At 42.4% G+C, this 128,682-nt stretch overlaps 6 protein-coding genes and 8 non-coding genes across 21 annotated transcripts in view; all 14 read right to left on the bottom strand.

Moving 5' to 3' along the window:
• dhx9 (DEAH (Asp-Glu-Ala-His) box helicase 9) overlaps positions 1–4,217 on the bottom strand; it is a 14,725-nt gene extending 10,508 nt beyond the window's left edge. Inside the window, exons 1-7 of one of the 2 annotated variants that reach the window (XM_017471362.3) lie at positions 4,103–4,217; positions 3,042–3,166; positions 2,812–2,952; positions 2,538–2,646; positions 2,309–2,445; positions 1,974–2,122; positions 66–112 (exon numbers count right to left, since the gene is read on the bottom strand). In XM_017471362.3, coding sequence (XP_017326851.3) covers positions 66–112; positions 1,974–2,122; positions 2,309–2,445; positions 2,538–2,646; positions 2,812–2,952; positions 3,042–3,152 — 694 coding nt within the window. In that variant the 5' untranslated portion in view covers positions 3,153–3,166; positions 4,103–4,217. Of the gene's footprint in view, positions 1–65; positions 113–324; positions 460–1,973; positions 2,123–2,308; positions 2,446–2,537; positions 2,647–2,811; positions 2,953–3,041; positions 3,167–4,102 lie in introns of those variants that run through there. The other variant, XM_053681317.1, reaches the window with a different exon arrangement.
• A 6,914-nt stretch (positions 4,218–11,131) lies between these two features.
• Positions 11,132–17,504, bottom strand: LOC108267346 (RING finger protein 212B). 7 transcript variants are annotated; one of them, XM_047156601.2, is made up of 13 exons: positions 17,246–17,504; positions 16,545–16,678; positions 15,760–15,812; positions 14,565–14,639; positions 13,177–13,283; positions 12,858–12,918; positions 12,732–12,760; positions 12,568–12,611; positions 12,282–12,306; positions 12,097–12,154; positions 11,953–12,013; positions 11,613–11,643; positions 11,132–11,509 (listed from the first exon to the last, which is right to left on the bottom strand). In XM_047156601.2, the coding sequence occupies exons 2-13, from the start codon at positions 16,642–16,644 to the stop codon at positions 11,425–11,427; spliced, it is 729 nt and encodes a 242-aa protein (XP_047012557.1). In that variant the 5' UTR covers positions 16,645–16,678; positions 17,246–17,504; the 3' UTR covers positions 11,132–11,424. The 7 variants fall into 7 exon arrangements, with proteins under 7 accessions (XP_047012557.1, XP_047012558.1, XP_017326877.1 ...); XM_047156602.2 differs by having other exon boundaries at positions 16,545–16,647; positions 17,294–17,504; XM_017471388.3 differs by having other exon boundaries at positions 16,545–16,647; positions 16,731–17,503.
• Positions 17,505–18,083: 579 nt separating this feature from the next.
• Positions 18,084–20,951, bottom strand: zp3f.2 (zona pellucida glycoprotein 3f, tandem duplicate 2). The gene is made up of 10 exons (XM_017471376.2): positions 20,818–20,951; positions 20,422–20,606; positions 20,237–20,340; positions 19,794–19,873; positions 19,525–19,705; positions 19,326–19,428; positions 18,812–18,900; positions 18,639–18,727; positions 18,420–18,527; positions 18,084–18,193 (listed from the first exon to the last, which is right to left on the bottom strand). The coding sequence occupies exons 1-9, from the start codon at positions 20,879–20,881 to the stop codon at positions 18,463–18,465; spliced, it is 960 nt and encodes a 319-aa protein (XP_017326865.1). The 5' UTR covers positions 20,882–20,951; the 3' UTR covers positions 18,084–18,193; positions 18,420–18,462.
• Positions 20,952–23,158: 2,207 nt separating this feature from the next.
• Positions 23,159–38,926, bottom strand: ap1g2 (adaptor related protein complex 1 subunit gamma 2). Its single transcript, XM_017471366.3, has 22 exons — positions 38,701–38,926; positions 37,220–37,422; positions 36,983–37,107; positions 34,561–34,702; positions 34,123–34,219; positions 33,954–34,030; positions 33,742–33,837; positions 33,547–33,627; positions 33,327–33,425; positions 32,979–33,034; positions 31,326–31,439; positions 31,039–31,179; positions 29,288–29,342; positions 28,993–29,115; positions 28,246–28,335; positions 27,992–28,119; positions 27,722–27,826; positions 27,428–27,575; positions 27,189–27,342; positions 26,715–26,866; positions 24,216–24,314; positions 23,159–24,136 (listed from the first exon to the last, which is right to left on the bottom strand). Exons 2-22 carry the CDS (start codon positions 37,418–37,420, stop codon positions 24,035–24,037), a joined length of 2,385 nt encoding a protein of 794 aa, XP_017326855.1. The 5' UTR covers positions 37,421–37,422; positions 38,701–38,926; the 3' UTR covers positions 23,159–24,034.
• A 15,703-nt stretch (positions 38,927–54,629) lies between these two features.
• prmt5 (protein arginine methyltransferase 5) lies at positions 54,630–63,320 on the bottom strand. The gene is made up of 16 exons (XM_017471368.3): positions 63,119–63,320; positions 59,853–59,971; positions 59,457–59,542; positions 59,073–59,207; positions 58,699–58,811; positions 58,366–58,415; positions 58,120–58,283; positions 57,881–58,042; positions 57,705–57,782; positions 57,552–57,610; positions 56,400–56,522; positions 56,091–56,266; positions 55,780–55,983; positions 55,543–55,653; positions 55,270–55,334; positions 54,630–55,172 (listed from the first exon to the last, which is right to left on the bottom strand). Exons 1-16 carry the CDS (start codon positions 63,214–63,216, stop codon positions 55,020–55,022), a joined length of 1,896 nt encoding a protein of 631 aa, XP_017326857.1. The 5' UTR covers positions 63,217–63,320; the 3' UTR covers positions 54,630–55,019.
• A 14,006-nt stretch (positions 63,321–77,326) lies between these two features.
• Positions 77,327–78,057, bottom strand: LOC128632980 (aquaporin-1-like). Its single transcript, XM_053681412.1, has one exon. It carries the CDS (start codon positions 77,765–77,767, stop codon positions 77,327–77,329), a length of 441 nt encoding a protein of 146 aa, XP_053537387.1. The 5' UTR covers positions 77,768–78,057.
• A 30,046-nt stretch (positions 78,058–108,103) lies between these two features.
• Positions 108,104–108,175, bottom strand: trnad-guc (transfer RNA aspartic acid (anticodon GUC)). The gene has a single exon. It is a non-coding gene; the product is annotated as a tRNA-Asp (tRNA).
• A 1,016-nt stretch (positions 108,176–109,191) lies between these two features.
• On the bottom strand, positions 109,192–109,263 carry trnad-guc (transfer RNA aspartic acid (anticodon GUC)). Its single transcript has one exon. It is a non-coding gene; the product is annotated as a tRNA-Asp (tRNA).
• Positions 109,264–112,921: 3,658 nt separating this feature from the next.
• On the bottom strand, positions 112,922–112,993 carry trnad-guc (transfer RNA aspartic acid (anticodon GUC)). Its single transcript has one exon. It is a non-coding gene; the product is annotated as a tRNA-Asp (tRNA).
• Positions 112,994–114,594: 1,601 nt separating this feature from the next.
• Positions 114,595–114,666, bottom strand: trnad-guc (transfer RNA aspartic acid (anticodon GUC)). Its single transcript has one exon. It is a non-coding gene; the product is annotated as a tRNA-Asp (tRNA).
• Positions 114,667–116,714: 2,048 nt separating this feature from the next.
• trnad-guc (transfer RNA aspartic acid (anticodon GUC)) lies at positions 116,715–116,786 on the bottom strand. Its single transcript has one exon. It is a non-coding gene; the product is annotated as a tRNA-Asp (tRNA).
• Positions 116,787–119,878: 3,092 nt separating this feature from the next.
• trnad-guc (transfer RNA aspartic acid (anticodon GUC)) lies at positions 119,879–119,950 on the bottom strand. The gene has a single exon. It is a non-coding gene; the product is annotated as a tRNA-Asp (tRNA).
• A 3,844-nt stretch (positions 119,951–123,794) lies between these two features.
• Positions 123,795–123,866, bottom strand: trnad-guc (transfer RNA aspartic acid (anticodon GUC)). Its single transcript has one exon. It is a non-coding gene; the product is annotated as a tRNA-Asp (tRNA).
• Positions 123,867–126,215: 2,349 nt separating this feature from the next.
• Positions 126,216–126,287, bottom strand: trnad-guc (transfer RNA aspartic acid (anticodon GUC)). The gene has a single exon. It is a non-coding gene; the product is annotated as a tRNA-Asp (tRNA).
• Between the last annotated feature and the right edge of the window lie 2,395 nt (positions 126,288–128,682).

Genomic DNA, 128,682 nt, shown 5'->3' with positions numbered 1-128,682 from the left:
TGTACAAGGTCGACCGGTGACAGTGCAAAGTAAACATAAAATACAAAAGATTAAAAGATACTTACTCCTACGCAGCTGTTTCACAAAGATAGTCATTTCAGCAATGAAGCTCCTACAAGTACAACATTGTTTAAGGAAGAAAAAAAAAAGAAGAAAAAAAAAAAAGGGAAAAGATGTGAATCAAAAAGCAGTTACAAATGATCTGTATGGCTTTAAGTCCAGTACTATTAACATCTTAAAAGTAACAGTTAATAAACCTCAAACATTTTAAAAAGCAAGAGGAAACCACACGCACATTTATACAGTTCCGTTAAAAGAACTGACCTCTGCCTAGCAACTGAACCCCATGTCATGAATAAAAGAGTGTCCGCATGTCACTGCCTCATCTTGAGTAGGTATGTTTTTCTGCCAGACTTCCAACCATCAACGCTTCCATCGCGACCACGGGAGCCTCCGTTCCTGATGGAGTGACACCAGAAATCACAACCAGCCGGTACCACACCCCCACAAACACCTCCAGCACTCTTCCAAATCAAGCCCTCCATGTGGCACCTTAGTGCAGCCTAAGCGATGCCCCATGTTTAGCACAAATAAAAAGGTTGTGATTTCTGGTATCATTATCCCCCCCAGCTTATTTCCTTAAATCCTTCAAATGTCAAGTTCAATGTTTATGAAAAGTATAGTAATAGATAGAATAGTAAACAGAACTTTGTTAATGATTTTACAGTTGTTTTTTGCACGAGAGCCCTTTGGGGTTTAATGTACACCAAGGAGTTCTCTCATTCAATTACAAGTCCAACAGAAAAACATACACTCGAATCGACCGACACTACAGGCTGAAGATGTGGAAGCAAGCAGCGGGTTCAAAAACGCTTTAGGATTATGTTAAAGATGTTCTCCCAAAATCTCACACCGATTTGGTGATTTCTCCTGATTTTAACGGTAACAGATTTTACAGTGAACTATTAGGATACTATTAACAAATATCAAATCCCAATTTCCCTCTCTGTTCAGTTAGTCAGCCTACAGGAGTGCCTAAACGTGAGGGTCGGATGTACAGTGCCTTGCGCAAATATTCACAACTCTTGAAATTTTCAGCATTTTTGTTGCTATACAGAGCTGAAATGGACAGTTTTATAGAACGATAATAAGAATACTAATAAGACGACGACAGCATGAACCTGCACAAAATATCTACATACTTTCGCCTGGTGGAAACCAAACACTGCTCATCACCTCGAAAGCATCGTTCTGACAGTGAAGCATGGATGGTGGTGGTAGCACGCTGATGATGTTTTAGGGGGAGGGGTAGGACGGGGATGCTTTTCATCAGCAGGGATGAGACACTGATCAGGGTTAAAGATGAGGGATGAAACCAAATACAGGGCAATCCTGGAAGAAAACCCTGTTCCCGTCTGCAAGAGACTTGAGAATGCAGTCGGGGTTTGCCTTTCAAAAAAAGCTCTGGCTCTGGCTTGGTAGAATGCCCCAGTCAAAACAGAGACCTCAAATCTGAGTTATAATTTTTGGCAAGACTTGAAAACTGCAGTTCACCAAACAGTCTCCAGCCAGTTTGACAAGTGCTTAAACGAGTGTGGCGAGAAGAACGGGCAAAAATAACAGGACCCCAATGTGAAAAGCTTGTAGCCAAAGGTGGTTCCTCCACGTAACCAACTTGCATTGTTTTAAATTGTAACAATAGCAAATGTGGCAACTTTCCAAAAAAATTTATTTAAATCAAACAAGGAATCAGATAGGTGTCCGATAATTCTCTACACCTACACCTTTAGCTACACCCTAAAGCTACACCTTTTTCATTCCATATAGAAATGTCTCTCTCTGTTTACTGTCTATGTTAGTGTTGCTTCCAAACTTCTGTGGTGTAGTGTATTCTACGCTCCTTGGTTTTCTAATATGCATTCTGAGTTACGGATGAAGTATTTATTTTCTTTCTTTTTTTGTGGCTTTCAAACCTGTTGTGGTCTGGTCCCACTTGGTTGTATTTGTAGTCTGTTTGGACTTTCTCTTTCTGAAAGAACTGGTTCAGACGAGCCTTTGCGTTGTCCAAAGTCCAGTTTCCGTGCAGACCGGCATTTAGATCTACTTCCTCAGACTCCAGGGTCTGGTGAGGAAAATAAATTAAAATACAAAAAAGCTTAATGTGCACTCAAGAACACAAATTATGAAGTAAAATTGCTTATATAAAATGTCACAGTCGTATGGTAATACTCATGGGTACTCAACATGCTGGAGTTTTTAGTTTTGCCCGTTTGTTCATTTGACTAAAAGTACTCAAATTATATCATACAGCTTTTGCATCCTGCTCCTCTTTCCTGGAGTAGTAGTCCTGTAGGTTAGCACCTCGGTCCCACTGAGGATTATTCATGCCAGAGTAGCCGAGACCAGTCACTCCAGGAACCGGAACAGCGCTCGGTTCAGTAGTCTCTGGGAGCGAGAACAAAATTTAGAGAGAGTCACTTTTACAACAGATTCAACACCATCATAGCATTGTACAACCAAAATCATATTCATCGTACCTATCTCTTGTTTCACAAGTAAATGTGGAGGCAAAGGACCACTGGAAGGCAGAGTCCCAAACCCACTTCCTTCACCTCCTCCACCATCAGGAACATCTGGAAAACTGGCCTGTTAACAGAAGGACAGAAAATTCTCATGCACACTAAGCATATTTCATCAAGCCAATATCTTGTATCCCTCATTCTTTTCCACTACTGCAAAAATCCTAACAGCGTCTTCTTTGGGGTCACACATGATCTACTCGAAAATCTTTATTATACCACTGATACTTACCCCTAAAGCAGGTACTTCAGAAGCACTCATCTCTCCAACACGGACCAGATAATTTACAAAGTCTCTTGCTGCATTGGCCTGGGCATCTTTCTTATTGGTGGAGTTTCCCATTCCGATGTAACTGAAACCGTCAACCCTCACCTATGGGTAGGCATCGCGTTCAGACACATGTCTGAATTGATACACATTTACGATGTAGTCGATGTGAAAGACCATCCTGTTGAACTTACCTCACACAGAAACTTCTGCCTGTTCTTATTTCCCGCCGCCCGGATATCATAGTTCGGAGTCAACTTCTTTTTTCCGCACCAGGCGTACAGAAAATTTTTTATGTCCCCCATGGTCAAGGGCTCACCTGTTCAAGAACAACAACAACAACAAAAAAAAACCTGACATAACCTTAATGAGATAAGGAATAAACCGTAATAAAGGCAAGCTGTAAAACGATAAACAGATTACAAACTGTTACAGACTAACTGACTAGCTAACTACAAGTTACCAAATGACTTCATGGAATCATTTGCATATCATGAATAGTCATGACCATGTGCATATCAAAACATGTCCTAAAGACATTTAGAACAGAACTTTTATCAAAGACTATAACTTGCTGGCAGTCATGGCACCACAAGGTTATTATTTGTGTATTTAAAAAAATAAAAAAAAATAAAAAAAATAATAAATAATAAAAAAAAGAGACCTAATAACAAAGCATAAGGGCGGGACAAACTATGCTGATCGGTGATTGGTCGGTTGCCACAACGGTGTTATACTAATCAAACATATAGAAGGTCAGTTCTCCTTTGATCATTTTTTTTAAATTAATTTCGATTTTGGCTGGCGAAATATCCCGCCCAAAACAGTTGTATTGACCATATACAGTTTGAGAATCGGACAAATATGTGGATAAAACCGCAGAATTAGACACAATGCCAGGAACATCGCCAAAATGGCCGCCAAGTGTTCTGACGTCACAATAAAGATGTTTTGATTGTTTATCGAAACTAGCATGCTAGCTTCGTTATCTTGCAAAGAAACACCTAACTAATTTTATTATTTTGGCGAATGTGTTTAAATTGCAATATAATTTACATGACTGCTAGATCGAACGTTTCCAACATATTATCTAAAACGCGCTGAATTGAACGTAATAATTTAATAACAGATTGGCACCGCGGACTAACATGTAGCGGAAGCGGACATTTTAAAAAAATGTTTCAAAATGACCAAACATGACCCAACATAATGATGTTAATGGCCTGTAATAAGCAGTAAGAAGGAAGTCACTCACAATGCCGCCACAAACGCACAAGAATCAATAGCTTCCCCGCTACACAGCATAGAGAAGGGACGTCTTCTTCTATTTTTTGTATAGTGGTTGGCAAACCAACTAGAAGGTGCGATTCTGCCACCTACAGGGCTGGAGTATAGAGCACAACTTGGTTGTGCAGGAAATTACTATAAAAATAAAAACCCTACTATTTAAAACCTAGTTACCAATCCTGTAACATAAAAAGTCTAAATAATTCCCTATGAATTCTATCATCTGTTTCATCTCCAAATATGTCCTTGAGTGAATAATTACTTACTCCCCATTGTTTCACTGCTTGGAATAATTGCAATCTTTCTCTATTTTATATACAGGTGCCTCTCAAAAAATTTGAATATCATTGAAAAGTTCATTATTTCTCCATAATTGAATTCAAAAAGTGGAACTTTCATATATTCTAGATTCATTACACATAACATGAAATATTTCAAGCCCAGTTTGATTGAATCTTTATGATTATGGCTTATAGTTCATGGAAATAAAAAATCAAGTATCTCAAACTATTAGAATAAAGAATTTATAATACAGAAATGTCGACCTGCAAAGGTTTTCTGAATCTCAGTCTAATTCAGTACACAACCACAATCACAGGGAAAATGAAAAAAAAAGTAAGTGTTGCATTTCATTTGGAAATCAAGGTTCCAGAGTCTGGAGGAAGAGTGGAGAGGAACAGAATCCAAGTTGCTTGAAGTCCAATGTGAAGTTTCCACAGTTTCCACATTTGAGGTGCCATGTCATCTGCTGGTGTTGGTCCAGTGTGTTTTCTCAAGTTGAGAGTTGATGAAGTGCTCTAAAATCTCCTGGTAGACGCTGCATGCTTCCATCTGCTGACGAGCTTTATGGAGATGCTGGTTTCCTTTTCCAGCAGGACTCTGCACCTGCCCACAGTGCCAAAACTTCTAGTAACTGGTTTACTGACCGTGGTATTACTGTGTCCCTGGGATAGGCTCCAGGTTCCCCGTGACCCTGAAAAGGAGTAAGCGGTAGAAGATGGATGGATGGTATTACTGTGCTTGAATGGCCAGCCAGCTCACCTGACCTGAACCCCATAGAGAATCTATGAGACACCAGATCCAACAATACAGACAAGCTGAAGACCGCTATCAAAGCAACCTGGGCTTCAAGAACACCTCAGCAGTGCCACAGGCTGATTGCCTCCATGCCACGCTGCATGCATGCAGTAATTCGTGCAAAAGCATGGTAGGCTGATTGGCATGTCCAAAGTGTCCATGGTGTGTGAATGTGTATGTGATTGTGCCCTGCGATGGATTGCCACCTGTCCAGGGTGTACCCTGCCTTGTGCCCCATGTTCCATATCACATAACTTTCAGGCTGTTTATCTTCAACCCACTGTAATGCCAGGGAAAAGCTATCAATTCTGTCAAAAATACAGATATATGATCTTTTTGGTATTTTAACTTTTGCTGAGGAATATATACTGCTACTGCTGTTCTACCTGATTTTGGGTCTTTTGATCCATCTTAGTATATTTGAGTCGTGCTGGGTCTTCTTCTACTTAGGGTTAGGGTTAGGGTTAGGGTTTTCCATTCACCCCCCCAATCTTAACCAGAAACATTGTATGCAGTATGTGGACATCACACCTTTGCTTCTTGTCACAAAGTTAGAGGCACATATTGTCTAGAATGTCTTTGTGCCCTGCTGAAAACCATCACAGAAATTCTAATGGTTTCCACTACATTTCCATTACAAACCATCAGCTATTACCCATTACAATTATTGGTCCTTAATGGTATCCACTAGACATAACATGCCACCAAAAGAAGGCAACAAATTACCAGTAGAGACCCACAGGGACCATTACAGTTTCCATTAAAACCAATACAATTCCTATTATAACCATTACAAATTCTATGAGGGTTTCTATTTTTCTTTGTTGCCAGCAGGGTATGCTGAAGAATTAACTGGAACTAAGGGGCTCAAACCTGTTCCAGCATGACAATGCCACTGTGTAGAAAATGAGCTCCATGAAGACATGGTTTGCCATGGTTGGAAGGGAAGAACTGGAGTGGCCTGCACTCAGCCATGACCTCAACCCCAGTGAACACTTTTGGATGAACTGGATTGCTGACTACACCCCAGGCCTCCTCACCCAACATCAGTGCCCCAGAGCCACAGTCGGTATAGTGTACCTTTGGTGACTGTGGCCAAATAGTTCCGTCTGCTCTCATTTTGGGATCTTAAGCGCTTGATCTTCCCTTTCTGGAAGACCTATAGGGCTGATATTCTGTTCTTAGGAATCCCTGGAGTCTGATGTATTTTCATTTTTTGGTGTTCTGTCCATTGAGAAGTCAATTGTTGGCTTTTTTGTGTCAAGTGTTTAATGGTATCTCCTGAGGAAGCCCTGATATAATATGGTCTTTGATTCCTTTTTAAAGACCTGAAAAGTGTGTGATATTTTACAAGACCCAAGACCCTGTGTTTCTGATTTCCTTTTCTATATTTGGGGAGCTGAACAATCTGACATTCTCTCTTGAAGGAACTCGTGTCTGGTATCCTCTTTTTCCAACTGTGTGATGTCTTTTGTCTTTTATAGGAGCTTAAGCGTCTTCTCTCTTTGATGACCCAGAGGGTCTAATGTTCATTATTTATGGAGTCCCACTGTGTAGTTATTTCTCTTTTTTGAGAACCCTAAGTGTCTGGTTTTTGCTCTTGAGGTCTCTTTGAGAAGCTCAGGCGCCTTATGTTGATTTTACACCATGGCTGTGTGTGAGCAGACCCAAGACCCAATCACTCCTGCCCAGTTAATCAAGCTATTGTATTGACCATCATCTGAGTAGTACAAGCAGCACTGCTAGAACTGGGTGTTAGATGTGGGTAATCCACACCTGTACAGTAGACAAGTAAACCCAGTTCACAAAGTTTTAATAGATACAGGAAGCATTTATTGTTGCGAAGTCTTTCTCTAGACTCATGGCTTCTGGTGAATCATTAACACTTTTCACGAGCTGTGTCTAGAACTTGACTGGAGTCCACCTGTTGCAAGTTTAACTGATTCAATATGATTTAAAAATGACTAAGATCTCACAGTTCCCTGTGAATTTCAGACCAAAGAAACAACTAAAACAATACTGGCGTGGCTTCGGGACAAGTCTCCTTGAGTGGCCCAACCAAAGCCCAGACTTTGTGGAGAGACCTGAAGATGGAGTTCACAGATGATCCCTGTCCAATCTGATTGAGCATGAGAGGATCTGCCAGGAAGAATGGAAGAAGTTGCACCAAGTCCAGTTGTGCAAAGCTTGAACTTACTCAAGAACACTCAAAGCTGAGCTCAAATATCTGCTTTGTCATTATTGCGTGTAGACTGATGGACATCTTTAACACAATAAAGTACGCAAAAACTGAATGAGTCTGAATATTTACCCAGTGTATACAGTGGTGCTTGAAAGTTTGTGAATTAGGAATTTGAGAATTTTCTATATTTCTGCATAAATACGACCTAAAACATCATCAGATTTTCACACAAGTCCTAAAAGTAGACAAAGAGATCCCAATTCAAACAAATGAGATAAAAGATATTACACTTGGTCATTTATTAATTGAGGAAAATGGTCCAATATTACATATCTGTGAGAGGCAAAAGTATGTGCACCTCTAGGATTAGCAGGTAATTTGAAGGTGAAATTAGAGTCAGGTGTTTTCACTCAATGAGATGACAATCAGGTGTGAGTGAGTGTCCTGTTTTACTGAAAGAACAGGGATCTATCAGACTCTGATCTTCACAACACGTGTTTGTGGAAGTGTATCATGGCATGAACAAATTATTTTTCTGATTACCTCAAAAAAAAAAAAAGTTGTTGAAGCTCATCTGGGTGGAAAAGGTCACAAAACCATCTGTAAAGCGTTTGGTCTCCACTCCTCAGGAGTGGAGACCAACAAGGATCTCTCCAAGAGCAAGATGTGTAATAGTCTGCGAGGTCACAGAGGAATGCAGCGTAACTTCTAAGCTACTAAAGGCCCTCTCACATTGACTAATGTTAATGTTCATGAGTCCACCATCAGAACACCGAACAATGGTGTGCAAGATCACGTGGACAAGCCAGAAGGCTACTGGAAAAATGTTTTCTGGACAGATGAGACCAAAATAGAGCTTTTTGGTTTAAATGAGAAGCGTTATGTTTGGAGAAAGGAAAACACTGCATTCCAGCATAAAAACCTTATCCCACCAACAGTGGGGATAATAAGTATTTAACGAATCAACATTTTTTTTTTCAGTAAATATATTTCCTATGAGGTTATTCACATGAACTTTTCTCCAGACATCAGTATTAACTCAAGAAATCCACAAATATAAAGAAATCCAAACATTAAAGTCCATAAATGAAGTCATGTGTAATAAAGAGGAATGACACAGGAAAAAAGGATTGAACACGCTAACTGAAATGTATTTAATACTTAGTGGAGAAGTCTTTGTTTGTAATGACGCTTCAAGACGCTTCCTGTATGAAGAAATTAATGGGTTGCAGTATTCAGGTGTGATTTTGGCCCGTTCTTCTAAACATATTGTCTTTAAATCTTGTCCAGTTGGATTCGAGTCAGGTGATTGACTGGGCCGTTCTAACAGCTTGATTTATTTCCTCTGAAACCAGTTGAGAGTTTCCTTTGCTGTATGCTTTGGATCGTTGTCCTGCTGGAAGCTCCACCCACGTCTCATCTTCATCATCCTGGTGGATGGCAGCAGATTCTTCTCAAGAATCTCCCGGTAAAGGGCTCCATTCATCGTTCCTTCAGTTATATGAAGTCTGCCAGTATCATGTGATGAAAAACATCCCGACACCATGATGCTTCACCTCCAAACTTCACTGCTGGTGTAGTGTTTTTAGGGTGATGTGCAGCGCCATTTCTTCTCCAAACATGGTGTGTAGTATGACAGCCAGAAAGTTAAATTCTGCTCTCTCTGACCAGACTACATCTCCCAGTATTTCATAGGCTTGTCCAAATGAGTTGTAGCAAACTTTAAACAGCTTTGACATGCCTTTTCTTTAGTAGTGGAGTCTTGTGGGGTGAGCGTGAGCAGTGGAGTGCATTTCCTATTGTTTTCTCTGTGACGATGGCTCCTGCTGCCTCCAAGTGTTTCTGGAGCTCTTTCCGAGTGGTCCTTGGCTCTTGGGCTACTCTTCTGACTAATCTTCTGACTCCCTGGTCAAAAATCTTGTGAGGAGTTCCTGTGCGTGTCCGGTTGATGACTTAGTGATGTTGCTTCCACTTGTGGATAATGACCCCAATGGTGCTTTCTTTAGGATTCAGAAGTTTTGAAATACATCTGTATCCGATTCCATCAATATGTTTCACCACAATAAGGTTGTGAAGGTCTTGGGAGAGCTCTTTGCTTTTACCCTTCATGAGATGTGTCTTGTTTGACACCTTGGAAACGACAAGCCTTTTTATAGACCATCAATTTACTAACCCAGCTGATATTAATCTGCACAGATAGGAAGTATAATTACTTTCTAACTACTTACAGATTTCAGCTGGTTCCTTGCCTTACCTTGCCCTGGAGAACTGCTTTTTCTTAGCATGTTCAATACTTTTTTTCCTGTGTCATTCCACTTTATTACACATAACTTTATTTAAGGACTCAGTGTTGTGATTTCTTTATACGTGTGGATTTCTTGAGTTAATAAAAATTGTAAGGTGCCAAAACCAGCTCAGCTTTTCATGTGAATAGCCTCATTGGAAATATATTTACTGAAAAATATGCTAACGCGCTGCATGTGGACCAGAATGACTTCCCACCACTGATGGAACAATGAATTCTGAATATACCAGCAAATGAATGATACCAGCAAATTCTAAAGGAAAATATCAGGGCATCTATCCATGAACAGAATCTCAAGAGAAAGTGTGTCATGCAGCAAGACAACGACCCTAAGCAGCACAGTTGTTCTACCAAAGAATGGTTAAAGAAGAATTAAGTCAAAGTCCTGACCATAATCCAATAGAAATGTTGTGGAAGAACCTGAAGCGAGCATCCCAGCGTTGAAGCTGTTCTGTACTGAAGAACGGGATAAAACTCCTCCAAGCTGATGTGCAGGACTGATCAACAGTTACCCCAAACGTTTATCTGCAGTTATTCCTGCACAAGGGGGTCACACCACATACTGAAAGCAGAGGTGCACATACTTTTACCCCTCACAGATATGTAATACTGGAAGATTTTCCTCAATAAATGAATGAGAACATATAATATTTTTGTCTCATTTTTTATTTTATTTTTCTAAAGTTTAAATGTTTCTTTTATTGCACTATTACTCATGAATCTGATTGTAACTGCAGTAAATTCTGTAAATTCAGTAAAATCTCATTTGTTTAACTGAGTTCTCTTTATCGATTTGTTGGATTTGTGTGAAATCTGATGTTTTGGGTCACATTTATGTAGAAATATAGAAAATTCACAAGCTTTCAAGCAGCACTGTAAATTAGGAATAGTATTTAACTTTTTTGAGCACTCACACTAAATATGTTAAACAAGGTACACCTGTGTTCACTTCAAATCCAGCTGTGTCCGACTGTATGGTTGCACAATGAATATATGGGAGGTCTCACAGTTAAAATGGGAGATCAGATCAGTCCTGCTGTCATGAAGACCAAGGAACTGCCCGTGAAGCTCTGAGATGAAGTTGTTAGGAGGAAAAAAAAGCTGGACAAGGTTATAAAAAGATCAGCAAAGTTCTGAACCTTCCTATGAGCACTGTGAAATCTGAGGGGGGTGTCCAAGAGGCCAACTACAACACTGAAGGAGTTACAGAGCTCAATGGTGAAAACAGGAAGACCTGTGCAGACCTCCACAATATCATCAGCGCTTCACAAATCTGACCTCTATGGCAACATGACCACATTTGAGAAATTCTCATGCGTAGGCCTCATTCGTTCCTGAAATTCCTGGAATGTCTAGGATCCTTCTCGTAATTACTCTTGGAAACTGGCATGATTTCTACTGGCCTTTTAGAAAACTTAAAAAAAAGGACTTCAAAGCTTGAATTTCAGAACTTTACTTTTTTATAGGACTGCAACAGTACGTAAACAAGAAATAACACATTTCCATTTGCTTCAAATCTTTCACAAACAGGCTTTGACCTGCACAAATGCAACTGAGTTTACGGTCATTATACCCATTAACGTATCTAAAACATACAAACTGAAATAAGGGTACATTTAAACCACTGCTGCTGCAATCTAATTTCTCTGAAACAAATGGGATCTATAGGTGTCACGTTTACAACCAACCCAGTTGATACGGCATGTCTTGCTTAGATACCGGATCACTACACATTCCATGGCTGGGGAGACTGAAATGTTGCCCCAGGCAACAACTGGAACTGAAAAATGTTTGGAGTTACATGGTCTGGCCTAAAAAAATAAAAATAAAAATGAAAGCAAATTCTCTATATTAAACTTTATACCAATTTGAACTTGAATGCTTATTAATGTTGTTTGACTATATTTAACGTACCTCACTGGTGTGGTAAGAGGAGTGGGTGTTCCTTAAAATGAGAAGAGTGCATTATTATCAAGAGGGCGATATTATTACTGCTCCAAACATCTTTCACTGGAGAAGAGATGTGTTTCACTGGACATGTTTGATTGAGATTTTCAGGTTTGGTGGAGGATAAATCCCAAAATGCTTATATGACAACTTTTTAACACATATCACACACATATCAATGTGTTGCATGGCAACCAAGTGAAACCTGATTATTTTGCGTACAAGTTAATGAAATGTAGTAAATGAGCTGCAATGTGTGCTTAGAGCAGTTATGTCGATGTAGGCTTTGAAAGTAAGCACAACTTACTAAATCCATGCTCGTTCAGTGAACTCAGAGAGGATACAGGGGTGGCTGAATCTAGCAGAGACTTTCACATAAAAATGAAAAAAATTCTTTAAGAAAAGAAAAAGAAAACGGGATTTCTCTGTAAAAGAACAATTAAAAACTCACTGCCATGCTGGGTGTGAAGTGTCGAAACCTCTCCATGGTATCACCGGAACCTGGGTGACTATCAAAAGTGAACAAAGATACACTTTTTATTTCCAAAATAGCACTGCCTGTAAAGTGAGTCGTTAGTATATAGCACAATATTAAAAGGAACAAAATAATTAAGAGTTCAATTAAGTGTTATCTACCTTACAGTCCTGGAGAGGGGAGTGACTTTGGGAAATGGAAGAGAAAGCTATAATATAATCTTCTGTAAACGAACACGTTTATTTATTCCAAAAAATATATACATGGCATAGCAGGATGTTTTCCACAATAAAGAATTCAATAGGCAGCTAACCATCTTAACATTATGCAGAAAGCTAGGTCTATGTGGAGGATATTGAAGGAACCCAATCCTTGCTTCACCAGTCTGTCACCTGACTCACTTAAAGCCAGGAAATAACCCTGTTAAGCCATTCAGTCACTAAATACCTGGGGAAGTGACGGCCACTGGTAATGTCATCCTTGGAATGCTTCTGTGAATAAAAAAGAAAAGCAAGCGAATAAACGGGATTATTATTCAAACCGTCAGAATTGCTAGTGAATTACACACTATACACAAATACTCATTTAAAGTGAACAAGTATTGATAATACCCGTTAGCCTTAAATGTCCCAGGTGATACCTGTGCGTTAGGAGAGAGACAGATTCTAGTATTTTTTTGCAGTATTTTCTTTTACAACCACACCTAGTATACACACAAACATATCCGTCTGTCTCACCCTCCTCTGGGAAAGAGGCTTCCTAAGTTCAGCATTCTCCTTCCTGAGCTCTGACACCTGCCTAAACACAAAGACGAGGACAGAAAATAAGAACTTGATGGATCTACTGTATATGAACTGGTATTTTTACTGGGCCCAATTCTCATACTTCTACACAACGCAGTCAGTAATAAACATAAGCCCGTTACAGTATATCGTTCTTAACGGTCATTCCCACTATAACACTATAACACAAGAGATACATAAGACACAAAGTGCCATATTGGAGCCAAATTTGAGACTAGAGAACATAATAAATTTGGAAGGTTACTGTTTGCACCTGTGGTACTGTTCATTGACTTCCTTTAGTCTTCTTTCCATCTCCACAAATTTGTGCTTGTGGAAGGCTATGACTCTCTCTTTCTGTTTTCTCTGGAATGCCGCAATCTGGGAACAAAAAACGAAAGGAAACGAAAGTTAAAAACTAAATAATGCGCAGTGTTTACTAAAGGCTTGGGCCAAAATAACCTTACTTATACTAATATTATAATGTTGCACGAAATACATTTACAAAACTGTACAGAAGCCTGCAAAATGCAGATTCATAGTTATTCTTAATGATATAAGCTCCCAAACAGAAAAAGATCATAATTAATGGTTTACCATATTTTAGATATTCGTATACGAGTTATAATTATATAAAATATTGTATCAATGATTTTGGATGTAGCATCAGGAGAATTCGGTCCCCTGCACACTAATTGGCAGATTTTTTTTGTTGCAAAAGCATTTTCAAAGACAAAAAAGATTCGAACAGAACTAGGCTTTGTGAATACTTTCAATTCAATTCAGTCTTATTTGTACAGCACTTTTAACAATGGACATGGTCTCAAAGCAGCTTTACAGAAACATATAAACACAGGATACAGAATTTAAATGTGTGAATTTATCCCTATTGAGCGAGTCGGTGGTGGCGGTGGTGAGGAAAAACTCCCTAAGATGATATGAGGAAGAAACCTTAAGAGGAACCAGACTCAGAAGGGAACCCGTCCTCATCTGGGTAAAATATTTTGCTTATTTATGTTCTGCAAATAACAGATTTCTCATCAAAATCTTCTAAATAAGAAAGTTTACAAAATTATTTCCGATGGGTGGCTGGGCTGGTCTCTGTCATAGGAGCTTGACCATCTTTAAGAGCCTCAGAGTAGAACCAATGTTCCTCTGAATTGAGTGGAGCCAGCTGAGGTAGTTTCGGTACCTTACAAGAACGCCCCTTGGTGTGTTTCATCTAGACCTGTATCAGGTATTTCACACTGGAAGGAGACCCTGGGGTAGACCCTCAACCCAATGGATACATTATATCTAACAGTTGGCTTGGGAACATCTGGGGATCTCCTAGGAGGAGCTGGAATATGTGGTTTGGGATGGAGAAGTCTGGGCTTCTCAACTTGTTGCCACTGCAACCCCCATAAGTAAAAGCGGAAGGAAAATGAATGAATGAATGAATGAATTAATGAGGTATATGTATAGCTAATAATGACATCTCATTAATTCACTTCAAACAGCAGTGACAACATTAAAACATACTGTAGAAATGAAAAGTTACTCATTTAAGAACATTTAAGGTGCATGTGTAGGCACTTTCTTTGTTTTTTTCCAAAATATAAAGTATGAGCTCACCATCATAAAGCATATTAAATCTGTATACAAAAACATTACAATATAGACCTGTGCAATACGCTCCAGTCGAGTTTGAATGATGTTTATTGGGTTTTTGAAGAACATCTGCTCCTGAGGTTTCATCTTCAGCAAGTTCAACAAAGATAATGGGCGTGGACAAAAGAAGACAAACAAACAATGTCAAGCAAACAGTTTTACTTAAATCGTTCTTACAGGGGCAATAATCATTCAATCGCTCTTTAATCATTCAAACAGGGGCACTCACTTAATGCTGAATATCTGTACAACTTTAAATATATGAAGAGAAAAACTGCTCTGTTTCCCTTCTGTTGAAGCAAGGGGACTGGGAATTGCTGCAGTTATTGGGGAACGTGTTACACTAACTTAAAAAACAAAACAAAATAAAACAAAAAAAACATATCCGGAGAGAAGAGCCATAAATATTTTATTATAATTAATGTGTTCCAAAATCGATGTCATGGCACCACAATCGAGACCATAAGAACAAAGTTTCTGGAGAAAAGTCTGGACCAATTTAAAGTCACACAGTATGGACAATGGCAAGACAGGCAATGAAGACCACATTATTTTATAAATTCTACTTTCAGCTCTGCCCTGTTTCCTTAAAAAGAATATCACTACTACAAGTCAAAACGCTAAAACCTAATTCCCCAAATGGATTATAAAATTGAGGGTGACTTCAAAACCCTTTAAAATGGCATCACCTCACACAGTGAATATAAAAAGTATACACAACCCTGTTAAAATTGCAGGTTTAAACTAAGATAAGTCCCATCAAATCTTTTCCCACCATTAATGTGATATAGCACGTGCAGGAATATCTGACAAGTACTGGTCAGTCTCGATTCTTCACGTCTGAGCTATGGGGTAGAGCGGCTGGCGGAAACTCTTTGTCATGAAAAAATACTCCAACATTCAAGCCTGCCTAAATTTTGCCAGCCATGTGGTAAAAAGTGTTATGATCTGATGAGACCAAAATACATTTACTGTGTATAACCCGGTGCAACAACAAGACAGCTCATCACCCAAATAAACCCACCATACCCACAATGAAGCATGGTGGTGGAAGCATCATGCTAGGGGCTGCTTTTCTTCAGCTGGGGACTGGTGTTGTAGTCAAGATAAAGTGAATTGTGTATACCTCCAAATACCAATCTATTTGGCACAATCCCTACCTACTGTAGGAAAGTGTCTACACTTACAGTCAACCTATCACACAAACCTGGTCAGATATAGGCAGGTAGCTGCAGCTGGATTGACACACACAGCAGTGATCTGAGAAGGACGCCAGAGACAAAAATATTAGAAGCAATCCTAATCCGGCTGAATCTGACAAGCGAAAACACTGGCAGTGTTGGCCAAACTGGTATACCATCTTAAGCAGTTGATAAATTATTTTCCTGCATTTTACAAAATTGATCAATAAGTTCACAATCGCCTTAATGGTCTGTTAATTTATTACAAAGAATTTATCTACAACATTGCAGAAACTCTTTCCTTTCTACCAGCGTTAAGAGCCGATGAAGACAGGCTACCAGTTTGACCAGCTTGGCCTGTGTTTGTGACCAGCTGTTAGTTGGTCAGACCGAGCTGGATCTTACATGTTTTTCAAAAATTTTGGCTACGTGTGCATGTAAGGATATGGAATAGATGTAACATTTATGGAAGGAGTCTCCAGTTTTAGCATAGTGTAACAGTCTGTATCAGGGCAGAGAACTTTGTGCTTACTGTTTTGTTTTTTTTAGTAACATGACACACTAAACATTTTTGTCTCATTACAAGATGGAAACTTCAAGATGGAGGAAAACAAGAGGCTGTTGAGAGAACGTTTATCTGTTTATAGCTGGAATAATGCAAGCGATAACAGGAACTGACTTGTCTTGCATATGTAACTACAGACTGTATGTCCTAGGCCTATAATGGTTTATTCCATCGTGGTTGAAGAACTATTTACTCTGTAAAACACTGCATGACATTACATTCCAAGATCGTATATCTATATCTCACTTGGTTGGGTGCAGCCCTCACAAAGAACATGGCCACAGCTCGACACCACAAAGTTATTGCCTCGCCTCAGAAAACAGTTGTTACAGTGAAACCAATCCATTTCCTTTAAAAAAAAAAAACACACAGCTGTGGACCTGTGGGAAAAGATTTGAGAGATTTATAAAATACTTTATTATTATACACTACCATAACGAAGCAGGTGGCTAGTTAACTAGCTACTCATTTATGGAGGGAAAAGGCTAGCTCAATCAATAGGGGAGCATAATTAACTATCTAGTGAAATATGTATTCACTATGCAGCACGGAAACAGTTTTGTTCTGACAAGTTTTAATATCTTGCAGTGTATTCGCTAGCTTGATCAAACACAAAGGAACGATTTTCTCGTCAGACCGTTAGGCTAAAGCCCAAATTGAGAGTGCGCGAACATTACATGGTGTACGGTAGTATATTAAACAGCACTACATCGCCATCTGGGGCTGCATACATGACATCGCTTATTGTTTTTTACAACAAATTTTAGGATCTCCGCTGCAAAACTTTAACGTGAAGACTTAACAGGTGTAGTATTATAAGTTCAAGCTAGAATATTTAATAAATATTTGGTCCCAGATGTGTATATACGCGTGACATTAGTTGCAAATTGAGTACAGAAATGTCAAGGTTACCGCTACCATGCAGCATGTAATATTCGTGCACTCACGAATATAGAGCGTTGCATGACCTCGGTGCTATGCATCATACAGCTTACTCAAACAGAAATTAGCCTAATCTTGATGTTAATTAATATCCGACGAAGAAGAAAAAAAAAGACAAATAAACAACTAGATTAAATTGTTTCGCGGCTTTACAGTCTGAGAAGTTGAACCAAACCGAGAGAGTTGTAGCGATGCCGGACTCGACTGAAATCAGTCAGTCATTCTTATGAACCGATTCTTTTTTAATGAATCAGTTGGCCAATCATATTGAATCGAAACTTTGTAACTGATTGAAATAACATTACAATTTTAGGGTTGTGGTGAAAAGTATGACTTAAAAGGGAGTAGAATGTGACAACTTCTAAATATTACTGTTCAGTTTATGTAGAGGGTAATCATAACCATGCAAGCCTACTGGATTTTAAAAGCAGTATGATAAGGGGTTATTTTGCATCTTTGAATTTGTTATAGAGGTAGAAGTGGCACCTCACTGGTCAGTTTCAGGGAGTTGTTTGGAAAGCATATACATTTAAAATCTTAATAAATAATCCCCATATAGAAAAGGTGTGCATAATAAAAAAAATCAAGTGTTGTTGATAGGGTGCAGTTTGATGCTTATGGAAGGAGTCTCCAGTGTCAGCACTTTGTAACAGTAAGTTTTCCCACCAGCTGAAAATCTTCCAGACAGGAACTTTGCACTTCCTGGTTTCTCCATGATATAAGCAGTGTTAGTCATTTGTTTCTCTTGAAGTTAATAAGAGACTGGTAAGGGGATGAACACAGTTGTAAGGTAAAATTACAGTTAATTTAAAAAAAAAAAAACCACCACACACCTCAGCCAAGTGGCAGCACAATAGCCTTTTATTTCATTTGTCCAAGTTACCAAGCAATGGAAATGCATGGCTGAACAACCTGCTTTGAAGCAGGTTTCTCTTTATGTAACCTTGTAGTTCCTGAAAATTGAGCACAGAGGGAAGGGGGGAGAAAAAAAAAAAAAAAAAAAAAAAAAAAAAAAAGTTTCCATCAGTGGCCAGAGATTTTAAGATCAGCACACACCCATCAGCTGCACAGACTTGTTGATACAAGTCTCACAATACAAAAATGAATTTAAAAAAAAAAAAAAAGAAAAAACCCTTTAAAAGCAAGTGAATCATATTCAGCAATTGACAAGTACCCAACCTGTTTCCAGGAGTCAAGTCTTTACTGAAATGCCTCATCTCGTTCACGAGGTAAGTGACGTTACAAGCAGTGGTCCCAAGACAGAATTTTGAGCTGGTCCTTGGGCTTCTAAGGCCAGGAACATCAAGACAACACATTTAAAAAATAAATAATTTAAATTTTTTTAAAAAGGATAATTACACAAGCATAATATCAGACTAAAAGCTGAAGTACACACACCTGAGGGCAAACCATCCATCTGCTGATTGCAGTCATAATCACAGCAATGGCACAGATCATCTTGGAAAGGGTCATCTAAAAGCTCCCACCTGTCAATGAAATTCTGAAGCTGGAGCAAAGATTGATTGGGAAAAATGGATTATGGAGCTTCCAAAAAAAAAAGGCATATTTACTTTTCAATAGATTTGTTGTAATTGCAAGCTTTGTTTTTCTCATTTAAATCTTCTGGGTCCCATACCACTAGCTTGCAATGGATATACACCTGGGTAGAAATGCAGAAGAACTGAGTTAGAAGATCAAAAGATACATCAACTAGAGAAACACGATTTAAGCTTCACATTTTTTGCAGTGATTCTGGTTTAAGAATATTGTGCTTAACAATGCAACAATCATTCTAATCCCTGCATCTTCATAGTCACTTTATCCTGGTCAGGTTCATGGCAGATCTAGAGACTTTGCTGGGAATGATGACGTACAAGGAGGGACCACAACTATGGGATTAGATTTGTGCCAGGATTATTGAAGAACATAGCTTTTCAAGACGTGAACAAGAACACAGCGAGTGTGTGTGTGTGTGGGGGGGGTCCACTCTGAAACTGAAAACGATGAACTCCATTTTGCTCCATAGTCATGCATACACCTGAATTATTAAAAAAATATTTAAAAGACTTATGTGGATGCATCTACTTGTTCTGTTGCAAATTTGAAGGTTTGTAGCTGAAGCACAAGTGAAGATGGCTGATTTCTTGGCAAGAATCTAGAGGACCCAGTCTTCCCATCCACAAGACAGCTATGGGGGAAGATAGAAGAATCACTTTGTATAAGCATTTGCTTCCTTCATTTTTGAAAGCATTGTGCAATGTTTTTAAATGTTAAATCCACATACCCTTTGTTAGTAATGATGGGATATGTCCATGACTGTGGTTCAAGTGCTAGGGTGTTAGATGCAACACACTCTTCCAGATATAGCATTAAGGACTGATGACCTTGCTGCACTACTGAAGCCCGGAGGTTAATAAATGAGCCGAGAGGAAAGGTGTTGGATAATGCCGGGCCACTTAAATCCTCTGTTTGGGAGAATTTAAGGAATAGGCATGTTTATTACAAAGACTTTCCTGAATTTAATTTCCTGCTACAGTCATTTGACATACTTACCATTCAAAAGACCCATATGAAAAGTCAACTCTCCTTGACCTTGTAAGACACCAAAAGCAGGCTGTGCAACTGGAAAAGGCCTAAAAGGTTGTACACAACACTCAGCAATGCATTTAGAGGTGTATTAGGGAAGGCTGGTACTTTGCTGAAGACTTGCACTCCAACCATAATCATGCCCACCTGAATCTATTACCTTAAGAAGTTCTTGGTCAACTAAACAAAACAGGCCTGTTAGATTTTGGTTTGAGATAAACCCTGCAGGAAGGTACCGTAGCTCTCAAAAGAGGATGGTTGGTGACCACTGCTATAAAAACAACTGACTGGAGGTAATAAGTATTCCAGACCAGAAGTCTATGACTATTGCAACTTTAAAACTTTGCATTCTCAAGGGTGGGAAAAACAAAACACCACCAACAGCAAAAAACACACAGTTGTAAGCTTACCTTTCAGTAACACACTTAATAGGGTAGATGACCGGTGCAGAATCTGACCTTATTAAGGGCCTAATGATCAGCTCATTTTCATAGATCAGCTTCTCAGGTGTTTCCTGGTGGGGCAAGACTCATTCTATTGGATTACCACATTTTAGGCGTCATAAAATCAGACTTTTTTTAATTTATTTTTTTACCTTTTGTCTGAAAAGGCATTCAGAGAAATGATAGTGGAAAACTGCCTCCCTTTCTCCATCAGCTGTAGATGAGAACTTTGAAGGAAAGCATTCACCCAGTACAAGTTTGAAGGGGGTTTCAGCCAGGCTTTCAGTCATTTTCCATGTGACTATGGCCGAGTCTTTTCCACACTTTACATGAATACCTGCAGATAAAATTTAAAAAAAAAAAAATAACAAAGCCACAACCAAAAGAAAAACAAAGCTCAATAATCAAGTACCAAGCATAGCATATTCATTTAGTATAAAATGTGTCAAATATAACTTTTCATTCTTTAAAATAATAATAATAATAATAATAATAATAATAATAATAATAATAATAATAATAAAAATTGTTCAAAGCTAGTTAATAACCTTCTCTGGACAAGACCACTTTTGCAGCTGCTAAAACAAAACAACACAGCCAAATGAAATACATGTCTGCTTGAGAGATCTGTTTAAACACAAGCTAAACCTGGCCGCACTGCCATCAGCCGTATTTATTATGCTTCCCCAATCAGCTTTCTGAAACAATTAACCTCTTTCAGAGGGCAGGGCATCAAGGCTTTCAGAAAATGGTCCCAGGAAGTAGCAGTAGACTTATGCACAGCCAATTTAAAGAACATCTAACATGTAAATCACTTCCTAATCATATAATTTTTGTTTTGTTTGCCATGCTCAGTGCAGTATGTGTCTGGTACTAGCCTATATCTGTATAACCTTGTACACAAAATCCTAAATCGTTTTTAAAAAAATATATATTTTTGTGCCAGACTCCAAGGAATACCACAAAACTGTATACATGTCAGTAATATTTTGTTTAAAATGATATTTTCTAGTCAACACTATAAATAATTCATATTAACATGAAATGGTTAATAATGTCACTGGCAATATCAACAAGCACAACCACATCCTCAAGTCTTGCGTGAGCCTTGCCTATGAAATATTAGGAAATGGCTGGCCATGGGTTAAATGGAAATGAATACATTTGTGTGTTTATTATTCACTATAAACAGATGTAACCTGTTCTAGAAGTGTCTTATAAGGGCATTGTTGTTGTTGTTGTTGTTGTTGTTGTTTTTAAATACAGCATTATTTCGTGTTACGAATTGCCTTTATTGATAAAAATGCTTTTGTATGTACAGATTTGTTAGCCTCTACTAGCATGCAGTAGATTACTAGCTGTACTTCATCCTTTTGACCACCAGATGTCACCAGTGTGCACTGTGATCGAGTAAAAGCTTCAAATTCTTTTCAACACAAGTAGAAGGACAGCTTCATTTTATTTTATTTTAGCCATACTTACTATTCATGTGTATTATGGTAAATTATTACAACTATATTTAAAAAATAAATGCACTGTGTAAGTAAGTGGCAAGTTCTGAAATTCATTGGAAGTGCTTATAACAGGGGCAATATGGTGGCACAGCAGGTAGTGTTGCTGCATCATCACTTCAGAATCCCTGATTTGATCCTGAGCTCTGGTTATTGTTTCTGTCCTGTACGTTCTTTCTGCAAGGTTCTCCAGTTTCCTCCCAAAAACTTACCACTAGGTGTGAAAGAGTGTGTGAATGTGTGTGTGGAACCCATCCAGGATGCTAGTATCCATGTCCATCCACATCCATATGCATATCCATCCACAAAAGTTTGTTCTTCACAACCACTGCCATCTATAAGTGACAAACACGGCACCATTTTATTTCAACATCAAGTCCGCTGCAGCATGACAAGTTTCAGCGGCTCCTTCCGGAGCTCCAAATATGAACGAATATAAAAATGGGTTATATTTTTAGCCGTCATTTCATCTCAAACTGTATAACAGTGCATTGAATAGTATGCCAATGTTTTACATGGCTGCTTTATTTAAATATAAATAGTGATGCATATTCATGGTGATTTTATTACTTCATAAAAGATCCACTTGTTACTACTGATGATCGATCTGTGTATGTTTATTTGTTTTTCTCACACAACTGCCCAGTTTCCATGAGCCTGTGCCCACTGTAGCCTCGGATCCCTGGTCTTGACTGACAGGGGTGGAACCCAGTGTAGCCTCCTCTACTGTGGGAAGTCCATGCACTTCACAGTGCAGAATGTTGTGCATTCCAAGATGCCTTTCTGCTCACCACGGCTGTAAAGAGTAGTTATTCAAGTTACCATCAGCTTGAACTTGGCCATTCTCCCCTGACCTGTCTCATCATCAAGGTGTTTATTCCCACAGAACCGATGCATTGTTTGTTTCTTTTTCACACTATCCTGTGTCACTTCTAGGAAAATCCAACAGTTTCTGAAACACTCAAACCAGCCCATCTGACACCAACAACCATGCCATGGTTAAAGTCACGGAGATTCACACTTTTACCCCCATTCTGATGTTTGATGTGAACATTAACTGAAGACCTGCATTTACATGATTTTATGCACTATACTGCTGCCACATGATTGGCTGATTGGATAACTGACTAAATGAGCTCCTATTAAAGTGGACACTGGGTGTATTTTGGTCCCAGTTTCATCATACCATTCACATCTTAACCTGAGAATAGCCTAGTCGTACTTACTAGTCAGCTCTGTTCCCATTGAAATATAGTGCAGTGGCGGGTTTTTTTGGTTTGATTTCAAGACTTGTGAAGTAGGCTAGTGGCGCAAATACGAATAATAATAATAAAAATAATGTTTCTGAATGAAAAGAAAAACAAAAATAAAATGAAAATCGACACAAGAAACAGCTTTTTATTTTAAAATGAAAATGTGTCTCAGACAATTTGTAAATAACCTGAACGTGTATCAGATCGACTGATCAGTACTGCCCATGTTAGTCTGGTATGGCTGCATTGTGAAATGAAAGAAAGTGCACTTTTTGCAGTCAAGATGAAAAAAAAATTCTGAGTGCTCCAGATCAAACTTTTTTTTTTGTTTGTGGATAAATGCGACTCTAGATAAATGGTCTACACAGCCAGAGACCATTCCCATAGCTAACTGGGACTGGTGTAGGTCTGGCACAGGTTTAATTGTGTGTATATGGAATGTGTATAGATGTGTCCAAACTAATAGTAGTGTTTTGAAATCAGAAGAGTTTCCATAGAGTCCAAACCAAATACGACAGTATAGCTGCTGGTATTAACTATGTTAGATGAAATCATTTTGTCTTTACATTTCTATTGATTATATCTTAAGATAGCAGAGTAGGGAATCAAAAGGTTCATTGGACAAAATGATTGTTGCCCAACAACTAGTAGTTTTTAATCAGTATATTTGACCACAATCATAAGTGGTCAAGCTAAAACACGAGCTTGGATTTCCATCAAGCCATTCCTTTTCATGTGAATAGCTTTTATTTAATTTGATTTTTTACATTAAAAAAAACAAAACAAAAAAAACAACTGTCTACTATTTGTACATATTTTAACCACTAGTTACTTTGTGTCTAAACATTTGCAATTCGGGAGCTCTCTGAATAAATTCTGCACTAATGTTCCACTGCACTCGCCAACAATGGAGTTCTTTGTACATCAATAACCATGACTAGAAACAAACTGTAATTTCCTTCAAGATCAGATACTGTATCAGGCCCAGGCAACTGCCACGGTCAGTTCAAAGCAGGGCTTGGGAAGGTGTCAATCTGTATTGTTTCCTGACAGACTGTGCCTCGGTTGGAGTAGGACACCCGAACCCGCATCTTTAGGCTTGCCTATAAGCAGAGACAAAATGGTTTTAAGCGGGCTGATTTCAACATACAAAAAAAAAAAGAAGTCTGGAAAACAACTGACCTTGTTGGTACTGTTGAGTAAAACGGTCTGTGTGACCGTACCATGATTTTGTGCTGGAATCACATCACCACTTGGAGCCTTCATCTGAAGCTGTACACTCTATAGAAGAAACCCATTAACACAGATCACATTCTTTGAAGAGCTTTGCAAAGTTCAGAAACTATAGTTACCATAAGCATGGACTAAGGCTGTCTTCACTCCTAGGTTGTTCGCTAAAGTCCGTCCCAGTTAGATATTTGGGGGGGGGGGGGGGGGTCTTTTCATTTTAATACATGTCGAGTTCAACTTCAGTGATTTAGAGCACATCAGTTTGTTTTCACAGTGATACAAGGACTTAGTCCCTTCCACATCATTTTGTTGCGTGAAATCATTAAATTGTCCTCATCAAAGTTAACACTGGTTCAGTTTGTTACCGGAAAGAACCGAGAGCCCTGATTTTTGGCAGACCAATGTTCAATTGTTTGGTGAAGTGAACTAAGCACTTACCACTGAAGTAAAGTTACGTTATTTTTCAACTTTAGGCTTATATATGGATATACTGTGGAAGCTGTGACTACTTGATTTGCAATGGTATTCACACTCAGTAGCAAAACCAATAACAAAACAGGAGGATTGGCAAAAAGACATCTCGAAATCTACAAAAATCCACGTAGACTGGATTAGCATACTCCCATGACCCGTCACAAAGCTAGGTATGAGTAAAGAGCTAGTCCACTGTTCCACAAAATTCATGAATGCCTAACTATTAGATGTGTCTCCAACCCAGTACCTTTGTATAGACTTTTCCTGGGACCTTGATGAGTGCAACTCCCTTATAAAATGGACTGGAACACAAGGTCTGCTTCCCTTTTATAAAAACAGGAACCACAGTTCCATTTTGCCAGTCCAAAGGCACTGCCCAGCTCTCTATGCAACACTGAAAATGTATATTAATTGCACCACCCCAACCTTGTCCAGCGCCTTCAATTCTTCAGCTGAATCTCATCCGCCCCTGCAGGCTTGCCACTACGAAGGTGCCTCAGTCACAGAGACAGATCACAAATCACCAGAGATTATTTGCACTGCCCCTGTAGGAGGACATGTCCACTTGGTTGAGTTCCTCTTCCTCAAACTGCTCCTTCCATCACTCAACAACCTCCCCAGTAGGTGTCAACACTCTCCTGCAACACTTGCTCAACAGAGCTTGTGCGTGGTCTCATCTTCTGCCCTGAGGTGTTGAGTGGTTCTGAGGCCATCTCATACTCTTTTTCCATGGCCTGTCCAAACTCCTCCCATAACTGCTTTTTCTGCAGCCTTTTTAGCTCTCCTATACTTCTCAACTGAATCAGTAAAGCCTTGACCATTACTCAGAAGGCCTCCTCCTTCAGCTTGCCAGGTTCTCTCATCACTGGTATCCACTAGCATGTCTTCAGGATCATTACCATGGCAGGAACTGACAGTCTTCTGGCCACTGCGTTACCAGGTAAATCTGCGGAATACCTCGTGCCACAAATCAGAAATCCAACTAACCAAGTGCTGATCAGTTGACAGACAGCTGTGGCCCTCTCTTTGAATTTTGTCCCACGGTGCTCTGATACCAAGTATACTTATAAGCAACCTTTTGTTCAACCAAACTGCCCTTTGACTTTATGGCTTACCCAGAAGTCTAATAACATTTCACCACTTGGATTCAGATTCACATTCCCAATGCTGGTTTCCATTCAAGGGTCTAGACCATCTAAGACTGTCTTTCTATTACATGTCTAGCACCCAAATGGCATTGCTGACCCTTCACCTTGCAGGGGATGAGCCCACAAGATGGCACCAGGTCACCATTTTGGGCTGAACCCGACCAGATTATCTGGGTCACCAGGCAGTCATCTGCAGCCACCACCCCAGCCCCATGGTTGGGTCCCGGTAAACCATATCTGGGCAGGGTACCCATTAGTCTTTTTTGCACTTGGGATTTGTCATTAGGATCGCTTGTTTTCCCTCAGATCCATTCACTAAGGGAGGCCCTACTGAGAACACTAAGCACCCAATGACATAGCCCTGCGTTTCACCAAGATACAAAAGCCCCTTTACCACAACATGGCCTATAATTGGATGTAGAACTACTAGTAATCTCGTCACATTATTAACTGGTAGTTAAGATCTACAGTATTCTATATTTTCTTTAATTACAGGCACCTGCATGACTCACAGAGGCTAAAGAACCCTTCATATTAGTACCAATAAGAAGTGTCCATCATAGCACATTCTCCCAAATTCTTGACTAATCAAAGAACATTACACATGCAAATAATTTGGCGCACCTAAAACTGTTGAAACCAGCCCAAATGAAAACACACACACACACACACACACACACACACATCAAACTCGGGTGAGAATTTTACTAAACAAACTAGGTATGAAGAGACTAAACTAGTAATTTAGATATAAAGTAGGTATTTAAAAGTCCAAGATACAGTATAAATAAATAAATAAATAAATAAATAAATAAATAAAATCCAAAACCTTAGGTACTGCTGCTTGTAGGGTGAAGTTGGTGACATCACTCTGTGTGGAGTTAGAAGCAGTGAATGTGACTGTGATGCCGGTCTCTGTTTGTCTGTCACACTGAAGTTTCAGGCTCACTCCTCCAACATCATACACGGTCACATTAGGAACTAAGAAACACACACCCAAAAAAATTGAAAAAACCCCCCCCCAAAAAATATACACTCAAATCTTTACGACCAACTGGCTAACAAAATATTTCCTGCAATTAATATAATGTTATTTACAATCCTTAGATGCAAATTTTCATATTCATGCTCTAAATTTGTCTAGAATAAAAAAAAAAATCTTATTCCTACATGCACACATTTAGACTCAGTTCCATGTAGGGATACAGTCTTACACTGAGAAAAGAAAAAAAAATGTGCAATTCTTAAGCTTTTTCTTGAATAAAATTGCATGATGTTGCGGAAAGAAACCACTAATACAAACCAGGAGTTCCAGGAGGGGACGCTAGACCTCCCAGCAAATCCAGCAGGTTTCCGCTTGTGCTTGAACTAGTAGAGCTGGGTATCGTGTTGACGTTTACACTGCTTTCCTGGAGAGGCGTATCTGTTTCACCCAGCAAGTCCAAAAGGTCACACGCCTGAAACCCAGACTCCACATCAGTCCTGTGGTCCACCAAGGGCAGCTACAACCAGTCAGGTTAAAACACGATCTAAAAAAAATACCTGATTTGCTGGTTCCAGAGGCAAAACCGACACCCCTGCAAGTGGCTTGTGCTGATTGGGATCTTTAATAGACTCCCTGATTACATCTCCACTGGTGGAAATGGGCGAGTTCTTCTCAACTGCTGGCATCCTCTCCAACACGGCAGCCCTGTCCGGATAACGGACAAACACCACGCGTTACATACTATTACACCACACGACATATCATACAACGTAGAAGGCAACACCGTACTGGCAGACACGCAATGCATGCAGTTATCAATGAACTTGAATGTTGATCATACAGTATAAGACCTTATGTGGTCATATTTTTTGAAGAGGGCGTTGTATTCCACTGCTCTCTGCTGAAGCTCCAGATCAATGCAGCTGCAGTAGATACTAACTATACTCCTGATTCGGCTTTTGTGGCGGAGGTGGAAGGGCAGGTGAGAGAGAGAGAGAGAGAGAGAGAGAGAGAGAGAGAGAGAGAGAGAGAGAGAGAGAGAGAGGGAGAATGCCTTAATAACAAGAATAACTTAATAACCTTTGCTATATAATGGCAGTTCAAGAAAAGCTGACTCTTACTCCACATTGGCTGTGATGCGGGTACTCAGCTTCATGATGGCAGTTAGGGCAAAACCCCTGGTTGCGGAAGCTGACATGTGTGACTGTAAGACTGTTTCCAAGGCATCAAGGACATCGTCCTCGGTTACCTTGAACCAAAGAATAAAAGTGGACACAAAAGACACAGATAAACTTTTATTTTTTTCCAAAAAAAAAAATAAAAAAAATTAAAAAAAAAAAAAAAGATGCATACCAAAGACACATAATTGCCATACCTGCATAGGTTCTATGTCCTCACACTCCCCTTTCAGCAGCAAGTCACCATACTCCCCTATACACCAGCAGGCTACTTGAACCAGGGATTGCTGAAAGATAACAATTACTTGTCTAAGGTAGAACCGGTTTAAGGTTGGTTAGTTGTAAACCAAATTAGCCAAAGTAAATCATACACCGATACATTTTATTTCATTAATGAGCTCAAAACATTCATTTTATTTCAGCAATGAATCATGAATTATTTAACGAATTCACTCAAAAACATTCTCCATTTAACTTCACAGAATTCAAGGCTAAAAGATTACTAATATGAAATGGGAGGAAAGGGGCAGGGCTTCGTCACATGTTGACTGGATAATTTGTGCGTTTGTTTTTTTTTATCTGCAATTTTATATATTTTTTGCTTGCTTGCTTGTTTTTTTCCCCCCTCACCATTTTGATCACCTGTCAGTATCCACCCATCGGCTAGCTCTCTCTTATCATACGACGTGCTTTGATTGATAAGTGTCTCTGTGACTGACAGCTGAGAGATTGCAATGTCATCCCTCCTGCCTAGAAAGCATGGCCAATTTTGCTCCTTTGGCTTCTGGCTAAGGACGGTATCATCAGGATTTGAACCCTCGAGACAATCAAGGGATGATGAGACAAATCGGACGAGCACCTTTTCTGTTGCGCCATGCAGGAGCATGCGGAGCTTGTAAAAGTTAGCAGGTCTACAACACAGACACGGCATGGCGCATCCTTACCTGTGAAATGTCACTGATTAGTGCTCGGTAAAGCTTGTGAACGGTGTAGCAGTGAAGCTTGGTCGCTGTAGCAATGAGCTGAACTAGGTTGGGCACGGTCTCGTCTCTCACGTCACTCCCTGCCTGAGGGAATAAAAAAAAAAAAAAAGAACATTAGGAATACGCAGTGAAGCGTTATATTATAAAATTCAAACAAATACATATGCAGTAGGTGTAATGGATAAATTTGTTGGCGTCGAGTTATTTGGAGAAGAAACCGGAGCTGAGGTTAATGAAACAGGTCGAAGAGATTTACCGTGATGAGGACATGCAGGATGGTGTCGATGTGCCAGCGTTGAGATGGTGAATACCTGACAGAGACACAGAGAGAGACCTAGTGTTGTCCAGCGCCTGTGTTATGCTATTGTGACACAGTTGGGCACAGGCTGGCACACTGAACACAAAGAAAAAAAAGTCGTACACGTTCACAAAGTTAAGAGAGAGTGGCTTTTCCCCAGAGGCCTCACTGTGAACACAAAGACATACTAAGCTCGGTGAACAGAGAGATGTATTCAGCGAGACCCTGCTGCGTGGCATTCAGTGGCACATGTGCAGTCATGTGAAAAAATAATAGTACATCCCTTTGGATTTTTTTGACATATCTGGACGAGCAAACATTTGATCATCTCTGAAACTGTGCCCATTAATGAAGCTGATATTCTTGAATAAATGACTGAAAAAGCTAATTTTCCTTGTGGTTTTATTCAACAGAAATATCAATAGATGTGATATTTTTCTGTGGAAAAACTAAAAAAAAAATTTTTCTGTGGAAAAACCCTTGTCCTCAGAAGAAGTATTGCCCCCTTTATCAGAAATAACTTCTTGTAGGCATTTTTTCATAATTGTCCACCAGTCTTGTTGGAATATTTGACCACTTTTCCATGCAATATTCTTTCAGTTGCGAGATGTTCTGCCTGTTTCAAATCCTCCACAACATTAACACTACACCAATGCAGTTCAAATCTGGGCTTTGACTCGGTCGTTCCATAACCCTCCATTTCTTCTTTTTCCTTTGTAGAAAAATCATTCCTTGGTAGATTTGTAAATCATTCCTTGGTAGATTTGTAAGTCATTCCATGGTGGATTTGCTAGCGTGCTTAGGATCATTATCCTGTTGAAAGGTCCACTTTCGGACAGATGGCCTCACATTATCTTCAAGCATTCTTTGATATGATGCAGAATTCATAGTTAAATCAATGAATGCAAGCTGTCCAGTCCCTGAGGCAGTGAAGCAACCCTAAACCAAACATTTCCACCACCGTGCTGCTCAGATGGTATGAGGTCTTTGGTCTGCAGTAAACATGTCTGCTGTTACTGTGTCCAAACAACTCTATCTTTGATTCATCTGTCCAGAGCACATTATTCCAAAAGGCCTGGTCTTTGCCTGTATGCTCATTGAAAAATTCTAGTCTTGCAAAGGCTTTTTCCTGACACGCCTCTCTGTGCAATCTCTTTCTGAATGTAGAAGCATGCACTTTGATACCAACAGTTGCAAGACTTACTGCAGATCCTGTGATGAAATGTTGGGGTTCTTGGAGACTTCTTTTTGCATCAGACAGTCTGTTCTCGTGCCAAATTTGCTTGGATGGCCAGTACTGGACAAATTGGCAGTCGTTTGAAATCTGCACCATTTGTAGATGATTTTCCTTACAGTGGAATGATGTATTTCAAATAATTTGGAGATCTTTTTAAATCTTTTGCCAGACTTATATTTGATTCTAACACCCGTAACAATCTTGAACACCTGATTCTAATTTTATGGATTTGTAGGCGTGATAAATGTAGGGGTGTACTTACTTTTTCCATGTAAGTGATCTGTTTACTACAAAATGTCAATTTCATGTCGTTTGATAGAGTGTATCACCTTCATTAATAGGCACTGTTTCAAAGAGGATCAAATGTTTGCTTGTCCAAATATGTCCAAAAAAGCCAACAATTTCAATGGGGCGTACTTTCTTTTTTTCACATGACTGTATATGACGAGAACGCTTGTAGTCGTTTCAGTACCTTTCAGCTGTGTTGAATATGCCAGACGCTGTGTTTGATCGAAGTTCTGGTGGACAGGTAGAGAGGAAAGCGAGAAGCTCTTTCATCATGGTGCGGATGTTCGCTGCGGTTACTAAAGCTAGGGAAAGCTGTAAAGCGCGACTGGGAAATGAGAAGACAAAAGATTACCTTTATACATACATGTGATAATGTATAGCTAAAAAAAGAGGACAAATAATAAACTTAAATCGAGGATAAAACTAATGTAAAGGAATGTCCAACTATGCCATAAGTCCTGTATATACTACCGTTTAACTGAAGCATCCTGGTCCTTCAGGCAGTCCACGATAGTACCCCTGTGTCTCTGCACTGCATTGTGATCTGTCTGAACAATCTTCTGGAGCGAGGTCATGGATATATAGCTGTGGAAACCATATGGAGGGATCCATCAGGTGAATAATAAATGGAGAGAAATTTGAAACCATAGAATTTTTTTTCCAAATATTGCAAAAGTGATCTAGAGCTAGATCATGTTGTGATAATATAATGCCTCATCATTGGTTTCTAAAACTTTACCTAACCACTTGCACCAAACCAGAAATCTTGTTTATTTAAACATCTATTTAGTGGATGTACACCTTCTGGGGCCTGTATTTTGTAAAAAAAACAAAAAACAAAAACAAAAACAAAAAAAAACAACAAAAAAACAAAAAAAAAAAACAAAAAAAAAAAACAAATTCAATTCAAATGCTCAAATTAAATGCCATTTTAGACATCAAAATAAAAACCAAAAGGTATCCATTAGGCCTGAATGGGAATCAAGGCCAACTGTCATCCTGAAAAGGTGTATGAACTGGGAGAAGCTGAGGAAAGCAGACAGTCCTGTTAGGCCTGATTGTTCTGCATAATTACCATGATTAGCCCACATGCAGTGATAAAAATCTAAACGTAATCAGATAGCACATCAAGTCTGACTTTCCTCTATATCTGGACTGGTTCAAGGGTGCTTTCACACCTGTTAGGCTGTTTGTCGAGTCTGAATCAGAGAGAAAATTGACATTTTTGGTTCGTTTGCTACTTGGTTTGTATTGATCATGTTGGTTTGGCTTCAAATAAACCAGGAAGCAAAAAAGTGGATGAGGGATATGTATGGCTGAAACTGTGCTCACAAAACTCCTTTATGCATTCTTCAGAAATACGGCAACAGAGAAAGGTCAACAAATATGCCAAGCACAGAGAGCACAAAGAACAAAAAAGAAATGATTACATAAGGACATAACATATATCACACATCTTTTATTTGAGTTCAGTCCAAATATCCAGAACACCATCTTTGCAGCGCCAGAGCTCTGTCCTTCAGCTCAGTTTGTGCCTCGTATCTACAGAAAAAAGGTTGACTGCATCCCAAAATACAAGTCAAGTCCAGTTCACTTCCTTCAATGATGTCAATTCGGGGTCAAAGCATTTCCTCACTACAGTCGAACCGTCCAAGATTTCAATTGTGACCAGACTGAGATCACCTCAATCAAATGGCGAGGTTTGGTGAGGTCAGTGAGTCACAGGCTTGATGCAGCTATTGTAACCAAACATTAAGTGCAATTTACTTGAATTTACTTCAAGGCTTGTCTGTTCCTATACTTTTGCTCACCTTAAAACTGGGTGCTGTGATACAAAAGGTTCTATGTTTTATGTTGTTTAACACATCTAACTGTAAATACCAGGAAATAAAAGATTAAATCCTAAACTCTCGTCTCATATCCGTCTTTTGCTCTCAAACCCAAAAGGTCTTTGGTGTATAGCACAAACAAATAAATTGCCCTTGCCGTTCCAATAGTTTGGAACTTTATGTGAAAGCACCCTAAAAACCTGAGATTAAATTTCTTTTTTAATTAAAAAAAAAAAAGAGAGAGAGAGAGAGAGAGAGAGAGAAAAAAAGAACAAGACGAAAGAAAGGCACTCACCGGATATTCCTATCATTATTTAAAAGAAACCGTCCCAAAATATTCACAGCAAGAACCTGTCACAAGCACACAAGCACACATGGTTACTTACTTATGTGGAAAGTAGACAGATAATATGTGGAGAGACCGCTGATGCAGACACCTAAGTGGAAGAAAGCTTAAGACCAGTGATGCATCGATACTATTTAGCTTTTATGAAGGTGTCGTCATTGTTTTCACCGTGTCCCAATCCCTCACTGTCAAGGACTGCTAGTGGCTGATATTCAAAAAACAATATGCTGTGCCCATAATAGTATCGGTACCCATGCATGCCCACCAAAGGCTAAAGACATTACGGAGACCACGTACCCGGAGACCACTTTCTGATTTGATGTCCATGACAGTGAGAACTGTTTCATACAGCACAGCACTGCCTGCAGTCTTACTGCTGTCGGTGTTAGTGGCCACCTGCACATCAAGACCAAATAACAATCCTTAAAGAGATTTATAAAATAAAATTTTAAAAAACCCACTGTAGATGTATTTGCAGGGGGAAGAAAAAAAAGAAAAGAAATGGTTCGTTGTATACCTGTGCTAGGAGATCATTCATAAGATCACTTGCTGCGTCGTTATTGTGACCTAAAATCCTCAGCAATCTGAGAATGCGAATCTATGAGAGAAAGACAGATGTAATTAACGGATGGTCTCGTATCTCATATTGGATAAACGAATTAGTCGGCTGTTATGTCGACTGAGCGATCAATACGCGGAGATACAGGCTGACCTGCAAGAAAGGGTCACTGATGCCGGCTATGTTGTGTTCTGGAGAATAACCTGACGTGACCAGATCCTTCATTATTTGAACCAGCTGTGGAACAGACTGAAAGCGAAAAAGAAAAAGACGTTAGAACTAAAAGTAATGCACGCGTTCACCAATACCCGATTCCTCGTTAACCCTCCCCTAGGTATCAACGTGTTTACGTGCTACTTCGATACCTTGCGGAACTGCTCCAGAGTGTCAGGATTGCGGTTACACAGCTCTGTGATCAGAACCATGGCACCGTGCAGAACACCTGACAGAAATTTTCAACAGTTAGATTAAGCACTGAACAGTGACGGGAGACACGTGGGAAGACTCAGACGACCTGAGAAAAGACAGACTAACCGTGGTTCCTCTCCGAGAGCAGGGAGCCTGCAACAGGTGTGAACATCTCTCCCATGTCAGGAATTTTCCTCACGATATGGACGGCACACAAAGCTGCCTGGAGTAGCAAAATCATCGTTATAACCACTTCATTATGAATTCATAGTAACTGCAGCTTGCGCTACCATCCGGACATCGCAAGGACGTGAATCTGCATGTCTTTAAGCACTGTGCTGCTGCCACATGATTTGTTGGTTGAATAATTGCACAAATTATGAGTGCACAACTATTTTACCTACTAACATGATTTTTGTCCTCCCTCATCACTGACTCGCATGGACAGTTCAAACGAAAATTACTTCTGCTGGGCTGCAGTGTGCTGAATTTGACCGAATTGAAACCTCTCTTCAGGTCTCTGTGGAAATGCGGACAGTCTAGGCTATCCCACAGGCCATATACCTTTTTCCTGATGTAGGAGCTGGAGGACCTGAGGAGGCGCTCGATTTCAGGGGCCAGGTCTCGACACATCTCCGCAGAACCCATACAGGCCAGAGTGCACAGGGCCAGAGACTGCACATGCTGACTCCCGTGTGAAAGGTCACTGCGAAACAACACACAGCAATTAAACGAAATTAAAATAAGTAAGAAGAGTTACAGAATGTAGGGTGAACTCTGGTGGTGTGGGACAATTTGGACCAATACATGTTTATATCCTACTGCCCATGTCTGGATCTAAAATCATAGGTCAGTAAATGAGGTCATCTCTACATGAAAGTGTGTATTATGTCAGTCACATGGAAAAAGTAAGTACACTCCTACATTTATCACACTGTCAAATCCATAAAATTAGAATCAGATTTTCAAGATTGGGTGCCAGTGATTAGATCCTGCTTAGGGAGTGCAGGTGGAACCGGTCTTATTTATACCCTTCTCATATCTAGTGTCTGGTGCTCCCTTTGTTATTGAGGTGTGTGATGTCAACCAGTTCTGTAAGGCCTTCAGAAAAATGGTTGTGGATGCCTAAGAGTCTGGCGAGGGATTTAAAAAGATCTCCAAATAATTTGAAATACATCATTCCACTGAAAGGAAAATCATCTTCAACTGGTGCACATTTCAAAGGACTGCCAATTTGTCCAGGACTGACCGTCCCAGCAAATTCAGCCCAAGAACACAAGAACAGACTGTCTGATGAAAAAGAAGTCTCCAAGAACCCTAACATTTCATCACAGGATCTGCAGTAAGTCTTGCAGCTTTTGGTATCAAAGTGCATGCTTCTACAATCAGAAAGAGATTGCACAGATCTGACCTGCATGTGAGACGTGTCAGGAAAAAGTCTTTGCAAGACTAGAATTTTTCAATGAGCATACAGCCAAAGACCAGGCCTTTTGGGATAATGTCCTCTGGACAGATGAATCAAAGATAGAGTTGTTTGGCCACAGTAATATCAGACATGTTTTCGCAGACCAAAGACAGCTTTTCAGGAGAAGTACCTCATACCAACTGTGAAGCACGGTGGTGGAAATGTTATGGTTTGGGGTTGCTTCTGTGCCTCAGGGACTGGACAGTTTACATTCATTGATTTAACTATGAATTCTGCATCATATCAAAGAGTGCTTGAAGATAATGTGAGGCCACCTGTCCGAAAGTTGAACCGAAAGTGGACCTTTCAACGGGATAATGATCCTAAGCACGCTAGCAAATTCAGCATGGAATGATTTACAAATCTACCAAGGAATGATTTTTCTACAAAGGAAAAAATAAGAAATGGAGGGTTATGGAATGGCCGAGTCAAAGCCCGGATTTGAACTGCATTGAAATGTTGTGTGGGATTTGAAACAGGCAGAACATGCAAGAAAACCCTCAAACATCTTGCAACTGAAAGAATATTGCATGGAAAAGTGGTCAAAAATTCCAACAAGCCTGGTGGACAATTATGCAAAAACACCTACAAGAAGTGATTTCTGCTAAAGGGCGCAACATTTCTTCTGAGACCAAGGGTGTACTTACTTTTTCCACAGAAAAATATCACATCTATTGATATTTCTGTTGAATAAATGATTATTCTTGTGGTTTTGTTCAAGTATATCAACTTCATTAATAATTACTGTTTCAAAGATGATCAAATGTTTGCTCATCCAGATATGTCAAAAAAGCCAAAAATTTCCATAGGGTGTACTTATTTTTTCACATCACTGTACATGCTTCATTAGCATTGCCTTGTTTTAGTGAAACTTTCATTCTTTAATTAAGATTTTATAGCTCTGTGTCTGGTCATTAGACATAAAGACTAATACAGTGATGAGTGAGAAGATACTATAGAAGATGAGAGAGTCTAAAAGAAGTCTAGTATACTGTAAATAACAGTGTCATTAACAGGGAGTCTATTTACAGCCCACGGCATAAATTTCAGCTGGACTTAATACCGCTCCTCACTCAAGCTGATATTGTGCAAGAAAAACGGGCTTAAGAATAAGATGAGAATCATGTGTAACCCGAGACACACCTCTGTTTTTACTCTAACCCTGCCCGATGTGTGTTACTCTTGTGTAACTTCTGAATAGTTTGTAGTTACGTCTGACGTCTGAATTCTGATGTGCACAATTACGGTACTAAATACTATAATTAAAAAAAAAAACATCTCAAGCCGAGTGTTTACCGTTAACAGTGTGTTAACAGTGTGCTTTGCAACGAGTAGTCTAGCACCATGTTCAAGTAATGAAATATGACTTGCTCTGATTCTGGAGCTGTTGATTTTTGCTTGAAATTGCTAACTGCATGATTCTTACCGGCAATTACAAAGCAACAATTTACCACAGTCCCCAAATTACCCGAGTTCATCCCACATTATGGTGGTTAGAGGAGAAGAGATGAATGAGGTTACTTCTTGATAGAGTTGGTGATAAGCAGGCTGGCATCCTGCTTCTCATCCAGGAGCATCATGGCACCCAGGTAACCGATCCTTTTCTCGCTGTATCGTGAGCTGGCTATCATGTGTACACACTCCATCTGAAAAAGAAAAACATTGGTTATTTGTTTGCCATGTCTAGGAGGTAAGGTATGCATGCATGACGCTATAGACACATTAAAAAGAGGCCATGCAGAAGTCACATAACATTACCTGCCCAAAATGTGCAGGATAGCCCAGCATGTGCACATATAACAGCTTGGCTAGGTTGTGAAAGCGGGCATCGGTGTCAGTTTGACGAAACTGCGCTCGGATGGCAGCACACTCTCGCTGGATAACCGCCCGCTCCTCTGCCTGAGTCCGGGCACTCCGGATTGCCCGGATCATTTCCTGTAGGCGTACTGATGGAGCCATGTCTGCATGTGTGTATAATGCATGTATAAGTATAAGTACACCCTCATCAGGTCACAACACTGAAAAGCTTATCATCTCATTCATATACACACACACTGATCAGTCATAACATTAAAACCACTGATAGGTGACGTCAATAAAATAACAATATCAGCAATCAAGTGGCAAAAAAGAAATAGCCGATTCACCTTTAGAGTCTTGATTACGTATATGAACACTGAAATAAAAGATGACTTATTTGCAAGAATAAATAAATACATAAATAAATGTACATTTTTGGTGGGAAGAAAACTTCCAATGAAATACTTGTAAGTAGATCATCAACAGTCAACCAGCGAATATTTATTATACTGAATTTTTGTTTTAAAGGTGCATTAGGTAACAACTGGGGTGGGGTGGGGTGGGGTGCATAAGTTTTTCCACCCCCAAAACTTATGGTGGTTGAACCTGGGTTAGCATTACCAAGGACTGTCACGACATCATGTTCAAGCACACTCGGACATTCAACCGCTGGAAAGCAGAATTAGTACTCTATAGACCTGCAACTTCTCTTCGGAATGAATTACTAGGAGGTGAAAGGGTGTTGGGGGCGTGGCTATAAAATGACTGACAAGAGGCCGATCCAAATTCCGGACTGGACGCCCTTCAGCTACATAACACACTTGTTCTGTGACAATAGCTTAAGCTATATTTGAAAATCATTATCTACATCATGTATATTAGTAAGAAATGTAAAAATATTGACGACTGCACCTTTAAAAAAAAAAAAAAAAAATTCCACTGTAGCAAATTCTACTAAAAGATCAATTGGGATATTCAATTCAATTCAATTTGTTTATCTATTGTTTGTATCATCCTGTTCACCTGTGGTGTCTTATTACCACGAACCCTTATGGAACATTCTTTTTTGTGTAAAGAGGAAGTAGGCTGTAGGCACTTCCGTGTCGCAGGTGAAAGAGAGAATTGTACACCTGTCCCAGCACTATCCTTGCCATATTGTGCGCTTCATCATCCTCCAATACTGTATTTTAAATGCAAGCAGAAATACCTCACAGGTATTTCTTATTTACATACCTCTTATTTTTTTAAAATAAGAACCCTGTTGCAAGCGCTTGTGTTTTATTCGGCTGACTTATTTTCACCAAGCCCACGCGCATGTACAGTTCTGTAGGTTAGGTTTCATAACATCGCACTATAATGTCCAGATAGTGTCGTTAAAATAGAAATAAAGTCAGATTCAGTGTTGACCACAGACACGGAAACATCTGCTACGATCTTACCTTACCTCAGAAGATCTCCAGCGCTGTCCCTTCACAACAACAGTGTACACAACGTATCAATGTCATTCATATCATCAGCAGACTCATTCAAGCAACCCTATTTCCTGCTTGTGAAACCGAATACGATCAACTCGCTATTACACACAAACCCGACAACACCAGCGCCACCTCCATCCGGCTGTGTGTGTGTGTGTGTGTACACAAACCAGCGTCAGAAGCACCTTTCCCCATTTTCTGTTCCCCCCCCTTCCACCTGTATTCCGACATGTCCCGCCCTTTGCGCCCGGTCTGGTCCAATGGAGTGTAAGAATACACTTGCGACCAGTCTACAGGAGACAGGACAGTCCAATCCTAACTCAGGAGGCGGGGATTGTCGCTATGCGGGTAGAAAACATCCTCTGCCGCTGAAACATTAGGGACCATCGCTAAAGTGCAGCAAGAATGAAAAGTGTATACAGCTTGACATAATCAGCTGTATGATTTGATTTGAGTAGTGTCTTTTTGAATATCCATCCATCCATCCATTTTCCATACTGCTTATTACACAGGAGCCTGGAGCCTTTCCCAGGGAACCCAGGAGACACCCAACATGCTGGGAAAAAAACAAACAAACAATAGAAACCCTCATAGAATTTGTAATGGTTTTAATGGAAACTGTAATGGTCCCTAATTTGTTGCCTTGTATTTGTTGGTGGTGGCATGTTATGACTAGTGGATACCATTAAGGACCAATAATAGTTTTAGCTAGTGGCTTGTAATGGTATTTGTAGGGGAAACCATTCGAATTTCTGCAATGGTTTCTATTGGAGGGGCGCACTGTGGCGTAGTGGTTAGCCTCACACCGCCAGGGTCGGGGATTCGATTCCCACCGTGGCCCTGTGTGTGCGGAGTTTGCATGTTCTCCCCGTGCTGTGGGGGTTTCTTCCAGGTACTCTGGTTTCCTCCCCCAGTCCAAAGACATGCATGGTAGGCTGATTGGCGTGTCTAAAGTATCCATAGTGTATGAATGGGTGTGTGATTGTGCCCTGTGATGGACTGGCATCCTGTACAGGGTGTACCCCGCCTTGTGCCCCATGCTCCCTGGGATAGGCTCCAGGTTCCCCGTGACCCTGAAAAGGATAAGCGGTATAGAAGATGGATGGATGGTTTCTAGTGGTTTTTTTTTCTTTCTGCAGGTCTGGCAGGGTGCCATCCCATCACAGGACACAATCGCACACTACAGACAATTTGGAATTGCACATGTCTTTGGACTGGGGGAGGAAAGCGGAGTATCTGGAGGAAACCGGGGAGAACGTGCAAACTCCGTGCACACAGAGCCAGGATTCGAACCCCCAACCCTAGAGGTGCGAGGCAAGCACGTTAACCACACAGTATACTCCAGTTTACACCATCAGGAGTTTTATTTTTATATTTAAATAAAACAGCCCTGTAAAATTTTGGCATACTCAAGCGATAGGAGACAAAATGACAGCTAAACATAGAATCACTTTTTTGATATTCCATAATATTTGTTCACACTCAGAGCTCCTGAAAGCCAGTGAGACTCACCCTGCTGCTACAGACTTGATGTTGAAATAAAATGGTGCTGTGTTTGTCACACATACAGTCTGGTCCATAAGTATTTGGACAGTGACACAGTTTTCCTAATTTTGCCTCTGTACACCAAGACAATGGAATTGAAATGAAGCAGTCAAGGTGTGCTTGAAGTGTAGACATTCAGCTTTAATTCAAGAGGTTTAACAAACATATTGCATTCACTGTTTAGGAATTATATCCTTTTTTTTTTTTTTTACAGAGTACCACCATTTTCATAGGCTCAAAAGTAATTGGACAATTGACTGATATGCAGTTTCATGGCCAGGTGTGGCCTGTTACCTCATTTTTCATGACAGATTAAGGAGATAAAAGGTCTGGAGTCGATTCTAAGTGTTGAATTTGCATTTGGTAGCTGTTCCTGGGAACTCTCAATCTGTGATCCAAAGAGGTGTTGATGCAAGTGAAGAGGGCCATTATTAGGTGGAAAAAAACAAAACAGTCCTATCAGAGATACAGCAGAAACATTAGAAGTGGCCAAATCAACAATTTGGTACATTCTTAAAAGGAAGGAATGCACTGGCGAGCTCAGAAACAACAAAAGGCCTGGAAGACCACAGATAACAACCAAAAGTGGATGATCGCAGTCTTCTTTCCTTGCTATTGAAAAACCGCTTCACAACATCTAGCCAAGTCAAGAACACTCTCAAAGATATAGGGGTATCATTGTCAAAGTCTACAATCAAGAGATGCCTTCATGAATATAAATACAGAAGGTATATCTCAAGTTGCAAACCACTGGAAACACTCAAGAACAGAATGGCCAGATTAAACTTTGCTTAAAAAAACATTTTTTTTTGAAGCCTGCCCAGTTCTGGAACAGGATTCTTTGGACAGATGAAACCAAGATTAACTTGTACCAGAATGATGGGAAGAGAAGCTTATGGAGAAGGAAAGGAAGGGCTCATGTTCCAAAATATACCACATCATGTCAAACATGGTGGAGGAGGTGCTATGGTATGGGCGTGTACGGTTGCCAGTGGAACTGGGTCAGTGGTGTTTATTGATCATGTGACTGCTGATAGAAGTAACAAGATGAAATCTGAAGCATATAGAGCGATAATTTCTACTCAGATTCAGTCAAATGCTGCAAAACTAATAGAACAGCCTTTCACAGTAGAGATGGATAATGACCCAAAACATACTGCAAAAGCAACCCAAGAGCTTCTTAAGGAAAATAAATGGTATGTTCTTCAATGTTCTAAAAGTCACCTGACTTCAACTCAATTGAGCATGCTTTTTACTTATTGAATACAAAACTGAACGCAGAACGACCCACAAACAAGCTGCAACTGAAGGTGGCTGCAGTAAAGGCTTGGCAAAGCATCTCAAGGGAGGAAACTCAGCATTTGGTGATGACCATGGGTTCCAAACTTCAGGCCGTCATTGACTGCAAAGCATTTGCACCCAAGTATTAAAAATAATCCTTTCTCTATAACTGATAGTTTACTTTTGAGCCTGTGAAAATGGAAGGACTATGTAAAAAATGTTATAAATGGCTGTAATTCCTAAACAGTTAACGCAATAAAAGCTGAAAGTCTACACCTCAATCACATCTTGACTACTTCATTTCAAATCCCTTGACCTGGTGTACAGAAGCAAAATTCTGAAAATTGTCAGACGTTTCAAATACGTACTGTATGGACCAGACTGGACATTGCTGTCGCTGAGCAAATGGCAAAGCTTATCATTACTACAACTTATTTTAAGCCTCCTTCCTGGTGGTTTGTAGGTGGGAAGTCACCATTGTGCAAGGTTCAGCAAGCTTCCAAGGCAGGCTTGGTTTAACACATGGTCGAACCTAAAGCTGAAGATGCAGGGCCAGTATGACTGGAGAGAACCTCGGCTTCCTGAGACTTGTGCTCTTTGTCATCCTAATTCACTGCGTCCTCATCCCCCTCCTTATGCAGCTGAACATCTGGGACTACATCCACAATCTGGCTGGATAATATGGATGTGCTTGCAGTGGAATATCCAGAGTTGTTGCTAATACAAGTGAAATGTTTTGTTTATAAGTCTGGCTTCTTTCTTCATCTCGCAACCTAGTTGCTTTATGGCACAAAATAGCTGACACTGCTCATGTTGACCTTATTTAAGAAAAGCATCTGAAACTGAAACTGTAAGAAGAGGGCAGACTATGGCCAAGATTTTCATTCAAAATCAGGGAGCAAAAAAAACAACGAAGGAGCTCCTTTTAGTCTTTGTGCAGTAAAATTTATTAGCTGTGTTTATTATTAGGCTTAGATTAAGTGGAGCGAACGCTGTGCAAGTCCAGCTCTCAAAAGTATTGGCGCCCTACGCTGTCGAGCTCCGAAGCCAAGACCTCCCCGTAGGTCTCGGCCTGGAGTTCTGAGACTGCCATGTTGACCTCAGGCTGGAACTCCACAGCTGAGACCTCCCTGTAGGTCTCCAGTTGGAGCTCTGACGTTGCAGTTGCCCCCTCCCCAAAAAAAGTTCTAGGCCAGCCTTCAGTTCCGGACTGGGCAGCGTGGTGTAATTCCTCTGCAGTGGGCAGCCCCATGAGTTCGAGTAGTTCTGCTGGCTGCATGGCGTTGTGTAATTCCCCTGCATTGGGAAGCCCCAGGAATTCGGGTAACTCTGCTGCCTGCGTAGCGCGGCGTAGTTCTCCGGCAGCGGGGGCGGGGGAACTTGCGTGGGTTGCGACGTGGCACGTGGCCCGGCTTGCTGCGGCGGCTTCAGAAGGCGGTGGAGCTGAGCGATTTCCTCATTGAACTGTTTGCTCTGTTCGCAGAACGAGCAACGCCACGCCTCAAACTCGGCCGCTTTGGCGCCGCTCATGGTGACCTGCTGCTTCCGCATGATGGGCGCAGTATTCTGTAACGATACGAGACGGTTAACAGGAAGTAAGCGCAGGAGCAATGTCTTTATTAACAAATCAAGCAAACAAAACACAGGGAACACGGTCTATACTGAACAAGACTATCTAGATTAAACATGAGACTAAAGTCTAGGCATTACACGAGAACCGGACATGGACATAAGAAAGCTAGCAGGCTACACGCATTCGCTACTACATTCAAACATATAGCTATGCTCTTTTTTAACGTAACGTAAACGAATAATACTGCACGAAGTGCACAGCAACACGAGGGGTTAAAATAACAAACATAATTAAACTAAATCACAGACACCTGGAGTAAATCAACCAATGCTTGCACACAGGGAGAATCGAAACACAAAGGCTCGTGTCCAAATACAAAAGTCTCGTGCATGCGCGGTCTAAAGCCACGCGTGCATGTCAATGCCGCAGTGCCGGTGGGAGCGTAACACCATTCATCGTTCCTTCAATTATATGAAGTCTGCCAGTACCATGTGATGAAAAACAGCCCCACACCATGATGCTTCACCTCCAAACTTCACTGTTGGTGTAGTGTTTTAAGGGTGATGTGCAGCGCCATTTCTTCTCCAAACATGGTGTGTAGTAAGACAGCCAAAAAGTTCAATTTTGCTCTCGTCTGACCAGACTACACTCTCCCAATATTTCATAGGCTTGTCCAAATGAGTTGTAGTAAATTTTAAACGAGCGTCGACATGCCTTTTCTTTAGTAGTGGAGTCTTGTGGGGTGAGCGTGAGCAGTGGAGTGCATTGTCTATTGTTTTCTCTGTGACGATGGTACCTGCTGCCTCCAAGTGTTTCTGGAGCTCTTTCCGAGTGGTCCTTGGCTCTTGTGCTACTCTTCTGACTAATCTTCTGACTCCCTGCTCAGAGATCTTGTGAGGAGCTCCTGTGCGTGGCCGGTTGATGACGGAGTGATGTTGCTTCACTTGTGGATAATGACCCCAATGGTGCTTTCTGGAAGATTCAGAAATTTTGAAATACGTCTGTATCTGATTCCATCAATATGTTTCACCACAATAAGGTTGTGAAGGTCTTGGGAGAGCTCTTTGCTTTTACCCTTCATGAGATGTTTCGTGTGTGACACCTTGGTAATGAAAAGCCTTTTTATAGACCATCAATTTACTAACCCAGCTGATATTAATCTGCACAGATAGGGGGTATCATTACTTTCTAACTACTTACAAATTTCAGCTGGTTCCTTGCCTTACCTTGCCCTGGAGAACTGCTTTTTCTTAGCGTGTTTAATATTTTTTTCCTGTGTCATTCCACTTTATTACATATAACTTTATTTAAGGACTTCAGTGTTGTGAATATAAAAATTATTTATATTTGTGGATTTCTTGAGTTAATACTGATGTCTGGTGAAAATTTCATGTATAGAATAACCTCACTGAAAAAAATATCGACGTGTTCAATACTTGATGCCCTTTTAGCTAGCTACGGCCATGACGAACAACCTTTCTTCCCCGTTCTTTCTCAGTTTGACTCCAGGGTAGCCCGATGTCCTGGGGCGTGATGGTAAATACGTATCTGATGGGCAGAATCCTCCAGTTCTGGGCCCTTTGATCAGGTGAGATGCTCTTTCTCCTCTCACACATTCAGTATTTCAGCAGTAATGTTCAGAACCATATCATCAGGGGGTTAAAGTATGTGTGTGGGCACGTGCAATAATCCATACAAGTCAGCTGTTCCAACATCTGTTACAGTGAAAAGATGAAGAAAGATGACATGATCAGATTTATCCAGGAGAAAATCAGGAATGTTTGCTATGACTGGATGAACCTGAGCAACATTATACCTATTTCTTCTGGCTGATTACGGAACGCTTCTGTAATCAAAATAGGGTAAGTCCTGGAGTTCATTACACTGTGTAAAAAAAAAAAAGAAAGAAAAGAAAAAAAAGATTATTCCTGTGAGTTGAGCAAGAATGGTAGCTAACTAGCTAAATTAGCTTGATAGTACATAGCTTTTAATTAACTGAATTAGCTGTATTATTAACTAAATTATGTGTGTTAAAATAAACCAAACGTATCACTTGCCAGCATTTAAGCATGAGGAGTGTTGTGGTGTTATTTTTGAAGTTTGTTGAAAGCTATGTGCTGATTTGATACTGATTTGTTCTTAACTATCTAGCTAGCTTATACGAGCTAGGTCTAACTAGTTGGCATAAGAAAATATACATATTTTAAATCATTTCAGCATGTTTCTTTTTTAAAGAATGAGTAATGAAATCATTTTAGTGAGAGATTTTGTGCACAAATGAGTAAATATCCATCAATTAAACATGCTAGTTAAAGTTATTGTTCTTTTACGGAGAACAACAGTGGACTAAATTGCCACAATCCTCTTTAAGGGCTACCACCTTCTGAAGAAAAAGGTGTCAAAATTGAGTGTATCCGCATCACCTTCTATCTGTACTGTGTGCATGTTGTTGTCAGCATCACATGGACTAACATGACACTTTCCGGTGTCCTCCTGGCCGGTCTTTTATGCTCCGCTGCTCCGGAAGACAAACACAGAAAAGCCATCACTGAAATGGGAAACGAGTTCGGTACAGATGAACTCCATCTTTTTCCCTGGAATGAACGTAATGTAATTATACTCACAATCCACTTTATTAGGAACACCTTTATATCTGCTTGTTGTAATTATCCAATCAGCATAAACTCTTGTCAATTCAGGTCAAGAGCTTCAATTAATATTCACGATGTTCAAATATCGGGATGGGGGGATCTGTGATGGTGTCAGTTTGAGTATCTCAGAAAGATCCCTGCTGAAATAAAAATCCACATAGAATTTGTAATGGTTTTAATGGAAGCTGTAATTGTGTAATCTCTATTGGTAATTTGTTGCAGTCTGTTGGTGGCATCCACATATCTAATGGATACCATTAAGGACCAGTAATGGTTTTAACGGTTAGCTGATGGTTTGTAATGGTATTTGTAGTGGAAACCATTAGAATTTCTGTGATGGGTTCTATTGGGTTTTTTGTTTGTTTGTTTGTTTTCAGCAGGGATGATTGGCTGATTGCATGATGGATGATTTGGCAGGTGGACAGTTGGTGTATATTATGAACTCTGGATCCTTACCTGCATGTTTTGTTTTTTTTTATCTTTAGCCTCCAGAGGGTTGATCCATGCAGCACATATCTGCTACGTGGTGGCACACGTGGAGCTGGGATAACGTTGACGATTTCAACTGATTGGATGTGACGGGTATTGTGTGTGTGTGTGTGCGCGTGATATATATATATTATACACACACACACACACACACACACATACATACATATATATTTTTTTATTTTTTTATTTTCCTCATTTGACACTTTTTCCTTTGCACTAGTTTGACAGTCTGTAATTCAGCCATGAGGGAGGAGACTGAGAGAACTGAGGTCTATGAGTACGGCCTGTTTCTGATCTCAGGGTTCGGCCAGCCAGACTTCCAGGTTGGAATTTCCGGTCCATGTTATATATAAACCTTCGTGATTTATTGTTCATTTCAATTGATTTCATTTCTCCATTCAAACTGTAATATTAACTCCAGATGCATATTCAGCACTGTGTACTCAGAGACAGGTGTAACAATGACACTGTGATGTAACTGCTCTCAGCAAACATGTGTCTCATTCACAAGAGATGACAGGAACGAGGCCTTTTCATTTGTATTTCTATTGAACGGAATGATTGTGTGTGGGTGTGTAACAGTTGAGTTTGATTCACGGTACACCGTGGCTCTCCCACTGCTGGGGAAAGGAGCCTTCAGCACTGTCCACACTGGAATCCGTAAGGAAGATGGGAAAGAGGTCAGTTTGAACGCTCTTTGAAAGCATCACCACAAGGCCTCAGTGCTCTACTAATGAAGCATGAGGTCATGCTGTAGTAGATAGATGTTTGCTGCTGTTGTGTGTTAGAGTGTTTTTCAGAAACCGCCAAATGCACCTCGCTTTGATTGTGAAGGGGGGAGCAGATGTTTGCTGCTGGTGTCCTTGATGTCACGCTGGCCTGATGGAAGTGTGTTGGACCATTTCTTTATTTTTGGCAGCAGCAGAATTGTATAATTTTCTATCACAGCCGCTGCTGGTGCTATTTTACTCTACAGCATACAGCTGTGGAAGAGTATTGATTTATACATCACAGTATTCGGTCTCCCAGAAGAGGATGGGTTCCCTTTTAAGTCTGGTTCCTCTCGAGGTTTCTACCTATTGTAGAATCTCAGAGTTTTTTTTCGCCAACACCTCTGGCTTGCTCATTCGGGATCTAAATCTACAATCTGCTGCTGCCAAAATGAAACAAACACACATTAAAACTTTGTTATAAATAATTTTTTTTTTTTTTTACATTTGTCTGTTATTTTGTTGTTCTTGTCACACACAATATTAAAAAAGGTAAAACACTGACATTAATACCAATGAAATACACTCACCATCCACTTTATTAGGAACACCTGTACACCTGCACATTCATGGGCAGCAGTGCAATGCAAAAAATCATTCAGATAAAGGCAAGAGCTGCAGTTAATATTTACATCAAACAAACAAGTGTGAACTCTGGGACTGTGATTGTGGCATGGATGTTGGTACCAGAAAGGCTGGTTTGAATATTTCCGAAACTGCTGATCTGCTGGAATTTTCACACACATCACTCTGTAGACTATACACTATATGGTGTGAAAAACAAAACACATCCTGTAAGTGGAGGGTCTACAGGGGTGTTCAATCTCATCCGGAAAGGGGCGGTGTGGGTGCAGGTTTTCATTCCAACCAAGCAGAAGCCACACCTGAGTCTATTGAAAGCCAAATTCAACTGATTAAACAGATGGAATCAGATGTGACTCCTGACTGGTTGGAATGGAAACCTGCACCCACACCGGCAGTTTGCGGATAAGGTTGGACACCCCTGGTCTACAAGTTGAAACATCTAGTTGATGAGAGAGATCAGAAGAGACCAGACTGGTCTGAGCTGACAGGAAGTCTTTAGTAACTCAAATAAGCACTCTTTACAATTGTGGTGAGCAGAATAAAAAGCATCTCAGAACATCCAACACATCAAACCTTGAGGTGGATGGGCTACAACAGCAGAAGACCACATCAGCTTCCACTGCTTTCAGCCAGGAACACGAATCTGAGGCTATCATGGGCACAGACTCATCTGGACAGTTGAAGACTGGAAAAAGATGAGCTGATTTGCTCAGCTCTATATCACTCATTCACGTTGATTGGTTGAAGCACTGACAGTGGGCGGGGGAATGAACATAGGTGCAGTTACTTGGGCTTTAGATTAGTTAGTAAATTATCATAGTGTTGGATAACAGAGAAAACATAATAGTGGAGCACGCACACAAACATTTGACTGACTTTGAAGGTGCTTGAAGAATGCAAAAAGCATTGTATATAAGCAAATATGCAAGTGGTTACAGGGCCTGTGGTGGAGGGGGAACCGTACTCACAGCATCTACAAGCAGCTAATGCTATCCAGTAATTTTCAGCCCACAATTGGGCCCCATTATTAGCACATATGGGCATTCCCATGTGAGACCACCATGGAAACTGCGTACAAAAGTTGGTGGGGCCCAGCTGAGCTGCCCACATTGGTCCAGGTTTCAAGCCTGTTTGGGACCCATGTTGGCCCTACATGAACATGCCATCTGAGAAGTCATGGTTATGACTTAGTAAGTCATTTGAACAAGATAATGGATAATATCATGTAGTAAGGCATAAGAAAGAGAAAATGAGGACACAAATGAAATGTCATGGGAATGAGATACTTAAGATATGGTTACCACTTACTAAGGCACAGGAATGCCCAAGTAATGGCCATGACTTAGTAAGGCATGAGAATGAGACAATTAAGTCATGGCCATGACTTACTAAGGTGTGAGAAAGAGATAATTAAGCCATGGCCACCATCCACCACTGTTGCCACAAAGTTGGAAGCACACAGTTGTCTAGAACATCTAGCAGGAAACTCATTCATAGGTAAGAAGTGATACTTTGCTTACTTGTCACACTGTTAAATGGGAAGGAACTTGTAGTTGAAAAGACTCAAGTCATAGCCGCACCACTAATGTATGGAACCCTGCTGGTGACATCCCTTAATAAAATGAATGCTTGGCCATGACGTAGTAAAGAGAGTAAAGAGTGTGAACAAGATAATTAAGTGATGAACATGACTTAGTAAGGCCAAAAAGATTGAGATAATTTAGGTACATGTATGTTTGTTGGGAAATTCTTGACATCATCCTTCACAATCTCTAGCAGAAATTTTTTTTTTTTTTTTTTTTTACGTAATACTGACTGAATGAAACTGTTATTCTTATATAACACTGGGCTATTATTAATCCTCTGCAGATAAGGGACGGGGACAGGAGCATGACAATATAGTGCATTGTACAGGGATAAGGACACAGTGTATGCCTAATTTACTTTACCTTTTCAATTCATAATATGTTCTTTAACCTTTTAAAGCCATAGCTTACTCAGTTATTCATCTAGAAACTCAAACATTATGAATTATTCAGAAACTGAGAAAATATTAGGAAAGGTTTAGTCAAGGAAGCATCAGCTCATAAATGTTTAAGTGGTTACCTCCACAGCATAATGGTTTTCAGTGTGTTGTTCTACTTGCTTTCTTCAAGAAATGAATGAATGAATGAATGCCTTTTATTGTCACTATACACATGTACAATGAAATTAAGAGCCACTCCTTTTTGTTCCGTTCCAACATGTACATAAAATAAACAAGGTAGAATAAAATAAAATAAAATAAATAAATATAACAACACGAAATAAGTAAATAATAAATAAATAAATAAATAGTCCCGGGGGGGAGGAGGGGTGGTGGGGGTTACTATAAAATGCACAGTTCTGAGACACTATATACATATGCTGTGAACTCAGTGCATGTATGTGTTTAGAATGGTAATAGCTTTTGGGAAAAAACTATTCTTAAATCTATTAGTCCTTGTTCTGATGCACCTGTAACGTCTCCCTGAGGGCAACAGATTGAACAGATCAGAGCCAGGGTGAGAACTGTCTTTAATGATGGTTTTTCCTCTGCTGAGACAACAAGAAGTGTAAATATCCATCAGGGAGGGCAGAGGGCAGCCAATGATCTTCTGTGCTGCTCTTACTACTCTCTGAAGCCTCTCCCTGTCTGCTGCGGTGCAGCTACCATACCACACCGTGATACAGTATGTCAGCAGGCTCTCTAGACAGACGAGCGGTAGAAGATCAGCAGCAGATTCGGGTCCAGATTTTACTTCCGGAGAACCCTCAGGAAGTGTAGCCGCGTTTGAGCCTTCTTGATAACCGCTGTGATGTTGTCCGTCCAGGAGATGTCTGCAGAGATAAGGACGCCAAGAAACCGGAAGGTGTGGACCCTCTCCACACACTCACCATTGATGAAAAGGGGGGCTAGCTCAGTGTTGTGCTTCCTGAAGTCTACAATGAGTTCCTTGGTTTTCTTGGTGTTTAGAGCCAGATTGTTCTTTGAACACCAGGCTGCCAAGTTCAGGACTTCCTCTCTGTAGGCTACCTCATCTCCCTTTGAGATGAGTCCGACCACTATGGTGTCGTCAGCAAACTTGACGATAAGATTATTATTGTGGACCGGACTACAGTCGTATGTGTAGAGACAGTACAGGAGGGGGCTCAGCACACAGCCCTGTGGAGAACCTGTGCTCAACGTGCGAGTGGAGGAGAGGTGGGGTCCGAGTCTCACTGTCTGAGACCGGTTGGTGAGAAAGTCCTTTATCCAGGCACATGTGATGGGGGGGGTGAGGCCAAGAGTGACCAATTTGGTGATGAGAATGTCCGGAATGATTGTATTAAAAGCCGAAATGTAATCCACAAAAAGCATCCGGACGTAGCTCTGTTGCTGCTCTAGATGTCTCAACACGTAGTGGACAGCTACGGCGATAGCATCCTCTGTGGATCTGTTTGCGCGATATGCAAACTGATAAGGATAAAAGTCTGGGGGGAGGTAGTCCTTGATGTGCTGAAGAACCAATCTCTCAAAGCACTTCATGATAACTGGAGTGAGGGCCACAACACAAGAAACCTCCAGTTTAGGAATACATCAGCTAAGAAATTTTAAACCATTGCATTTGCTCAGTTAAAAAATACAGAAATGACTGTGCATTATACAATTGTGACTGGCTATAGCTGACTGTAGGAATGTTACAGAACGAATTTGATGTTCTTCTTGAACTGACTGCAGATATGACACCTGTAGGGGGTGCTCATTAGTCTTTTTTCTTTTAAGAGTATTGTAAAGCAGCATTAAAATTGTCCTGTTATTGACCTACATTATTAATGGCGTTCAGGTCTGGGGAACATCTTCATTTTCAATTATTAGAACCATTTAATAATCTGTTCACCCCTGCTGCCTAGTGTAATGTTAGTACTAAATCCCAATACTTCTCCTGCTGTGGCTCCTCTCACCTTCTAAACCTAGCTGATTCAACTTGTAGCTCTATTCCAGCTTTGCTCCTCCTGCTTCTTTTGCTTTCCTTATTATGACTCACCTCAAGTCAAGTGCAAAACAAAAATACTGTAGCACAGTGCACAGTAAGAGCTGACCATCGCTGTGAAGTTAAAACCAGTTCAAGAAAATGACTGTAAACTCTACAAAATAAAGCAACTGAAAAATTGGGACATTAAGTTGTCCCAAATATCACAGTAGCAACAGGATGGAGTGTTGAGTGGCAGTAAGACTTGGATAAAAGGTTTACCATAGCAGCATAATTGTCTCTGAAGGCCTAATACTGTCCAGGAGATGCTTTAGTTATAAAGTGCACATGTGGTGATGGTTGTTCTAAGGTGGGTATTGGTGGGGGCAACAGGGTGTAAATTGTCTTGACTGCCTCTGGGAAGATATTGTAGAGTCTGTTGCTCTGGTACCTTCTGCTAGATGGTAGGTTTAAATGTCCATGATAGAGGTGGGACGGATCATCTACGATGCAAGTAGCCTTGCGGCTGCTGCTCTTTCTGTAGGTGTTGATAGTTGGTAGACATCCCAATGATTGTTTAGAAAAATCTATCGTAGAGTCTTACCGTCTGAGGCAGTGCAATTGCCAAACCAGACAAGATGGAAGAAAGAGGGTTTGCACTTCAGATCTTCCACAAGAAGTGGACAAGCGGAGGTCCTCCGTGACAAACTTTTGACTCTCTCCACAATGTGCTACAAATAGTAGGTATATAGGTATTAGAGAGTGAACACCTCAGGCTCTCCTGAAATCAACGATCACAGATATTGACCCATTAAATTAGCCTGTTAGGACTTCTGCAAGCTGATCAACCCATCAAGTATGGTGTCAGGACCAGCAGCCTCCCACAGGTCAACTTCTCCAGATGTTTTCTACAGAAAGACAGTGTACTTGGTCAGCAGAGGGTGGGGTGGTCTTCCTTCAGTCACAAGGACTGCCATCGCAGACACAATATATCACTTTGTAGTCAGTGATCACCTGAATGCTGTACCACCTATACCTTTACTCTGGTGTCTAAAAAGTGTCACCGGATTGACACTTATGAAATAATTGGGTTTAATTTCTGATAGCCCGGGGACTCTCTCGCTGTGCTCAGGGCTGTTTCGTTGTCTGAAATAGTTCCCTGGGTTTTCTGCAGTCAGGATACCTCTGCAGTCATCTACAGCACCTGGTCAATGCAAATGGTGATGGTCGGTGCTTGGCCCTGGCAACCATAAGATTCTGAAGAAATCCCTGTGGCCTGGTCTGTTTTGTGACTTGAAATGCCGCCAAATTGATTGTGCTTTGATTTTTGGTATAGTTCATTCTGTAAGTCAGTGGATATTATTCAAGATTATGCCTGCATAAAAATGAAGACCTTTTATAAACATTAAGTGCTGTTGTGTAATGTAAACTTAATGTAGTACCCAACATTAGTGCTCAGTGTCTAGTTAGCTAGTTTGCATTTAGCTAGCCGTGACAGAAGTTAGGCCTGCCCTTCAAGGTCAGCAGAGAACAGCAAGTGAAATTACAAGTACAGGGCAGATAGAAAGAAAAAAGGTTTAAGCGATCAGTCACAAGAGGCAATTTCAATAATTCCATATCAGTGATTGTTTTAAAATGAGATGATGTAAGGAGATCCTAATAAACAGGAAGGTGAGTACATTACAGAGTGGTCGGTGGCCCCAAAACTGGGTGTATGGGGTAGTCTAGGTAGTTGTGAGACTCCTGGCCTGAATTGGCCCTGGAAGTGACATTATCTATGCACTTGCTAAAGTGGTCACACATGGCTGCAGTGTATTCCTATAAATCAGTAGGATAGTCACAAACAGCAGCCTGCTTGAACATATTCCAGGCCAGATACTCAAAACAATCCTGAAGTGGTGAGCTGGCCACCAAGTTCTAATTTGTTTCAATACTAGTCCGACATGTTTGAGCAGTGGTTTGTAAGCTGGAATTATCCGAACAAATAACTGATCCCAGCAGTCGAGATGCCTCAACCCTGACCAGGCAGTTACTAAGGATGTTGCAAGTGCATAAAACAGCAACTTTCTGACAAGCACAAATAAAATGAACTAAAAATAATATTTGACCCATGAAAACATTTACATGCAACTTTATAACAACGTCACTATGTGAAGCTTACCTTGAATGCAAGCCAAGTGTCTGTACACTAGTCTTATACACTATGTGGCCACAAGTTTGTGGACAACTGACTATCAAACCCATATGTAGGTCTTGCCCAAACTGTACAAAATTATATACAATGTCTTTGTATGCTGTGGCCTAAGATTTCTCTTCATTGGAGCTAAGGGGCCCAATTCTGTTCCAGCATGACAATGCCTCTGTGCACAGAGCATGGTCCATGAAGACATGACTTACCAAGGCTTGAGCGGAAGAACTTGATGGCCTGCACAGACTGCACCCCTGTGGCCTAACCTCCCTAATGCTCTTGTGGCTGAATGGGCAAATCCCTACAGCCACATTTCAAAACCTAGTTGAAAGCCCTCCTAGAAGACTAGAGGTTATTATGACCACAATTAAGGGACTAAACCTGGAATGGGATGTTCTACAAGCACGTATGGGTATGATGGTCAGGCGTCCACAAACTTTGGCCATACAGTGTAGCTTCCTCCTTGCCTTAAAGAAAATTGGCCAATCATTTATTAAAACACTGATTAAAAACAATACATCATTTAAAGAAAAAAGAAGATATAAATTTGGCTTTTATTGAAAACCTATTTTCATGGAACAACGAAAAGGTATTTCTTGCGCTCCTCTAAGATTCTCCTCAAATCCAAGTGGGAAGAGTGTGAAAGTTAATTATATCTTACCAGTGCAAACAGGTTTGCTGCCCGACAAGACGGTGTGTTTCTCAGTCCAAAATATGCCCAAGAAAATGATCATGAATATATCCTGTAATCTGCCTGCTCTCTATGACCTGTTCTAACAGTGTGTCTGAGCAGATTTTTAAAAATAAGCAGCCTAATATTTCAATGAAAAAGACAAATCGTTATGATTTTTTTTATTCATCTCATATGACAAGTGTCATCAGGAAGAACATAAAACAGTATGAAAAGGGAGTTATGACAATAATAATAAAAAAAAAAAAAAAAAAATAATAAAAAAAAAAGATATCAGTTTCGTTATCTAGCTTTGGGTCAGTTTGGATATCCTGTGAACTTGGCAGTTCAGTGCACAGAACCAAGATTAGAAAACTTTCAGTGGGTGTAGTGACAGTAAGCCCAGATGCTCAAATGTTACCAAGACTGTAACCAAATACAAAAAAATAAAATAAAAATCATGCTCAAAACTGGCCAAAGCTATCAAGTGCTGCACTGTACTATTTTTTTGTTTGTTTGTTTTGACTAGAGACCAAAATTACATAATACGTCTCCCTCTACAAGCCAATAGTGTAAGACCGTCCCGCGGGGTTGTGAATGGCCGAGCAGATGGGATCGGTGACAGCCCACTCGTACCACACCTTCTTCCCGTTGTTACACCTCCAGAACTTCACACTCACCTCATCGCCACCAGACAGGGGAATGGGTTGCTACGGGGGGGGGGGATGCAGAGAAGCCAAAAATGCAGTGCAATCAGCTTCATCAGTCTATATGGGGAGCTCATTAAAATAAGTCAGAAGTGCTTACCTTGAGAGGAAAGAGGATTGGGAACCAGGAGAACATTCCTGGTGAGTGGGTCTCTGGTCTAATACCTAAAATGGAAAACAGCAACGATCAAACCTCTATAACAGAGCTCATCCGTGTGTTTAACATCACTGTGCATGAAATCGCCGAAGTTTACAGTTCGACTCGGAAACCAGATGGACAGGGCTACTTCGGCTGTGATGAGCCATCTAGTGGAAGCCGCATTTAATCCTGCAGATGTACGTCTTGTGAAAGCACCGAAAAAGTGATACTTACTAAGCATGACATCTTTGTACAGCGTGGTCTCAAAATACCCAGCAAAACCATGAAGCACAGAGTTACAGGACACGGTGAAACACAGACACTGGTATCTATTGTTGTTCATATCTGAGAGAGAACAAAAAAGTAGTAGGTTTTAAAGGACTTCTGCCTGGCTAAACAATTACGTGTAGATAAGACGTTCTCTTTTGCATAAGGTCTGAGCATGTGTACCTGCACAACTAGGCCTCTTACCTGTGGTTGGGTGTACAAAGGTAAAGCAGGGTTTGGGGTCAGCAAGCTGGTGGAAGTTGTGGAGCCTCACTACATATGGGGTCTCAAAATGGCACTCAGGGTCCTTGTCGCGCTCCCGACACCCTCGAACTTCATTATACAGCTTTGATGAGGACAGGGGTGCCAAAAACGAGGTGTAGGAGCAGGGAATACTCACTCCACCTTCTGCAAAAAAAAAAAAAAAAAGGCCACCAAGAGTATTGACATTATTGGCAATAATTTTGAAGTCAATGCGGAGGTCTGTGACTAACCGTGAAACGGTTACAACATACCTTTAAGAAAGTGCTGCGCTCCATCAAGGCACTCAGGTGAAAGCTCATTGTCACCAAAAGATCCTAAAAGCTCACTGACAATGATGTCAGCTTTCTCTGGAGCTGTCCACTCCCGCATGTCACATGATACAACGGTCACCTGATCTCCCCATTCTTCAAACTTCCAGTTCTCCAGTCTGCAGAGAACAACAAACAAACAAAAAAACCTTTACTGCTTTTTTGTGACACATTTAGCAAAAAAAAACACTGGTTTTAAATAAAGATGTCACCATATGCCTAGAAATAAAACAAATATATAAGTGTACATACGTGACAACAGCATTGGGGTTCTTTTCAACAGCATACACACGCAGCTTTCTGTCTGCCTGCTTGGCGGCACGTAGCGAGGCATTCACCAGAGGGCCACGTCCAGCACCTAGCACCATCAGCACCCTAGGAAAGGCAGAGTAATGCCACAAAATTACAAAAAAAACAACACATTCCTGCTTAGTGAACTGTCAATCATCATTCTCCAGAATGAGGTTCGTTATTTAAGGATTTTCCTTTGAAGTCAGATTCAGAGAACCCGCTCACTGAGAGAAACAGAATTTGTGAAAACAAAAAGGTACTTCGGGGCTACAGGAAACTGCATCTGGAGATAAAGCTTTCATTTTTACTACTAAGGTTGAGCTATAAATTACGTGTGATGTGGCAAGGCCCTTTGAGGTTACAAGGCAAGTCAGAGTAGCTGACTCCAACAGCTCCACTGCATGAAGGCACAGATCACTCTTTTTTTTTTTTTATCTGGCACTTTAGCCATTCGAGTTTAAGATGATCCACACACCAGGGGCACAGTCGGTAAGTGGCAAATTATCTCTCCTGCCAAGGTGTTTTGGGGGACAGTCTACTTAAAGGCCAGATGGCTCCATAGCCTGAGTCAGGCACTGGGGGTATGTGGCAGCGGGGGCTTGGTTGAGCATCAGCTGCGGACGGAAAGGATGCAGGTTGAAACGGCAGGTAATGCTTGATGCTCACCTTTGTTTTCTTACCGTCAGTCTGCACATGTAGCATGCTTTCAGTAACTGGCATAACCAGAAAAACATAGTGGCATAGCTGGCGGAGCTTGCAACACATATGTACGGAACATGAACTGTGAAGCTGATCGGAGCCCAAAAAAAAACAAAACAACAACAACAACAACAAAAATTATAGGTGGTTCGCTTGCCTCCCGAGTCTTCTTCCGCACGCATACACACAATTCTTCTAAACACAGTTTTTCACAAGCCAACAGACCATCATACTGGCCACGCCCCCTTGAGTCTCACACCAGTGAATGCCTTTGAAAATGCACAGCTTTTGCTCCAACTCAAAATGAAGCCTGAGGCACACATTCTGGAAATGCTACTTTCTGCTGCAGATTTGCATAAAATTGGAATTTTGTGTAATTATGTTCTTTAAAAAAATCTGGTGGAAAATACTCACTGTACATTGGTTTCTTTTTGCTCCTCAGGAACTCTGTCTATCAGACATTTATACACAGCCTAAGGAAATGGATAAATTAATAACGTTACCGCCACGCGGTATACAAATACAATGTACAAATGAAACAGCTGAACCACTGTGTTCTCGTCTCACCTGCTGGTATTGTGAATACTTAATGGGATCTTTTTCGAAAACCTCATATGTCTGTGACTCCAAATTGTCCATCAGAGGCTTAAAAAAAGGGGGGGGGGGGAAGAGCGCATTTATAAGACATCAATGGGACACTTGGTGGGCTCTGAAGTTCTGTTTGTTCATGTATAGGTAGACACCTGTAATGGTGACTGCAGGTAGTCCTCATATCCCTTGGCGAACAGCTCATAAGCGTTGGGTGCTGGACGGTTTTGGTTGAGGTATTCTAGGTACTGCAGGTAGGTGCGGAACTCCTTGTCACTGTGGCGACTTGTCCCAGTAAATATAAACTGCGACTCGAGCTGGAGTGGACAAGAAGAAAGTAAAGCTCACAGGGTAATGTTAAAAACATCAAAGAACAACAGGCAACGGCGCTCACCTTGAAGAGGCGGAAAATGATCCTCTGATGGGCTTTTGAGAGCACCGGAAATCCTTTCTTATTAGTCAGGAATATGCTGGTGGGAAGAATGGCAGCTTTGATTGGTTCCCCAAGCCACTTGTCAATCACGTTGTCAGAGGGAACATCTGCCCCGATCTCAATGGCTTTGGACAGATGTAAAAGATTAGAATCAGGGTATGATAAAATACAAAACACTTTCTTTGAAACGTTAAATGTCGCACTCACCAAGGCAAATTCTTTTGTTGTAGTCACAAAGTGTTCTGAATGAATGCCACCTAAGAGAATTGAAGCAAAGACAACGACAAGCTAATAATTTTCATATCAGGGTTTCATACAATGAAGCTAATGATGTATTGAGCCTAGGGTTTTAAATGTAAGCCTTTGCCTGAAGAAAATAAAGAAAACGTACTGATAATCCTACTTCAAAACACCACATACCGTATAAATGCTAGAACTGCAAAACAATCAGTTTAATTTCGGCTTAAACATCATCAACAACTTAAATACAACTGAGCTGTTCATCCCCGTTGGAAATGCTACAGTACAATTATTTCTCACCAGCCCCAGGTCTTCTCTTCGTTGTCAGCATCATCCATTTGTTTACTCGGCTCGTTTTCAACGAGGTCTTCACGAGTGTCCTCGGGTGCTAACAGGGGAACTCGGATCCAATACTGAAACGCCATGAAAAGCATTGTGGATACAAGCGGCACAAACGGGTAAACGGGTACAGTGCAAATCAGTGTGCACTGAAGTGCACTCAAAGCACGATTAAGTGTTGTACTCTACCACTCTCACTAATGGTGCTAGCTTATTGTTGATGAGAAAGGCCAGAAAGGATGTGAAGTTTGCTGGAGCACCTCCTTACTTAGCAAAATTAATCTGTAGCTTTAAGGAACACCTTTGATTTTGATGGCAAATAGCTGCATGCTCACCATGGAAGAATGGTGTCCAGTATGTAAGTGGTTTAGCAGGACTCGGGCCAAGTTGGCACACCGTGCACCCCTCAGTGGAATCATGAATGCAGGTAACCCCAGGTAGGCACAGAAATTCAGCTCCTGTACCAGTGCCTGGAAGTAAGGAGTTAATTGTGAATGCTGAGGAGATACAAAAGTTAACAAAAACACCCATGACACTTACAGCTCAGAGTTCCTAAAATTGTTCTCCAAACAGTCACGATCATTAGAATGTGTATTCATTTCAAAACAAGCGGGTTAATCTTTTATTTTTTAAGCACATTCTCTAATCTAAAAGAATAGATCAGTTTGTTGTTCAAAACCCAGATGTTGTAGAAACACAAAAAACGAGTTCTAACTTACTGCCTCGGAGTTCCTGCGCTCGGTGGACAGTTCCGAGTCGGCATCTATCCATGGGGAGAGCTTCCCCACAATAAGAGTGTTCCAGTCTGGTTTTACACATACACACACAGCTTAATAATGCTTATGTAATACACCTTGTTATGCCTTCAACAAGTCATTGGTAAACATTTCAGCTGAGTAGTGGTGTTCTGTCCTCACATCACATGTGAAATATATTATATAAATCCGGCTAGTATCTTTATTTTTAACCATGAGGCGACTGCTGGACAGTTACATGATGGACGGCTTTGCATCATACAACATGCTGTGTATTAGTATTTTTTTATTTTTTTTTAAAGCAGTACAATTTTCTCTATATATGCAGAAATGTAAAATGATATACAAGTGACTTTTTACCGCGTCCACACAGCAGCAGGTCAGAGCGGGTTTGAGCTCCGGGTCTGGCCTTAGCAGGGTCCAGTTCATACTCTCTTCGGAAACGAGGATGGAAGAGGGGCATGCACAGGAAGTCAAAGCTGTAAAAAAAACACAGCTTTCAAGGACTTTAAATAAATAAATGTAGCACCCTTATAATTCAAGTCCCTTGGAAGGAAAACTTGATAGGCAGAACAATTCATCAGCAGTGTTGCCTGCTGACAGCTTTTTAGAACCCTTTAGTGACTTTATTTATTTATTTATTTTTAAAAAGGTAAAAGAGTCTAGAGACAAATCCCTGGACTTTCTGAGCCATGTTGATGACCACAGTGAACTTGATTTAACTCTCCAGCTCACATTAAAGCTGCTGGTTATATGTATCAAGAGTGCAAGTTTTGAGACTCCCCATCAGTGTGTAAAGCCCGAGTTGTGGTTGTTGGGAAGCACACCCAATCATTGATCACCATCATTCCCAATAACTGGTCAACATTGCGCTCAACGACCAATCACTCATTAACATTGTTCCCCAAAACCAATCACTGACCAAGTAAACAGATCACAGGTAACGTTATAGCTTTTTCTAACATTATTTTTTCTGACTTGAAGAAGCTGATCTGATGTTGCTGATATGATGTCAAAGAATTGACAAAATTGGCAATGTTAAAGAATTTCCATTTGGGCCTGTAAAACATGGCTTTATATATAGTGTGTGTATATATACACATATACATTTATAACACACACACACACACACACATATATATATATACATATATATATACACACATATATATATATATATATATATTTTTTTTTAATTATACACACACACACACGCACACACACACGCACACATAACATGAATAAATACACAGTATCTCACAAAAGTGAGTACACCCCTCACATTTTTGTAAATATTTGATGATATCTTTTCATGTGACAACACTGAAGAAATGACACTTTGCTGCAATGTAAAGTAGTGGGTGTACAGCTTGTGTAACAGTGTAAATATGCTGTCCCCTCAAAATAACTCAACACACATCCATTAATGTCTAAACCGCTGGCAACAAAAGTGAGTACACCCCTAAGTGAAAATGTCCAAATTGGGCCCAAAGTGTCAATATTTTGTGTGGCACCATTATTTTCCAGCACTGCCTTAACCCTCTTGGGCATGGAGTTCACCAGAGCTTCACAGGTTGCCACTGGAGTCCTCTTCCACTCCTCCATGACCACATCACGGAGCTGGTGGATGTTAGAGACCTTGTGCTCCTCCACCTTCCGTTTGAGGATGCCCCACAGATGCTCAATAGGGTTTAGGTCTGGAGACATGCTTGGCCACTCCATCACCTTCACCCTCAGCTTCTTTAGCAAGGCAGTGGTCATCTTGGAGGTGTGTTTGGGGTCGTTATCATGCTGGAATACTGCCCTGCGGCCCAGTCTCCGAAAGGAGGGGATCATGCTCTGCTTCAGTATGTCACAGTACATGTTGGCATTCATGGTTCCCTCAATGAACTGTAGCTCCCCAGTGCCGGCAGCACTCATGCAGCCCCAGACCATGACACTCCCACCACCATGCTTGACTGTAGGCAAGACACACTTGTCTTTGTACTCCTCACCTGGTTGCCGCCACACACGCTTGACACCATCTGAAACAAATAAGTTTATCTTGGTCTCATCGGACCACAGGACATGGTTCCAGTAATCCATGTCCTTAGTCTGCTTGTCTTCAGCAAACTGTTTGCTGGCTTTCTTGTGCATCATCTTTAGAAGAGGCTTCCTTCTGGGACGACAGCCATGCAGACCAATTTGATGCAGTGTGCGGCGTATGAACCATGAATGCCAACATGTACTGTGACATACTGAAGCAGAGCATGATCAGTATGCAGTATTCCAGCATGATAACGACCCCAAACACACCTCCAAGATGACCACTGCCTTGCTAAAGATGATGAGGGTGAAGGTGATGGACTGGCCAAGCATGTCTCCAGACCTAAAGACTATTGAGCCTCTGTGGGGCATCCTCAAACGGAAGGTGGAGGAGCACAAGGTCTCTAACATCCACCAGCTCCGTGATGTGGTCATGGAGGAGTGGAAGAGGACTCCAGTGGCAACCTGTGAAGCTCTGGTGAACTCCATGCCCAATAGGGTTAAGGCAGTGCTGGAAAATAATGGTGGCCACACAAAATATTGACACTTTGGGTCCAATTTGGACATTTTCACTTAGGGGTGTACTAACTTTTGTTGCCAGCGGTTTAGACATTAATGGCTGTGTGTTGAGTTATTTTGAGGGGACAGAAAATTTACACTGTTACACAAGCTGTACACTCACTACTTTACATTGTAGCAAACTGTCATTTCTTCAGTGTTGTCATGAAAAGATATAATCAAATATTTACAAAAATGTGAGGGGTGTATTCACTTTTGTGAGACACTGTACACACACACACACACACACACACACACACACACACACAGAGAGAGAGAGAGAGAGAGAGAGAGAGAGAGAGAGAGAGAGAGAGAGAGACACGTGCGTCCCCTCGCAACATGCAGTGATTAATGGCGTCACCTGGCGTCTTCTAAAGCAGGCATTATCTTCTCTCCTCTGAAATGAATGCTCAGGCTATGTTACTACATTAAACTTGTACAAGTGCAGCAGCCTTACTGAATGTCTTAGCACAGCTGAAAACCCGCACATTTGCGTGAACAGACACTTTAATGATGGCGTTCTCCTCATAACTTGCGACTTCAACACGTCCATGAGTAACCCTCGTGGGTGTCGGAACATATTTATACCCCCCTTTTTTTTCTTTTTTTTTTTAAATTAGACGTTAATGAACTTTAGTGACTCGAACACACCAGTAGCCATGACTGTTCGTCAGCATGATAAACACACATCGGCTTCGTTAATAATTATATCCTATCTATAGCTAGCAAGTGCATTAGCTAACCTACCAGACCGATTGGTTAGCAGCAATAAATTAAGTAAACAAATAACTATATATAGCTATTTACGAGTCAAACAACCCGTCCAGAACCCTCAGCAGAACACTACATAGTGTGTGAGAATACTTCTGTACACGGGTGTATGATTTTGATAAGCCGCTTAGCATCGCAGCCGAGGATTCAGTCAGATTACAGAGTCTGTGAGCATCACGTGCAGTAACCCAGAGAGCCGAACTTCACTATAAACCCATCCTGAACTGTTCTTTCTCGGTTTAGCTCCAGCACCGGGCGTGCACATGGCTTACCCTAGTTTTGCGACTGCGGCGAGTGTATCCGCTACCTCGGGAACACAACTTAAATCTCTCCCGCAGGACACCCTGCTCCCTGTGCTGGCAGACGCCATCGTGTACAGCAGAGACGGGAGGGAAAAACCAAAAGTCCGACAGCCAGCTACAGTTAAATGGGCACCATGTTGGCTCAAAGGCAGTGAACATGGACGGTAAAAAACAATTGGTTTTCAGATCCAAAATGGCGCCTGCTGACGGTGTAGTTTCTTCCCGTGACATCCCGCGAGATTGAAACGCGAGACTGTGGAACAGATGAGACCAGACTAGTCTTGGCATGAAAATGAATGTAAATTTTCAGTACTGTTCCGAACTATCCTACATGTTTTCCTTGTGTTTATGGTTATATATATATATATATATATATATATATATATATATATATATATATATATATATATATATATAATGTGTGTGTGTATGTTTTTTTGTTTCTTGTCATTTCTTGTTTCAATTCATTCATACATTCATTCATTGCTTTTGAAGAAGCCTTTATTTTTCCACATATAGGTTACAGTACAATAAAAAAAATTCTTCACACATTGAACTCTATTTCCCAACCCAATTGCCGAGATAAGATACGCTAGACAATCAGGTACAGAATAGAAGGTGATGAATCCTGACCTATGGGGCTCTGGAGTCTTGAAAAGTGGAAGAAGTTGTTCTTTGTAGGCAGTTCAGTTGGTTGTTTTGAAGGAGAAAATAATAAACCTTTTCTATTTTTTCAAACTCCAGCCTCACGGCATCTAATGTTCCCTTCATACATGAATAAGAAGCAGTACTGAGGCAACAGGGTGTGTTACCAATAAATAAAATAATACAGCTGGATCCAGTGGCTTTTTCTGTATTGCCCTGTCACTGCCATATCAGGTGACATCATATGCAATATATTATGTATATGACAAAAGCACTTCTTATTCTCATTCATATCTCATTCTTCTCATTCTGGCTGTTATAAGTACAGTGTACTGAGCACAATTATATTATTATTTGGATGTCTTTCTTCAGCCAAGGTCAGACAGTAAACATACAGTGACAATACTATAACAATAAACATATATTACCGTACAATAACATATAAAGACAGATATATAAGCATTAGTTCAAATATAACATAAATATACAAATATAAGATGAACCCCAGATCTTCTGAACAGAAAACCCAGAGCCTTTAACCCTTGAACCACCACTGCCACTAAGGGTGTGTCCCAGTGGGACAAAAACAAAGTAGAATACAAGTTCAATTAAAGAGTGAGAATTCCATTAAAATATAGCCACAAGCAGTGATCATCGTGGTTCAAGCACCTTCAGTAAATATTGGCCCCGGTGGCCAGTTCTTGCCAAGATACATAAAACAATAAAGATGCCAAAATGAACATTCTTCTCGAGACTTGTGAGCATTGCTCAATATCAATTGTATGAATTGTCTGCTGAAAGACTATATATGCCTTTGAGATAGTTTATCCACACCCACTTACATTAATGATACCTTACATAATATACAGTCATGTGAAAAAATAAGTACACGCCATGGAAATTGTTGGCTTTTTTGACATATTTGGACAAGGAAAGATTTGATCCTCTTTGAAACAGTGCCTATTAATAAAGTTGACACACTATGAAATGACATAAAATCGACATTTTGTAGTCATTTTCAAAATTTAATTTAAGGCCTTCAGAAAAAAAGGTTGTGGATGCCTATGAGTCTGGTAAGGGATTTAAAAAGACCTCCAAATTATTTTAAATATATTATTTTATTGTAAGGAAAATAATCTACAAATGGCATGGTTTCAAACAAATACCAATTAGTCTAGGACTGGCCGTCCCTGCAAATTCAGCACAAGAGCAAAAAGAAGTCTCCAAGAACTGCAAAATTTCATCACAGGATCTGCAGTAAGCTTTCCAGCTGTTGGTATGAAAGTGCATGCTTGTATAATCAGAAGAGATTGACAAATTTGACCTGCATGGGAGGCATGACAGGAAAAATCCTTTGCAAGACTAGAATTTTTCAATGAGCATATAGGCAAAGACCAGGTCTTCTCCAATAATGTGCTCTGGACAGACAGATCAAAGATAGAGTTGTTTGGACACAGTAACAGCAGACATGTTTACTGCAGACCAAAGAGAGCTTTTCAGGAGAAGCACCTCATACCAACTGTGAAGCACGGTGGTGGAAATGTTATGGTTTGGGGTTGCTTCACTGCCTCAGGGACTGGACTGCTCCAGGCAGTGGTCTCTGTAGTTCATACCCACACACACCAGTGTGGTGACCGGAGCTGAATATCAGTGTGAGGGAGCACACACTCGCCACTGGACATGGCTCTGAAACGGAGAAGCAGCTATGGAGTTAGAATCATGCCATTAGAAATCTGAATGCAAAAACACTTAAGGTTGAACGAGTGAATATTCGTGGACCTACAGGAGAGAAATACACCAAGCCCGTGTGAGCGAGTGTATGTCTTGTGTTGCTGATGGCCGATACAATTTTTTTTTAAAGTTAAAAAATCAGATACATATTCTGTTATACAATTATAAGGTAAAAAATTAAACAGACGTTAACAGGTTTAATTAACGAGGATTTTTTTTTACTGTCAAAAGCCGAATCATCAATATAAATCTAAAAACTGTACTTATAATGTGACTTAAGGAGAAGTCTCGAGACTTTTAACCAGAAGCAGATTTTACACTTTGCTGTAAAATTTTCACCCCTTCGTCAACAAATCACAAGTTGTATGCAGCCAAAAGTTGTTTTACACAAATACCCCACTTCCTGTGAGCGATTAGCTCCCTCTAGTGGCTCACTGTATGTTTAGAGACATTACCAGTGTTTTAAAAGCATGATTTCCACCAATGCCAAGAACATTTTGTTGGCCAACTGATATTGATTACTGGAGGTACATTTTAACAGCTAATATTGATCTTTAGACAACAGGACAATGTTTTATCATGTTTCAGTGATTTAGTTGTTAGTTATAGACTAAATTTAGTCAGCTAAACCTGATCTAAACATTAAGGACTGAAAGATGTTTTGGATATCAGCCAAAAGATTACATATAAGTGAGTCCATGAAGTCTGCCCCACCTCTGAGCACACTCTATGTCCTTCTCTCCCAGCTCCAAGAACTCTCTTATGGTGGACGACACGGTCTGATCAAACGCCTTCAGGTCGAAGATGCCTTTGTGCTCTCCACACCAACCCTTGCATTTCCCTCTACTCCCCGTCGGCGGTTCTGGACCAGGCACATGCTGGCTGAGGTGAGGGTGTGTGTGCCTGAGCCTACAGAAAACACATGACCGAGTCTCCTCAAAGTGAGCCACGAGCCCCACACCACTCTCATCTACCCTCTCTCTCTCACACACACACACACAGGGGTGAAGGGTCAGAAAGAGAAACATGAGGACATCAGGATCAGAAAAAAGAGAGAAAGATTTGAAACTTAGAAAGTGTATAAACGCTGTTTTGGATAAATAATTCTGTCGTATTATCAATTCTTTATTCTAATATTTTGAGATATTGGATTTTTGATTTCCAAGAGCTGTACACCGTAATAATCAAGATTAAAACAAAAAAAGGCTTACAACATTTCGCTTTATGTGTAATGAACCTAGAATATATGAAAGTTCCACTTTTTGAATTAAATTACGGGAAAAACGAACTTCTCCACGATTTTTTTGAGATGCACCTGTATTTCTCCATCTATGAAACTCACACTGAACTATGAATTCACTAATCCCATCCATCCATTTTCCATACCACTTATCCTATACAGGGTCGTGGGGAGCCTGGAGCGTATCCCCGGGAACTCGGGGCACACCCTGAACAGGTGCCAACACTTCACAGGGCACAATCACACACACTATGGACAATTTGGAAATGCAAATCAGCCTACAGCGCACGTCTTTGGACTAGGAGTGGAAACCGGAGTACCTGGAGGAAACCCCCAGAGCACGGGGAGATCATGCAAGCTCGGTGCACACAGTGCAGAGTCGGGATTAGAAGTCCCATACAAAGAGGTGTTTAGCAGTTGGAATGTCCTTCCCTTCACCGATCAATCGGTCTGCTGTTCTTTTCAGGAGGCCACCTACCCCATCAGCACCCTTCCCATGGCTGGCCTCAAAAAAATTCCATGTGCCAGCCCTGAATCTATGCTTGTCTAGTTCTGTACTAAACAGGAAGAAGATGCATCATATTCTGGAGCAATTTGATAAACACAGTTTGTACAGGTATTGCATTCTCTGTACATGCATGCTTTCTGTTTTGCATCACAGCATGATTTCTCTGCAAGGGACTCCAAGTCCTTGCATCTGAGAAGATTGAGTTGATTAAGTTTGTCAACAACAGATGACAAATTTTCATGTATGTTACAAAGGCATGTTTGCCTGTCTGAGATGGTTGGATGGAGAATCCAAAATGGATGTACTTGGCAGGAGAGGGAATAAGGGAGATGCCTCAGTGGATTTTCCAGCAGGAATCTCCTATGAAGTTTTTTCAGTGTGTTATTTGAAAAGCGTTTTTGCATTTTGCACTTTCCTTTAGTTATGGTCTGTTTTTTGTCAGCGGTTGAACGATTTGTATCATCCCTAATGAAAAGCCAACAACGTTCTGATGTAGTTTAGATTGTTTTCTGGTGTATTTCTTCCTTTCGAAAAAAGTTACATTTTCAGCATTTCTCAGCCCCTTGCAGAAATGTTTCCTTCAAACCCCCAACATTTCTTGAATATATTTCTGGAGTTTGTGTTTTCTCAGGATTTTTCCACATACAATTCTGGATATAATTTGCCTGGTCTTCTCCTGTGTTGCTGTGTGAAATTTCTGTTTTATGTTTTCAACCAGTGCATGATGATGGACTAGAGTTTTGTGCACTGCGTCACTGACTGGAAGTCTTCTGAGCAACTTTGTTGTTTTGGTGTGAGGAGATTCCAAATCCCACTTCAGTCTTGCGTAACATTTTCTGTATTTGTCAGTGGTTCATTGTTTAGTATGAAGTAATTTTTTGAGTTTTTGATTCTTTCTGTACAATCTTGAGTATCTCTTTATTGTCTTTCTTCTCCCTGATAGTCACTGCCTCCAATTAACGATTTGTAAGAAACAGGAAACACATTTCACAAAGTTGAGTACAATGCTGTCTACTTTAATCTCATATACTACCCTGAACATCATCTTCATATTCTTTAGTCGCTCACTGTTGTAACATATTAGATACTTCTCAATCTTCTAACCACGATGACTGTGCTTGTGGAGCAGGCTCTACACCAGGCTCAGGACTTTTTGGTGCGTTACATTGGACTCAGCCGGCTTCTTCCTCATTCTACTCTGCTGCTTGACTTTCCTTCAGTAAGAACGTTTCCTACGCTTCTCTCTTTCTGTCACATCTGATACTGCCTTGACTTTCCCTTGATCTCTTAACTCTCTCCATTTCTGATGGAATCTGAAATCTGAATCTGAAAGCTTCCCTCTTCACAGGATCAGAATCTTACCGAGCCTACTGTTTTTCTGCAGCAGATAATCTTGGCATTTTCCTGGAACACACTACAATTCTTATCTTTACTTCTGTTGTTTTGGTTCCTATTAATTCCATTATCCCTGTCCAGGGTGTACCCTGCCTTGTGCCCACTGCTCCCTGGGATAGGCTCCAGGTTCCCCCGTGACCCTGAAAAAGGATAAGCGGTATAGAAGATGAATGGATGGATGGATAATTGCATTATTAAAACTCATCTGCATTTGGATCCTTTTTCCTTCATCCCTGAGTTTCACCAAGTGTAACCGTTTCCTACTGTCCACTATGTTACCTTTACTGGGTAACACAGTTGACAGGTAACTTAGTTGACATTTTTAGCATTTGGGGCCTATACTCAACATGGAAGCCTAGAACTACTGAACACATGGTATGTTGAATATGTTGCATTCAGTAACCCTCAATACACCATATACAGACACGCCTTTTGCTTTGTCTTAACTGGTTCTTGTCCCTACACCCCTGTTCGATAATTTCCTGGATTAACCTCTGGTTGAGCAATTGCTGAGAAATCTAATTTAGTAAAGCAGGTCAATTTGGTCATAGCGCCACAGCTTGCAACAAGAAGTGACATGTTTTACACTGATGTAGCAACATTCTAAATGTTATGCTATAATGCTAGCAATATGCATGAAACATGTTAAAACATCGTGCTAACGCATGCTATAACTGCAATTAAACAGGAAGTTATGAGTCAAGCATACAATGCCTAACCTTCCCAAAACTTCACATTTTTGGTCTGAAGACATCTACATGTCAATATTCAGTTAGTCATAGCGCCACCTAATGCCAACAGGTAATTACATGTTTTAGATCATGATACAATCCTAAAAACATCCATTCATCCATCCATCTTCTACTGCTTACTCCTTTTCAAGGTCACGGGGAACCTGGAGCCTGTCACAGGGTTACACGGTGTTAGGGTCACAAGGCGGGGTACACCCTGGACAGGGTGCCAGTCCATCGCAGGGCACAATCACATACACACTCACACACCCATTCATACACTGCAGACACTTTAGACATGCCAATCAGCCTACCATGCATGTCTTTGGACTGGGGGAGGACTGGGAGAGTACCCGGAGGAAACCCCCGCAGCACAGGGAGAACATGCAAACAACATATAAGTCCTAAAGTGTTTTAAAAAATGGATTGGCGTTTCCCTGGCAGAGCAGCCCCAACCTGCACCCGGGTGCAAGGGCCTGTTTATCGCTGCTTGCAGCTTTAATTACATATGAATTCAATTGAGCATCAGTTTGTCTACATTTAGATATTTTCTCATCTTTTTTGCAGGTTTCATAGAATAATTAAACTGTTTAAATGAAGAGCAGCAGCCACTTGTCATATTTTTCATGAGCCTTTCCCATGCCATTGCTGTCAACATCTATTCATGCTGAATGGACCGTTGTTATGATATAACTGACGGGGGTTTGGTCAGAATGTGGCGAGTGCATTATGCCCAAAAATTGTTGTGACAGGAAACAGTGCAGGAGCAGGTTTCTGCCGTGTGTTTACTTTTCAAGATGTTGAAATTATTTACAGCAAACTTCTTGAAAATGTCCTCTACCTTCTCTCCAAGCTACACGACAATGGCAGCGGATGGCTAGTTCTCTGCGTACTTCAATTGTATTGATATTAATTTAAGTTTATTGTCATTATATGCTGTATCTGTAAATTCTGTCGTTTATTATAATGGAAGTAACGTGTTCGTAACGAGGCCGCGTTGTTCCGTACAGTAAGATCTGTAATGTTTAAAATACTACGATCTAAAGTAAACACAAGTAAAATAATGTCTAAAGGCAGTGAGGAACAGAAACCACAAGGTGCAGTGAAAGTGAGTTTATATTATTCATTTAGGACTGTAGTTTAAGTCTGTGCTTTTTGTGCATCCATAAAAAATAATTCATAAATACTTGTAGTATTTTAGTTTATATTATGTTTTATATATTTTATTAAATATTTAAATTATATATATATATATATATATATATATATATATATATATATATATATATATATCTTTATATTGTGTATACGCATTTATGTGTTATTTTTGATGGATGCACAAAAAGCACAGGATTAAACTACAGTCCTAAATGAATAATGTATATACCGGTGTGTATCTGTGTGTGTATTGGAATCTTTTCAGTCTTATATAATTGGACTAACAGTTTAGTTTTAGTCTGAAGTTTATATTTATAACACTCAGTTTGTGGATTTTATTTTAAATAAACAAAAAAAGGGGGTACTGAAAGTTTGGCCCCGCATCTGATTAATCTGCTGATTTTTACATTGCTGAATGAACATATTTATGTTCGTGAATATACAGTATTTGTAGGCACTGTCAAGTCCTAGCTTGAAGTACATGAGACTCTGCCGTCTTTTACAGCGTGAGGGAGAATCAGGTTCTCTTCCTGGCTGGAAAGACCACAGGCTGTTTTTATACTTCCCTGTACCTCGATGACTATGGAGAAACTGACCAAGGGCTCAGGTGAGAACTCAAACAAGATACTCAACATAAAATTTGTGTATAAACCACTGTTTATCATTCTCTTTCCCTCCCAGATGGAGGAACCCTTTACACCTGTGCCATGAGTGCTACAGAAAGATTCAGTAGCTCTGGCACCATCACGGCATCACCGAGGAGATCGGTCATGCACAGGAAGTTAATCAGACTCTGGAGGACATTGATTGGGACATCCTGGATTTTCTTGGCTAACGCCAAATCTAAACTAACCAGAGATCTTCACATTTACAGCAGAGGTTGCCACATCAATGCAGCCTCTTGCACACTCTTTTCCCTCCTCAGGTCTGTTTTATTCCTCTCCTTGAGTGGATGAACACATGGCGCTTTTTTCTGTCATTTTCGGGAGGTTCTTACCTCTAACTTTATTGCTTGATATTTAAATATAAAAGTTACAAAAAACATATTGCCATGGTATTTATCTGCAAAATGAACTTTCTCCTGTAGCATAGGTTTCTCAAAGTAACTGAGACTGCAGAGAAAAGCTATTTAACCCCTTTCACCCCGACACTAGCGTTCATTCCGCCGGCGGAATGGAAAACGACTTATCGGACATTCTCAATTAGTATAAATAAATGAATGATTTTATCGCCGCAGTTCTGGTGTAAGATTAGTCAGGACACTGGTGGCTTTCTGTGTGTGCAGTTTCATGACTGTGTGCTTAACTGCTAGTGAGCAGGGGGATGGGAAAGGGGCGGAGTTTGAGCTCCCTGCTGGGCAAACAATTCACACCTCTCCATGAAAACATTGAGACAGAGAAAAATCAGAGAGTAGGAGTAAAGCTTTTTTGATAGTAAAACACCGTATACAACTGCCACAATAAAATAATAACATTTAAACCAAAGATCGGTCTTGTGTAGACGTTTACCACCTTACATTTCCTACATAGACGAAAATCCAGTTCGTTCGTGGTTTTATGAATCATGCACATTTCCATCGGTATAAAGTCCATCAGCTGCATTGAAGAAAACAAATGCAAAGTTCCAGATTTAGTCACAAATGTCCTCTTCAAAATGCATTAAGTGTTTTGATATCCCACCCCTCTGGAATTTAGTAATTAGCCATAAACGGCACAGAGACACATTCTTAAAAAAAGAAAAAGAAAAAAAAAGCTAATCTGATTTGGCTATTCTGAACATCCCGCCTCCTAAATTATAATCAGGCAGTCTAACTTGATGGACACCCACTTGGACCAATTGTAGGTACTTCTAGCTTTCAAACAAGCACAAACTCGACATGATTGACCACTCAGAGGCTGAGAAATTCAAACGCGTAATCAGCACAACCAGACCTTTTACGCGTGTGTCTTGAGTTGTGTATCAGCGGTACAGGCTAATCAGCAAAGCGCTACAGGGCCGTGCAGAGAAACTATCAGGAAATGGCAGCTCCCTCTAGCGGTATTCCTGCAGAATGCCATGCTGAATGCGTCACAGCTTCTGAGCAGTTATTTTCGAGTGGCTCTTTTTGTGTTGTTGTTTTTGAGTATAGAAATTCTATAAATTACATTAAAAAACCCACATAACTTTTTTTTTGTCTTAGCACACAAAATGTGTATTCAATCTTCTTAATGTATTCCAAAGACGAGCTTAACTCTTCTTTATGCAACAAACACTATTTAATCAACACTTCCTTATTTAAAAACAATGTTTTTGTTAACAGGAAAAAAGCGCTAACAGTCAGGTGTGGAGCACGTGCTTGGTGTGTGGTGCTTAGATGTTTGATGTGCACATATTGGGACAAGTTTGTATTCATTGTTTTTTTTTTTTAGTGTATGTATTTATAGATATAGTTTTTGTATTCATTTATAGTTTTGGTGGAAAAAGAACTGTCCGGACCTGCACAGGCTGTAGCTCTATCGGCGGTAAGTATAAAAGCGGTGGTTTATCAGTGCTTATTTACAGTCACAGTGTTTAACCTCACGCTTCCTACCTCACTAAGCAGATCATGTCTGAGGTCAAGGCACTCATCACTCAGATAACAGATGCGTTAAAGTAACATCTGAAGTAGTTGGCCAGACTGAGCCTAGTGCTTCAGCAGCTGGCGAAGGTGGGAGCGGAGGGAGAGAAGGACTCTTGAGCAGAAGGTACTGCACTGAAATGCTTCAAGCTGCTTTCACACTTGGGTGTGTTTGAATACACACCTGTTCAGAATAACTTTCAGACATCATGTCTGGACCTGTGCACGACCAACAGGCTGTAGCTCTAGACCCGGCAGTAAGGATGCACAGTAAGGTGACCTAATGACGTGTGCCGTTAATCTAATTATGTTCTATAACACGTAAAACGGGTACCAGTATTCTAAAAGTGACTCATGTAAATGCTTTAATCACATTATTATCTTACTCAGAGTGAGGTTAATAATTAGATTACTGCTGCCCATGTAAACGTAGTCTTATTCTCTGTCTCTCTCTACGTATTCATTACACACCTGTTTGACTGACTGTGTTTAACGTGCAGAACAAGCAGTAGGACTACCTGGCGCAGGCCGAGCTGAGCCGAATGCTTCAGGAGAAACAACAGCTAGCCAAGATGGGAGCGGAGGGAGCGAAGGTGGAGAAGAATCTTGAGCAGAAGGTACTACACTGAAATACTTCAAGCTGCTTCCCCCCGGTTAGAATAACTCTTCTGCACTGTAGCTTTGTAGATAGAAGTTGTTTTAGTTTGAGATGGCGTCGTAACCCTCAGGTTTGAGTTTAAAGCAAAAGAAGCGTTACAGGAACTTGTCATTAATCTCTCAAAGTCAGTACAGCTAACTGTGTGTGTGTGTGTGTGTGTGTGTGTGTGTGTAGGATAAAGTCAGTACAGCTAACTGTGTGTGTGTGTGTGTGTGTGTGTGTGTGTGTGTGTGTAGGATAAAGTCAGTACAGCTAACTGTGTGTGTGTGTGTGTGTGTGTGTGTGTAGGATAAAGTCAGTACAGCTAACTGTGTGTGTGTGTGTGTGTGTGTGTGTGTGTGTGTGTAGGATAAAGTCAGTACAGCTAACTGTGTGTGTGTGTGTGTGTGTGTGTGTGTAGGATAAAGTCAGTACAGCTAACTGTGAGTGTGCGTGTGTGTGTGTAGGATAAAGTCAGTACAGCCAACTGTGTGTGTGTAGGATAAAGTCAGTACAGCTAAGTGTGTGTGTGTGTGTGTGTGTGTGTGTGTGTGTGTGTGTAGGATAAAGTCAGTACAGCTAAGTGTGTGTGTGTGTGTGTGTGTGTGTGTGTGTGTGTGTGTGTGTAGGATAGTCAGTACAGCTAACTGTGTGTGTGTAGGATAAAGTCAGTACAGCTAACTGTATGTGTGTGTGTGTGTGTGTGTAGGATGAAGTCAGTACAGCTAACTGTGTGTGTGTGTGTGTGTGTAGGATAAAGTCAGTACAGCTAACTGTGTGTGTGTGTGTGTGTGTGTGTGTGTGTGTGTGTGTGTGTGTGTAGGATAAAGTCAGTACAGCTAACTGTGTGTGTGTGTGTGTGTGTATAGGATAAAGTCAGTACAGCTAACTGTGAGTGTGCGTGTGTGTGTGTGTGTGTGTGTGTGTGTGTGTGTGTGTGTGTGTGTAGGATAAAGTCAGTACAGCTAACTGTGTGTGTGTGTGTGTGTGTGTGTGTAGGATAAAGTCAGTACAGCTAACTGTGTGTGTGTGTGTGTAGGATAAAGTCAGTACAGCTAAGTGTGTGTGTGTGTGTGTGTGTGTGTGTGTAGGATAAAGTCAGTACAGCTAACTGTGTGTGTGTAGGATAGTCAGTACAGCTAACTGTGTGTGTGTGTGTAGGATAAAGTCAGTACAGCTAAGTGTGTGTGTGTGTGTGTGTGTGTAGGATAAAGTCAGTACAGCTAAGTGTGTGTGTGTAGGATAAAGTCAGTACAGCTAACTGTGTGTGTGTGTGTGTGTGTGTGTGTAGGATAAAGTCAGTACAGCTAGCTAACTGAGTGTGTGTGTGTGTGTGTGTGTGTGTGTGTGTGTGTAGGATAGTCAGCACAGCTAACTGTGTGTGTGTGTAGGATAGTCAGTACAGCTAACTGTGTGTGTGTGTAGGATAGTCAGTACAGCTAACTGTGTGTGTGTGTGTGTGTGTGTGTGTAGGATAGTCAGTACAGCTAACTGTGTGTGTGTGTGTGTGTGTGTGTGTGTGTGTGTGTGTGTGTGTAGGATAGTCAGTACAGCTAACTGTGTGTGTGTGTGTGTGTGTGTGTGTGTGTAGGATAGTCAGTACAGCTAACTGTGTGTGTGTGTGTGTGTGTGTGTAGGATAGTCAGTACAGCTAACTGTGTGTGTGTGTAGGATAGTCAGTACAGCTAACTGTGTGTGTGTGTGTGTGTGTGTGTGTGTGTGTGTGTGTGTAGGATAAACTCAGTACAGCTAAGTGTGTGTGTGTGTGTGTGTAGGATAAAGTCAGTACAGCTAAATGTGTGTGTGTGTGTGTGTAGGATAAAGTCAGTACAGCTAACTGTGTGTGTGTGTGTGTGTGTGTGTGTGTGTGTGTGTGTGTGTGTGTGTGTGTGTAGGATAAAGTCAGTACAGCTAACTGTGTGTATGTGTGTGTGTGCGTGTGTGTGTGTAGGATAAAGTCAGTACAGCTAACTGTGTGTGTGTGTGTGTGTGATAGTCAGTACAGCTAAATGTGTGTGTGTGGTGGGGGGGATAAAGTCAGTACAGCTAAGAGTGTGTGTGTGTGTGTGTTTGTGTTTGAGACAGATCAGCACAGAGAACAGCATTGTGCTCTACCGGTGTGGGTGATTATTCTGATAGTGATGATTTTGCTGCTGGATGTTGGGCTGGTTCTGATATTTCTGCACCAGAGGAGAAAAATTCAGTCCTTAGAAAGGAGATGTGTAAGTACTGCTGTGACATCAGAGATCACATGACTGTGTGCTGTAAACAGAATAAAATCCACAGCACATCCCCCTGATTAGACGCCACTCAGTCACTGCATGGACACTTCCACAACAGAAATATAATTATCTCCTATAAATGACACTTTTACTGTCAGAATAGTTCCACATTTTAATTCAATTCAATTCAATTTTATTTGTATAGCGCTTTTTACAATAGACATTGTCTCAAAGCAGCTTTACAGAAATATCAACACGGTATACAGATATTAAAGGTGTGAATTTATCCCAACTGAGCAAGCCACTGAGTGGCGACGGTGGCAAGGAAAAACTCCCTAAGATGTTTTAAGAGGAAGAAACCTTGAGAGGAACCGACTCAGAAGGGAACCCATCCTCATCTGGGTAACAACAGATATTGTGAAAAAGTTCATTATGGATTTATATGAAGTCTGTATGGTGTTAAGAGCAGCCGTAGTCCCAGCAGTCTGGAATTAAAGAAGATTTGAGCTCCATCCAGAGGCAGAAAGGATCTGGATCTCTAGTATCTCCATAAATTCGTGTGGGGCTCGGCGAAAGGAGAGAGGGAGAAAGTAGAACAGAATCTAGTCAGGGTAGGCTTGAGTAAACAAATACGTTTTAAGCTTAGACTTAAACACTGAGACTGTGTCTGAGTCCCGAACACTAATAGGAAGACTGTTCCATAACTGTGTGTAACATTTTATTCAGTAATGTCACATGATCACTGAGAGAGAACACTTCACCCTTTAAACATCAGATTATTCATAGTTTAAAATATTTATCTGAACACTCAGCATTGCATACCATGCTCTGACTCTTTAAAAGTGAATTCCTCCAGTCTCACACTGAGAAGGAAATCCTCTACAGTTTCTTTATAAATAAACACTTTCAACTGAATTGTATTCACCAGGCTTGGAGGAGATGTGATGTTACTGAGAGTAGGCATGTGGAGCTGGTGTTTAACCATTATTAATAGTGTTTAATGACTCTGTGTGTGTGTGTGTTAACTTGTACAGAGGAACAGCAAGATGAGCTCAGAACCGACACGGAATAACAGTGATGACCTCTGGATGAAGATGAAGGTGTGCACCTGGATGCATGAGACCGCGCAGGAATGAAGAACTTGCACAAAGAGACTCAGAAATCTCCAGACCTCATTTAGAAGAAGTGTGTACACAACCTCCCTCACACATTACTCTCTGTATCACTGTATACCGTAGACGTCTGGGCCGATTCTCAGAACAGCAGGAAGTGTCCTGAACTACATTACTGAGTTAGTAAAGAGTGTGTGTTGTAGTTAGGAGAAGTTACAGAGCGGATTCAGTAAAATGAAGCTCACTGATGTTTGGGCCAGCGTTGATATCAGATTCTTTAACCCTAACGGACTGGGATTGAATTTAGTGTACAGGTTTAGATATGAGAGGACACTCACCGCGTTGACCCCGAGCGCGGTGTCGTTTCCGGGCCGGATGCTGTACACAATGCCGCTCGCCACCGTGGCCCCCAGCATCTGGGCCAGGATGTAGAAGGCGGCACGGAGGATGCTGATCTGACAGCTGACCAGCATGCCGACGGTGACGGCCAGGTTCAGGTGCGCGCCACTGATGTGGCCTAGACTCTGTGCCAGCGTGGCTATGGCTAGCCCGAACGTCAGTGACACCTTCACCTCCTGGTCTGGGTGCGTGTTGTGCTCCTTTCTGATGGCGGCAGTGATGCTGACGAAGATAAAGAGCGTCATCCCAACCACCTCAGCCAGCACGGCTTTCCAAAACAACTTACACTTCAGCTCAGTCACGACTTTCAGATGCAACCCTCCAGAGAAGGAGCAAAATGAGGAAGTGCAGAAAATTTCAGAAGGAAATGTTAGAAAAGATCAAACACATTAAACCTAACTACCATCTGGCCAAAGGTCTTCAGAGACAAATACAGGGGTCTAAAAGAGCCGAGCATGTCTTCAACAACAAAATCCTTAAATTTCATTCTAACGACGCTGGAGAAGGAGTGTCACCCGAGTGTCGTAAAAATTTAAAAAAAAGAAGAAACCAAAAGAGTAACGGTACCTTGGTGGACGAGCGTAGCTTTTTACGTGGGTTCTCTCCAGGGAAATGAAACCTCCCCCACTCCTTCTGATAGAAGAAATGACTGAGTGAGAGGAAAAGGACTTTTTAAAGATATGATATATGGTTAAAACACTTGCAGACATGAGTATATTAGTGGTGTTGTCCAAAAAGCTTACCTTCCAACAAGATACTTTCTCCTATACAGCATTTCTCCCTTCTTCTCCAAAGATCTATTGCAACTTTGTGTGTGAACATTGATATAAAAATATTACAAAATGTACATGATATTTTGTATGTTGAATGTACAGTATAAAGCCAATATCAATATAATGATTGAGAAACAGAGCTCTGGCACTTTGGGTTTATGTGAAAAGATATAATATAGCCTACTTTTATGGAAATGTCATTCATTTTAGATAAATTAAAAATGATTTCATAAAAAAATAAATTTTTTCTTTCCATTAAGGCAAATGTTAACAACAAAGTTTTCTGTAAACAATTTACTCTTGAGTGTGTCTTCACTGTGAGATATATTTAGATTCTTAACATCAAAACACTTGTTTTTAAAATTTTATTACTATGCAAAAATGCATGTATATTTAAGTTCATGAAACCTACAGCGTCTGAAAGGAAATTCTCTTACATCATGTACTCTCTTATATTATGAACCGCTATCAAATACCTATGATGAATGTAATCATTTAATCACCTCTTTAAATAAGCTGATCAACTGTCATCTTTATTATAGCTGGCACATGTATTTCCTGTCTCTTGAAAAGACTTATTTTCATAGTGTGCTGTGTGTTTTGTCTATCTGTCTGGCACCTGCTCCAGTAGAAACCATCCAGGCACTGCTGTTATCAATGTGTACAATGTGTATAAATACTTCTGTTTAGAATGAATGAACCGGAAGTCTCAGTGAACATTCATGTGTGAGTGTGTGTGTGTTCATTTAGACTCTCCAGGTCTGAACTCTGCGGTAAACCACACTTTCTAGCTCGTAGCAGCACAGAACTAAAAGTTAATAGAAGTTAATGGTAAAACAGGCTGGAAGGCATGATGGACGATCTGACAGGCATAATCTGAGATTCCTGAGATACTTCGAAATCTAACAGTGTGTCTCCACAGATTTATTTCACATTGGAGTACAACCATTTTTCTTTTTTACCATTATGGACAAAACACCAGTTTCTTTTAAAACATCATCTTTAAATGTTTTTCTACCTCCTAAATAAGCCTTCGGACTTAAGACACGATCTTCGGAGTTGTTGATGCCCTGCTCAGGGTTAAACAACAACGTCTTTACAATATCTTCATGGAGAAATTGTCAAATTAACATCTTGGGTTTTTTTTCTTGGAGCAGAAGTCAGGTCCTCTCTCATTTCAGCAGGTCCTCTTGTTGGTGAATACACAGCATTCCTCTAGGGGTATTAGGATTTCTCGGAGCAGACATTGTAACAGATAGTTGCAGAGTTTCTTCTGGGTTTTAACTACAACGTCTTAACCATTATTTAAACACTGAGACGCACAACTCTCTCCTTAATTCGTTAACATAAACACATTTGTAAGCATTCTAGTCAGCAACAACCCCAGAAATCACACGTCTCTCTCACACACGGACAGACAACTGCCAGGAAAGATCACACATTCATGTCAAACAGTTTTACCAGAGGTCATTAATTTACATGACTTGACTGTCGGCCAGTGGGGACATGGGATGTCAAAGCATAGACAAAAGCTTGTGTATTTAGCCACAGTTCTGTGTAAGTGTCCTCGTTGGTGAACCATTTTCCAAAAAACTGTTTATAGTTGAAACAAAATGCACGATTCTTTTTAAACACCATCTTTTAAAAGGGTGTATTTTTTTACCCTTAAAGTATCTTGTTTCGTTTTTCGACGGCAGAGAGAACGATTGGTCAACGGCGTGGACCACAGCGAGAACGGTGGATTCAGGACCGGACATGGTCGTTGCTCGATGAAAGACGGGTCAAGAAACGTCAGCGTGATCAAGCAAAGACCGAAGAGGAGCGAAATGAAGCATCGCAGGCGTACCGAGAACTCGATCGCAGGGTCAAGAGGAGTTGCCGAGCAGACAAGAAGGACTGGCTGGACCGGAAGGGCACTGAAGCACAAGTGGCTGCGGACCAGGGTGACAGCAGGACTCTGTTTCGTGTGGTCAGAGACCTCACTCGGGCCCGAAGCGGCAACACTGGGCCGATAAGGGATACAATCGGCAGGATGCTAGTTAGCAAAGAAGAGCAGGACGCGCGTTGGGTGGAACATTTCAAAAACACCCTAAACCAGCCGGCTCCCGTAGCCACGCACGACTTTACACTCTTTCCTCCTCCCTATAAGCTGGAAGTGGACAGGAGCGATATCATGGATGCTGAGGTCGCTGCAGCGATTCGTCATCTGAAAAACAACAAAGCACCTGGTCTTGACCAAATCTCGGCAGAAATGCTGAAAGCGGGTGGTGATGAAGTTGTACGGGTGCTCACTACGCTGCTCAATGACTGCTGGCACATGGAACGTGTCCCAAATGACTGGAGACAGGGTGTCATCGTCAAATTACCTAAGAAAGGTAATCTCGCAGACTGTAACAATTGGAGAGGCATCACCCTTCTGTCTGTCCCAGGCAAGGTATTTTGTCTAGTCCTCCTCAAACGGATACTGCGAGCAGTCGATCAGGCTCTACGGGACGAACAGGCCGGGTTTAGAAGCGGTCGGTCGTGCACTGAACAAATCTTTGCTCTTCGAAACATCATTGAACAAAGCTCCGAATATCAGAAACCGCTCTTGGTCAACTTTATAGACTTTAAGAAGGCGTTTGACAGCGTCCACCGGAAATCGCTTTGGAACATCGCACGGCTATATGGCATTCCACAGCGGTCTATCGCCATTTTCCAGAACTTATATCAGGATTCTAGCTGTTGCATCCGGACGGACACAGGTCATACTGCCTTTTTCACCATTGAGACCAGAGTCAGACAGGGCTGCATTCTTTCACCATTCTTTTTCCTCATGATGATGGACTTCGTCATGCGACGAGCACTAACACAGCCAGCGTCTGGAATTCCGTGGACAGGCCAGGGACGCCTGACCGACCTGGAATTCGCCGACAATATTGTGCTATTGGCGCAGAATGGGAAAGTCTTACAGGAGATGACCACTAGCCTGGAGCACGAAGCAGCCAAAGTTGGGTTACGGATCAGCACTGACAAGACCAACGTCATGGCCGTCGGCCGGATGACGCCGGTGCGGATCACGGTGAGCAACCAGCTGATCGAAGAAGTCAAACAGTTCACCTACCTTGGCAGCATTGTGGCTGTGGATGGTGGGACTAACGCGGATGTCAATCGCAGAATCGGCAGAGCATTTGCAGTCTTCCAACAGCTACAGCCGATTTGGGCTAGGCGAACTATCCACACCAACAGCAAACTTCGCCTGTTTAATAGCATCATCATCCCAACCGCCATCTATGCATCTGAAACTTGGAAGAGCTCGAGGGCAGTCATCCACAAGCTGAATGTGTTTCAGCAACGATGCCTGGGAAGAATACTCGGTGTATCATACCGTGATCGTATTTCAAATGAAGAAATTCTAAGAAGAACAAACTCCCGCAGCCTGGCAGAAATGGTCGTAGAGCGAAGAAGGCGCTTTGCAGGACACATTCTACGGATGTCTGACCACCGCCACGCAAAGATCGCGCTGCGCTGGACGCCGCCACGGGGGAAGAGAAGAGTAGGGCGGCCGCATAATACATGGCGACGAACATTCATGGAAGATCTACGAGTGCTCGATGTCAAGTGGGAAGATGTGGAAATCGACGCTGCCGACCGAGCCCGCTGGCGAATGCTTGTTACCCGATGCGCCCCGCTGCGCGGACGGAACTAACTAACTAACTAAAGTATCTTGTTTGGAAAGTAGTCTATGTAATAAATATTTTTAATTTTCTTCTGACATATTGTCACTTCAGTCTCCACAATGAATAACACCGATGGTTTTTGTCTTTATTTCAGTAAAAGAGAACAACGTCCTCATACAGCCTTGACAGAATGTAGAAATGTTTTACACATCAAAGTGTTTTTCGCAATAACATTGGCAATAAAATTTTATCTGTTCATTTCTTGACAGAAGGATTACACAAATCATACACATAGGTAGCTTCACACACATAAAATGTCCACAATTCTAACACATCTACCACATTCAGACACCGGGTCTAGTAATTTCTGATAGATTAGTTACACAAACTGATTATTACCACAGAAGTCATTTCAGAAACAAAGATTCACTTAAACCACAAGTGTACACAATGGTAGGGACCGTAAAACACTGAAACACACGACTCGTCCCTTAATTCATTAACATAAACACATTGTAAGCATTCTGGTCAGCAAACCTCCAGGAAACACATGACTCTCTCTCTCTCTCTCTAACACACTCACACACACGCATGCACACACACACACAAAGAGCAAGTCCCTGTGCTGAGGGATGTTCAAGGGGTCCTCGATGTTGTAGTGATGACGGCCGATTTACTGCATGTTTAGAATCTTCAGAATACTGAAAACAAGAAAAGTTGAACAACCGAGGTGAAGGAAATAATCAGCGAAATTTACTGCTTAATAGAAGTATCTCCTCATACCTCTTGAAGATAATGTTGTAGAACTGCAGGCACACGGGCAAGGATGGAGGCAGTTCGTTGGTCAGCGTGACAGTGATCTGGACTTTGTCGCCCTTCTTGCTTTCAGTCCACAGCACCGTCTCCAAGAGAAACACTACTACCATTAGCTCTCTAAACAAGTAGAGAGCTCTCAAAGTAACGCCACAGCATTTTCTCTATCTGCTTGGCGTGTATTTGTGATTACCGTGGACAGTAATGAACATTTTTCCCTTGCCAAAACCCCTTTGACCTAAAATTTAGTCTAGAATGTTAAAAGTCTAAGCATGAAAATATCTTTCTAAGACTGTTCTTATGTATGCATGTTCTGTGGCACCCATTAGGCAGAAATGTATTGTTGATTGTCTTTTCATTTTATACAGGGAATTTAGTTAGCATATGGTCCTTTAAGAAGTACACTACCAGTCAGAAGTTTCTGGACACTCGACTGAAATATTTCTCATGATGCTAAAAATTTTTGATCTGAAGGTGTGAGAGTAAATGTGGGAAATCAGTGTCGTAGACAAAAATATAATTGTGCCGACATGTTCGTTTCTTTCATTAGAAAACTAACATTTTATTTACAACAAAAATATTTTTTTACATGGACGGAAAGAAATATTCTGAAAAGCAGGAGTTAAGAGTCCAGTGTTGGTGTGAACTCCTTTTAATACTGTTTAAAAAGCATCTCAGGGAAATTCCTCAAGATATCGAGTGAGAAAATGCTGATTCAGTTATGATTTTCACATCGGACACAAAGTAAACATCCCAAAGTTATCAAGTTATTTCATTATAGAAATATTATTATTGGAATATCTCTGATTTTACAAAATGTAAATCTCCTTATATTACTTCATATATATTACACTACAGAGATTCTCTGTGTTTGTGTACATCTCATACTAAATAGTTTTAGATCTTCAAATGAAATATATCAAAACAAAGCCAACCTGAATAAACACACAATACAGTTTTATTATTTATTGGAGCAAAAAAATGTTATCCAACACCCATGTGAAAAACTAATTCCCCCCTTACACTTAAAATCTGGTTGTGCTGCCTTTAGCAGCAATAACTGTAACCAAACTCTTCTGATAACTGGAGATCAGACGTTCACTTACTTCTAGGACTAGGATTTACTCCTACACTTCGGATCGTTGTCTAATCCAGCCACGCTCGAGTTTCAATTTATGGACTGAAGACCGGACATTCTCCTTTAGGATTTTCTGGTAGAGAGCAGAATTCACGTTTCCCTCAATTACTGCAAGTTGCCCAAACCCTGAAGCAGCAGAGCATCCCCACAACATCACAATTCCTCCACCATGCTTGACCGTAGGTATGATGATCTTTTTGTGGAATTCTGTGTTTGGTTTACTCCAGATGTTATGGAACTCCTGTCTTCCAAAAAGTTCCACTTTCCACTCCTCAGTCCACAGAACATTCTCCCAAAAGCTTTGAGGATCATCAAGGTGTGTTTTGGTGAAATTCAGATGAGCCTTAATGTTCTTCTGGGTTAGCAGTGATTTTCACCTCACCACTCTTCCATGGAGCCATTTTTGCACAGTGTCTTTCTGATAGTGGAGTCATGAACACTGATCTTTATTGATGCAGGAGAGGCCTGTAGTTCTTTTGATGTTGTCCTTGGCTCTTTTGTGACTTCCTGGATGAGTCGTCGCTGTGCTCCTGGAGGAATTTTGGAAGGTTCACCACTACTGAGTTTTCCATTTAGAGATAACGGCTCTCACTGTGGTTCTTTGGAGTCCCAAAACCTTCCCAGACTGATGTATTTCAGTCACCTTCTTCCTCAACATTTCTGACATAGTGTGTTACTGAGAAAGATCTTTTAACCAACTTCAAGCTGTTGAAAAAGTTCTATTTAAGTGTAGATGTGATTGAAGAGGGTTTGCAGTAATCAAGTCTGGTTGTGTCTAGTCCAGCTGAACCCCATTATCAATGCAGTGTCATCGATTTGGGGAATTAATAACTATGGGGGCAAATACATTTACACACAGGCCCAGTTGGTATTGGATAACATTTTTTGCTTCAATAAAGAACATCATTATCACTTATAAACTGTATTGTGTGTTTACTCAGGCTGCCTTTGTTTTATCTTAGATTTTGTTTGAATTTTTTAAACAGTTTAGTAAGAGATACACAAAAACAGAAGAAATCAGGATGGGGCAAATACTTTTTCACAACACTGTATAGAAGTCCTGTCTAGACTACAGGAATGGCCTTCCTTTCTCTGATGCATGTTTCAGGTAGTTTTTAGTGTTTCGTCTCTGTATTTATAGATTATAGAATACTTTTTCACAGCAGTGTATATAGATATATGTTTTGTCCTCAGAGCTGATTGGGTAGGAGATTAAAACAGCAGTGTTTTTCTGAACAGTTTAACATTTTAAACATAGGGAGCGACCATTTGTAAAAACTGGCTGTTGTGGATTTTCCTAAATTTATCTTTCCGTCTGTTTCAAAGTCAAAAGGTTGTTCCCTTTCAGAGGGAATTTTGACGTTGTGTTTAGCATAACACTATGGAAAGTGCCTCTCACACATGACCGGTATCTGAAGCTTGTGTAAAATCATGCCTATTTATAGGCCAGCCATGATCAGGTGACATGGCAATTAAGCGTGTCGCGTGATATAAATATGGCACCTGTGAACCGCGCCATCAGCCTTTATTATCTTCAGTGAAAGACTGCATGTCATTTGTTTAAAGAAACAAAAAGACCCTTCTTTCCTCGTTATCTTTTCTCAAAATCTCAGAACTTTTCTATCCCTTTAAAAAAAAGAGAAGAAAAAAAAGGGAATAAGTGAGAGAGAAAAATATGAGTGAGAGAATTCAGGAATTGTGTTACGGCTTGCTCCCGTTTCATCACGGGGAATAGTGCACACTTTTTGGGTGAAGTGTTTAGGAGTGTAGCATGCGATGGCATCCTCAAGAGGCTGTGCATGGTAATGCCTACATTAAGCAGCTCGACTCGCAACTCGCGTTCTTCTCGGTAGCCGAAGCAAGTTGGGTTTCAGAGCCTCGCGGATTTGGGCCGGCTGCTGGCAAGGCAGCTAGCCGTCTCAGGTCCAGGGGATCTCTTATGGATCCGGAAGAGGAGCCGGAGACAAGCGCTGCTCTATCTCTTGCTCTGTCTTCTGGGTTCGGCTCTCCGCTGGATTTTGGATCTCGGGTCGCGACTCCTCCTTCCGCTATGGAAAGCCAAAAGGGGGAAAAAGTGGAAAAAACACACACACAAAAAATAGTAATAATTCCTCTCTGACTCCGAGGAGCCAGAAGGATATGATAAAAACTGAGAGCAGCATATAAAGAGCTGCTTGAAGTGATTACTAAGGCTGGGTGAGCCTTTTTCTCCCCAGTGAAAGTAAATCCCTCACACTGCAGAAACTCCACTTTCTTCCAGAAGTGCATGACAAAATATCAGGCTTCTGGGGGAAAACCATGCATAAGCCGTATTTATAACCCCACGATGTTGGATTATTCGGCCATTGTGGGGAATGAACAGCATGGCTATTTAGCTATGCTGAAGGTGGAGGAGGCGCTTGCGAGCTACCTCTCTCCATCGACGACAGGTAATTGGGGGGCCAGCTTTGCCATCCAAGCCACCATGTAAGGCCATCGTGGCATTGGTGGGCAAGGCCTATGCAGTAGTAGTCTTGCTTGTGGGTCACTGCAGACAATGCCTACCAAGCAGACCTGCTGAGTAAGCTCGACATATGGCGGCATTCGGCCAGTTCCTTCCCTGTTGTCTCGAGCTCACCCAGGCATCCACGACTGGAGCCCGGGCCAGCAATAGTGCGAGGGAGACCGAGAAGGCGAGTATGGCAGCCCGCCAACCCCCGCAGACAGCCAGGGGAACCGGGCGGCTACAGTCGCGGCCTGCTACTAGGCCTGATCTGAGAATGGTCATAAAGGCCAACAGGCAAAGAAGAGCGGTCCTGAGGGGTCATGAAGGGACATATCAGGGGACATGAGGTTGTAAGGGCAGTTAGCCCCCAGTGCTACTGTAGGGCCTCCCCTAGCCAAGGCAGTCCCCAAGTTTTCAGTGTTCTTTGGTCAGCGAGCTGTCACAGGGCAACGAAAATCTGATGCTTTCCCTCCAATAGAATGTGGAATAGTTAATGTCACTAAAAGACCATCGGGCAGCATGGAAACTACTACCAAATGTGTCTCCATGGGTTCTGTCTACCGTAGAAAAGGGTTACGGGTCCAGTTTATAGCTCGACCCCCCCGGTTCAGAGGTGTGTTCACCACAGTAGTCAGCACAGGCCAGAGCCCGATGTTAGTGTAGGAAGTAAGATCCCTCTTGGACAAAGAGGCCTTAGAACATGTCCCTCGTTCCCTGAGGGAGGGAGGTTTTTACAGCCGTTATTTCCTGGTCCGCAAAAAAATAGGAGTATGCGGCCAATTTTAGATCTGTGTCATCTGAACTGTACTCTTCGGACATACAGGTTCAAGATGCTGACGCCCAAACTTATCGTTCCACAGATTCAGTTTGAGGACTGGTTTGTGACGATAGATCTAAAAGGTGCATATTTCCACATAGAAATATTGCTAGCTTTATCCCCTCGCACCTTCACAAAGTGCATGGATGTCACTCTGGCTCCATTGTGACTCCAGGGCATCCGTGTACTAAGCTACCTGGACGACTGGTTAATTCTAGCACGATCCAGGGAACTAGTGGTTCAACATCGAGATGTTGCTCTCACCCACATGAGGAGCTTGGGACTCAGGTTGAATCTCAGAAAAGTATGCTTTCCACAGTGCAGTAGACAACTTTTCTAGGGGTTATAAGGATTCTACTACGATGAGGGCATTTCTGTCCCCAAAATGCGTAGGGTCAATTCTATCAACACTGAGCAAGATAAAGCTGGATCTTGGGAGACTATTGGCACTTATGGGCCTATTGCAAAGGAGACCGTTCAGTTGTGGCTGAGATGTTGGGGCTTTCATCCAAGGATGAAACCTCAGAGATTAATCAGTGTCACGTGGTGCTGCCTACGTGATCTGAGAATTTGGTTTCTAGCCGGTTTCTAGCCTTGGGTCACACTCTGAGGTGTCTCCTTAGCGCAAGACGGTAATAACAGACACCTCCCTCACATGCTGAAGCACGGTCTTAGACAGCTGTCTAGCTCACGGTCTCTGGTGCGGCCCTCATCTTGAGCAGGGTGGCTCCATCCACAAGTGGTGGAGTCCATATGGCGAGGTTTGGCCAAGCGGGATGGCATGTGTTGGCCTCCGAGGAGACAACACATGGCCCGCTGTGGTTCGCCCTCACTCCTCCCACACAATTAGGGCTGGATGCCATGGTGCACATGTGGCCGAGGTCACATCTGTACGCTGTTCCCCCCATCGCTCTGCTTCCACAAGTTCTAGCGAGAGTTTGCCAAGACAGTCTATGTCTGCTGCTAGTAGCACCTTATTGGCCAGCTCGAATATGGTTCTGAGAGATAATATCCCTGCGAGATGGCACTCCTTGGGAGAGTCCCATCCACAGGGATCCACTGTAGACCCAGTGAACTACGCAATAGCTACAGTCCTGGAGTTCTTACAAGAACATTTCTCAGCGGGGTGGGCTCCTTCTACAATCAGGGTTTACGTGGCCGATAGTTCGGCCAGTCACGCCCCTATTGATGGAGCCTCTGTGGGGCAACGTCCTCTAACTTCGAGGTTTATACATGGTGTCACGCGGCTGATGCCCATCTGCAGGCTGCGTATACCTTCCTGGGACCTTCTGTGGCCCTGGAAGGTCTGTCAGGGGCCCCATTTGAGCCCTTAGAGTGGATCGAGTGGATCTACTGTCTCAAGCTGGAGGGCTGATTTTTCACCCTCAGCCAGAACTATGGAAACTGTGGGTCTCTCTCTCTCTCTCTCTCTCTCTCTCTCTTTCATTCTCTCTCTCTCTCTCTCTCTCTCTCTCTCTCTCTCTATATATATATATATATATATATATATATATATCTCATTCTCTCTCTCTCATTCACTCTCTCCCTCTCTCTCATTCTCTTTCTATATATCTCATTCTCTCTCTCTCATTCTCTCTCTTTCATTCTCTCTCTCTCTCTCTCTCTCTCTCTCTCTCTCTCTCTATGTATATATATATCTCATTCTCTCTCTCTCTTTCATTCTCTCTCTCCCTCTCTCTCTTTCATTCTCTCTCTCATTCTCGCTCTCTCTCTCTATCTCGTGTGCGCATGGACTGAGTGAGTGGGCGGAGTCGGAGCGGAAGTGAGTGAGTGTGTGCGGAGCGTGGCCGAGGCCGCTGCTCCAAGTTCGCTTGTTCATTTTTTCTATCTATTTTTTCTTAAGAAATACGATTTCCTTTAGGTCTTTGATGTCTGAGAGAGTTTAAATTACTATTGTTTGTTGTGTGTGTGTGCGTGCATGTGTGTGTGTGCGCGCTCGCGTGTGTGTTTCTTGCTGGCTTGGGCAGCTGTTTCCGTTTTGTTTTGGGAAACATGGCTGCCCCAGGTACCGGGAAATATGATTCTCTCACGCGGCGACATGCTATTAAAGTAGCCACTACCGCTAGCGTTGAGGAGGTTAGTCTGGCCATGGGGGAGAGTGTAGGATACAACAACATTCTGTCTGTGGCCCGGATGAATAGTGCTGTTGTGCTGTTTCTGAAAACGGTGGAGTTAGCAAACGAAATGGTGGACAGTGGAGTTGTGATTGATGGTGTGTTCCACTTAGTGCTTCCTTTGTCAACACCATCTAAAAAAGTCATCCTGTCGAATGTTCCTCCTTTTATTAAGGACGAGGTTCTGTCCCAAACTCTATCCCGCTATGGTAAACTGGTCTCCCATATCAAGAAGATTGCAATTACAAGCAAATCCCCTCGTGTAAAACATATCGTGTCTTTTAGACGGTTTGTGTACATGGTTCTGAAGGACAATAATGAGCTGGATCTGACACTGAATGTAAAGGTGGAGGATTTTAATTATGTCATCTATGCCACTACTACTACAATGAAGTGTTTTGGGTGCGGTTTATCTGGTCATCTGGTGAGGGCCTGTCCTGAAAAACGGGTAAATTCCGAAAATAATGATAATGCTAACGCGGCCGCTGGTAACGAGATTACGGCTGGAGAGGGTGTTGGGGTAGATGGGGCCCCCACACCGGGAGAGGGAACAACAGTACCTTCTCAGGTGGAGACACCTGAAGCTGGCCCCTCTCACCAGGTTGTCGGTGTTCAACCAGGTGAAGAAGAGAAGGCTGAGACTGAGCCGGATTTAGGTGATAAAGGTACACAGGATAGTACGGTGTCACTAGATAGTGTGGATTTGTCCCTTATTGATGAAGTTGCAGATGATAGCTCTCATATGGATACAGAAGAGAATGTGTTCAAGGTGCCCCAGAGAAAGAGACGGAGAAATCGTCCTCATGCACAGGCTAACAGGAAAGATGTCGCAGAGGAGCTGAATTCTGGGGAGGTAGAGAGTGAGAGCGAAGCCTCCGACTGTAGTATAACGTAGTGTAAATCTAAGTGGCTTTTCGAGTCATGAATATAGTGTGGATGACATCAAGGTTTTTCTGAGAAAGACTAAACATGCTAGGAATGTGAGGATAGATGAGTTTTTCCCGGATGTGGAACAGTTCATTAGAAAAACACGTGGGTTTATGGCAGAAGGGGGTTTCACTGATCAGGAGGGATACCTTCTAAAAAAAATCCTTACAAAAGTCAATGTAATGTTAGACAATAATGATAGTGATAGTCAATCCTAGACATCATGTACGTAAATCTATTATTTTTCCTCTTATTTATGAGTGAGTTTCGAATCGCTTCGTTGAATTTAAATGGAGCAAGGGAAAGAAATAAAAGATTTTTGTTATTTGAAACGGTGAAGCAAAAGAAAATTCATGTAATCTTTGCTCAGGAAACCCACACAGACGCTAATAATGCTGCGGACTGGGCCAGGGAGTTTAAAGGGTTATCCGTTTTTTAAGTCATAAGACATCTACCAGTGGGGGAGTAGCTATTTTATTTTCCTATAATTTTATCCCCTGTTCTTATCAAGTTGATGAAATCATAAAGGGTCGACTGTTAAAGGTTAGAGCTCAATATGAGAATAGGTGGGTCGTTTTTGTTTGTGTTTATGCCCCGACCACGGCCATTGAAAGAATGGTATTTTTACGAAGCTTAGATAATGTCCTAAAAAAATTGTGACTCTGATGATTTTTTGATTCTAGGGGGGGATTTTAATTGTACAGAGCTGGATATGGACAGGAATCATGTAGAGCCACATATGCCATCACGTAGAAGGCTAGTCGAGTTAATGAATTCCTGTGACCTTGTGGACATTTGGAGAAATTTTCACCACATGCAGAGACAATATACCTGGGTGCACTCCTACAATAATATGCTCTCTATGGCCAGATTGGATAAATTTTATGGTTTTAAACACCAGTTAAGTGCTTTTAGAATTTGTGTAATTATACCGGTAGGATTTACGGACCATTGTATGGTTCTGTCTACTGTGTATTTAAGTAAACTCAAGCATAAGAGTGCGTATTGGCATTTTAACACCAGTTTATTGCAAGACGGTCATTTTAGGGATGTGTTTAAATATTTTTGGAGTGATTTTAGAACCACAAAGGGTTCTTTTAAATCGGTGCAACAGTGGTGGGATTTTGCCAAAATGCAAATTAAACAGCTGTGTCAACAGTATACCTCCAATGTCACGAGAGATACAACTCTATGCATGAAATCCTTGGAGGATGAAATAATAGCGCTTCAAGAGTTAATGAAAAACACAGGACGGCAGGTATGCATAGAAAATTTAAGGACAAAAAAGAATTTATTGACCAAATTGCTAGACGTTACCGCACAAGGAGCTCTGGTCAGGTCACGATTTCAGACTGTAGAGTGTATGGATGCACCATCAAAATTCTTTTTTAATTTGGAAAAAAAGAATGGTCAGAATAAGATGATACATGGCCTATGAAATTCGAAAGAGAGCAGTCGGTTTCTACAAGGAACTGTACAAGTGTGAAATCTCAGATGAACAGGCCCATGATAACGTCTTCTTGAAGGATCTCCCTCAGGTGTCAAAGGAAACACATGCAGACCTCGGAGGGGCATTGACCTGTTGTGGATAAAAATGACATGAAATAAACACGAGGGAGACTGAGTATGAGTAAATATGTAATTTTATTGGTAATTCACAGGACGGGTGGGTGCGTAGTCTGGAGGAGAGTAAGAGGGGGAAGAAAATGGGGTGCGTCCTGGGGACATGGGGAAATCAGGGTGGGTGAAGTGAACGGACCACTGAGAGTCGGGCGGACTGGTGGGTGAGAAGAAAATGGGGTACAGCAGTGGGGGGGGGGGGGGGGGGGGGGGTCAGATAGCATGGGGGGTGTAGAAGGGGAGGGTGGGTCAGTACTGTCTGGATATAGCAGACAGTAGTGAGAAGTCAGTAAGTCTTCAAGCAGAGCAGGAGAAGAAAGTGGAAGAGGAGGAATTCCAGGATGACAACCTCTCCGATATCTCAGACATTAGTGGGTTGCAGTTGGGGGGAGATCGACAGCTCTATTCACTAACTGAAATCGTTGGATTTCTGGATGATACATTTGGCAGACCGGTTGAGGTCAAGGAATTTTTTCCGGATATTGAAAAATTTATTGCTTCAGCAGTACAGTTACAACGTACAGCAAATTACAAGGAGCTAGACCAAAGGAAGAGATACCGTTTAAAAAATCATCTACCTAGATTACGGAAATCTTCGGCCAAAAGAACGAAAAAATTAAGGCGTTACACTGGGTGTTTTCCTTTTTCTGCACTGCTGTCTTTACTGTTTTCTCTTTTTTCTCTTTAATCCCTCCAATGGAGAAATTAAAAATAGGCTCCTTAAACATCAATGGTGGTAGTGATAGGAACAAAAGAGCAGCAGTTGGAGAACTGATAAAACAAAAAACATGGATATAATTTTTTTTTTTACAAGAGACTCATAGTAACTGGGAAAATGAGATAGAGTGGGCAATGTGGTGGGAAGGGAAAATTTTCCAGAGCCATGGAAGGAATGTCAGTGCTGGAGTAGCAATACTTTTTAACAGAACATTAGGGCAAACCAACACACGCATAACAGAACTGGAGCAGGGTAGGGTTTTAATGGTGCAGCCGGAAATAAAGGGAATAGAGTGCATTTTTATAAATGTTTATGCCCCCAATAACGGCAGTGAGAGAGCACAACTTTTCAACAAACTAAAAAATGCAATACAACAAAGTGGAAGAAATCCCCTAGTAATATTGGGACCGGATTGGATCTGCACCACAGATTTTACCCTAGACAGGATTGGGGAGGAACCACACCCACAGTCTGCTAAGGCACTTGAGGGGCTTATCAGACAGTGTGGCTTGGTTGATGTGTGGAGGGAGAGAAACCAGGGAATCAAACAATACACTTGGGTCAAAATTACTAATACGAAGATCACTGCAGCAAGACTGGACAGGTTCTACGCCACCAGAAAAAACGGAAATAAATTCTATAAAGCAGTCATGAGCCACTCTGGTTTTTCAGATCACCATTTAATTACTGTAGACCTACTGATGTCTGTCACTAAAAAGTCATATTAAATAAATCATATTGGCATTTCAACAAAAAACTGCTTCAGGACGAGGGTTTCTGCGAAACTTTAAGGCTTTTTGGGGTGAGTGGAAAAAAACAAAAGTTTTTAACAGCTTGGTCTCCTGGTGGGAGGTGGGAAAAACACAAATTAAAGTATTTTGTCAGAAATACACAGCACACTCAGTAGAGACAATAAAAGGTCAAATACAAGAACTTGAGGCGGAGATAATTTTAACAGAAAGCGAAATAATTGGTAGAAATGACCCAAACACGAGCAGTTTGCTGGAGGGAAAGAGAAAGTTTTTAAGCTCTCTGAATTCATATGATTTAGGTCTTCTTTCATTAGATCAAGAAAAAGCTTTCGACAAGGTTGATCACGAATATCTATTTCAGGCACTTGAAGCCTTTGGTGTGGGGAGAAATTTTTTACTGTGGTTGAAAATGTTTTATTCTGAGGCCTTTTTTACACTCAAGGTTGGAGGGGGTCTTAGCTGCCCAGTTAAAATGGGAAGAGGAATCAGACAGGGGTGCCCGTTATCTGGCCAACTTTACAGTCTGGCTATAGAACCACTGCTATGCCGCCTTAGAGCAGAACTACGGGGACTGTCAGTGAGCAGAGCGCAGGAAAAGCTGGTCTTGTCAGCATACGCAGATGACGTGACAGTTTTTATAAAAAAACAGAACGATATCCAAACACTGACTCATAGCCTAGAAATGTACACAAGAGCTTCTTCAGCACGCATTAACTGGAATAAATGTGAGAGTCTTTTAATAGGGCAGTGTCAGGAACAAGGCCCTCCCACACTACCGGGCAATCTCCAGTGGGGAAAAGCTGGGTTGAAATATCTGGGAGTTTTTTTTAGGAACACCAGATTTTCAAAACAGGAACTGGGAGGGGATAGTGGAGGAGGTATGTGCCAAGTTGTCTCAATGGACCTGGGTTCAGTCCCAGTTGTCCTGTAGGGGGAGAGTACTGGTTGTCAACAACTTGATTGCCTCCATGCTGTGGCATCGGTTCACTGCTCTTGATCCCCCAGGGATTTTGATCAAGGAAATTCAGAAGAAGATTGTGAACTTTTTCTGGGCTGGACAGCACTGGACTCGTGCCCCTGTTCTCTACCTGCCATTGCAGGAGGGGGGGCAGGGTTTGATTGACCTGTCATGTCGAGTCAAGACCTTCCGACTGCAGACGGCACAGAGGTTACTCTATGGGGAAGGGATAGTATGCGCCGGCACAGCCTGTGCCTTACTTCAGCGCATTGAAAATCTGGCGTATGAAGGAAATGGACCTACCAGCTACAACAACTTTCTACCAGTCTGTCCTGAGAGCCTGGTCTTCAGTACTGAACATCAGCAGGACCAGTGCAAAATTTTTTCCCAACATAGAAGAAGAGCCGTTGTTCTACAACTCAGTGATACAGTCCAAAATGTTAGAATCTGCATATTTTCGACAGCGCTTACGGAGAGCAGGACTCACAAAAATTAAGAATCTGAGGGCTGGCAACAGATGGAAGACGACTAGCGGACTGTGCACTGAGACGGGGGTACTGTTGGGCCACCTCATACAGAGACTGTTGGGAGAGGTGGTCTCTGCACTGCCCTCCCTTTTCAGGGAAGCATTGGGGCAGGACCCAGAGGAAAACCAGCAGGCCCCTTTACTTCTACGAATCTCTGCGGCAGTAAAGGGGAATCAGCGAGAGGAAGGAGCTCTTTTATCCTTTCAAACACCAACACTAACAACTTTAGAGGATGCCTCCAAGAAAGCGCTTGGGAAGTGAGAGAGGACCATGAGAGAGCTGACTCTCCAGTACTGCTCCATATGTCTGTGGGAGAAGATAAGAGAGAGATAGATAGGTTTATGGAGAGAGAGAGAGAGAGAGAGAAAGAGAGAATTGTATATGCATTCTGCATCAAACAGTATTGAGTGTTTTTTTTTGTTGTATTAGTGTTAAGAGAGAGAGAATATAAACGCTGCTGAAGGAACAACTGGTTTTTCCATAAGTGATGTTTCACAACATTAAATGTAATTATAAATGGATAAAAAGTACATTCATTAAAAAAAAAAACTTGCCTGGTGTCACTGATATTTATCCAGATAACAAAATAGTGTTGTTATTTTGTTCTAAACTGTTCAGCATGTATATGAACACATATTTGAGTTAAAAATATGATGGATAAATATGTGAAAAAGCGATTTGTGAGAGTGTGTGAGTGTGAGTGTGTGTTTGTGGACACTATTCATAAGTAGTTAATGAAAACGGCATCTTGTAAAACCATTTTGTTTAAACATGTCTGTCTCTCTGGGAAAAATGAGAAGCTTTTATTGTTTTTATTCACTTCCTGCTTCTTATATAGTGCGACTGTTTATTTTTCCAGGGCTGGGCCTCGCTTCATACCTGATACCTGATTCCCATCCGGTTCTGTTTTTTCAGAAGCTGCTGCTGTGAGGACGCGCTCGCGCACAGTTTCCTCTTTTAGCTAGCACTAAGCTAATGTTTAGTTCATTAACGTTAAAGTCATTAACATTCATGTCAAATCTGTCAGGGTCTTCTCTCGTTGGTTTTGGTTACTTTGGGCTTGCTCGGTCTCTTCACCATTTTCCTACTTGTTTTGTAGGAATGATAGAAAGTGATATTTTCATTCCTGGGGTCTCGTTTTTGAACCATATCCATGTAGAGAATGTGCAGCAGGATTGCTGCATCATTGTCAGTGACGTTCATAGATAGTTCGTAGACCTTTGGACACGCCCCGTGTTGTGTGTAACGAGCAGTACGAAGAGCCCGTTGCTTGGTGTTTTAATGGGAGGTTGTTTAGCGTATACGGTGATTTGGAGGGCGTTTTTTATGCAAATGCATGTTTCTGTGTACAAGCGCATCAGTTTAATGTGTGGGATTTATCAGTGGGCGTGGTGTTCAGCTCCTCCTACACATGTGTGATAAAATCCATTTGCTTGGAGGGTCTTTTGCACAAATTTAGAACTTTGATCGCACGCTTTGATAAACCCAGATTTGAGAATGAAGAATGAATCCAAACCTCTCATGATAGATGAGTTTTTATGGTTATTTGTAGTCATTTGTAGTGATAAAAATGTCATGGACCTATACATACAGAGAGGTTTCAGTGAAGTGGGTGTGGCCTCTCTGTCTGTTTTAGTGATGTAGGTGTGGCATCTCTGTCTGTCTCAGTGAAGTAGGTGTGGCCTCTCTGTCTCAGTGAAGTAGGTGTCGCCTCTTTGTCTGTCTGTGAAGTGGGTGTGGCCTTTCTGTCTGTTTTAGTGAAGTGTGTGTGGCATCTCTTTCTGTATCAGTGAAGTAGGTGTGCTGTGTCTGTTAAATCCGTTTCATCTGTGGTCTTTCAGTCTGTATGAACACTTGTAGAAATTAAAAACCTCGCTTAATACAAGAAATTCATATCCTAAATGTTGCAAGTGATTAATCTGATCATTTTATTCAGCTGTTTAATTATTACTTTCTAAATAATAAACAAATGAATGTTCTGGATTCATGAGGAATGTTTACATTTTGTGTCCAAAGTTTAAAAAAAGTGTATATTTATGATAATAAAGCACAAAGAACATGAAACCTCAACACGACTACAATCATCAATTAATTAAATATTAATAAAAAAAAATTAAATTGAACAAGAGTAAGATAAAGTATATTTTTAATTAAAATTTAATTGGAAAGGAGCACTTTTAAAGTGGATTTGATTTAAAATAATGATGAAGCTGTTTTTTTTTTATGTATTTGTATATCTTATCCTCTACCGTGTTTAAGAAGAAGAGACTAATGAAGCTTTTTATAAAATAATATTTGGGTTTATTTTATTTTCTCCTCACAGATTCAAATTTACGTGAACGTCTGTTACGTTGGTGACGTCACCGCGAGCGCGAGAAGTCGAAGTGAGGAGCAGAAAGCGTTGTTAGTGTTAGTTCTGGCCCGTTTGGACCCAAACTAAAGTGAGTTTATTCGGTTCTGTGTAACCGAACCCGTGCTGTTTTGTGCTGTATTGTGTGTATGTGTGTAGTTAACGGTGTTAACACCTGTGTTTCAGGTGTATCAGTATGAAGCAGGTGGTGACGGCACAATGGTTCACTCTCGGAGCTCGGTTCACTAATGACCGAATCACCAAGGAACCGACTAAAGATAACTCACACCCGCACGGAGAAGAACAAGAGGAGAAGAAGTGAGAAATAACATTTTAGAACTTTTTTTTATTCACTCCTTTGGTTCAATATTAATGTTAATATTATACAAATATGCTAGCGGTGCTAGCTTTTGAGTAGGCAGTCCAGTCCACGCATGCGCAGTGTCATTAATGAGCAAGCTAATCGAAATGAGATTAGCAAATAGGTCGATGTTATTTTTGATTCTATTTAAAACGATGAATTCACTCTGTCAATAACTGCCCAGTCTGAGAATATTGTATGATTTACTTTTATAAGTGGACGTGGCCGAACGACATTTAGCTTCACTGGCTAATTAGAGCTCTTTTACTACTTTAATGGCTGAGTCATCCGGCTTCGCGCGTGGGTTTAGGAGCTATAGTCGTCTTCTTTTTGATTTAATGGCGGTTGGCAAACTAGCTAAAGGTGCATTACCGCCACCTACTGGACTGGAGTGTGGGCAGTAGTTTGGCAGAAAAAATAAAATAAAATGAAAAAAAAATTATAATAATACCAAAACAATACTACATAAATAAAAGAAAATAAAGAGATAAATAACTATATACTAGATATTCCTACTAGATTACTAAAGTCTCTCACTTATCCCAGTATTTTTTAGATAGTTTATTAGGGGCGGTGCATTTTCCCAGATGTTTTCCCCAGCAAGTTCTCTAGTGTCATATTTTGTTTTCTAATCTGCATCTCTAGCTCAGTTCTTTCCTCCTCATACCTTTTGCAGTCTAACAGAATGTGTTTCACTGTCTCTTGTGTACTGCAGTGTGTGCAGAGTCCAGTGGGGTGTTTTCCTATTCTGTTTAATGCTAGATTTAAGCCAGCATGACCTATTCTAAGACGCATAATTATCATCTCTTCCTTTGGGTTTCTGCCCTGCCTCACACTCATGCCTATTTGTTTTTGTATGGTATATAGGTGTCGTCCGGTGTCAGCTGTGTCCCAGTATTCCTGCCATATTTTATGCGCATGCCCCTTTATAATGGGTTTGATCTCTGCTCTTCTTAATGGTACTTGTATATCAACTGTTTCATGTTTTATAGATCTTTTTGCCAGTACATCCACAATTTCATTTCCTTCTACCCCTACATGTGCAGGAACCCAGGAGAAGAAAACACTCAGCCCCTTAGCATGAAGTATGAGAAGCAGATGAAATATTTGGTAGACAACGTCTTCTCTGAATTATGTTTTCCCAGACTGTATGCTTGATAGTGCTGATAGACTGTCAGAAGCTATAGCGACATCTTGATTCTGATGATTTTTTTCCAACCACTGCAATGCCAGTAGGACTCCTAATAATTCTACGGTGTACACTGATAAATGATCGGTCGCCCTTTTTTTTTGACTGCTACTTCATACCGAGGGAATGAAAAAAGCTGCACCGTTGAGGCCAGTCTCAGGTTGTTTTGACCCGTCTGTATATATGAGTAATTTATCCTGATACTGGTCCATATAGTTTCGAATTATTATCCCTTGTGGTGCTATTTTAGAATTCTCTTTTAATATTTGTTGTATTCTTGTATCTACAGATGGTTTTATGAATCTCCATGGTGGTACAGTTGGTATCGCCATAATGGGGCTCACTTGTAGCTGACTGAGACCTGCGTTTTGTGCCTTTGCATTTCCTAACCATCCGAAGCTATTAAAGTTAGTCCTATAAAACTCTGAGCATTCTTGTAAGATGGCTTTCGTGGAGTGCACCCTGCTATACCCTTGTAGATTTACCCAATATGCCAGCATGATCTTAACCCTCCTCATACACAACGGCATCTCTCCTGTCTCCACCTGTAATGCAGTCCCTCATGATGATTTAAATGCTCTAGTACAGATCAGAAGTGCTTGTGCCTGTTCCACATCAAGCTTTTTAAGATTTGATTGTGATGAAGACATATATGATAAGCAGCCATAATCAAAGGCGGCCCTCATAAGAGCCTGATAGATATTTATGAGCGATGCCCTACTTGCTCCCCAGTCTCGTCCTGACAGACATCACAGAACATTATTAATCTTTTCACATTTGTTCTTAATTTTATCAATATGTGGACCCCAGGTCAGCTTCTCATCAAAAATCACTCCTAAAAATCTCACAGCCCTGACCTGTTCAAGATCTAGCCCATATCATTTAAGTGGTACTGTTTTATGACGTTTAGAGAAACATATACCTTGTGATTTTGAAATTGATAGTTGAAATCCCCATTCATTTGCCCCTTGTTCTACTTTCCCTATTGCATGGTGCATTTTCTTTCTTAAATATTCTATATTCCGACCCCTAACCCAGAGTGCCCCATCATCCGCATAAAGAGGCTTACCTATATTTTCTCCAACCTGATCAAATATGTCATTAATCATAATATTAAACAGTATTGGGCTACATACACTGCCTTGTGGGGTACCATTTTCCACTGCATACCTATTTGAGTACTCTGCACCTACTCTAACTTCTATTGCTCTTCTGTTCAGGATGTCTAATACCCAATTATATATCTAAACATTTATTCATAATTTGTCGAGTTTAATTACATAAGTCCATCCTTCCAAAGCATATCATATGCCTTTTCAACATCAAAAAATACAGCAATTACACTTTCTTTGTTAGTCTGAGCTTTCCTAACTTCTGACTCTAGGCATAATACAGAATCCCTTTATGAAATCCTGACTGATACGGTGAGAGAAGACCTTTACTTTCTATATAGTGATCTGAGCTATCTGTTATCGTCCTCTCCATAGTTTTGCCTAGCTGTGATGTTAATGCTATGGCTTTATAGCTTGCTGGATCTGACGGGTCTTTGCCAGGTTTGAGTATTGGAACTATAACTGCCTGTTTCCATGTTAGTGGGATTTTTCCTGTATTCCATACCATATTGAACCGTCTTAATACTACATCAAGTGTAGTGTCTCTCATGTGACCTAACATGCTATAGCATATACCGTCTTTCCCTGGTGCCGTTTGCCGTGCATTTGATGTGGCCCTTTTTAATTCAAATAGAGTATATGGCAAGTCCAACTCTCCCCCTGATGTAGTCCTTCTTTCCACTATCCCTGGGTTTTGGGCAAGTGTTTGATCTCTACACTGCTTAGCTGTTGAGGATAGGTTTTCAGTACTGTGGATCTTCACAAAAGTTTTTACCAAAAGTTCTGCTTTTTCTGCATTGCTGATAGCATTTTTATTATTGCTACTTAACACGTATTTCTACACTGTTTCTTATTCCGCTCATTTTCCTAATTGTTCTCCATATGTCTTATAGCTGGGTTTCTCTTCCAATTTCATTGCAGAATTGTCTCCAATACCCACGTTTGGCTGATCTGATTGTTTTCCTAACTACTGCTTGTGCCCTTTTATAGTTAATCAAAGTTACCAGTGTATGGTGAGCTTTGAGTTGCCTAAAAGCTTTATTTCTCTTTTTAATTACTATACTACAGCTCTCATTCCTCCATGGCACGCTCTTTCTTCGTTCACATCTTGTCTTTTTAGGAATTGTTTCTTCAGCTGTTTGTATAATTGCCATAGTCACTTTTCTGTACATTTCTTCTACATCTGTAATATCCTTATTCACTAGTTCCACACATTTTATTTCACTCAGCATTTGGAACATCTGCCAATCAGCTTTATCTAACCTCCACCTTGGTGTTCTCACTTCGCTATCCTGGTGTATCTCTACTCCAATCCTGGTTATTATTGGATAGTGATCACTACCTACTGTCGACTGGTCTAAAACCTCCCATGTGCTGATTCCTGCCATTTCAGGTGACATTATTGTCAGATCAGTAGCACTTTCTGTGTTATGTGAACTACTATACCGTGTGCCCTTCCCGTCATTAACACATACCAAGTTTTTATCGTCTATAAATTCCTCTATCACTGATCCATTTATATCTGTGTTCTTACTCCCCCATATCGTGCTGTGTGCATTAAAATCCCTACACCATACTGTTTTCCCTTGTGTCAACCCACATACTGAATTCAGTGTATCGGTGCTCAGTCTATTACAGGGATTATAAAAGTTGACTATCATTATACTGTCTTTTCCTGTCCGTATTCTGACTACCACAGATTCATGTTCTTTCCCTTTATTGACTGGGTTATATTTCACATCATTTCTTACAAAAGTTGCTACCCCTCCACGTTTACCCGTTTCCCTATCGTTTCTGATTGTTGTATATCCATAAATCACAAAGTCTAACTGTGGTTTTAACCACGTGTCTTGCACACGTTAAACTCTTGTTAAACTCGTTCTCTGTCCGATTTTGTTGGTCTGAAGCCCTCAGGCAGCAATGTTGTTGGTCCCTTCACTTGGGATCTTGTGTGTAATGCCACCGGTGAGGTTAGGACAGCTGGAGCATAGTTCAGTGGGGGTTGTGGCTCAGTTCTGACAGGTTCAGATAGAGTGGCGTAGGCTGGGCCGCTTCATCGTGAGGAGGTGCCTCTGAAACTGCAGGTTCCTCCCTCTTTACTGGCTGTGGGCGTTGCGGTGGGGCGGAGTCCAGGTCGGGATTGGCTTTCTGCAGTTTAGCACACTGAGTACAGGTGAGGGCCCTGCCTGAATTTTTTTTCTCTCTTTTATGTACCTCGCTGTGCCATTCAGCAAAAGCCTTCCAGTCAGCTAAAAACTGTGCTTCACTCTTTGTTTTAGGGGTCTCTCTCTCTCTCTCTCTCTCTCTCTCTCTCTCTCTCTCTCTCTCTCTCTCTCTCTCCTTTGTCTCTAAATTAAGTTTCAGATCTTCTAACTGTCTGAGACTAAAACTACCTTTTTCAGGAAAAGCACATTCTTTAACCCATACATCATATTGGTTGAAACATCTTTCCCCATAATTCACACGCATAAACATGATATTAGGATCAACATATGAGCACCCTGTGTCACAGGATGTGCTTTGCTACATGTTTTTCCCATATTTTATTTATTTATTTATTTTTTCTTTTACACCTTCTATAACTTTCAAAGTTTTATTCAATTTAACATGCCATGAAAATCAAGTGAATATGCATTCTCGTGCACAGACAGAAAAGGTTCAAAATGTGTGCCAAATCTCTAGACATTCAATTAATCATACAACCTGTAGGATCAATTGAGCAAACTTTAAGAATGTAAAAGAGTTTACCTGTGAGAGCGAGTCCACATTTAATTTTTTTTTTATCTCAGTAAAATTTACTTGTGCGTTAAATTTGCCAAATATATCATGTACCGCTGATATGATGGAATGAGTCAATGGGCATGCCACTTGATGATGATCTGCTGTAAAAATACTGCGCCTCTTGTGCTTCTTAAGTACTTCTTTACTTATTTATTCCTCGAACCGGACTTTCCGTTTACTTTTACCGTTATCTCTCTCTCTCTCTCTCTCTCTCTCTCTCTCTCATATATATATATATATATATATATATATATATATATATATATATATATATATATATATATATATATATATATACACACACACACACCCACACACCCACCCACCCGTTGGTATATATCTTAGTTTTGAATCTGTGATCTAAGAAACACCAATCTCTCTGCCGTCGCAGAGGCGAAGTTCCTCAAACTTCTTATAAGAAATCGCTCCATGTAATACTTCTCTCAATGTAATACACGCATTTCTTATATCACTGACTCCCTTCCATACAGACAGCAATACGCAATGACTTTATAAAATTCTAATTCTGAATTCTAAACTCGTGATTATTCCTACCAGTCAGTGTTGAGGCTGCATCGGGCTTTCGCTCTACACAACAAAGGGCAAACCGCCTTTGCGTCAACACGGACTTCAGGGTGAAACTCGTCCTTGAGCGTCCTCCGGTTTGCTTGTTGTCCAGAAAAGCTGAAAAGACTCGCGCAGCCCAGCCAGGGGACGCCTAATTGTCGTGGAAATTAGACAACACTCGCAGACTCGTCCTCTGAAGGTAAAAAGGTAAAAAGGTTTATTACAGAAAGATGATTAATACAGTATGGAATAAAGCAGGATAGAATAATGAGAGCACTCTGAATCCTTGTACTGAACCACTACTATATATATGAAACGCAGAGCATGACATAATTCTGTGTACCGATAAGAAGCAGTTTGAGGCAGTTCAAACAGGCTTTGTTTTAGGATCTTGGAAGCTGTTTAGACAAACCTTGAACAGAAGAACATGTTTGTGTCTCTGTAAGCAGATAAACGTTCTGTACTGATCTCACTGTAATGACATGACCTTCTTAGGCGTTATCCTCACATGAGAATGAAACAGAACAAGAAAAAAAATTATTACAAAGTAAAAATTAGTCATTTCCCTCACAGACCTTTGAGCTTGAATCCTAGGCACTGGGGTCACCCCCCTTCCTCTCTCCAGCTATGAGTATCCCACACTCCCCATCACCAAGAACAGGCAAGAGGTGTGTGTGTGTGTGTGTGTGTGTGTGTGTGTGTGTGTGTACAAACACAAACTTAGATGTACACACATGCATATGAATGACTATGAACATCACATCAAGTGGAGGAATGTGTGTGTGTGTGTGTATAGGTGGAGCCTCCAGTGTTTCAGGACCCCATCCTGCTGGACCTGCTGGTGCAGATGCTGAAGGAGACCCAGGAGAGCGAGGACATGAACGTGGACATGCTGAAGTACACTCAGAAAGATCTGGACACTGTGCTGGAAATGACCCGAAAACAGGTGCGGCGAGTAACGCGTCACTTATCCCTAAAGTTCACGGGTACTCCAGTGCAGTGGGAACATGGAACAGGAGCTCGATCAGGAACAGTTGATCTCGAATCTCAGATTTTTGTCAGCAGAGTGAATTCTCTGAATTTTGACCTTCTGTGTCACCTAGCATAAATAACTCTGCTAACGATTCATCAGTGACTCGATCACTTGAGTTTTATTCCAACACATTCCTGTTTTGTTTTATTGTTGTGTTTATATCGTTTGGGGAGAGTGTGTGTTCTGTCCATGGGTAACGTTTTAGATGTAAAACGAAGTGCGTGAGTTTAAAAGCCGTGTGTGTTCTTGTAGGCGGAGGAGAGAGAGGTGGCTCTGAAGGTGCTGCATGCTGAGAGAAAGGCGACTCTGGACACTCTGCAAGCTGAGAACCATAGTCTCAGGCTGCAACTTCACAGTCTGCGCACTGAGGGACAGGCGACTCTGCACGCTCTGCGCGCTGAGATCAATAGGCTCAGGCGGGATCTTCAGCACATAATGTAGTGTACACTAGCTGTAAACACCTGTTTATCTGTGTTTATTTACAGTCACAGTGTTTAACCTCATGCTTCCTACTGTTGGAAATAAAATATACATGAAATAAAACACGAGGGTATGAGTAGTATATGAGTAGTATGTAATTTTATTGAGAATTAGCTGGGCTGACGTTCACCTAAGATACAACACACAGATAAGCAAGGCGTAGGGGGTTAAAAATACATGTATTTAATTAGTGCAGCAGGCCTCAGAGCGTAGGTGAGGTACGTCTGCACGCAGGCAGAAGGTCAACTAAGAGACACATACACACACACACACACACACACACAGAGGCCTGGTGTGTATGCAGAAAACAAATTAATCTGTTTCATTTTCTGTTTCATGAAAAAAAAAACTATTATAGGGTAATGTAAATGCAAGCACTATAAAAAAAGAAATTTAGAGCAAACATAAAATTTACTCATAATGTAGAGATGGTGTGTTTGAAAGTGTCCTTTCAAGACAAAAATCCAGTCAGGAAGCGACACAGACAAGGTCAGGTTATTTTTAAAGAGTGAAACAAGACAAGATGTATTTTGGAGCCAAGCTGCACCTAAGAGATGAGGGTTAACGTACCTAATGGTGTTCTGGAACAGCTAACTCTAAACATATTGATGTCTGGGTCATCCTGACCCTAAGAAAACTGTATAAATAGAAGAGCTTCAGCTCTGGATTTTTGGATCATCCTTGGGACGTCTCAACTGTGTGATCTCATGCAACAATAAACTTGGACCCTTGCCTCTCCTCACTCACGGGCCCGGTGTCTTACTTTCGTCCTTCAACTGGTTAATGTATGTGAGTATCTGTTTCTATGTTAAATATTAATTGTCTTTGGGTAATTTGCAAATTTTGATACAACCGGGCCAGGAGCTTAGTTAGATTGCATAGTTTTAATTGAATTTATAATTTCTTCAAGAGAGAGTGGGGAGTCCAGTTGCATGGCAGTATTCGAATTAATAACAGGGTTACAAGAAATGCATTCACTTTAGTATCGTCTGTAGGAAATTCGGATTTATAAAGTGAAGAGTAAAACGATTTAAAAGTAGCATTTATTTCCATGGGATCTGTAGTGACAATATAAGTTTGCACGTGCTGCTTTAAACCGGTATTTCCTGTCGCGTGTTCGCGTTAAAGTCTTGCTGAAGGTGTTCAGTATGTGGCACAGCCATACTCACGAGCATCATAAACCGGTTTAATGAAAATTAATAATAATAATTTCTGTTCCTTTGGTTAAAACTTTCAGAGCATTTTAAATCTACGCCAGCCTTTTGTAAATGTATAGAAAGTATATAATCTGTATACGTAAAATATTGAAATAAATAAAAAAGCAGTGCTCGTGTTATTACAGGAGGTGACATTTTGTAGGAAAACGTGAATAGTGAGAGGAGTGCGCGCCTCGGGGACGTGCACTGTAGGGTTCACAAAAGGACAAAAACCCTTTAACAACAAGTTTGAGATGGAACACCAAAGATGGCAATTAAAGGACAGACATCCAATTTGATTTTAAGAACGTCGGACATAGTTTCGAAGAAAGAATTCCAAAAGTTCTGCAGTTTGAGACAGAGTGCAAACATATGACTCAGGTTACAGGGTGAAAGTTTGCATTTTTCACACGTCAGGAACATTAGGATATATTTTAGATAGTTTACTCCTAGAGAGGTGAGCTCTGTGGACCACTTTAAATTGTATGAAACTAAGTCTAGCACAGGAGGTGGCAGTACGTATAATATCTAACGCTCTGCCCCAGTAATCATCCTCAAGCTCCAGGCCCAATTCCTCTTCCCAAGCACTAATGGTTTTGATATTGTAAGAATCGTCCTGTGACCAGATCGTTGCATATATCCGAAAAATAATGTCACACGGATCCATGATATCAGCCCATCCTCAAAGCTGAACCTCTTCAGCACCATTAAAAGATATTCCCATTCTATCCTATCAAACGCCTTTTCTGTGTCCAGAGAAATGACCACTTCAGAGGAGTCACTGTTTTGTTTTGAATATAAAATAATAAGAAGAGTACGAATATTAGAAAAGGAATGCCCTCCTTTTATAAGTCCGGTTTGCTCATGTGAAATAATGCTAGGGAGAATCCCCTCTAAACGAGGGGCCAAAAGTTTGGCTAAAATCTTGACATCACCATTGAGGAGGCTAATAGGTCTGTACAAATTACATAATGTTGGGTCCTTCCCATCTTTAAGCAACAGAGTTATAGATGCTTGTCTCAATGTTTGTGGCAGCGTCCCTAGTTCTAAGGATTCCAGAAGTAATGGGGCCAATGTAACATGAAATTTCTTATAAAATTCGGAAGGAAACCCGTCCGGACCAGGTGATTTCTTAGCATGCAATGAGTTGATTGAGTTGATGATCTCATCTAGGGTGATGGGGCTGTCAAGTTCAGATGCCAATAGAGGGTCAACTCTGGGAAAATCAATATTTCTAAGAAAATGGTCCATGTTACCTGAATCGTCAGTAGCTCCAGCTGTGTATAAAGAGGAGTAAAAACTTTTAAAGTTGACTTAATTTCTACAGGATCCGAGGTGAGTGCACCACTGGACTGCATAATCTGAGTAATAGAGCGTGAAGCCGCTCGGCCACGCAGTCGGTGAGCCAAAAACCGACCGACCTTATCCCCATATTCATAATAATTGACGCGTATGTAACAACAGCCTCTCCGACTCCTGTGTTGATAACAAATCGAACTCCGCCTGCAAATTAAGCCTTTGTTGAAAAGGGCACTGGACTGGAACTACACTGGGGTTTCACCTGTGCAACTTGAAGCCTGTTATGAAACTGTGTCGTAATGCAGAGCGAACTCTATTCAGATGAGCAGGAAAGCACCTTGGCATTCACCAAACAGGCTTGTGCAAAACAAATTTTCTCTCCTAGGAAAATGCTTTGACGTAACGTAAGTCGTCCGAATGTGTTCATGTAAACTAGTAAAGGCTCTAATTACTTGACTGGAGTAAATGTACTGAAGAGGGCGTCCACGTGCGGAAACCCGAGAATATAAACGAGACTGCAAAGTTGTTGTCGAAGAAGGGTCTGACACGGACAAACGCGCCCGTCGGCTCCAGTACAATAGCCTAGCGTTTCCTTGAATCACTTGAAGGCGTCGGACTCTAAGTCCGACGGGGTTTTCTTGCGCAGGTATGAACCCTGCTCGCAGCTTTGTCAGCTGTAGGTGACAAGTCACTGGTGCTCAGTCTCCTGCTGTTTGTCTAAAGCAAATTGGCACAAACAGAGTGTTTACTTGGCAAAACTTTGAATCCACTTGCAAGGCCTGCTTTCTTGAACCACATAAAGCGGGAGAGCCGTCTATTAGCGGAGTGATTTGATCTGGTGCGGTAAGGGCAGAAAAATCTGAAACAAAAGGAGAGTAAATGCAAAACGAGCTCCCCGTCGGGGAATCGAACCCCGGTCTTCCGTGTGACAGGCGGAGATACTGTCCACTATACTAACGAGGAAAGCCTGGCGGGCTGTGGGAAGACCCCTGACATCCTGGAATGTTGAGACCATGAGCGACCAAAAAACGTAAATGAGCCTTGGAGTCCCTCTTAAGCCTTGTCTCATGCTCCGTCGCGGGTACGGCTGGTGAAGAAGGTTGGCACATTCAAACGATCGAAACATAAACCATCAGAACATAAATGAACCAAGGAAATGCACTTAAGCCTTGTCTCACGCTCCCTTCCTCTGATGGCCAGGAGAAAATGGCACTGGACTTGGGGTCTCCCCTACGCAAGTCCAAGCCCGCTCAGGGCATGTCAATGGTCTGTGTCAACTAACCCGCGTGCACTAACTTGCCGACTGCGTGGAGAAAAGGGCACTGGACTGGAACTACACTGGGGTTTCACCTGTGCAACTTGAAGCCTGTTATGAAACTGTGTCGTAATGCAGAGCGAACTCTATTCAGATGAGCAGGAAAGCACCTTGGCATTCACCAAACAGGCTTGTGCAAAACAAATTTTCTCTCCTAGGAAAATGCTTTGACGTAACGTAAGTCGTCCGAATGTGTTCATGTAAACTAGTAAAGGCTCTAATTACTTGACTGGAGTAAATGTACTGAAGAGGGCGTCCACGTGCGGAAACCCGAGAATATAAACGAGACTGCAAAGTTGTTGTCGAAGAAGGGTCTGACACGGACAAACGCGCCCGTCGGCTCCAGTACAATAGCCTAGCGTTTCCTTGAATCACTTGAAGGCGTCGGACTCTAAGTCCGACGGGGTTTTCTTGCGCAGGTATGAACCCTGCTCGCAGCTTTGTCAGCTGTAGGTGACAAGTCACTGGTGCTCAGTCTCCTGCTGTTTGTCTAAAGCAAATTGGCACAAACAGAGTGTTTACTTGGCAAAACTTTGAATCCACTTGCAAGGCCTGCTTTCTTGAACCACATAAAGCGGGAGAGCCGTCTATTAGCGGAGTGATTTGATCTGGTGCGGTAAGGGCAGAAAAATCTGAAACAAAAGGAGAGTAAATGCAAAACGAGCTCCCCGTCGGGGAATCGAACCCCGGTCTTCCGTGTGACAGGCGGAGATACTGTCCACTATACTAACGAGGAAAGCCTGGCGGGCTGTGGGAAGACCCCTGACATCCTGGAATGTTGAGACCATGAGCGACCAAAAAACGTAAATGAGCCTTGGAGTCCCTCTTAAGCCTTGTCTCATGCTCCGTCGCGGGTACGGCTGGTGAAGAAGGTTGGCACATTCAAACGATCGAAACATAAACCATCAGAACATAAATGAACCAAGGAAATGCACTTAAGCCTTGTCTCACGCTCCCTTCCTCTGATGGCCAGGAGAAAATGGCACTGGACTTGGGGTCTCCCCTACGCAAGTCCAAGCCCGCTCAAGGCATGTCAACGGTCTGTGTCAACTAACCCGCGTGCACTAACTTGCCGACTGCATGGAGAAAAGGGCACTGGACTGGAACTACACTGGGGTTTCACCTGTGCAACTTGAAGCCTGTTATGAAACTGTGTCGTAATGCAGAGCGAACTCTATTCAGATGAGCAGGAAAGCACCTTGGCATTCACCAAACAGGCTTGTGCAAAACAAATTTTCTCTCCTAGGAAAATGCTTTGACGTAAAGTAAGTCGTCCGAATATGTTCATGTAAACTTGTAAAGGCTCTAATTACTTGACTGGAGTAAATGTACTGAAGAGGGCGTCCACGTGCGGAAACCCGAGAATATAAACGAGACTGCAAAGTTGTTGTCGAAGAAGGGTCTGACACGGACAATCGCGCCCGTCGGCTCCAGTACAATAGCCTAGCGTTTCCTTGAATCACTTGAAGGCGTCGGACTCTAAGTCCGACGGGGTTTTCTTGCGCAGGTATGAACCCTGCTCGCAGCTTTGTCAGCTGTAGGTGACAAGTCACTGGTGCTCAGTCTCCTGCTGTTTGTCTAAAGCAAATTGGCACAAACAGAGTTTTTAATTGGCAAAACTTTGAATCCACTTGCAAGGCCTGCTTTCTTGAACCACATAAAGCGGGAGAGCCGTCTATTAGCGGAGTGATTTGATCTGGTGCGGTAAGGGCAGAAAAATCTGAAACAAAAGGAGAGTATATGCGTCGCATGGAAACTATGGCTCACCGCGGACAGAATGGCACTCGAGCCGTGAAATCCTGGAATGTTGAGACCATGAGCGACCAAAAACGTAAATGAGCCTTGGAGACCCTCTTAAGCCTTGTCTCATGCTCCGTCGCGGGTACGGCTGGTGAAGAAGGTTGGCACATTCAAACGATCGAAACATAAACCATCAGAACATAAATGAACCAAGGAAATGCACTTAAGCCTTGTCTCACGCTCCCTTCCTCTGATGGCCAGGAGAAAATGGCACTGGACTTGGGGTCTCCCCTACGCATGTCCAAGCCCGCTCAAGGCATGTCAACGGTCTGTGTCAACTAACGCGCGTGCACTAACTTGCCGACTGCGTGGAGAAAAGGGCACTGGACTGGAACTACACTGGGGTTTCACCTGTGCAACTTGAAGCCTGTTATGAAACTGTGTCGTAATGCAGAGCGAACTCTATTCAGATGAGCAGGAAAGCACCTTGGCATTCACCAAACAGGCTTGTGCAAAACAAATTTTCTCTCCTAGGAAAATGCTTTGACGTAACGTAAGTCGTCCGAATGTGTTCATGTAAACTAGTAAAGGCTCTAATTACTTGACTGGAGTAAATGTACTGAAGAGGGCGTCCACGTGCGGAAACCCGAGAATATAAACGAGACTGCAAAGTTGTTGTCGAAGAAGGGTCTGACACGGACAATCGCGCCCGTCGGCTCCAGTACAATAGCCTAGCGTTTCCTTGAATCACTTGAAGGCGTCGGACTCTAAGTCCGACGGGGTTTTCTTGCGCAGGTATGAACCCTGCTCGCAGCTTTGTCAGCTGTAGGTGACAAGTCACTGGTGCTCAGTCTCCTGCTGTTTGTCTAAAGCAAATTGGCACAAACAGAGTGTTTAATTGGCAAAACTTTGAATCCACTTGCAAGGCCTGCTTTCTTGAACCACATAAAGCGGGAGAGCCGTCTATTAGCGGAGTGATTTGATCTGGTGCGGTAAGGGCAGAAAAATCTGAAACAAATTTTCTCTCCTAGGAAAATGCTTTGACGTAACGTAAGTCGTCCGAATGTGTTCATGTAAACTAGTAAAGGCTCTAATTACTTGACTGGAGTAAATGTACTGAAGAGGGCGTCCACGTGCGGAAACCCGAGAATATAAACGAGACTGCAAAGTTGTTGTCGAAGAAGGGTCTGACACGGACAAACGCGCCCGTCGGCTCCAGTACAATAGCCTAGCGTTTCCTTGAATCACTTGAAGGCGTCGGACTCTAAGTCCGACGGGGTTTTCTTGCGCAGGTATGAACCCTGCTCGCAGCTTTGTCAGCTGTAGGTGACAAGTCACTGGTGCTCAGTCTCCTGCTGTTTGTCTAAAGCAAATTGGCACAAACAGAGTGTTTAATTGGCAAAACTTTGAATCCACTTGCAAGGCCTGCTTTCTTGAACCACATAAAGCGGGAGAGCCGTCTATTAGCGGAGTGATTTGATCTGGTGCGGTAAGGGCAGAAAAATCTGAAACAAAAGGAGAGTATATGCGTCGCATGGAAACTATGGCTCACCGCGGACAGAATGGCACTCGACCCGTGAAATCCTGGAATGTTGAGACCATGAGCGACCAAAAACGTAAATGAGCCTTGGAGTCCCTCTTAAGCCTTGTCTCATGCTCCGTCGCGGGTACGGCTGGTGAAGAAGGTTGGCACATTCAAACGATCGAAACATAAACCATCAGAACATAAATGAACCAAGGAAATGCACTTAAGCCTTGTCTCACGCTCCCTTCCTCTGATGGCCAGGAGAAAATGGCACTGGACTTGGGGTCTCCCCTACGCATGTCCAAGCCCGCTCAAGGCATGTCAACGGTCTGTGTCAACTAACGCGCGTGCACTAACTTGCCGACTGCGTGGAGAAAAGGGCACTGGACTGGAACTACACTGGGGTTTCACCTGTGCAACTTGAAGCCTGTTATGAAACTGTGTCGTAATGCAGAGCGAACTCTATTCAGATGAGCAGGAAAGCACCTTGGCATTCACCAAACAGGCTTGTGCAAAACAAATTTTCTCTCCTAGGAAAATGCTTTGACGTAACGTAAGTCGTCCGAATGTGTTCATGTAAACTAGTAAAGGCTCTAATTACTTGACTGGAGTAAATGTACTGAAGAGGGCGTCCACGTGCGGAAACCCGAGAATATAAACGAGACTGCAAAGTTGTTGTCGAAGAAGGGTCTGACACGGACAATCGCGCCCGTCGGCTCCAGTACAATAGCCTAGCGTTTCCTTGAATCACTTGAAGGCGTCGGACTCTAAGTCCGACGGGGTTTTCTTGCGCAGGTATGAACCCTGCTCGCAGCTTTGTCAGCTGTAGGTGACAAGTCACTGGTGCTCAGTCTCCTGCTGTTTGTCTAAAGCAAATTGGCACAAACAGAGTGTTTAATTGGCAAAACTTTGAATCCACTTGCAAGGCCTGCTTTCTTGAACCACATAAAGCGGGAGAGCCGTCTATTAGCGGAGTGATTTGATCTGGTGCGGTAAGGGCAGAAAAATCTGAAACAAAAGGAGAGTATATGCGTCGCATGGAAACTATGGCTCACCGCGGACAGAATGGCACTCGGCTGAGCAAACAGGGCCCGTGGCTTTCATACAGTCGGGCCTAATGCAAAACGAGCTCCCCGTCGGGGAATCGAACCCCGGTCTTCCGCGTGACAGGCGGAGATACTGTCCACTATACTAACGAGGAAAGCCTGACGGGCTGTGGGAAGACCCGTGACATCCAGGAATGTTGAGACCATGAGCGACCAAAAACGTAAATGAGCCTTGGAGTCCCTCTTAAGCCTTGTCTCATGCTCCGTCGCGGGTACGGCTGGTGAAGAAGGTTGGCACATTCAAACGATCGAAACATAAACCATCAGAACATAAATGAACCAAGGAAATGCACTTAAGCCTTGTCTCACGCTCCCTTCCTCTGATGGCCAGGAGAAAATGGCACTGGACTTGGGGTCTCCCCTACGCAAGTCCAAGCCCGCTCAAGGCATGTCAACGGTCTGTGTCAACTAACCCGCGTGCACTAACTTGCCGACTGCATGGAGAAAAGGGCACTGGACTGGAACTACACTGGGGTTTCACCTGTGCAACTTGAAGCCTGTTATGAAACTGTGTCGTAATGCAGAGCGAACTCTATTCAGATGAGCAGGAAAGCACCTTGGCATTCACCAAACAGGCTTGTGCAAAACAAATTTTCTCTCCTAGGAAAATGCTTTGACGTAAAGTAAGTCGTCCGAATATGTTCATGTAAACTAGTAAAGGCTCTAATTACTTGACTGGAGTAAATGTACTGAAGAGGGCGTCCACGTGCGGAAACCCGAGAATATAAACGAGACTGCAAAGTTGTTGTCGAAGAAGGGTCTGACACGGACAATCGCGCCCGTCGGCTCCAGTACAATAGCCTAGCGTTTCCTTGAATCACTTGAAGGCGTCGGACTCTAAGTCCGACGGGGTTTTCTTGCGCAGGTATGAACCCTGCTCGCAGCTTTGTCAGCTGTAGGTGACAAGTCACTGGTGCTCAGTCTCCTGCTGTTTGTCTAAAGCAAATTGGCACAAACAGAGTGTTTAATTGGCAAAACTTTGAATCCACTTGCAAGGCCTGCTTTCTTGAACCACATAAAGCGGGAGAGCCGTCTATTAGCGGAGTGATTTGATCTGGTGCGGTAAGGGCAGAAAAATCTGAAACAAATTTTCTCTCCTAGGAAAATGCTTTGACGTAACGTAAGTCGTCCGAATGTGTTCATGTAAACTAGTAAAGGCTCTAATTACTTGACTGGAGTAAATGTACTGAAGAGGGCGTCCACGTGCGGAAACCCGAGAATATAAACGAGACTGCAAAGTTGTTGTCGAAGAAGGGTCTGACACGGACAATCGCGCCCGTCGGCTCCAGTACAATAGCCTAGCGTTTCCTTGAATCACTTGAAGGCGTCGGACTCTAAGTCCGACGGGGTTTTCTTGCGCAGGTATGAACCCTGCTCGCAGCTTTGTCAGCTGTAGGTGACAAGTCACTGGTGCTCAGTCTCCTGCTGTTTGTCTAAAGCAAATTGGCACAAACAGAGTGTTTAATTGGCAAAACTTTGAATCCACTTGCAAGGCCTGCTTTCTTGAACCACATAAAGCGGGAGAGCCGTCTATTAGCGGAGTGATTTGATCTGGTGCGGTAAGGGCAGAAAAATCTGAAACAAAAGGAGAGTATATGCGTCGCATGGAAACTATGGCTCACCGCGGACAGAATGGCACTCGGCTGAGCAAACAGGGCCCGTGGCTTTCATACAGTCGGGCCTAATGCAAAACGAGCTCCCCGTCGGGGAATCGAACCCCGGTCTTCCGCGTGACAGGCGGAGATACTGTCCACTATACTAACGAGGAAAGCCTGACGGGCTGTAGGAAGACCAGCCGCGGGTACGGCTGGTGAAGAAGGTTGGCACATTCAAACGATCGAAACATAAACCATCAGAACATAAATGAACCAAGGAAATGCACTTAAGCCTTGTCTCACGCTCCCTTCCTCTGATGGCCAGGAGAAAATGGCACTGGACTTGGGGTCTCCCCTACGCAAGTCCAAGCCCGCTCAAGGCATGTCAACGGTCTGTGTCAACTAACCCGCGTGCACTAACTTGCCGACTGCATGGAGAAAAGGGCACTGGACTGGAACTACACTGGGGTTTCACCTGTGCAACTTTAAGCCTGTTATGAAACTGTGTCGTAATGCAGAGCGAACTCTATTCAGATGAGCAGGAAAGCACCTTGGCATTCACCAAACAGGCTTGTGCAAAACAAATTTTCTCTCCTAGGAAAATGCTTTGACGTAAAGTAAGTCGTCCGAATATGTTCATGTAAACTTGTAAAGGCTCTAATTACTTGACTGGAGTAAATGTACTGAAGAGGGCGTCCACGTGCGGAAACCCGAGAATATAAACGAGACTGCAAAGTTGTTGTCGAAGAAGGGTCTGACACGGACAATCGCGCCCGTCGGCTCCAGTACAATAGCCTAGCGTTTCCTTGAATCACTTGAAGGCGTCGGACTCTAAGTCCGACGGGGTTTTCTTGCGCAGGTATGAACCCTGCTCGCAGCTTTGTCAGCTGTAGGTGACAAGTCACTGGTGCTCAGTCTCCTGCTGTTTGTCTAAAGCAAATTGGCACAAACAGAGTGTTTAATTGGCAAAACTTTGAATCCACTTGCAAGGCCTGCTTTCTTGAACCACATAAAGCGGGAGAGCCGTCTATTAGCGGAGTGATTTGATCTGGTGCGGTAAGGGCAGAAAAATCTGAAACAAAAGGAGAGTATATGCGTCGCATGGAAACTATGGCTCACCGCGGACAGAATGGCACTCGAGCCGTGAAATCCTGGAATGTTGAGACCATGAGCGACCAAAAACGTAAATGAGCCTTGGAGTCCCTCTTAAGCCTTGTCTCATGCTCCGTCGCGGGTACGGCTGGTGAAGAAGGTTGGCACATTCAAACGATCGAAACATAAACCATCAGAACATAAATGAACCAAGGAAATGCACTTAAGCCTTGTCTCACGCTCCCTTCCTCTGATGGCCAGGAGAAAATGGCACTGGACTTGGGGTCTCCCCTACGCATGTCCAAGCCCGCTCAAGGCATGTCAACGGTCTGTGTCAACTAACGCGCGTGCACTAACTTGCCGACTGCGTGGAGAAAAGGGCACTGGACTGGAACTACACTGGGGTTTCACCTGTGCAACTTGAAGCCTGTTATGAAACTGTGTCGTAATGCAGAGCGAACTCTATTCAGATGAGCAGGAAAGCACCTTGGCATTCACCAAACAGGCTTGTGCAAAACAAATTTTCTCTCCTAGGAAAATGCTTTGACGTAACGTAAGTCGTCCGAATGTGTTCATGTAAACTAGTAAAGGCTCTAATTACTTGACTGGAGTAAATGTACTGAAGAGGGCGTCCACGTGCGGAAACCCGAGAATATAAACGAGACTGCAAAGTTGTTGTCGAAGAAGGGTCTGACACGGACAATCGCGCCCGTCGGCTCCAGTACAATAGCCTAGCGTTTCCTTGAATCACTTGAAGGCGTCGGACTCTAAGTCCGACGGGGTTTTCTTGCGCAGGTATGAACCCTGCTCGCAGCTTTGTCAGCTGTAGGTGACAAGTCACTGGTGCTCAGTCTCCTGCTGTTTGTCTAAAGCAAATTGGCACAAACAGAGTGTTTAATTGGCAAAACTTTGAATCCACTTGCAAGGCCTGCTTTCTTGAACCACATAAAGCGGGAGAGCCGTCTATTAGCGGAGTGATTTGATCTGGTGCGGTAAGGGCAGAAAAATCTGAAACAAAAGGAGAGTATATGCGTCGCATGGAAACTATGGCTCACCGCGGACAGAATGGCACTCGGCTGAGCAAACAGGGCCCGTGGCTTTCATACAGTCGGGCCTAATGCAAAACGAGCTCCCCATCGGGGAATCGAACCCCGGTCTTCCGCGTGACAGGCGGAGATACTGTCCGCTATACTAACGAGGAAAGCCTGACGGGCTGTGGGAAGACCCGTGACAACCTGGAATGTTGAGACCATGAGCGACCAAAAACGTAAATGAGCCTTGGAGTCCCTCTTAAGCCTTGTCTCATGCTCCGTCGCGGGTACGGCTGGTGAAGAAGGTTGGCACATTCAAACGATCGAAACATAAACCATCAGAACATAAATGAACCAAGGAAATGCACTTAAGCCTTGTCTCACGCTCCCTTCCTCTGATGGCCAGGAGAAAATGGCACTGGACTTGGGGTCTCCCCTACGCAAGTCCAAGCCCGCTCAAGGCATGTCAACGGTCTGTGTCAACTAACCCGCGTGCACTAACTTGCCGACTGCGTGGAGAAAAGGGCACTGGACTGGAACTACACTGGGGTTTCACCTGTGCAACTTGAAGCCTGTTATGAAACTGTGTCGTAATGCAGAGCGAACTCTATTCAGATGAGCAGGAAAGCACCTTGGCATTCACCAAACAGGCTTGTGCAAAACAAATTTTCTCTCCTAGGAAAATGCTTTGACGTAACGTAAGTCGTCCGAATGTGTTCATGTAAACTAGTAAAGGCTCTAATTACTTGACTGGAGTAAATGTACTGAAGAGGGCGTCCACGTGCGGAAACCCGAGAATATAAACGAGACTGCAAAGTTGTTGTCGAAGAAGGGTCTGACACGGACAATCGCGCCCGTCGGCTCCAGTACAATAGCCTAGCGTTTCCTTGAATCACTTGAAGGCGTCGGACTCTAAGTCCGACGGGGTTTTCTTGCGCAGGTATGAACCCTGCTCGCAGCTTTGTCAGCTGTAGGTGACAAGTCACTGGTGCTCAGTCTCCTGCTGTTTGTCTAAAGCAAATTGGCACAAACAGAGTGTTTAATTGGCAAAACTTTGAATCCACTTGCAAGGCCTGATTTCTTGAACCACATAAAGCGGGAGAGCCGTCTATTAGCGGAGTGATTTGATCTGGTGCGGTAAGGGCAGAAAAATCTGAAACAAAAGGAGAGTATATGCGTCGCATGGAAACTATGGCTCACCGCGGACAGAATGGCACTCGACCCGTGAAATCCTGGAATGTTGAGACCATGAGCGACCAAAAACGTAAATGAGCCTTGGAGTCCCTCTTAAGCCTTGTCTCATGCTCCGTCGCGGGTACGGCTGGTGAAGAAGGTTGGCACATTCAAACGATCGAAACATAAACCATCAGAACATAAATGAACCAAGGAAATGCACTTAAGCCTTGTCTCACGCTCCCTTCCTCTGATGGCCAGGAGAAAATGGCACTGGACTTGGGGTCTCCCCTACGCAAGTCCAAGACCGCTCAAGGCATGTCAACGGTCTGTGTCAACTAACGCGCGTGCACTAACTTGCCGACTGCGTGGAGAAAAGGGCACTGGACTGGAACTACACTGGGGTTTCACCTGTGCAACTTGAAACCTGTTATGAAACTGTGTCGTAATGCAGAGCGAACTCTATTCAGATGAGCAGGAAAGCACCTTGGCATTCACCAAACAGGCTTGTGCAAAACAAATTTTCTCTCCTAGGAAAATGCTTTGACGTAACGTAAGTCGTCCGAATGTGTTCATGTAAACTAGTAAAGGCTCTAATTACTTGACTGGAATAAATGTACTGAAGAGGGCGTCCACGTGCGGAAACCCGAGAATATAAACGAGACTGCAAAGTTGTTGTCGAAGAAGGGTCTGACACGGACAATCGCGCCCGTCGGCTCCAGTACAATAGCCTAGCGTTTCCTTGAATCACTTGAAGGCGTCGGACTCTAAGTCCGACGGGGTTTTCTTGCGCAGGTATGAACCCTGCTCGCAGCTTTGTCAGCTGTAGGTGACAAGTCACTGGTGCTCAGTCTCCTGCTGTTTGTCTAAAGCAAATTGGCACAAACAGAGTGTTTAATTGGCAAAACTTTGAATCCACTTGCAAGGCCTGCTTTCTTGAACCACATAAAGCGGGAGAGCCGTCTATTAGCGGAGTGATTTGATCTGGTGCGGTAAGGGCAGAAAAATCTGAAACAAAAGGAGAGTATATGCGTCGCATGGAAACTATGGCTCACCGCGGACAGAATGGCACTCGAGCCGTGAAATCCTGGAATGTTGAGACCATGAGCGACCAAAAACGTAAATGAGCCTTGGAGTCCCTCTTAAGCCTTGTCTCATGCTCCGTCGCGGGTACGGCTGGTGAAGAAGGTTGGCACATTCAAACGATCGAAACATAAACCATCAGAACATAAATGAACCAAGGAAATGCACTTAAGCCTTGTCTCACGCTCCCTTCCTCTGATGGCCAGGAGAAAATGGCACTGGACTTGGGGTCTCCCCTACGCAAGTCCAAGCCCGCTCAAGGCATGTCAACGGTCTGTGTCAACTAACGCGCGTGCACTAACTTGCCGACTGCGTGGAGAAAAGGGCACTGGACTGGAACTACACTGGGGTTTCACCTGTGCAACTTGAAACCTGTTATGAAACTGTGTCGTAATGCAGAGCGAACTCTATTCAGATGAGCAGGAAAGCACCTTGGCATTCACCAAACAGGCTTGTGCAAAACAAATTTTCTCTCCTAGGAAAATGCTTTGACGTAACGTAAGTCGTCCGAATGTGTTCATGTAAACTAGTAAAGGCTCTAATTACTTGACTGGAGTAAATGTACTGAAGAGGGCGTCCACGTGCGGAAACCCGAGAATATAAACGAGACTGCAAAGTTGTTGTCGAAGAAGGGTCTGACACGGACAATCGCGCCCGTCGGCTCCAGTACAATAGCCTAGCGTTTCCTTGAATCTCTTGAAGGCGTCGGACTCTAAGTCCGACGGGGTTTTCTTGCGCAGGTATGAACCCTGCTCGCAGCTTTGTCAGCTGTAGGTGACAAGTCACTGGTGCTCAGTCTCCTGCTGTTTGTCTAAAGCAAATTGGCACAAACAGAGTGTTTAATTGGCAAAACTTTGAATCCACTTGCAAGGCCTGCTTTCTTGAACCACATAAAGCGGGAGAGCCGTCTATTAGCGGAAACTATGGCTCACCGCGGACAGAATGGCACTCGGCTGAGCAAACAGGGCCCGTGGCTTTCATACAGTCGGGCCTAATGCAAAACGAGCTCCCCGTCGGGGAATCGAACCCCGGTCTTCCGCGTGACAGGCGGAGATACTGTCCGCTATACTAACGAGGAAAGCCTGACGGGCTGTGGGAAGACCCGTGACATCCAGGAATGTTGAGACCATGAGCGACCAAAAACGTAAATGAGCCTTGGAGTCCCTCTTAAGCCTTGTCTCATGCTCCGTCGCGGGTACGGCTGGTGAAGAAGGTTGGCACATTCAAACGATCGAAACATAAACCATCAGAACATAAATGAACCAAGGAAATGCACTTAAGCCTTGTCTCACGCTCCCTTCCTCTGATGGCCAGGAGAAAATGGCACTGGACTTGGGGTCTCCCCTACGCAAGTCCAAGCCCGCTCAAGGCATGTCAACGGTCTGTGTCAACTAACCCGCGTGCACTAACATGCCGACTGCGTGGAGAAAAGGGCACTGGACTGGAACTACACTGGGGTTTCACCTGTGCAACTTGAAGCCTGTTATGAAACTGTGTCGTAATGCAGAGCGAACTCTATTCAGATGAGCAGGAAAGCACCTTGGCATTCACCAAACAGGCTTGTGCAAAACAAATTTTCTCTCCTAGGAAAATGCTTTGACGTAACGTAAGTCGTCCGAATGTGTTCATGTAAACTAGTAAAGGCTCTAATTACTTGACTGGAGTAAATGTACTGAAGAGGGCGTCCACGTGCGGAAACCCGAGAATATAAACGAGACTGCAAAGTTGTTGTCGAAGAAGGGTCTGACACGGACAATCGCGCCCGTCGGCTCCAGTACAATAGCCTAGCGTTTCCTTGAATCACTTGAAGGCGTCGGACTCTAAGTCCGACGGGGTTTTCTTGCGCAGGTATGAACCCTGCTCGCAGCTTTGTCAGCTGTAGGTGACAAGTCACTGGTGCTCAGTCTCCTGCTGTTTGTCTAAAGCAAATTGGCACAAACAGAGTGTTTAATTGGCAAAACTTTGAATCCACTTGCAAGGCCTGCTTTCTTGAACCACATAAAGCGGGAGAGCCGTCTATTAGCGGAGTGATTTGATCTGGTGCGGTAAGGGCAGAAAAATCTGAAACAAATTTTCTCTCCTAGGAAAATGCTTTGACGTAACGTAAGTCGTCCGAATGTGTTCATGTAAACTAGTAAAGGCTCTAATTACTTGACTGGAGTAAATGTACTGAAGAGGGCGTCCACGTGCGGAAACCCGAGAATATAAACGAGACTGCAAAGTTGTTGTCGAAGAAGGGTCTGACACGGACAAACGCGCCCGTCAGCTCCAGTACAATAGCCTAGCGTTTCCTTGAATCACTTGAAGGCGTCGGACTCTAAGTCCGACGGGGTTTTCTTGCGCAGGTATGAACCCTGCTCGCAGCTTTGTCAGCTGTAGGTGACAAGTCACTGGTGCTCAGTCTCCTGCTGTTTGTCTAAAGCAAATTGGCACAAACAGAGTGTTTAATTGGCAAAACTTTGAATCCACTTGCAAGGCCTGCTTTCTTGAACCACATAAAGCGGGAGAGCCGTCTATTAGCGGAGTGATTTGATCTGGTGCGGTAAGGGCAGAAAAATCTGAAACAAAAGGAGAGTATATGCGTCGCATGGAAACTATGGCTCACCGCGGACAGAATGGCACTCGAGCCGTGAAATCCTGGAATGTTGAGACCATGAGCGACCAAAAACGTAAATGAGCCTTGGAGTCCCTCTTAAGCCTTGTCTCATGCTCCGTCGCGGGTACGGCTGGTGAAGAAGGTTGGCACATTCAAACGATCGAAACATAAACCATCAGAACATAAATGAACCAAGGAAATGCACTTAAGCCTTGTCTCACGCTCCCTTCCTCTGATGGCCAGGAGAAAATGGCACTGGACTTGGGGTCTCCCCTACGCAAGTCCAAGACCGCTCAAGGCATGTCAACGGTCTGTGTCAACTAACGCGCGTGCACTAACTTGCCGACTGCGTGGAGAAAAGGGCACTGGACTCGAACTACACTGGGGTTTCACCTGTGCAACTTGAAACCTGTTATGAAACTGTGTCGTAATGCAGAGCGAACTCTATTCAGATGACCAGGAAAGCACCTTGGCATTCACCAAACAGGCTTGTGCAAAACAAATTTTCTCTCCTAGGAAAATGCTTTGACGTAACGTAAGTCGTCCAAATGTGTTCATGTAAACTAGTAAAGGCTCTAATTACTTGACTGGAATAAATGTACTGAAGAGGGCGTCCACGTGCGGAAACCCGAGAATATAAACGAGACTGCAAAGTTGTTGTCGAAGAAGGGTCTGACACGGACAATCGCGCCCGTTGGCTCCAGTACAATAGCCTAGCGTTTCCTTCGCGTGCACTAACTTGCCGACTGCATGGAGAAAAGGGCACTGGACTCGAACTACACTGGGGTTTCACCTGTGCAACTTGAAGCCTGTTATGAAACTGTGTCTAATGCAGAGCGAACTCTATTCAGATGAGCAGGAAAGCACCTTGGCATTCACCAAACAGGCTTGTGCAAAACAAATTTTCTCTCCTAGGAAAATGCTTTGACGTAATGTAAGTCGTCCGAATATGTTCATGTAAACTAGTAAAGGCTCTAATTACTTGACTGTATGAATGTACTGAAGAGGGCGTCCACGTGCGGAAACCCGAGAATATAAACGAGACTGCAAAGTTGTTGTCGAAGAAGGGTCTGACACGGACAATCGCGCCCGTCGGCTCCAGTACAATAGCCTAGCGTTTCCTTGAATCACTTGAAGGCGTCGGACTCTAAGTCCGACGGGGTTTTCTTGCGCAGGTATGAACCCTGCTCGCAGCTTTGTCAGCTGTAGGTGACAAGTCACTGGTGCTCAGTCTCCTGCTGTTTGTCTAAAGCAAATTGGCACAAACAGAGTGTTTAATTGGCAAAACTTTGAATCCACTTGCAAGGCCTGCTTTCTTGAACCACATAAAGCGGGAGAGCCGTCTATTAGCGGAGTGATTTGATCTGGTGCGGTAAGGGCAGAAAAATCTGAAACAAAAGGAGAGTATATGCGTCGCATGGAAACTATGGCTCACCGCGGACAGAATGGCACTCGAGCCGTGAAATCCTGGAATGTTGAGACCATGAGCGACCAAAAACGTAAATGAGCCTTGGAGTCCCTCTTAAGCCTTGTCTCATGCTCCGTCGCGGGTACGGCTGGTGAAGAAGGTTGGCACATTCAAACGATCGAAACATAAACCATCAGAACATAAATGAACCAAGGAAATGCACTTAAGCCTTGTCTCACGCTCCCTTCCTCTGATGGCCAGGAGAAAATGGCACTGGACTTGGGGTCTCCCCTACGCAAGTCCAAGCCCGCTCAAGGCATGTCAACGGTCTGTGTCAACTAACGCGCGTGCACTAACTTGCCGACTGCGTGGAGAAAAGGGCACTGGACTGGAACTACACTGGGGTTTCACCTGTGCAACTTGAAACCTGTTATGAAACTGTGTCGTAATGCAGAGCGAACTCTATTCAGATGAGCAGGAAAGCACCTTGGCATTCACCAAACAGGCTTGTGCAAAACAAATTTTCTCTCCTAGGAAAATGCTTTGACGTAACGTAAGTCGTCCGAATGTGTTCATGTAAACTAGTAAAGGCTCTAATTACTTGACTGGAGTAAATGTACTGAAGAGGGCGTCCACGTGCGGAAACCCGAGAATATAAACGAGACTGCAAAGTTGTTGTCGAAGAAGGGTCTGACACGGACAATCGCGCCCGTCAGCTCCAGTACAATAGCCTAGCGTTTCCTTGAATCTCTTGAAGGCGTCGGACTTAGAGTATCCGACAAAGTATCCTTTCTTGAACCACATAAAGCGGGAGAGCCGTCTATTAGCGGAAACTATGGCTCACCGCGGACAGAATGGCACTCGGCTGAGCAAACAGGGCCCGTGGCTTTCATACAGTCGGGCCTAATGCAAAACGAGCTCCCCGTCGGGGAATCGAACCCCGGTCTTCCGCGTGACAGGCGGAGATACTGTCCACTATACTAACGAGGAAAGCCTGACGGGCTGTGGGAAGACCCGTGACAACCTGGAATGTTGAGACCATGAGCGACCAAAAACGTAAATGAGCCTTGGAGACCCTCTTAAGCCTTGTCTCATGCTCCGTCGCGGGTACGGCTGGTGAAGAAGGTTGGCACATTCAAACGATCGAAACATAAACCATCAGAACATAAATGAACCAAGGAAATGCACTTAAGCCTTGTCTCACGCTCCCTTCCTCTGATGGCCAGGAGAAAATGGCACTGGACTTGGGGTCTCCCCTACGCATGTCCAAGCCCGCTCAAGGCATGTCAACGGTCTGTGTCAACTAACGAACTCTATTCAGATGACCAGGAAAGCACCTTGGCATTCACCAAACAGGCTTGTGCAAAACAAATTTTCTCTCCTAGGAAAATGCTTTGACGTAACGTAAGTCGTCCGAATGTGTTCATGTAAACTAGTAAAGGCTCTAATTACTTGACTGGAATAAATGTACTGAAGAGGGCGTCCACGTGCGGAAACCCGAGAATATAAACGAGACTGCAAAGTTGTTGTCGAAGAAGGGTCTGACACGGACAATCGCGCCCATTGGCTCCAGTACAATAGCCTAGCGTTTCCTTCGCGTGCACTAACTTGCCGACTGCATGGAGAAAAGGGCACTGGACTCGAACTACACTGGGGTTTCACCTGTGCAACTTGAAGCCTGTTATGAAACTGTGTCGTAATGCAGAGCGAACTCTATTCAGATGAGCAGGACAGCACCTTGGCATTCACCAAACAGGCTTGTGCAAAACAAATTTTCTCTCCTAGGAAAATGCTTTGACGTAATGTAAGTCGTCCGAATATGTTCATGTAAACTAGTAAAGGCTCTAATTACTTGACTGTATGAATGTACTGAAGAGGGCGTCCACGTGCGGAAACCCGAGAATATAAACGAGACTGCAAAGTTGTTGTCGAAGAAGGGTCTGACACGGACAATCGCGCCCGTCGGCTCCAGTACAATAGCCTAGCGTTTCCTTGAATCACTTGAAGGCGTCGGACTCTAAGTCCGACGGGGTTTTCTTGCGCAGGTATGAACCCTGCTCGCAGCTTTGTCAGCTGTAGGTGACAAGTCACTGGTGCTCAGTCTCCTGCTGTTTGTCTAAAGCAAATTGGCACAAACAGAGTGTTTAATTGGCAAAACTTTGAATCCACTTGCAAGGCCTGCTTTCTTGAACCACATAAAGCGGGAGAGCCGTCTATTAGCGGAGTGATTTGATCTGGTGCGGTAAGGGCAGAAAAATCTGAAACAAAAGGAGAGTATATGCGTCGCATGGAAACTATGGCTCACCGCGGACAGAATGGCACTCGAGCCGTGAAATCCTGGAATGTTGAGACCATGAGCGACCAAAAACGTAAATGAGCCTTGGAGTCCCTCTTAAGCCTTGTCTCATGCTCCGTCGCGGGTACGGCTGGTGAAGAAGGTTGGCACATTCAAACGATCGAAACATAAACCATCAGAACATAAATGAACCAAGGAAATGCACTTAAGCCTTGTCTCACGCTCCCTTCCTCTGATGGCCAGGAGAAAATGGCACTGGACTTGGGGTCTCCCCTACGCAAGTCCAAGCCCGCTCAAGGCATGTCAACGGTCTGTGTCAACTAACGCGCGTGCACTAACTTGCCGACTGCGTGGAGAAAAGGGCACTGGACTGGAACTACACTGGGGTTTCACCTGTGCAACTTGAAACCTGTTATGAAACTGTGTCGTAATGCAGAGCGAACTCTATTCAGATGAGCAGGAAAGCACCTTGGCATTCACCAAACAGGCTTGTGCAAAACAAATTTTCTCTCCTAGGAAAATGCTTTGACGTAACGTAAGTCGTCCGAATGTGTTCATGTAAACTAGTAAAGGCTCTAATTACTTGACTGGAGTAAATGTACTGAAGAGGGCGTCCACGTGCGGAAACCCGAGAATATAAACGAGACTGCAAAGTTGTTGTCGAAGAAGGGTCTGACACGGACAATCGCGCCCGTCGGCTCCAGTACAATAGCCTAGCGTTTCCTTGAATCTCTTGAAGGCGTCGGACTCTAAGTCCGACGGGGTTTTCTTGCGCAGGTATGAACCCTGCTCGCAGCTTTGTCAGCTGTAGGTGACAAGTCACTGGTGCTCAGTCTCCTGCTGTTTGTCTAAAGCAAATTGGCACAAACAGAGTGTTTAATTGGCAAAACTTTGAATCCACTTGCAAGGCCTGCTTTCTTGAACCACATAAAGCGGGAGAGCCGTCTATTAGCGGAAACTATGGCTCACCGCGGACAGAATGGCACTCGGCTGAGCAAACAGGGCCCGTGGCTTTCATACAGTCGGGCCTAATGCAAAACGAGCTCCCCGTCGGGGAATCGAACCCCGGTCTTCCGCGTGACAGGCGGAGATACTGTCCACTATACTAACGAGGAAAGCCTGACGGGCTGTGGGAAGACCCGTGACAACCTGGAATGTTGAGACCATGAGCGACCAAAAACGTAAATGAGCCTTGGAGACCCTCTTAAGCCTTGTCTCATGCTCCGTCGCGGGTACGGCTGGTGAAGAAGGTTGGCACATTCAAACGATCGAAACATAAACCATCAGAACATAAATGAACCAAGGAAATGCACTTAAGCCTTGTCTCACGCTCCCTTCCTCTGATGGCCAGGAGAAAATGGCACTGGACTTGGGGTCTCCCCTACGCATGTCCAAGCCCGCTCAAGGCATGTCAACGGTCTGTGTCAACTAACGCGCGTGCACTAACTTGCCGACTGCGTGGAGAAAAGGGCACTGGACTGGAACTACACTGGGGTTTCACCTGTGCAACTTGAAGCCTGTTATGAAACTGTGTCGTAATGCAGAGCGAACTCTATTCAGATGAGCAGGAAAGCACCTTGGCATTCACCAAACAGGCTTGTGCAAAACAAATTTTCTCTCCTAGGAAAATGCTTTGACGTAACGTAAGTCGTCCGAATGTGTTCATGTAAACTAGTAAAGGCTCTAATTACTTGACTGGAGTAAATGTACTGAAGAGGGCGTCCACGTGCGGAAACCCGAGAATATAAACGAGACTGCAAAGTTGTTGTCGAAGAAGGGTCTGACACGGACAATCGCGCCCGTCGGCTCCAGTACAATAGCCTAGCGTTTCCTTGAATCACTTGAAGGCGTCGGACTCTAAGTCCGACGGGGTTTTCTTGCGCAGGTATGAACCCTGCTCGCAGCTTTGTCAGCTGTAGGTGACAAGTCACTGGTGCTCAGTCTCCTGCTGTTTGTCTAAAGCAAATTGGCACAAACAGAGTGTTTAATTGGCAAAACTTTGAATCCACTTGCAAGGCCTGCTTTCTTGAACCACATAAAGCGGGAGAGCCGTCTATTAGCGGAGTGATTTGATCTGGTGCGGTAAGGGCAGAAAAATCTGAAACAAAAGGAGAGTATATGCGTCGCATGGAAACTATGGCTCACCGCGGACAGAATGGCACTCGAGCCGTGAAATCCTGGAATGTTGAGACCATGAGCGACCAAAAACGTAAATGAGCCTTGGAGACCCTCTTAAGCCTTGTCTCATGCTCCGTCGCGGGTACGGCTGGTGAAGAAGGTTGGCACATTCAAACGATCGAAACATAAACCATCAGAACATAAATGAACCAAGGAAATGCACTTAAGCCTTGTCTCACGCTCCCTTCCTCTGATGGCCAGGAGAAAATGGCACTGGACTTGGGGTCTCCCCTACGCATGTCCAAGCCCGCTCAAGGCATGTCAACGGTCTGTGTCAACTAACGCGCGTGCACTAACTTGCCGACTGCGTGGAGAAAAGGGCACTGGACTGGAACTACACTGGGGTTTCACCTGTGCAACTTGAAGCCTGTTATGAAACTGTGTCGTAATGCAGAGCGAACTCTATTCAGATGAGCAGGAAAGCACCTTGGCATTCACCAAACAGGCTTGTGCAAAACAAATTTTCTCTCCTAGGAAAATGCTTTGACGTAACGTAAGTCGTCCGAATGTGTTCATGTAAACTAGTAAAGGCTCTAATTACTTGACTGGAGTAAATGTACTGAAGAGGGCGTCCACGTGCGGAAACCCGAGAATATAAACGAGACTGCAAAGTTGTTGTCGAAGAAGGGTCTGACACGGACAATCGCGCCCGTCGGCTCCAGTACAATAGCCTAGCGTTTCCTTGAATCACTTGAAGGCGTCGGACTCTAAGTCCGACGGGGTTTTCTTGCGCAGGTATGAACCCTGCTCGCAGCTTTGTCAGCTGTAGGTGACAAGTCACTGGTGCTCAGTCTCCTGCTGTTTGTCTAAAGCAAATTGGCACAAACAGAGTGTTTAATTGGCAAAACTTTGAATCCACTTGCAAGGCCTGCTTTCTTGAACCACATAAAGCGGGAGAGCCGTCTATTAGCGGAGTGATTTGATCTGGTGCGGTAAGGGCAGAAAAATCTGAAACAAAAGGAGAGTATATGCGTCGCATGGAAACTATGGCTCACCGCGGACAGAATGGCACTCGAGCCGTGAAATCCTGGAATGTTGAGACCATGAGCGACCAAAAACGTAAATGAGCCTTGGAGACCCTCTTAAGCCTTGTCTCATGCTCCGTCGCGGGTACGGCTGGTGAAGAAGGTTGGCACATTCAAACGATCGAAACATAAACCATCAGAACATAAATGAACCAAGGAAATGCACTTAAGCCTTGTCTCACGCTCCCTTCCTCTGATGGCCAGGACAAAATGGCACTGGACTTGGGGTCTCCCCTACGCATGTCCAAGCCCGCTCAAGGCATGTCAACGGTCTGTGTCAACTAACGCGCGTGCACTAACTTGCCGA

The sequence above is a fragment of the Ictalurus punctatus genome, chromosome 7 (genome assembly GCF_001660625.3).
Source record: "Ictalurus punctatus breed USDA103 chromosome 7, Coco_2.0, whole genome shotgun sequence".
In the NCBI taxonomy this organism is placed as follows: Eukaryota; Metazoa; Chordata; class Actinopteri; order Siluriformes; family Ictaluridae; genus Ictalurus; species Ictalurus punctatus.
This window is presented reverse-complemented; position numbering and strand designations above follow the sequence as displayed.

Coding starts and splice junctions, on each gene's coding strand:
- LOC128632980 (XM_053681412.1), bottom strand. CDS start 77,767: ATGACGCTCTTTATCTTCGTCAGCATCACTGCCGCCATCAGAAAGGAG.
- zp3f.2 (XM_017471376.2), bottom strand. CDS start 20,881: ATGTATTTCATTTGGCTGTGTTGTTTTGTTTTAGCAGCTGCAAAAGTG. Junction 19,706..19,793: donor TCATATGGGTCTTTTGAATG/GTAAGTATGTCA, acceptor TCTCCCAAACAG/AGGATTTAAGTGGCCCGGCA. Junction 19,429..19,524: donor CCCATCATTACTAACAAAGG/GTATGTGGATTT, acceptor CTTCCCCCATAG/CTGTCTTGTGGATGGGAAGA.
- prmt5 (XM_017471368.3), bottom strand. CDS start 63,216: ATGGCGTCTGCCAGCACAGGGAGCAGGGTGTCCTGCGGGAGAGATTTA. Junction 58,043..58,119: donor TCATTTTCCGCCTCTTCAAG/GTGAGCGCCGTT, acceptor TGTCCACTCCAG/CTCGAGTCGCAGTTTATATT. Junction 55,984..56,090: donor AGCGCAGCACTTTCTTAAAG/GTATGTTGTAAC, acceptor TTTTTTTTGCAG/AAGGTGGAGTGAGTATTCCC.
- ap1g2 (XM_017471366.3), bottom strand. CDS start 37,420: ATGGCTCCATCAGTACGCCTACAGGAAATGATCCGGGCAATCCGGAGT. Junction 33,628..33,741: donor TCAGTGACCCTTTCTTGCAG/GTCAGCCTGTAT, acceptor TTTCTCTCATAG/ATTCGCATTCTCAGATTGCT. Junction 33,035..33,326: donor AATCAGAAAGTGGTCTCCGG/GTACGTGGTCTC, acceptor TGCTTGTGACAG/GTTCTTGCTGTGAATATTTT.
- LOC108267346 (XM_017471388.3), bottom strand. Junction 13,284..14,564: donor GACTGGAGCGTATTGCACAG/GTCTATATTGTA, acceptor TTTTGTTCCCAG/ATTGCGGCATTCCAGAGAAA. Junction 12,761..12,857: donor AGCCTCTTTCCCAGAGGAGG/GTGAGACAGACG, acceptor CCTAACGCACAG/GTATCACCTGGGACATTTAA.